The sequence below is a fragment of the Lacerta agilis genome, chromosome 3, assembly GCF_009819535.1.
Source record: "Lacerta agilis isolate rLacAgi1 chromosome 3, rLacAgi1.pri, whole genome shotgun sequence".
Lineage (NCBI taxonomy): Eukaryota > Metazoa > Chordata > Lepidosauria > Squamata > Lacertidae > Lacerta > Lacerta agilis.
In genome coordinates, this window is record NC_046314.1 from 64,831,685 (window position 1) to 64,953,580 (window position 121,896).

General features: G+C 42.0%; 1 protein-coding gene across 3 annotated transcripts; it reads left to right on the plus strand.

Annotated features, from left to right (window-relative positions):
• The first annotated feature begins 32,993 nt into the window (after positions 1–32,993).
• Positions 32,994–108,005, plus strand: SCAF8 (SR-related CTD associated factor 8). 3 transcript variants are annotated; one of them, XM_033144044.1, is made up of 21 exons: positions 32,994–33,321; positions 41,638–41,721; positions 43,094–43,138; positions 46,150–46,311; positions 47,958–48,114; positions 49,400–49,530; positions 51,802–51,978; positions 53,037–53,119; positions 58,158–58,272; positions 60,371–60,502; positions 60,914–61,026; positions 61,138–61,331; positions 62,171–62,271; positions 62,424–62,537; positions 63,119–63,275; positions 64,792–64,922; positions 70,678–70,822; positions 71,554–71,607; positions 72,434–72,646; positions 73,582–75,235; positions 107,681–108,005. In XM_033144044.1, the coding sequence occupies exons 1-20, from the start codon at positions 33,292–33,294 to the stop codon at positions 75,219–75,221; spliced, it is 3,978 nt and encodes a 1,325-aa protein (XP_032999935.1). In that variant the 5' UTR covers positions 32,994–33,291; the 3' UTR covers positions 75,222–75,235; positions 107,681–108,005. The 3 variants fall into 3 exon arrangements, with proteins under 3 accessions (XP_032999935.1, XP_032999934.1, XP_032999938.1); XM_033144043.1 differs by lacking the exon at positions 107,681–108,005 and having other exon boundaries at positions 73,582–76,482; XM_033144047.1 differs by lacking the exon at positions 107,681–108,005 and having other exon boundaries at positions 32,995–33,321; positions 53,040–53,119; positions 73,582–76,482.
• Positions 108,006–121,896: the final 13,891 nt, after the last annotated feature.

A 121,896-nucleotide genomic window follows, 5' to 3' on the forward strand; every position in this document is an offset into this window, starting at 1 on the left:
CAGCAGAGAAATTAGGTCTGCGGTTGTTTATAACTTGGATGATGCCAAATGGCTCTTTCTATATTTTTGCAACAGGGTTGAAGGTGGAAAGTTAAATTACGTGTCTTTAATAAAAAAATATGCAAGCATATGATTAACATCAGCTCCCTTATCAGAGGACTGCAAACCAGTGAATCCAATTTTTAACAAGGAGGACATGGGAAATTGCAGACAGAGCCTAACTTCTGTCCAAGGAAATTTAGTAGAAGCATGATTAAAGCTAGAATTGTCAAACATTTAGAAGAACAAGACTTGCTGAGGATGAATTGGAATGGCTTCAGCCAAGTGAAGTGTTGCTAAACTTTTATGATATTTGGGAGCCTCAACACACGCACAGAAATGGGTGCACTGCAGATTTAAAAAAAAAAAGTTGAGAAAAGTTCTATTTGGGCATTCCTCCTGTGATGATAAACATGCATGGAAGATGTGCTGGCAGGACCACCCACTCTGATGTGTCACCTTCCCCATTTTTACAGCCGTTCATGAGTTGAACAGCAGACTTCTGAAATGGGGAGCCTCCTGCACTTGTGGTGGCACTGCCAGGGGAAGGGGCATTCCCTTTAATAAGCTTTTGCGTTTCTGGGAAGAGAAACCGGCCATATCATAAGGCCAAAGAGAGCAAGCTCTGGGACTCGAACCCAACTGTTAATAGCACAGAGCATTCAAGCACTTAGCTTCCAGGATGACTTGAAATATTTGGCCTTGATTCAGGTATGTTGGAACTCCAAGGTTTTGTTATCCAAAACTTTGAATCGCTTTCATATTTATCTGATTATGAGTCTTGGCTGGCCATCAGTCAGGTTCCCCACATGTGATTTAAGACTCTGACTATGCAGGATTTAGCACTTTGAATGGGGGAAAGCTATAAAGACAGGGAAAGTGACATGTCAGAAGGTGCATGGTTTGCCAGCGCTTCCCTGCTCTTCTTTACATGATTGTCAGGACTTACAGTCCCTCATCAAAGCATTCTGAATAAACTTAATGGCTCTGTGAAAAAAGGACAGATCCTACTTTGGATTCTTGACTGTTTAAAGGGCAGAAAGCAAGCAGTGGAAATGAACTGCACACCCAAGTATCTGTATTGGGATTTGGGACCAATATTCTTTAACATTCATGAATGAACTAGTGTAAGACTGAGCAAGTAAGGTAGCTAAGTCTGTAAAGGTAAGTTTACAGATGCCAGTTAATTGTTCTAGATGCTGAAAATTCAGGTTGCTGAAAACTCATTGTTTAACAAACAACTCCAAAAGCATCTCTCCGAGTTGGGTGAATGGGGCAACAAACTGGCAAATGAGATTTGGTGAGTGTGCAAAGGGATGCATGTGTTTGGGGCAAAGGGATGCATGTATTTGCGGCAAAAGAATCCCAGCTTCATATATGCGCTGGTGGGGCATAAATTGGTGATGGCTACCTACCTACCTCTACAGCTCCATTAAACTTGGTGGGTCTCATTTTTGAGTACAAATAGATATGGTCGTGCTGTAAGAGTTTTCTGGTCAAAGCAACAATACAGCTTCTGCTCTGCCTAAAGTTCACCTTGAGTTTTTTCTAAGTCTCTGTGATCTACCTCTAGCATTCTTTTCACTGGCCAAAATTTTTATTTCCTGACTGATTAGGGGAGCCAAGACTAATCAGATAAATATGAATGTGATTCAAATATGATTCAAATATGAATGTGTTTCAAAGCTTTGGATAACCAAACCTTGGCATTCCTACATACCTGAACCTAGGACAAATATTCAAGTCATGATGAAAACTGAGTGGCTGGTTGCTCTGTGGCATTTGCAGTGGGGATCTGAGCCTTTAGAGCTCTTTTGCCCCTGACATGACTGATTCTGCCTCCTGCCTCGAGATATGCAAAAGATTATTGGAGGAATTCCTCCACTTTACTGCTAGTGGGCTTAAACTCCTGATTCCAAACCCAGGGAGCCTCTGGAGGCCATTGCTGTCAGTGGTCTGGCTTGCACATTACTTTAAACCATAGTTTACTTTAAACTTTGGTTTAAGTAAATGACCGATATGCTGCTGCATGTGGCTCAAAGGCCACCACAGTACTCCTCCCAGCTTCCTTTATTCAGTACACCAGGAAGGAAGCATACCACAGGCTGACTTTTCATTTATTCCTTCTTCATATTCCTCTGGTGGGGGAGAAGCAAAGCAAGGTTTTTGAAGCAGTACGGAGTAGCACCCTGCTGCTTCACATTAACATAGTTTAATTTAAAACTATGGTTTAATGGGATGCATGCAGCACTGTGTGTATGTGGCCGCTGTTGCTGTGTGTCCTAGTCCCTTCATTTGGCTGATTATCTTTCCTTCAGACAGAGTTGTGTGAACTCTGTACCCAGGGCGCTATGTGGTTACTGTGTTGATTTGCTTCCTTTCCTCGCCTCTGTGTGCTGTGCTCATAAAACAGTGGTTGTGGGGATTTGTTCCCTGACTACAAAAATACCTGGGGACTAGTGGTATTGGGGTCACTGCTGGCTGTGCCACTAGAGCTGGCAGAAGAGGGGCATTGTGTGTATGAATGCATCATGCTTGCAATAACATCGGAATTACTTCCGTTTGGAACAAAACAGTTTGGAAGAAGAAGAGTTTGGATTTGATAACCCACTTTATCACTACCTGAAGGAGTCTCAAAGTGGCTAACATTCTCCTTTCCATTCCTCCCCGCCCCCAACAAACACTCTGTGAGGTGAGTGGGGCTGAGACTTCAAAGAAGTGTGACTAGCCCAAGGTCACCCAGCAGCTGCATGTGGAGGAGCGGAGACGCGAACCCAGCTCACCAGATTACGAGTCAACCACTCTTAACCACTACACCACACTGGAAGCTGCAGCTGGTGCAGAATGCAGCAGCCGGATTGCTGATGGGGTATCTGGCCAACAACGTGTGAGATCTGCACTGGCAGCCCATCTACTACTAAGCCAATTTCAAGGTCCTTCTGCTACAAAATCCTGAACAACTTAGGCCCAGGGTACCTCAGGGGTGGCCTGGCCCCTTATCCCAGCTCAACCACGGAGATCATCTTTAGGAGCATCGTAGGTTATTCCTTGAACTGGTGAGACTCATCTGACAACAAGAAACGGATCCTTTATTGACATCGGCCCAGTATTGTGGAATACTCTGCCAACAGCAATTCCGCAGGCACTTTCTGAAAACTTTTCTATTCCGGCAATTAAGAATGCATATTTTCATAAGACTTAGCTGGTTTCTGATTTGAACATTTTTATATGGTTTTTTATCATATGGCTTTATGTATAATTGTTGTAAACCACTCTGATTTTTTTATTTTATTTTTTAAAAAAGAATACTGGTATGAATGTTTAAATAAATAAATGTTGAAATACTAGTGGCAATAACTACAGTCTACATTCTTTAAAAGGTCAACCCTGATAGTTAAAGCCCTGTTGGGAAGCAAGAGTGTTAAACATGTGTTTCCAATGTGTCTGTATCAGGAGAGGTTAAAAGAAAAAAAATTTTTAAAGCCTAAGGTATTCCCCACCCCCGCGCCCCCCACCCCAAAAAGTGTTTCTAAAGCATACAGTCTGTCACAAACTATACCAAGCCCCTTTCTGGGAGAGGGAGAGAGATTATGAAAGGTGGTTAGCAGAACAAGAAAGCACGTAGATTCAAAGTAATTAACCCTTACTGTTGCTGTGTCAGTGTTGCCAGCAGAGCAGAAAAATGTTTAAAGAAGCAATATAGATTGACACAAGAGTACTTTCATTGCTTTTAGCCAAAGGCTATAGCAACAGAAACATGCAACAAAACAGATGGGAGTAGCAACCGAAGATAAACATTTGACACCAGAAATTCCACATTTGACGCCTCATTTTAAAAGCTGCTATGGCATGTAATTTTCATATTCTTAAATCTTCTGCTCCTACTCAATCCTTAAAACAAAGTGATGCATCAATACAGGGAAGTGTCATGCCCTCTGACCATCACCTGACCTTTTGGATTTAATAATAATAATAATAATAATAATAATAATAATAATAAATAATAATAATAATTTATTATTTGTACCCCGCCCATCTGGCTGGGTCTCCCCACCACCCTGGGCAGCTTCCAAGAAATATTAAAATACATTAGAATATCACAGATTAAAAACTTCCCTAAACAGGGCTGAGCTGCTGGCCAGATCTCCTTCCAGGGCACCCACAATGAAAGCCCTACTTGCAGGAATCTGATTGGGAACCCATAAGAAAAGGAAGCAATGGAGGCTGGGCCGTTAGGGTGAATGGGCACTGCCCTATTAACCTCATCCTGCCCTCGGCCAGACCCCACCTGTCTGACTTCTTACTTGCATCCAGTACAGGGGGAGCACTGCCTATCGGTTTCTTATTTCTTAGCCTCAGTGTTGCTCTTGTGGAAGGAGGATGCGGACAAAACTAGATCGGCTCTGCCTGTCATTGCCTCTACTGTTGGTCTTCCTGGTTTCTGTTCTACCAGTCCCAATGGGCAGTGGAAGTAGAGAAAAGGTATGACAAGAATGAGATACCAACTAGTGGGGCGTTATTTATTTATTGACAGTGATTGCCATTCTGGATCGCGCCCTTCGGTGCAATGAGTCCTCAGCATGGGAACAGTCAGTGACCTCTGAGCTTGCAAGCATCAGCTGTGCTGAATTGCTAAATGTCTCATGCTAAGATCACTTGATATTCGGGTTTGCCAGGTTGTAACCCAGAGACAAATCCTTTAAATTCTCCACTGACACAGGGAGTCTCCTGTCCATTTCTTGCTGTCAGGTTCTCTCATCCACTTCTTCCTTGCAGGTGCCAAACAGCAGTCAATGGGTCTGGGGAAGAAATGAGCAGCAGAGGCTACAGCCAGGGCCGGCCCACTTGTTAACCTGAATTAGCCAGTTGTTTTAGGTCAGGCACCCCAAAACTCGGCCCTCCAGTTGTTTTGGGACTACAATTCCCACCAGCCCTGACCACTGTCCTGTTAGCTAGGGATGATGGGAGTTGTAGTCCCAAAACATCTGGAGGGCCGAGTTTGGGGTGCCTGCTTTAGGTGGGCAGCTGGAGGGGCAGCAGATCCGGACCCCAGAAGAGCACGCTGCTTGCCACCTCCTGTGACTTCCACTTCTTTGGAGACTTTCAAGGCGTTGTAGGATTTTTCAAGCAGGCAACTTGATTTGTTATGAATACTGTGGCTCCACATGCATCCCACTCTGAGACAACTGGGACTTGTAATTACAATGAGGACTTGTGTCCTATTAGAGCAATAAGATTGCTTTGGAGTATATGAGGACTGTGCTCTGAAGAAAGCAGTTAAGGCTGCAATCCTAGGCACACTTACATAAGCATCGCTGTAGACAGCGTACATGCAGAAGCAGCCATTGGGCTACATGTGCTTTGCAAGCTGGCCTCAATTTTGTTAACTATCTATTTCTTCTGCTTAGTGTTCCGTGAGAACTGATGGGGAAACGTGTCCCAATGTGCAGAAGATCTGGGAAGAGGTTAAATCAATTTGCTGCTTTCCTTTGAACTGATTAAACCTTAAAATAATATTCTTTGATATTTAATAAAGCAGCTTGAACTGAGATAGAGGGGAAGCTGAGATCCCACAGAAGATCTTTGGAAAAAGGACAGTTGGATGCTTTTTATCTCTCAAATAGCTTTATTGATCCCCAGCCAGGAAATCTTTCATCTTCTTTTCCCTTTTCAACTAATGCTAACTGTATCGCTGAAAATATGCATGTTGCAGCTTTGTAAGATCTCTCATCATAAAACTTGGTGAGCCTTCATCATCGTCACTGAAAACATTCATGACACCCTTTTAAACAAGAAAAAATGCAGACAACGCATAAGGAATTAAGCCATGGCCCCATCACCCAGTTAAATTCAGTCTGCATTAGGATCTAGATCAGCAGTAGTTAACCTGCAAACCCACCCACCCCCCATGTTTCTGGACTCCAACTCCCATCAGCCCCTGTCAGCATGGCCAATCATTAGGGATGGAAGTTTTAGCAACATCCAGAGAGCCATGGGTTCTCACTTCAGATCAAGATGTTAGCTGAAATATGAGTCAGAGGGAGCACCAGAGCTGCCCATGGCCCATGGATCCAGGCCAGCAAACCAGGTAAGTCTAAGGCAACTCATCAAAGGGCTAGTCCCAAATAATAAGACAGCACCTGTAGCCATAGAGTTAATGTGAATACAGGCAGAGGCGGGCAAAATGAAGTCAAGATCAGACATCTGGTCTGAGCCTGATGAAAGAGCACAGCAGAAGATAAGGCATCCATGCTTCTTCCTGTCCATTCTTCTCAGGACCATTTGTCCATCCAACCTCTCCTTCCTGGCAAGTAGTAGGACAAACACTTGCCACTTCAGGTGGATAAAAGCACAAACTGTGGTCCAGCCCAAGTTATTTTGCTGTGTGAGACAAAGGATGAGGTGGCACCTCACCCCATTCCATGTACAAAAGCCACCCATACTGGCATTTCAACACAAGCGATAGGATAACATTTCCCACTGAACCTGAGAACAACTCCCTGAACCTTAGGGAGTTCAATGCAAGTTGCACAGCACACACAGATCGGTCTGGCCTCCACCCCTTAGCATCTGCTGCCTGAAGCAGCCACCTCACTCTGCCTAATGGTAGGGCTGGCCTTGGCACCAAGAGCAGGATGATCAGTGTGTTTATCTGCTGATTCTGAAATCAGTGGGCTATGGCATGCTTAATTCAGTGAAAGGGCAAACACTGTGCTCTGGAGACCCATATGCCTTCCTGCAAAATTGGTAGTATTGGATGGAATTAAACATTGCTCTCCTTCCACCACGCACTGTTCTGAGCTCCTTTGGGAGGAAGGGTGGGATATCAATTTAATTAATAAATAATCCCTGACTTTTGCAAGGCTGTAATGTTACATAATCTTCAAAAGTAAGAATAACATTCATTTACTCTCCTTTTGCATCTGGCCCTGCACACCACTGGTAAACAGCCTCCAGAAGTTGCCAACAAATTGAATGCGGCCGTCAGACTCCCAAAGGTCATCTGCTCCTGCTATAGTACATAGGGCAGGACATTGGCAAAAGGAGCAATGGAAGAGGTGGGCAAAAGAAACTGCGGGTCTATCATGTCTTCTGGTTTTGTGACTTTTAACGAGAAAAGCGTCGCTGGGTGACTGCCCAGAGGAAGGGTTGGGTGCTGTAAAATGGGCCAAGCGGTTTAAAAAATGCATTAGAAAGGGTGGTGTACTTCAAAGATATGACTCCAATTGCATGCATGCAAACTGGGATTTGACAAGCATAGGTTACAAGTTGTAAAAGTTTTTAAAATGCAATGGCCCTTACTTTCCTCCTAAATATCAATGTTTACTGAAACCTAAATAAGGAAAGGAAGACAGAGACTTGGGGATGTTTCCCTTTCTTTGCAAGGATGCCTTTGCTCCTATGTGCATGTGTACATGTTGTACTTGGGCTCTCTCACGTACAGGGGAGAATGTTTCTGGGACCCTTTCATAAAAATTGGCAGTCCGAACAGCGCTGATACAACCATGGCTTCCTGAATCCACTGCCAGCTTCCCTGTACAGTGAATCATCCTTTGAGGGAGGTGGGAAAGGACTTAGGGATTCACCCTGTTAGCATTCTAAGAAACAGTTTGACTGCTTTTGTAGACTAGATTATACCCTAATGTGATTTTATCTTTTTAATTGACCAGCCTTAAAATGAGCACTCACTTCCCAGGAAAGTGAAAAGAAAAGAATCAATCTGTCCAAGCCCGATTTCTATTGTAGCATAACAAAGCAATGCTTGAAAACTGCTTTCAAAGCTAAGCCGACTGCCACTCAGCACATTCTTTTCAGGTGTTCTTGGCAGGGGATTACGCCTATATGTGCACACAGTCTTTCGCTGATCTCTGTTGCAACCGGGGCTGCTGTAAGGTCATGTAGAAACAGCAGTCTCGCCCTTGGAAGGGGTTGTGAGTTGCCTGTAGGTTTTTGGACTCCCTTGTCTATATCAAGCTGCAATGTGAGCAAAGAAGGCATAACATTAAGGTTTTTGGTTTTTTCCAATGCAAATTGCAGCTGTGGGGTGGGGAGCAGCAAGAGTACTATATGGGGACAAAGAATGAGAGTTTAATCCCCATCCCACTGTGGTACTGACCAGAGGGCCCCCCCCCCCCCGCCACATCCAAGCTATTTGCATCAGAAGCAAGCCTTCATGGCACTAAGGGGATGCTTTGCTCCAGGGGCAAATAACTGCTTAAGGGAGGTGAGTCTCTTTGGAATCGTGGTTGGTAGGAAAGGGTTAAACTTCCTCCTCACACACACACACCCCGTGGTGCTGTTGCTGCACGTGCTGTTTGCACTTTAAAGCAGCAGCAATTACTTTACTTATTTAATTAACATCATGTCCTAGTTTGGTCCTTAGGGACACTAAGATCTGCAGATGTTGCTCCACCATACAATGAATTCTTCCTATTGTATATACTTTTCTTTTCCCCATACAAATCATTGGAGTTGTATTTACCTACACTGACATGACCAGAGAAAGAGGAAGGGTCTGCAGTCTTGGAAAACAATTACATGACAGTTGCCCTATTGTTGCCTTCAATCCCACCGGCCAGAGTCAACTGGGGGCACCATCTAATCCGCCTGCTTTTGGAACAAAACAAAATCCTCTAGCGCTAATCCATCACCCCATCAGCTGACATCCTGCATCTTTTTCCAACTGTTTGCAACTGCATTCCCAGAAGCCCTGTTCTCACAATGCATTTAATTAAGGCTGGAGATTTCTGCAGGTAGATAGTCTTTCAGCTCAACCCCTGGAAAGGTCTGCAGAGGCCCAGACTACAGCCTTTATGTTGGAAATTTTACCTAATTCTGTGCATTCTGGGCAATTTCAGACTATTCAATTTAAACAGAACTAGGTTCACTTTGAGAAGAAGCAATTCCCCTGATTTGTTCATACAAAATTTGCACAGAGGTTATACAATGTTGACACCAAGTGGTTGTTATTTTGCAAGCTCCACTGCATCACTTTTCTTACTGTACAAATTTTTAAAGGCATTTTTTTTAAAAAGCAGATTTGTTGCACCAAAAGTACTAGTTAACCATTGCTGTTATCGCAATGTACCCACTTGTTTGCAGGCTTATGAAGATGCACCCTTTTTGCACTAAGCGCATCTACCCAATGTGTGGAAGATCTGTGCAAAGACTGGAAACACCCCTAAGATACCCTAAGAGGATAACTGAGTGTCGGGGAAAACACTCTGCATGCCTTTAGCAGAAGTGCCTGCTGTGTCCTGTGATCGGTCCTGTTGACGGCAGTTGATGGACCACTGTGGATCACTCTGCATTTAGACATATGGAATGCATCTGCTTCACACCCTCTAAATGGCTGGTGTTGAGGTATAGTAGATTCTGTCAACATCCACAGGAATTTCTCCTGAAGGTTGACTTTATCTGGATCCACAGAGACCAAAAATCATTTGAATGGTTGTAAACCTGATGACCCAGCTGGAAATCAATCAGACTGAATAAGACCCTAGCAACCACTTCTTGGAAATGCACTTGGCAATCTAGATCTAGAATCTAGCCAAAAGGAGAAGACAGACTCCATCACAGGCTTCGGAGACAAGAAACCCAGCTGGGGTGCCTAGATTGGAAGATTTCAGACTAGCAAAAGAAATAAAGAGAAGATCCATGTCTTCTTCTGGAATCCATGTTGTCTTCTTTGGCAATTCAGCAACTGCCAAAGTCATCAAAGCTCGTTGTGAGAGCTGGTATCTGAAGAAGTGTGCATGCACACGAAAGCTCATACCAAGAACAAACTTAGTTGGTCTCTAAGGTGCTACTGGAAGGAATTTTTTAATTTTTTCATTTTGTTTCGTTGTGAGAAGTTCAACTTCCCATTCTTCAAGGAGCACTCGTAAGTAACATCCCTAGGCCATCCTGGACTGGGAGGTAAGGCTGCAAGTTATGTATGAGCTATTTATGCATTTTGATTTGTGGAACAAAACTGTGTTGAATAGTTCATCAAGACCCCGCAGCAATTTTCAAGTGGGTCCTTAGAAATGTTTTTGATAACTGTCGTTCTAGTGATACTTTGTGAATCACCCCTTTATCTGTGTTTGTATGGGCCACATTATTGAATCCTACCCACAGACATCCCTGGGTGGGCTCAAACCAACAACCTTCTGGTTCACAGCCAGATGCACTGACTCTTTGCACCACTGCATTTTTATGTGCTTTTCCCCAAACCAGCTTTGATGTACCGGTTCTTTGATAATAAAAAAGAGAGTGACATAACTGCTTTTAAAGCCACTCGATAGAAATTGTATGCTGGGTCCCACTTTTTGTGGGTTATTCTGCAGGAACTGGGTTGCCCTCAGCCAAAATAATTTTCTCTGGTTCCTGCCTCTTTTTAGGTCAATGAGAAGATGTCGCTCTCTGTACTTTATCCCTTTATATGCCTCTTGACGTGCTCTCTCCATTCTCCTTTTTGTGTTGATCCTTGTGGAGGAAATTGGCTGGATTTTTGAAAGTCTGTCAGCTTAATCAAACAAGCGCCCCGTTTTCTACAGTCACAAAGCCTTCTCCTTTTCCCAGCCTCACAAACAGTTTCTTTGCTTGTCTTATTTATTTTCCCTATGAGAAGATTCCGCTTCTGATCTCACGTAGGTGTCAGATGTAGATTGCACATCATATAGCCAGATGAAGTCGCCGCCTTGAGCTTTCGTACACTGTGCAAGATTCAGAAGACTCCTTTGCATTCTTGCCATGATTAATGAGTTGCAATCTTCTCCAGCATTCAGTCCTGTATTGGCTTAAAACACACACATGACAATGTTCTGCAGGCCAATGGTTGGAGGTGTTTTCAATCCTGCTGAAATATTCAAATAAAGGAGGTGGTTCTTTCATCTATGGAACATAGGAAGCTGCCTTATTACCAGTCTGACCAGTAATAATAATAATAATAATAATTTATTATTTGTACCCCGCCCATCTGGCTGGGTAGTTCATTATAGCTTAGTATTGTCCACAATAAGTGGCCAGAGACTCTTCAGGGTTTCTGGTAGGGTAGGGGACATTCCCAGTCCCATCTGAAGATGCCAGTGATTGAAACTGGGACCTTCTGCATGCAAAACAGATGTTCTACCACTGTGCTACAGCCCTTCCAGATGATGCAGCAAGATCAAATTGCTGTTTTGTCCAAGAAGCCATGTGGATAGAGAAATAACTTGCAAACAAAGTACTTATCTCTTGAAACAGAGTAGTTTTGGGACCCTCCTGACAAGGCAACTTAGAAAGCTTGTATGAACTGATGCCTTTTGTATTTTATTTTTTTTAGATTCCCACCCATTTTACTTTTTAAATGGCCACATAAATTTTGATTTGCTTTTTCATTATAGTCCTAGTCTTGGATCGTTCACTTCCCACGCACGATTGCCCCGGCTCTGTGCTACTAGAATTGCTCCCCAGGCAATTGAAGCATATTTATTTTATCAGTGTTTATCCTTCCTTTGTACTCTTTTTTAAAAGCATGCAAGGGAGCTATCAATCCAGATCAAGTAAACAATCAAAACCACATTTTTTTAATTAAAAAAGTAAAAGAGAATTAAACACAGACGGATAGCAGATCAGGAACTAAAACAAGCTTTAAGCAGACAAGTTCTTGCTGAAATAAAAATGTCTTAAGGAGGTGATAGATGGACATTGAGAAGGGAGGAGAGAGGAGGGAGCTCAGCAAACCTGGCATAGCCATGGAGAAGGACATCTTACCAGTCCCCCACCAAATGCACCTTGAACACAGGCAGGAGGGTGCACAAATGAGCATGGACAGGAACAATATTAGGGTCCCCTCTTCTATTTTTATCAGAAGATTTTAATCCAGTGTGGAGGGTCACAGCATAAGGTCCCAGGCCCATTTCCTGGTGTACGATTGGGAGAGACAGCTGTCTGAAAGCTGGAGAGCTGCCACCAGACAGTGTACACAACACTAAGCTAGAGGGACAAAAGGTCTTAGAGTTTATCCACACTTACCTTTTGCCCCGCTCTCTCCAGGCACAGGTTCGTACCTAAAAGCTCTGTGGGGGTTTTGGTTTTGTGTTTTTTTGCTCCAGAGCTTTCCATGCAAAACACACTCTTTAGCACTCAAGCGAAGCAAATGTCCATTTGGTTTTTCCACAGATTGAAGTTTGCTCTGATTGAGCTTATAAAATAGGTTATCACCCGAAAGAGCAGAGAAAAGGTGTGAATAAATTTTATTCAATATAAAGCAGCTTCTTATGTTCTTAAGAATTCAAGTGGATTGAATGATGCATATACTGATATATATATAATATATATATATATATATATATATATACACACATACATCACACACACACACACACACACACACACACACACACACACACCATACATATATGAGTTTTAGGCTCTGTGGAAGCCCAGAAAGGAACTAGGTAGACCAGAAGGTTAAGGAGCAATGCAGTTGCCACCCTATTCTCCACCGTTCTAATGCAGATTTCCAAATCCATGAAGTTCTTTTATTAGATTTACTGGCAGCAACAGCTAGTGTGGGGAAGTGGAATTGACAGAAACAAGTTCCATGTTTGTGTGTTCCACCAAACTGTTTCACATGATTGAATTGCCTGTTACTGCCACCCACAGGATAGCAAAGACCCCGGGTGCTTATGATTAGATCCAGGGCTTAAGACATGGGTAGGCAAACTAAGGCCCGGGGGCCAGATGTGGCCAAATTGCCTTCTCAATCCAGCCCACGGAAGGTCCGGGAATCAGCGTGTTTTTACATGATTAGAATGTGTCCTTTTATTTAAAATGCATCTCTGGGTTATTTATGGGGCATAGGAATTCGTTCATTTCCCCTCCCCCAATTTAGTCCGCCCCCCCCCCAAAGTCTGAAGGACAGTGGACCGGCCCCCTGCTGAAAAAGTTTGCTGACCCCTGGCTTAAGAGAACATTTTGGACAAGTAAAATAGAAGCACAATATATCGACGTTTAAATGCTGGCACACTTAGGACCTTGCTTTTCTGTGAAGAAGAGTGTAAACATCATTAAGAATATATGTTCTTATTGGCTACTAGACATGATGGCTATGCTCTACCTCCACTGTTAGAGGCAATATGCCTCTGAATACCAGTTGCTGGGAATGACAAGTGAGTAGAGGGCCACTGAGCTCATGTCCTGCTTGCAGGCTTCCCAGAGACCATCTGGATGGCCATTGTGAGAACAGGATGCTGGACTAGATGGGCCACTGGTCTGATCCAGGATTCTTATGTTTAGGCTATTTTGCTCTTCAGCACAGTTTCTATCAGTAGGAAACACTTTGTATGTAAGCTGTACCTTTTGATCATTGAGCATGACTTAAGTGCAATACATATCAACTCAAAAGTAAGTGTGTATAGGATTGGGGCCATACTTAATTATTCTTACGTGCAGGCAGATCTTTGCGTCAACATCCCCTGCAGTCCTACTTAAGAAGCACAATGATAGTAACAAGGAAGCCATACTGATCATGGTCTGGAGAGAAGAGACTGTTGACATATTTGTAAGAAACAGCTCCAGCAATTCATTTGTAAAAGACTTACCGGTAATTGCACAATCTGAAAATCCTATAATGGAACACTCAGTTCTAAACACATCTTATTCTTTTCCAGTTACTTAAAACAAGAAAACCTAACAAGTATTTATTTCTCTAGGCAAAAATACCTTCACCATAGATGAAGTAGAAATTGAAACTGAGTATGTTTGATCATATTATCTAAAGATTTCTAACAATAATTAGATGATGATGGAACTACATGAATTATTCATCCCCTGCTCTTTGGATCTTTGTGTGGTTCCTCTGCACCCCACACTTGATCTTTCATGGAGCACTCTACATAAAGGAAATCAGTGTAGGAACTCAAGAGCCAAACGCAATGTGGACATTTGGTTCCAGTGCTTAACTAAGTCCACCTATGCAATACAAAGTTGCCAGGCAGGGCAGGAGGGTGGGATAGACATGGGTAGAAAGGGACTTTAACCCTTTGCTTCCTGTGTGACCCCAAATGAAATCTCCCCCCCCCTCTCTCTCTCTCTCACACACACACACAGTACCAGCTGATCACAAAGAGAGTAAAGTTCCAATTGGTCACTTTCTTCCCACTGTGAATAGCAGGTGTGAGGGATGTGTAAGGGCTTATTCCAGTCAGGACCACACCAGTAGCAAGGGAATAATCCCCACCCCACCCCCGCCATGGTCCCAATCCAACTCAGGCCTCCTACACCAGATTTAAAAATATTGGGAACACAGGATGGGAGGAAAATGTTAACCCCACCCACCCACTTTGTCAATGTGCCATGGCCCTGCTCCCCATCCCTCTCTTTATGACTGCTACATAAATGTAAAAGACTAAGCATGTTAATTTCATTCATCCAATGAACATCATGCATAATCTGGCCCCAGGAGAAGCAGGTTGGAAGGGAAATTGCAAGTGTTCACCAGTGATTTCTTTTAACCGGATAAGCATCATCCTTAGATTCAAAACCTACTTTGTAATTTGCAGCCCCAACAAAGTAAGGAGCAATAGAAAACAAAATCTCTAATTTTGAAATATTCTTTTCCTCCTCCTCCTTTGGATGAGCAAACATTTGGAGTTTTCTTATTGTCCTAACTAACAGACAATGATGACTCACCAGCTGCATGCATGTGTTGGGTAATTTGTGGTCTGTAGAGGTTGAAATGCAGGGGCTAAAGTAACCACTGTGCATACTTGACCTTTGATGGGCTGAGAAAAAATCCCCAAAGCAATTGTTCAGAAGACACACACAGCCTCTTTATGCTTCTATTTTGAAAAGAGAAATTGGCAGATATCCGTGATTGCTTTGCTATGGTTTTAAAACTGCACCCATGATGGAGTGACGCCATCATATGACATTGCATAAAGGCATACTGGAATTTTATAAACAAGAGCAAACAAGACAAAGCATATAATAGTGGATGATGCTGAAGCATCCTTTGATGTGTGTCTTTTTAATGTGCATCTTTCAATCTGAATCAAAAGTTGGCAGCAATACCTTAGCATCTCGACATACCCAAAGCCCCACTGAAAACTAGGATTGCCAGGTTACAATCTAGTGCCTCTCTTACCGAAATGGCTCTTTGCAGTCCCAGAAATAGGATCTGCACATGCCCAGGCCAATTCACTGAAGCTTCTAGAGCAGAGATGGAGAACCTCTGGACCATGGGTCAAATGTGGTTTGCATGGCCTCACAATCTGGCCCACTAGCTTCCCTAGTCCTCTCCCTGAGGCATCTCCTTCTCACAATCTCCCTGCTATACACTGACTATCCGATCTCATTCAAATAAACTGCCTTGAGCGCTTTTTGTTGAAAAAAACAAGAGAATGTATTTTGGCCCTTAAAGGCTAACAGATCTGATTACGGCATAAACTGTCATAGATTAGAGTCTACTTCATCAGATACATGAAGTTGTGTGTGTGTGTGTGTGTGTTTCTTTACACATACTCACTCGCTGGATCATCAGCTTGTCGTGGCGAGTGGGCTTGCACCAAGTTGGGGAAGAGCTAAATTAGAGGTAGAGTATATGCAAAATATTACTTATTTATGTATTATTTGTACTCATAGTCCATCCTTCACCAGACAGTCCCAGGGCAGGTTACAATAATATTGCAATTAAAACAATGGCATATTATATTAAAACCATAAAATAAATAAACAAAACTAACCAATAACAAATTAACAAAGCAGCAGCACAGAACAGCAATGGAGGAAGAGGGAGAAAACTCAGCCAGGCAACCAGGCAGCCAAGCAACCAGTGACATGGGTTGAAAGGTGTGCTTGACCAAATGTTGAAAAACATACAAAGATGGTGGCAAGATACATCTCAGAAAGGAGGTCACTTCACAACCTGAGGTCCACCACAGAGAAGACCCTCACATTTGGTACAAGCCCTCAAACCACAGAAGGTGACAGCACTATTCACAGAGCCTCCCCTGCTGATCTTTTTATGATTTTTATATTTTATTGCCCTGTTTTATGTTTTTATATTGTGGTAAACCTCTGTGCCTGCTTCTTGGGAGAAAAGCAATGACAGAGACATCACCTTGCTGACGAAGGTCTGTATAGTTAAAGCCATGGTTTTCGCAGTAGTGATGTATGGAAGTGAGAGCTGGACCATAAAGAAGACTGATTGCCGAAGAATTGATGCTTTTAATTATGGTGCTGGAGGAGACTCTTGAGAGTCCCATGGACTGCAAGAAGATCAAACCTATCCATTCTGAAGGAAATCAGCCCTGAGTGCTCACTGGAAGGACAGATCCTGAAGTTGAAGCTCCAGTACTTTGGCCACCTCATGAGAAGAGAAGACTCCCTGGAAAAGACCCTGATGCTGGGAAAGATTGAGGGCACAAGGAGAAGGGGACAACAGAAGACAAGATGGTTGGATGGTGTTCTCGAGGCTACCAACATGAGCCTGACCAAACTACGGGAGGCAGTGAAAGACAGGCGTGCCTGGCGTGCTCTGGTCCATGGGGTCACGAAGAGTCGGACACGACTGAATGACTAAACAACAACAACAAACCTCTGTGATATATTTTTTATGATACAGTGGTATACAATCAATCAATCGTTTATGCAGTGCTTTTTAATGGGGGATGCAGGGGGACGCATACCCCTAAACATTTTGTGAATCTTTGTACTTTTGTCCATTTACTGCATTTATTTTCCCCCATTTGAACTATAAAATGGTGATTTTCTTGAGTCAAAATGAGAGTACCCCTAAACTTTTTTTAAAAAAAGAATAAAGGCACAGGGTTTATAAATACTGTCATTTCTACTGTCGGATTTATGTCCATTGATTTTTTTTTGCATATGTTCTGACCAGCTAGTCCTATGTAGAATGCAGAAGAGCACCGCTGGCAGAGAAGCAAGTGAACAATCACCTGATGTCTTGGCTGGCATTATTATGCCCTATAGTGGTTTTGCTTTGGTAGATATTCAAGTAAAGCTGGCATCTGGTTGCAAGATCTTGTTCCTATGTTTGCATCCCTATGATGTGGCCTATGGTTGGGGAAATGACTGCATAGTGTCATAGTTAACAATATACCTTATTTCAAAAGTGGGTGGAAGCTGTACACAGTTTAGCAGGAGCAAAAGGTGCTATCAGGAATACTCTATTTTTCAACAGTTGCTTCCAAAGGACATCTTGGGCAAATTAAGCAGCGTTATAATCACACCACCATGTTGAAATCACTGTTGTCACTGATTTAAAACTGACTATCCCAAATAACATCAGAAAGTAAACCATCTTAGCACTGGTCCTCATTTGAGCCATTAAATATTTCCCCTTTGCTTGATTGATTTTTTCCCCAGTACCAGTGCTGCCACCTAGTGCATGAAAGTAGCGTATGAAATCAGCTGAAGGAACTAGGTACAGTACTGTATACAGTACAGTACTGTACTTAAGCCGGGAGAAGAGAAGACTGAAGCAGGGAACAAGATAGCAATCTTCAAATAAATAAATAAAGGGATTGTCACACAGTAGAGGGCAAAGTCTTGTTCTCCGCAGGTCTAGACCTAATGTGCTTAATTTATAAGAGTGTTGAGCAGCAGAAATCTACTGATATAGAGCAGTTTGACAACGGGCCCAATTACTGGCATATAGAGGGGTTGTAGACGTCTCATTGCTAAAGGTCTTCATGCAGGGACTGGAGAACCATTTGCCATGGAAGCTCCAGCTCTGGATTTCCAGAATTCACCATGGGGTTGGATTCAGAGCCGGATTCAGAGCCGGCTCCAGGTTTTTGTGGGCCCTTGGGTTGCCAAGTATCAATGGGCTTTGGCCATTTGTGCCTGTCATGAGCACTGCCCAACCTGGCTGCCCACTCCCACTAGGCGTAGACTAGACAATGTACAAGGCCACTTTCAACTTTCTATGTAGTACGGGGTACAGCGGATTCCATACCATATGCTTTGCTTACTTGACTTAAGTTTTGACAAAACACAATCCTGTAACTTCTCACTTTGCTGGGTGAGAAGCACTAACATTCTTCCAAGGTGGGAGCCACAGCTGAAGGCTCCTCACATGTGTGATTGCCTTGGACCACTGCAATCAATTTAATGCTACCTCCTTGCTTATCTTGTATATTTTATTGTCACACAGTTTTATTATATAGCAGAAAGGATTATCGGTGTCATTTTATATTTCTCTCATATAAAGTATACAAAAGAAACTACCCAGTCTGTGTTACGTCTTTCAGAAACACTCCTAAACTATCGAAGATTGTCAAATGGAATGAGTTTAAAACAAGTGGCATTGGTAACACCTGCTCATTTCCTGCCAATAGCTCACAGAACCACCTATGGTTTTCCCTACTTTATTCTTTTCCTCCTGTCTCTTCTTCATCTTCAAGCCTCCACCACTCATCACTTCCTGTTTTAGGCCCCTGCCTTCTCTGTCCTTTCCCTTTGAACAATTTTCCAGCCTTTCTGCCTATCCAGAATTCACTACTCCCTCAGTGTTCTGACCCACCATCAATATAAAGCTTCTCCTGTTCTTATTAGACCCGAAATGTCCTTATTATAACCCCTCCTGTGGCGTTTCACCCCTAAAGGTTCTCCAAGGGTTAACTTGGCAGGGAGGAGATTGACCAATGGGAGCTCTCCAGGCAGTATGCAAGGGAGAGAGTGGAAGGATGGCAGTTGGAGAGTAAAGGGAAGGCAGTTAGAGGATGGAAGGGAAGCAGTTAGAGAAAGAGAGGAGAGAGAGAGGGAGATAGAGGACATGAGCAGAGCTAGAGCAGATTGAATAATTAACAGGAGGCATTAGGGATAGTTATTGAAATACTAGGTAGAGAGTTGGAATATACTTACCTGCTGAACCATTTGGTTATATTAACACGTTTTACCTGTTCCGTTGAAACCATTACCCTTTGTACCAACAAATAAAGAAACTTATGTTTATTTTTACCACAATCCAAATCTGAAGTGAGTTATTCATTGCCAGAGTGAATACTGGCTGGTGGCAGCGGATATACCACATGTCGTAGGGGTAGTCACCAATAGACCGTTAAACGTCCGGGGGTGCTGCTCAGGTCTGAGAGAGTGACCGCGACACCTCCTTTCATGAGCTCTTTTTCTGTGCTCTGTCTTGCGCATATGTTCCCCCCAGATTCTAATTTCTTGCTCCTTCACACCTCCAGCAGCCCCCATCCCTTAGCTTCCTTACCTCCCGGAATCAATTTCCAGTCAGCTTTTAAGTAATAAACCTCTCTACAAGCTGCCTCACCCAGGCGGATGTTCTCATTCCAGGGGCTGTGTGAGATTTCCCCCCAAACAAAACTGCCCAGAACTTGCTTCCCTCACAGAAGTTATAGTATTTGCAAACATTTTATTACCAAAAGTTTCCTTTCCTCAACATTCCATAACATTCCAGCACAAAAAAAAAAATGAAACCACAAGTAAAATAGAACCATACTTTTTTTAAAAACAACAACAACTAATACAGTATTTCTTACCATCTAATGCTGCACGCTGCTTGTTTACCTCTCTAAGTGGAAAGAGTTGCCAAGTTTGCAGGGCAGCCTCCAAATAATGTCACAATTTTCTGTGCAAAGCAGTTCTGTGCAGTATGTACCAACTGTGAACAGCAAGAATCTATAACACTGAAGTGCTGTAGTGCTATATAACAGCTGAGGGGCCGCAGAGTTGAAACTCCCTTTCCTAGGCAACTATAGAAGGCAGTTTTACAGAAAAAGTTAAAGCTTCTCTCTCCTCAGTCCTCACTACTTGCCCTGACTCCAGGCCACCACCAACAGAAAGGCCCGTTGCTAATACATTCCCTTATGAGGAGCTGGCTTTTAACATTGCGGCACTCTTTTAAAGCTGCAAAGGAATGTAAAATATAGCAGTCATTCTCTTGGCCTTGCGTTTAAAGATAGGCACTTGCTGATCTTTCCCCACACCCTTAAATACTGACTGTATGGAATCACTGACATTAACAGAAATGTCAACAAACCTTTGCCAGACTCTCCCATAAATGTGAAGGCAGGTCAAGCTCTCTGGTAATGGAAGGAGCAGCAGAGAGGAAATAAAAGGAGGCCTTCCTGTGCCTGCCAAACCATTCATTCCTGAGTTATCTTGACGGTGTTTCCTGCCAACAAGGCAATGGCACATTCAGGGAGGGTTAAAAGGCCAGATTCTGTTCAATAGCGACTGAGCTGATTAGAGCTATGATGTCAGAAGCCCTTTTCAGATCACCAACAGAGCACAGTAATTCTGTGCAAGACTTATTGTCCATTTGGGATACACCAGCAATTTAAAGCAGGGGTGGGGAATCTTGCTCAGTCCAAGGACTGCGTTCCCTTCTGGGCAGTGTCCAAGGGCCACATGCCAGTGGGGTGTCAGGCCAGAGACAAAAGTGGTTAGAACAACTAATGTGAATATGTGACCCTACCTGCCCGCAGACTGTCTCACCAGAGTGGTGCATGCTGTAGTTATCTCCCGCTTGGACTACTGCAATGCTTTCTATGTGGGGCTGCCTTTGAAGGTGACCCGGAAACTAATCCAGAATGTGGCAGTAAGACTGGTGACTGGGAGTGGCTGCTGAGACCATATAACACTGGTCCTGAAAGACCTACTTTGGCTCCCAGTACGTTTCTGAGCACAATTCAAAGTGTTGGTGCTGACCTTTAAAGCCCTAAACGGCCTTGGCCCAGTGTACCTGAAGGAGTGTCTCCACCCCCATTGTTATACCCAGACACTGAGGTCCAGCGCCGAGGACCTTCTGGTGGTTCCCTCACTGCGAGAAGTGAAGCTACAAGGAACCAGGCAGAGGGCCTTCTCAGTGGTGGCGCCTGCCCTGTGGAACGCCCTCCTATCAGATGCCAAGCAAATAAACAACTATCTGACTTTTAGAAGACATCTGAAGGCAGCCCTGTTTAGGGAAGTTTTTAATGTTTGAGGTTTTATTGTGTTTTTAATATTCTGTTGGGAGCCGCCCAATAATAATAATTAGTAGGCTAGTTTCTGCACACATCCACACGCACCTTTCTATCTTCCATTTTTCTGGGCATTCTTAGAATTCAAGGACAACATTCTAGTCAGGTAAAACCACCTGGAGTTCTGAGGGACAGGTATAGAGGTCTCACATTTGCTCCCTGAGCCTGAGGTTCCCCACTCCTTGTCTAAAGCATAATTCCAAGATGGGCTTTGTGTTCTACTCAGAACACTCCCATTCAAGTTCAGAAGACAGAGTCTGAATCCCTCTTATGCTTTGTTTTCATACCCCAAGGAGCAGGACTGAACTCCAGGTGTATTACACACAGTCTTATGATGAGCCAAGCAGGGCATTTATACTGCTTTCCTGGGTCTGTGACTCCTATCACAGTGTGAAAAAGCACCTCCTTCCAGTTCCTTTGGGCAGCTGGCAGTCTTACTTGTTTGGAGAGTTGCAGGCATGGCCAAACCTGGCCCTCCAGCTGTTTTGGGACTACAACTCCCATCAGCCCTAGCTAACAGGACCAGTGGTCAGGGATGATGGGAATTGTAGTCCCAAAACAGCTGGAGGGCCAAGTTTGGCCATGCCTGGCAAAGGTGTTGCAGAGTTGATTAGGAGATAAGTTTCCAAACCCAGGCAGAGTTGCCTGAATGTTTGTAACTCACTCGGTTTTATGGCAGCAAGATGTAACCATGCCATTTCATGCAATCCAAGAGTGGATGGGGCTGCAGAGACAGCTGCTTTATGCATCTAGCTCAGTATTGTCGGTTCTTCCCTGCCTCTCTATAGTTTCAGATAGGAGTCTTTCTCAGGCCTCCCTACACCCTCACAGAAAGGGTTTGGTTTCTTCTGAGAGATAAACACAGCTTCATAACACACAGAGTGGCCCTGTATGCATAGGCGGGGGGGGGGGGGGTTCAGGGAAAAAAATAGACAAAATCACTATAAATTGTGGTGATTCAGAGATTTAAACTGAAATCAAGTTGGATTTGAATTTGTTAGTGTCTCTGGTAACTTCTCTCTCTTACATAATAGATCTTGACAAATTGGATTTTAAAAAGGCAAAATAATATTAGAATTGAAGCTGTCGGAGATGCGTAAGGGAAATTGTGTTTTTACGCTCAGGCACTTGGCAAAGTCTTTGCATATTTTTATATCATGGATGGATGCTCTGTATCATTTTATTAATTTGTTGTTGTTCAGTCGTTCAGTCGTGTCCGACTCTTCGTGACCCCATGGACCAGAGCACGCCATTAGTATTTTATTAATACTATTGCTTAAAACAAGTTTGTCATGGTCTTTGGCTAGAACAGTAAACCTATGAACTGAATAGGCCTACATGGATAGGAGAACCTGGGACCTTGGATGTGCAAAGCATGGACAGATGTAGCTCTGCCTCCTCTGGCAGAATATTCACCAACTTGGGCAATGCTGCCACTGGAACCCACCTCTAACCTCCCCAAAACAGTGCCCCATGCCTCTTTTCAAACAAGGATGGCTGGATCTGTCCATTTCGGTTCTCTCTGCTGCTCATTTCTTCACATTTCACTTCTCCACATTTCAGCCACCATCTGCAATTAAAAACAAAATCCACATGGAAATTCATCAACATTTTAGTACATATTTCTCCTAAAACATGTTTTTGTATGCAGTTCTGACTAATGTACATATTTTTTGCAAGCAACGTGCCCTAATGCATTGTTGTATAACATAATGCATCGTCCCTGGCTATTGACCATGCTGTTTAGGGTTAATATTTTCAGATAACTTCACTGAGGACATTTCACCTTCAAGGGTGTACACAGGTGTAGATATGCTTAGGCTTGCTCCAAAGGGCAAACACTGTTCATGCTGTCATGGGAACTGAGAAGGCTCTCCCCCTCCCACATTTCACTATACATCCAGATGCCAAAGCACCGGTGGCTAAATTCAAAGATACATATTTACACTAAGATGGGTGCAAAGCTGGCTGCTTCCCTACATCAGAATGAAGCCTTTCCCACAGTGTTGGATGGGAATAGTGGTCCAAAACATCTGGAGTGTATCTTCAATTGAAAAGACAACACTGGACATTCTTTAAAAATAACTTTTGACCCTAAAATCCATTGGGTAGTTCTCCGGTCCTTGCAGAACTAAGACACATTAATGTGGGCATGTGTTCCACCACTGGGGGCATTGTATCCTCATAACAACCCTATTAGTCTGAGAGACATGCTGTGTAAACACTATACATAGGAGCGAACGGTGCATCTCAGGTGCCCGGGGAGGCAAAAGGGAGGCACCCCCGGGGGCAGGGCATCACCCCGCAGCACGCCCCTCCCCTCCGCTGCTCCATCTACCAAGAAGCAGGAAGGGAAAGCATGTGCAGGCCGGCCAAGCCGAGCCCCTCCTGGCGCTGGCAAAAACCTCACTCTGCACAGCGGGGCTCGGCTCGCTCAGCTGGCCGGTGCACGCTCTCCCTTCTTGCTGTTGGGCGCTGGACAGAGCAGCGGAGGGGAGGGACGGGCAGGCCAGCAGCGAGGAATGTCAGCGTGATGCCGCCTCACTGTTGGCCCACCCTTCCCCTCCGCTGCTCCATCCGCCCAGCAGCAGGAAGGGAGAGTGCGCGCAGGCCGGCCGAGCGAGGCCGCTCCGCCCCATGGCCCGTCCGGGCCCGCTAACGGAGTGGGGTGGGGTGGGGCCGGCCCAAGTGTCACCTCCCTCCCATGGAATATGGGGCGGACCGCCCCTTCCACCCCCCTCGCTCCGCCCCTGACTATACAGTCATACCTTGGAAGTTGAACAGCTTAGCTCCCGAATGTTTTGGCTCCTGAACATCGCAAACCTGGAAGCAACTGTTCCGGTTTGTGAACTATTTTTGGAAGCCGACCGTCTGACGGGGCTTCCGCAGTTTCTGCACTTTGGTTTTCAAATGTTTTGGAAGTCGAACGGACTTCTGGAACGGATTCCGTTTGACTTCCAAGGTACGACTGTACTTTGAAAGCAGTGTCTTTTCCTCAAATAATTCTGGGCACTGTAGTTTACCCCTCACAGACTTACATTTCCAAGCAACCCCTGAGCAAAACAACAGGGCCCAGAATTCTTTGCGTAAAAGAGTATGCTTCAAATGCACTCCCTGCCCTCCTTTTCTCATGCTCTGGGTTCAACGTATGCCATCTTTGGAGGAAAAGAATGCGGGGGGAGGGGGGAGATGAAATAAATTATCATTTGTTGCTTGAAGTTCTGAAATGGAAGCCAATGCCTACCCCAACTCTTGGTCTTGAACTCTAGAGATACAACCAAGTTTAATCTTGAGCCCTCCAAGCGATTGCACACTAGGCTTAGTGGTTCTAGTTGAAGGATGGTTTCCAGGAGTGTCTGAATCCTTGTATCATATTTTATTTTGGAAACTATGACTAACTACCATTTAAGAAAATTTGTAGTTCTGAGGATTGATTATTTTTAATGTATTGTTTAAAAATATTTTACACTGGGGAGGTTGCATACCTGGCTCCCAGGCTTCCCCCTACATTCAAGGCAATGCAGGGTTCCTAAAGGGTTTCTGACTGCCTGAAGCTGCATTTGAACAAAGTATATTGATTTCTGCAGCTAATTCCCCTTATGATGCAATGTGTCCCACCCTGTGCTAGTAGCCAGGTTAAGGAGCTGCCTGCCTAGAAGTGAGTTCAAGGAAAGGGCTAAAAGAAGTTCCTTGTCCTGTGCTTCAGTATTTTATCCTGCTTTAAATCTGTTCAGGAAATTACAGAATAAACTGCAACTGCTTACCAGATCAGCTACGTATTCCAGTGGCAGAGAGCCACAACTGGAGCCAGGTTGTACTTGTCAGAAAGAATTTCAGAAAATCCCCAGACATTATAGCTGCCTTGCCCTCTGCAGCTTTTTAACGTTAAAGCCTGGAACGAAAGCGTCTGTTTCATGTAAAGAGATTTACTTGAAAAGATGGAACCCTGGTTCTACAACACATAGAGCTCCTAGCAGACCAGGGGTACAGTTTCAAGTTCCCTTATTTGGGAGTAAGCCCCACTGAACTCATTTGGTCTTACATGTGAGTGAACATATGTACAATGTACGCACCATTTACTTTCAACATGACTGTGGGTATCACTTTTTGTATGTGTGTGAACATCCTATGTTCTGCCCACACTAGAAGGCATAGCTGCACAGATCCAGGAGATACAATTCACTTCAGTGCCGACTTTTAAAATGTTTTCCCCCATTCAGTTGTTGTTGCTGTTGCTGTAGTTTTAACATTAGCCTTCTGCTTCCACTATCTCCAGACATCACTTTGCACTCCATAAAGCCTGTTAGTCCAGCCTGAGTCTGCATTGCCTGGCTGGTCACAAGGCTACTGATGTTTTTGTCAATTCCTTCCCTTCCCTACTCTCTGTTGAAAAGCAGCAATGAAAGGAGCGGGGGCAGCACAAATGCAAGTAGAGTTTCAAAAGGCTAGCTGCTATTCTCCCCCACACCCATTGCTCAAAATACAAAAACTAGGGTGGGGCTTAATGTAAGATTGCCAAGAGAGGCTTTCTCTTTCTTTGGCAGCCTGATCTTATTGCCTGTTTTCCTGGCCTCACCTCCACCTGGGAAAACAAAAGGCATAACAACTAAAATGCATGTATCTGCTGTCCAGTAAACCAACAGCCACCCAGCTATGTCCCAAGAGGCACCCCCCCACACAGGATCACAGCACAAGTAGCAATTTTTCTCCACATAAGGGACAGGCAGAGCATAAACACTGTGTGAAACTGATTTGGCGCACCAGCACTGGCTGGAACATTCATGCCAGGTTCATTTTGGAGCCTCCCCTCCCCCCTCAAATTGTTGGTGCTGACCTTTAAAGCCCTAAATGGCCTCGGCCCAATATATCTGAAGGAGCATCTCCACCCCCATCGTTCAGCCCGGATACTGAGGTCCAGCTCTGAGGGCTTTCTGGTGGTTCGCTCACTGTGAGAAGTGAGGTTACAGGGAACCAGACAGAGGGCCTTCTTGGTAGTGGCGCCCACTATGTGGAACGCCCTCCCAACAGACGTCAAGGAAATAAAACAACTATCTGACTTTTAGAAGACATCTGAAGGCAACCCTGTTTAGGGAAGTTTTTAATGTTTGATGTTTTATCATGGTTTTAATATTCTGTTGGGAGCCGCCCAGAGGGGCTGGGGAAACACAGCTGGATAGGCAGGGTATATTATTATTATTATTATTATTATTATTATTATTATTATTATTATTATTTTATTGGGCCAATAAATTGCTTTTCATCCATTTTATGGAAATAAAACCTTTCCAACAACATAACATCACACAAATTCCATCAATAAGTGCAGCAACTAAAACAAAAGATGAGAATTAAACTCATAACTCAGAAGCAGTGAGACAGGGGACTGAGTGGGGAGGGACCAGCTACGAGGCTGAGGCGCACAGTTACTGTTTCATAAAATGACCAAGTCAGATTTCAAGAAAAGCTACATGCTTGTATTATTTCACTTGGTAATTGATTCCATAAGCCTGCAGCTGCAATGCTAAAAACTGTTTCTAGTACATTCTAAGCGTACCTGGAGCATTCCATACCCTTAACAGTGTCCCCATCTGAGGAGTGCAGTTTCCGGGCAGCGACATATGGGATGAGATTGTCCCTAAGGTAACACTGTCCCAAGTTATTTAGGACTTTAAAATGCCAAAAGCAGAACTTGGAACACCATGATGGTGATAAATACAGTGGTACCTCTGGTTACGAACTTAATTCGTTCCGGAGGTCCATTCTGAAGCTGAAACCGTTCTTATCCTGAGGCGCACTTTCGCTAATGGGGCCTCCTGCTCCCAGGAGCAGCTACTTCCGGGTTAGCGGAGCTCGTAACCTGAAGCGTTTGTAACCATAAGCGTTCGTAACCAGAGGTACCACTGTAGAACAAAAGTACCAGAGCCACTGGTGACAGATGTGGTCTTCTCTCAAAATTTCGAACCAGTGATAATTGGTTCTATACAACGTTTTGCAGTGCTGTTACCAGTACTGATATGTGAGCAGCTCTTAATCGTGACTCGTAAAATGAACAGGAGACCATTTCCATCTTTAAAAGCTGACATTGATGGTTATCCCTCCTGAGAAATGCATGCAGGTTAAAAAAAATATTGCAGAGATGGGGAGGGATGGTTCCCCAGAAGCTGCTGTCTCCCATCATTTCTGACCAGTAGTTATGCAGGATGGCCAGATGATGGAATTTGACAGTTAAGTAGCATCTAAATGGGCACGGGTTCTCTATTCTGCAAACCTGTCTGTTATATGATTGTTTTTACATATGTTCCACACCCCCGTATTCTTTTAAGGCTGATATTTTTGCTGACATGGGGTCCTTTGGGAAGAAAGACAGGAGAGAAATGTAATAAACAAATTTATAAAAGTCAGGCTCTGAATTTGGTTGTTAGTGAGTGCCTCTTATTCCACTGGATGCAGCCCTTCCATTAACCTTGAGAAGGATTTAAAAACAGGTACAGGTTTTCTTCTTGTTACCCAAAGGATTGCTCACTAGATGGTGCTGTTGTCCTCACAACGAACCATTTAGGACTGTTTTCTGCATTGTCTTCATCAGTACCTCTTGCAGTGGTGTCTGGCAAGGATTCTAAAATTAACCACTTAACATTCCTGTATTGCTGCAAGCACCTTCGAAGTGTTTTGCATATCTTGTCAGTAACCCTTTCGGCAACCCATTTTAAGGCTTCTTCCCCTAACACACATGGAGAAAGAGCTGCGAGCAGCTTGCCTGCTGCATATACAATGGAATCCTATTTGTGCTTGCTCAGAAGTAAATTCCACTGTGTCCAATAGGGCTTTCTCCCTAGTATGCTCAAAATTGCAGCTTTAGTGAGCTCTTTGCTGAGCTCAGTATTTGAACTGGAAAGCCCCCGTACCACTGATACCACGACAGCTCTAAAACCACTTATTAAATGGGCAACACAATGGAAACATTCTGATTAGTTGGAATCACTCTCAGTTCTGGCCCACAATTATTGGAGCAAGCAAAACCCTATGAATTATTTTTAGCTACTAAAACAAACAATTTGCAATACAAGCACCCAATACTTGGCTTATTCCACTACCCTTTTCCTATTAAAAGGCAGCAGTACAAGCTGTGCTACTGTGCTATGTATGGGGAAAGACCCAATGATGCAGTTGTGGTGGCAGCTGGTGGACCAGGACACGAGTGGTGATTTTATGCCAGTCTTGAGCTGGCGGTAATATAAACTCCTTCCTTATGGAAAACCGTACACATCTGATTCTATGTGCTGTGGAGCTGAGGAAGCAGCTCATCAGGTCAACACCATCATTTGTACTGTGTTGCATCTGGTAGTGTACCCACAACTCACCTGACCAGTTAAAAGTCATAGTATTTAGTGGTCTAAAAGCATGTACACAGATGAAAGAACAGCTGAGAATTCTAATGTTCCTATCACACGGGCACTACTTTCTTACTTGCAGCTCACAGAGCCAGCAGGATGCCTCTACACCAGTTGTTTCACTGCTACAGTGAGCCCTGATTCTGTGATACTTCCTAACACTTTGCGGCAAACATCCATGTTTGCTTAGATCCTTGCTAATTTGAGATACACTGTAAATGTGTACCAGACTGACATCATCTTTACAGTCAATCTTCATAGAAACAGAATTTGTAAATAAGAAAATGTTTTCCAACTTCAAAAAAATATATCTCAATGGAATTTCTACATAACTAGACCACTATAGCTGGCAGTGAAAGCTCTTGCACTAGGGCTATTGCCCTAGGCCCTTCACTTCCCAAATTTCAAAGCAACACACTCTTTCCTGTTACAGGTAGGTAGGTAGTTGGTCTCTAAGGTGCTACTGGAAGGAATTTTTTTATTTTTTATTTTGTTTACACTCTTTCCTGTCCCACATACAATGTCATTCTTCCCTTTGAACTCAAAGAAGCTCTGGAGACATTTCTGTCAATCTCCTGCTCTCTGGCCAATCAACATTCTGCAGCACTCAGTCACTCCTAAGCCAAAAGTATTGCTATGGTGTAATAAACAAAATTAGCCCTTATTCCCTTATGGGGTACACAAGAGCCCTTTGTAGGTTCTCCATCGGTAGGAGAATATAACAGAGGCCAACCAGAGAAGATTGAGAAGCAAAGTCTTTATTATAGCTGTTGCAACAGCGTGACTCCCCTCACACACAGGACCGCCACTTCCGCAACCCCCTTTTAAGCCGCAGAGCGAAAAGGCAGCTCGTGGGGCCTGCCGAGCGCTATCGACAACTCCCCGCAGATTGCGCATGGCAGCCCCACGAGCCGCCTTTTCACCCTGCGGCTCAAAAGGGGGCCGCAGAAGCGGTGGTCCAATGACGGAGTGCACCTGCGCAAAATATTGTGCAGGCGCACTCCGTCGTCGGGCCGTGCACTGCTGCTTCCGGGGTGATGGACGGAGCAGCGGCGCGTGGGAGTGGCAGGAGGGGCCGCCGCTTGTCACCCCCACGCACCGCCGTCCGCTTTGTTGCCCTGGGAGCAGCTGCACCGCACACACCTGCACGGATGGGGTGCTCGCTCGGCCGTGCGCTGCTGCTCCCGGGGTGACGGAGGGAGCGGCGGGAGGGACCGCCTCTTGTCACCCCCCTCCCCTGTCACCCGGGGCGTACCGCCCCTACTGCCCCCCCTAGTGACGCCCCTGGTCATATCAAACATAGACTCTGTTGATATTTAAACTCTATCCAATCTAAAGTATATGTAATCATGAATTCAATACAACCCAAATGTTTTAAAGTTCTGTTTGCCATTTACCACTTCTTAGATGGCAAACAGCACACATTTCAGTTATTTTCCACATCTTTGCTTGCTATTCTTTTAATGTTGGTTCACATCATTTCTTTGTATTCAAAATGCCCAGGCAGTATCACTAACAGTTCCAAAAGATTAGAGGTTGTATTCAACTAAGTTCAACTCAGAGCAGACCCATTGAATTTAATGGACATACATTAGTCATGTCTGTTGGTTTCAGTGGGCCTATTCTGAGTATGAATTGTAACTGAAACTATGCAAAAAGCATCTTTCACCAGAATGTTTTAATTGCAATTCCACCAAATGTGCCAAAAATCATGTAAACTTCTCAGTTTGTGTTACGTATTTAGCTGCGTTGGCCATTACAAAACTCAAAGAAAAATAATTACAGTCCAGAAATCTAAAATCAGTTAATAAAGTAACACTGAGGACTAAAAACAAACAAACAAACAAAAAAACACTTCAACTTCTGTAATGCGATCTATTACATTTTATTCATGACTTGGCTAAGCTATTAAAAATGTAGTAGCTTTTGTTATTCTGACGTCATTATTAAAAGCATTAATCAATAAGGTATTAAGTACCAGAAGGGACATGGGTGGCGCTGTGGGTTAAACCACTGAGCCTAGGGCTTGCCGATCAGAAGGCCGGCGGTTTGAATCCCCGCGACAGGGTCAGCTCCCGTTGCTTGGTCCCTGCTCCTGCCAACCTAGCAGTTCAAAAGCATGAAGTGCAAGTAGATAAATAGATACTGCTCCGGTGGGAAGGTAAACGACATTTCCATGCACTGCTCTGGTTCGCCAGAAGTGGCTTAGTCATGCTGGCCACATGACCCGGAAGCTGTACGCCGGCTTCCTCGGCCAGTAAAGCGTGATGAGCGCTGCAACCCCAGAGTTGTCTGCGACTGGACCTAATGGTCAGTGGTCCCTTTACCTATTAAGTACCAGGGGTACTGTATCGTCTAGTGATTCTTTTATATGAACAGACTTTTGTATATATGGATTGCTCATTAATATTAGAAATTGGATATCCAGCATATTTTCCCAGTTGCACTTGAAAGTTGCTATCCTCTTTATCATTTAATCTGTACACACATAGCACAAACAGATTTGCATAAAATTGTGCCTGGTGTGTAGAATGTGGATTGGGAGAAGTTGCCTGCATTGTCCCTTTCTCGTAATACTAAAACTCATGGACATCCAAGGAAGCTGAATGTTGGAAGCGATTCAGGACAGACGAAAAGGAAACTATTCCTTCACAAATTTCACTCTAACAAGAAGCATTGATAACCACCAACTTGGATAGGTTTTAAAAGGGGCTTAGACCAGGGGCAAGCAACCTAAGGCCCGGGTGCCGGATGCGGCCCAATCGCCTTCTAAATCTGGCCCGCAGACGGTCCAGGAATCAGCATGTTTTTACATGAGTAGAATGTGCGCTTTTATTTAAAATGCATCTCTGGGTTTTTTGTGGGGCATAGGAATTTGTTCATTTCCCCCCATAAAATATAGTCCGGCCCACCACATGGTCTGAGGAACGGTGGACCAGCCCACGGCTGAAAAAGGTTGCTGACCCCTGGCTTAGACAAATTCATGGAGGATAAGGCTATCAGTGGCTACAAGCCATGATGGGTTTGACTGTACCCTCCACTGTCAGAGGCAGTATGACTCTGAATACCAGTGGCTGGGAATTATATGTGGGGAGACCATTGTGGCACTCAGGTCGTGCTTGTGGGTTTCCCATGTTAGCCACCAGTGCTGGCCATTGGTCTGAGTTAACAGTGTTAGCTAACAGTGTAAGCTCACAGCAGGTTGAAGGCAAGCAGCATACACACCCTTGACAAGCCCAACATCAGACACTTGGTACTTGGTGCCCTTAGGAGTCCAGCAGCAGTTCAGTTCTGTCCAACTCTGTCTCCTTTGAACACATGTAGCTTGGGGGGAGTAGGGTGGTGGTCTCCCTCCCAGTTCTGGTGGCTTTTTCCATTCAAAACACCCAAGGAAGACCTCCAGCTATAACACAATCACTGACTCATTCAGAGAAAACATCAACCAATCATTTGTCAAATGAGCTTGACAAAAAGGATGGCTGCCTTTTGGTCGTGTTAAAAATGCATTTTTGTTGCTTCCTGTGTTTTTGTTCTTACTGAATACTCTGTGTAGAACAGTGTGTGCCGCGAGATGTGGGGTGGGAAAAATTGAAAAGTAATTATAAAATACTTTCTTTGTGTTTATTTGATTCCTATTCAAGAGAATTACTTTTTATATAGTCAATCTAGGCACAGAGTTAAATTTTTTAACATTTTCTAATGGTGGTGTGCCTCGTGATTTTTTTCATGAAACAAGTGTGCCTTTGCCCAAAAAAGGTTGAAAAACACTGGTGTAGAAGAGTGTCTGTTGTAACTATTCAAGATTGGAAAATTCAGACAAACCTACAAATTTAACTATAACTGCAAATCCAATTTACGGTGCCAGTTACCCAGGAGCAAGTCTCGTTAAACGCAGTAGGACTTAATTCTTGAGAATACATGTGTGGCACTGCAAACACGGTCAATTCATATACATTGTTAAGAGCAGATTTAGAACAGCTACATTGTAACGGTATATCCGGTAGGGATACTGCTGAAAGAGCAATCCCATGTGTGTTTATGCAGAAGTGAATACCACTGCCCCCAGCGACCCTTACTCCCGAGTAAGCGCATTCAGGATTGCAGCCTCAGTCTGCAACGCTCTCCTCCCCTCCCCCTTGGGTGCGGAATCCATCTTGAATTCAGCTCGATGGGGCTTCTGAGAGGAGGGTGGGAGGGAGAGCAAAACGGCGCAGGAAGGATCCAGTAACGAGGCTGGCGGTGACAGCTCTCTTGTCCCCTCGCATGCATCCCTTGCTACCAACACAGGGACATTCTGCGCGCGCCTCTTCGCCCGGAGCTGACCGAAAGCTGCGTTCCTTCTGCCGCCGCCCACCAAGCTGCACTACCTCCTACTTCCCTGCGAGGGGAGCTCGTCCTCAACACTGGCTGTCTGTAGTCCGCCAAGGGGGGAGGGGGAGGTGGCGGAACTCGGAACGCCGCTCTGCGTCTCTCGCTTTCTGTGGTGTCCCGCCGTTCCTCTCGGCTGTCTGCCCGGCGTTTCGGTCGCCCGCTAGGGGCCGCTCTGGCCGGCACCTCGGCTGCTCTGGGAGAGAGAACTGCGCTGCTGCTGCTGCTGCTGCAAGCGAGCGAAGAGCCCTCCCGGCCGCCATATTGGTGCCCGCGCCGCAGCTATTGCGTGTTTGTCCCTGCAGCGCCAGCGGAGCCTGCCCTGGGGCGGCCCAGCGGAGCAAGGGAGGTGTCCCCTTCCCTTACCCGACTGCCCGCCCGCCCGCCCGCCGCCGCCGCCATGGCGACAAGGCCTGAAGGCCTCTGAAGGAAACCGGCCGCCGCCACAGCAGGGAGCAGAGCCGTCCCCCCTCCCGCTCAGCTCGTCGCCAGCCTCTTTCCTCCGCCACAACATGGAGGCCGTGAAAGCCTTCAACAGCGAGGTCTGTGCCCAGGGGCGGGCGGAGGGCGGCAGGGGCCCCGCTTCTGGTCGCCGGGGGCAGGCCCAGGGGCTGGGCGGGGAGGCGCCGTGTGGCCTCTCCCCTGCCGAGAGATACGAGGAAAGGAGAGGCCCTCAGTGCGATGGAGGGAGGAGGAGGGAGAGGGCGGTGGGGGGGGCGCTCTCTTCCTTAGTCTGGGAGGCCTGGTTCCTATAAACGATGAAATACCGGCGAGAGGAGGGAGGGAATTGGGGAGAGGTGAAAATAAGAAACCGGGTGCTTTCCCTTTCTGGCCCGTGTTCTCCTGCCCTCCCTGCCCCCTTTCCCCCACTTCCACCTTCTCTTTCTCTCTGCCCCGTTGAAATGCTGCCTGCCCGTCCTTGTTTAAATACTGCCCGAGCACCTTCCGTGTGTCGCCGCCCCCTCCGTCGTGACTGCCTAAATTATGGCGGGGAGGGGGGAGGTCAACAAGCCGCCGCCGCCGCCGCCCTCCCTCTTCCCTCCATGATGCTCGTCTATCTCTGCTGCAGTCAAAACTAAAACCCGCTGTACCAGCCTTTGCTTTTGTAGGTTATGTTTTGGGATATCGAGACAGCAACACTGCAGATGGTGGAAGAGGCCTGATAAAAGTCTGCGTCTCCGTTAGCCTGTTAAAGCAACAAGCATCACATGCACAACATCCCCCCCCCCCTCTGCTCAGGGGGATACCGAATGGGTTTGCTGCTCCGCATGCAGGATACTGTTATGCCAAATAGAAGGGGCAGGGGGTCAGATGGTTACAGTAGAAGTCGTTGGCCTGTCCAAAAAAAAAAAAGCCACCTTCTAATGAAAATGAAGGTCTTTTTTGTATGCACGTTGGAGTTTTATGTTGCTTAATTTTAAAAAATATTTGGTCTGGAAATAAAATCAGTTTTTCACAATAAAGCTGTATTATCTTAAAACTCTCCAGTTGTACAAACAGCATGCAGCTTTATTTAGAAAAGTGATTTAATACTGTTAAAAAGTACACACTTTTCAGGGGAAATAAGTAGAAAGACGAAACCAAACACACTGTTGCTTACCAACTAGGGGCTAAAGTTCAGAACTGCTATACTGGGATAAGAAGAGCTGCTGGATCAGGCCAATGGCCCATCTAGTTCAACATCTTGTTCTCACAGTGGCCAACCAGATGCCTGTGGGAAGCACACAATCAGGAGCTGAGCACAGGAGCACTCTGACCCACTGGTATTCAGAGGCATACTGCCTCCGAAAGTGGACGTGGAACATGGCCATTGTGGCTAGTAGCTGTTGGTAGTCCTATCTTCATTAATTTGTCTAATCCTCTCTTAAAGCCATCCAAGTTGGTAGCTATCACTGTCTCCTGTGGGAATGAATTCTGTAGTTTTAACTGCACGGTGTGAGGATGTACTTTTTTCAGCAGAGCTACAGCTTTTAAAACCAGTATGTGTACAGTATTCAGTTTCCAAAACAAACCTACATCTTTTAATATGACAGTACTGCATGATACTGCAAGGTGTACTTTTTTCAGCAGAACTCCAGCTTTTAAAACCAGTATGTGCATTTAGTTTTCAAAACAAACCTACACCTATTAATATGATAGTATTGCATGATACAATATATTGAAAGAGTGCATTCATAGTACCTTATATGGCAAGGCTGCAATCCTGTGCACCATAATTTGGGAGTAAACCCTATGGAACCCAGTGGAATTTATATCTGAGTAACAAGCATAGGAATGAGCTAAAAAGCTACAGTTGCAGTATAGTTTTTTGCATTGAAAACAGTGGGACTTCACAGAAAAATATGATTTGAATTGGACTAAATAAAAATTTACATAGGACAGAAATTAAATACCGTAGAAATAAATATCCTTTGAAGACATCAGTGTAAAACATTTTATATGTTCTGGTGTTTATAATGTTAATAATAGTTAAAATATATTTATAGTGATTTCAAGTGTTCATATTTCTTCACATGTAGTATTAATGGCTATCAATACAATCCTATACTGTACATATCTTCTCAGAAGCAAGCACCAATGAGTTCAATGAGATTTACTCCCAAGTAACTGTATAGGATTGCAGTCTATGTTTGTACTTTTATTCACTTTTTCTTGGAACTATTGCATTTAGTGGACTTTACTTCTGAGCAGGCATGCATAGAGGCTTGTATGGTATAATACAATAAACATCCACGGTTCTTTTAAATTAACACAATAAATCTCGTGTGTGGGTAGGATAGGTAAACCTGTTCAAAAATAGTTTGAAAACCAACCATATCATTTAAACTTTACTTCATGATAGGTACCTGGTAGTTTTAGCTCAGGAGTCCTCAAATATGATTGCCAGAAATGTTATTTCAGTGACCAGCAGGGAAAGCATAGAGTGTACTTTTGCTACAGTAGTGGTATTTTAAAGAGCATTCATAAATTCAGGAAGGCAGTGTGAGTTTTCTTGCATACTGCTCACAATCTGACAGTGACACTGGCATCAGGAAGTGAGGGATCAGTCTGGAAACCTGTGCAGAGGCCTCTGAGGTGACTCTCATTTTAAAGGCACCTGACAGACAAATGACTTACCGTAAGTTGTTTTTGGAGCCTCTGGAATTCCAGTTCTTGGAATTATTGTTAAAATAACACAAAATACCTTCCACCTCTCAAGAAGACAGAAAAGTAAAATGGAAAATGAAAGACACTGGAGCAACCACCCTTAGTTTAATATTGCATTCCCTTTTATTTTGTGGATAAATTGTTACATACCCTGTGTTTCTGATGTCCCAGGTTCTCTTAAGAATATTTGAAAAGAATATTTGAGATAGGCCTTAAGAGTTCCAGAAATTTCACAGTGATTTGGAAACAACATTATTTGGAAGCAAATACTATAAACATCATTTTAAATTGTACATTTATAGAAGCTGGAAAACCTTTTCATTGATGTAGATTCTCCAGCATTTTATCTGATATTATAATCTGATAGTAATTTCTTATTGAACTTTAGCAGAGGAACAGTACCTTTCAACATTCTAGGAAACTGTCTGGACATCAACGATCTGTCATTTGTGTATTTAGATAAACTGTTGGATTTTTATTCCATTATCACAACAGCTTGAGGGCATTTCAATTTGTATGTAGCATGTTGCTTGTGTAACTTTGTGCTACATATATAGTATGTAATTTCAAATGGTTGATGAAGTCCAGTGGAAAACTTCATGTATCACATTGTGAAACTGTCACATACAAACAACATCATTTAACAAATGTATGTGTGGCACATGTGTATAAGTTTGGCATTTGTCAGCAAATACATGCAACTGTCAGCCTTAAAAGATTTGTAAGGAGATTTGGGGACAATTTTTCTATCACACTCATTGCATGACTCTTAGTCAGTTCATATGTACCCCAAACATAGCTGTCAAGTTCTCCCATATTTTAAGGGAAATTCCATTATGCCAAATAGGCTTCCTCGTGAGAAAAGGTAAAACTTGACAGCTATGACCCCAATTTCTTTTCTGTTCACTTAATTTCAATGCCATTGCAGGTTATTATGTGTGGACTCTGCTTTGTCTGCTTAATTTGAACAGTGAATTGGAAAAAGCAAGGCAGAACTCAGTTGGATATATGCACACCTGAGAAAGCACTATCATACTTAAGGGTTTGGAGATGAGGTTGTGACCTTCAGGGGAACGGGAGCAGCAATAAGCAGCTATGCTGCTTAGTCTTCCAGTAAGCATGCCTTTTCACAACTTGTTTCCTCAGTATTCCATTGGTAATATTTAACAGTGTGATCCAATACATACCTACCCATAAGTAAGTCATACTGAATTCATTGAATTCTATTGCAGCCTAGGATTCTGCATATTCTGACTATTGGCAATGGTGCTCTCACCTTTGGGCAGTCCAGATACTTTTGAGCCATTAATGGTCAATAAAACAGGTGTAAGATAAGTGACCTTCATTTTTTTGTCAGTTACAAGAAACAACTATAACTATAAGTGTTCTTTTTAGCAACTGGTTATTCATTCTTTGCTATTTCTTGTGTGGAATTTTGTTACTATGTCTGAGACATTTGTGGCAGAATTAGGTGGGAATAAGCTATTTATTATAAGACCTGTCTAATTATGCCAAGTATGAGTTGGTCAAGTATGATTAGATTTTTGACCGTTACACAGGTCTTTATGCAGAATGGAATAATTAAAAGGCAGTAGTGGGCTAACGTACAGATGCTTGGACCACCTGAGGCTGATCTACAACATGTAGCAAATCAGAATGTTAACAAGTTGAAGTCAAACTATCACACATAGTAGTCTCAGAATATTTTGCTCCTTTTTGTTCTTCAGGACAGACAGACAGGTTACACACACACACACAGACACCCCTACAGTTTGATTGCTGGCTTGGAGCTTTCTCCCATTCTGCTGTGTGATACCACAGTAATTCATTTGGTACTAAAAGTTAGCAGAACAGTGCATAGTTAATGTCACCTTCTGCCAGTGAGCCCTATTCATGCTGAATGGGAGTTGGAAGTCAGTAGGGATGTAGTTACCTTGGAAGCTTCTTGTCTTCCAGTGATAATTGATTTTTAAAAAAATGATGACTTGGACAGGCACAGTCTCTGTTGTCTTTTTTGGTTCCTACTGATGACCTTCCTCTTTCAACCGGCCTTTTATGTTGCGAGCTTTTCGCAGCTTGCATCTTTATTGGAATTGATTTGATGATGATGATGATGATGATGATGATGATGATAATAATAATAATATTTATACCCCCGCCCGTCTTGCTGTGTTTACCACCCTAGGTTCCTTTGGGAAGAAGGATGGGATATAAATTTAATAAATCAATAAGATGAATTACTCTCTAGATAATTATAAGTTTAGGATGCTTCAAGGTGTAAACAAATAAGTTTGTTGCAATTGCTGCTTCTGTTCCAGGAGGTAAAAAATATACAGGTATTCCCACTAGCCACTATTGGTATGGCTGCACATCCCTTTCTCCTATAACACTATTGTAGCTGCTGTCCCATGTGGAGGGAAGGCAAATTTACAAATGATTTGTCAACGTTGCTTCATTTCTTGTTTTTGCCTTTTTCCTTGAAATCTTAGATAGATTAGGTGCAGAATTTAAGAGAGGAAATCCTTCTCAATTTTCCTCTTCTCTCAGAAGCTCATAATACTGCATATTATGATACATGTCACAAAGCACAATTCTAAGCTATGTGCTTAGAAATGCTGTGAAAAGGGTGTTGTACAATTGTGACAAGTTGTGATTTGAATTAGGACAAGAGCTCCAAAAAATTCTTATAGCACTTTCAAAACTTAGTGTGACACCTGGTAATAAATGCAGTAATGCCGTGAGTGGGTCATGTCAATATCAGATAAAAAGTTTAGTACAAAAGTACCTATAGACACAGATTTTCCAGAAGTTGCAGTTATAGGCTTCTAGGATATTCAAGGATAAGAATGTTTTTCCCTCAAGCATTCCACTTATCCAGTTCTGTATCAATTATCCTTCTATATTTTTAGCTACAAATACAGTTGATAGTATCTGGCTAGTAGGGAAATGACTTTCCAGTTTTGCAGCTCCGTTTTGGAAAGATAGCAATAATAATAATTACAAAAAACTTCCATAAAAATATTGTTATAACAGTAGATTTATAACTTGAGACAAATGCTGTATAACTCAGAACACTATGGTTATTTTTAGACAGGGGAAAGCCCACTTACGCAGTAGGTCCATTCCTGGCTGCTGTGTGCCAGGTCCCTTCTGTTCTGTCCCGCCCTCTTTTGGCACAGAAAACTGTGTTTGTCAGTGATCACACGACTTGAATGCACGCAAATGGGGAGTTGCCTGTAGTGGAGTTTTAAAATTGAAGGTATCACACACAATAGCTACCTGGAACTCTAGGACTAAACCTATAGTTGTGAAGTAGCATGATAATTGCTCTATAGATAGGTGGGAGAACAACCATTTTTTTCATAACAAACAACTAACTACTACTACTACTGCTGCTGCTACTACTACTAATAAAAGTGTTTCCAGATGCATGTTTGGTGGGGCTGCGAAAAGTTAAAAAATATTGGGGATGTATCCATGAGGAATTAAAAAAGATGCTCAAAATTTCTATACTGTAGTTAAAAAGCCAGAGGCATATCTATTAGGTCTAATTGGAAGGGACATCCCACAAATAAGAAACGAATATTTTTATATGCAACAGCAGCTGCCAGGCTCTTACTTGCAAAGAATTGAAAAGGAAATTCTATTCCCACAAAGGAAGACTGGATTTTTAAATTATCTGAATTTATAGAAATGGCGAAATTAACAGCAGCCATAAGATACCAGACAAACCAGAAACTAAGACTAGAATGGCAATGTTTTGAAAAGTATCTGAGTAAACGCTGTTCTAAGGAAAACATGTTGGTATGTTTAGACTAAGTTTGTAAAGTAGACCTAGGAAAAACTAATATATTCAGAACATTAAAGATGAGATGTATAAGATGCAATGTAAATAAGAATTTAAAGTTTAAGGGATGATGCGTATTGGAGGAGGGAACTCACACGAGGTATTAATATTATTATTATTTTCTTTCTTTCTCTTCTCTGTTTTTTATTTCGGGGATATTACATGTATTTTCGTTGGGAACAATTACTGTTTGTGTATGAAACAAACAAATATATAAATAAAGTGTTTCCAGATTTCTCACAAATCTGTTCTTTTTTAAAACTATTTTTATTAGTTTTAAATTGCAATAATTCAATAATAGCCTCATTATATCAATGCCAAAGTAAAATACAGTTCCCAATATCCATCATTCAAATGCCAAATTACATAATTTAGGTGGCTCCCCGCGTTATAGAAATGATAGTTTGATTATTTACTTTATTTCTGCATTCCAAAATCTTATTGCTTTCAATTATATTCCAGTCATAATAGTTATCCCTTATGCAACAGCTACAATATTTATAACTTCTATTCGTATTGACACATTTAATGATTTATAAGTCTACAAGTGAAGATCTCATACTGGATCCTTGTTCCTCCTGTGTGTAACATTTATTCTGCCCATGTTGTTTCTTCCTGTCCTTGTAAAATATTATGCATATCTTTACTGGCTGTTGCTGCTATCTGTCATGCCTTGTGTGGAGCTGATGTCCCGATGTTATTCCGAAAGTTTCTCCCTCACTCAGTCCTGTGCTGCTTTGTTTTTGTAACTTTTAAGAATAGTTTTAAAAGTCTCCTGGCCCAGGAAAATCTGTTCTATCTGGGAATCTTAGTGCTTCCATGAGATTTAGGAATATTGCATTCAAAGGTGCCTGCAGAATGTGCTTCCACTTGCGCAATGGGACTCCCCCTTCCACTCCACTCTGTGCCCCCCCCAAATCTGCAGAGGGTTGGGGGACCCTCCAGAGCACATCCAGAGGGGTGCAGGTGGAAGGAGAGGAAGTAGAAGTCTTATTGTGTGAGTGGATGTCTGGTCATCAATGTTTAATGTAATATGTTATTGTCCATTTTGCTTTTTTAAACACCTTAAATCGGTCATTGGATCAGCAAAAGTTATGAAATAATGTATTGCTATTGTTGTGATCCACACTGAAATAATTTGTTGATGAAGGATGGGATATAAATTTTATCAATATTATTAAATGGAACAGCTTTTTGCATATTGGCCCAAATATTCTCTCTCTCTCTCTCTCTCTCTCTCTCTATATATATATATATGACATTAAAAGTTAATTCGGGGTTTCTCCATAATCTAGAAAGAGAGATTTATGATTTATTTATCTAGGGGCATTCTTAGTTGTCAGTGGCTCCCATACAATTCTATGGGGCACTTAAATGGAATGCAGTCTCAGACACATAAAGGTGGGCAAATTGTGGAATTCTCAGTTGTGTCTGCTTAATGTTCTTCTACAAAAGTGATGAGCTCCAGTGATTTATGAAAGAAAGGAGACAGGCTACACTTGGCAGCATTGATTGGTGGGGGCTGGGATCTGTACCTTCTGCAGACACCAGGGTCATTGGAGGAGGAGACAGGTTTAGTTTCTCCTCTAATGCTTTTTCTGACTGCCTTTTTATTTACAGTGAATGATTCTATTCACCCTTATGGCAAAAGTAGAACTCTCAGTAAGCTTCATAACTTTGCAGGATGTTGAACCTAAGTTTCCCATGTCCAAAGCCAATACTTGTCTACTTTCCTATGCTGAATTTCTCTTTAGGTTAGCTTCCTTTCCCAGATTCCTTTGGAGAACCATCTGTCAGTATTGTGCTGTTAACATGTAAATTATTTGCAGGCACTGTTTACAGCAATCTTTTTTCTTTCTTTCAGCTCTACTCGCTGAATGACTACAAACCTCCTATTTCAAAGGCTAAAATGACACAGATTACTAAGGCAGCAATCAAGGCTATAAAGGTAGGAAACTGGTTTTACTGCTTACATATGTCTCTTAACTGGTAGTGGTCTTTGTTAGTGCACTGCAATGTTTATAATTTCCTGGTTGTTTTTTAAAAATAAATTTAATTAAAAAGATCAGTGTCAAATTATGATTACTTGAGCTGTAAAAGTTCTGGGGATTTTGAAGACATGGGAGAAAATGGGGGTTTTTGGAGGAAGGGACAGAAATTTTTGGAAAAATAGTGGTGGGGTGCAATACTTATTTCTTTATGTACTCTTTACATATCAAAAATCACTTCCCTACCTTAGGAACATAAAAAACACTATGTACATTTATGGGTCAAAACTAGTCCAGGGCAGAAACTCAGTCTTATCAGCACTTGCCCATCAAGAAGTCAGTGCAGAAATGATAAACAGCAGTAGTATTGCAGCCTTACTGTTGTCGTTCAGTCGTGTCCGACTCTTCGTGACCCCATGGACCAGAGCACGCATATCTTTCACTGCCTCCCGCAGTTTGGCCAAACTCATGCTAGTTGCTTCGAGAACACTGTCCAACCATCTCATCCTCTGTCATCCCCTTCTCCTTGTGCCCTCCATCTTTCCCAACATCAGGGTCTTTTCTAGGGAGTCTTCTCTTCTCATGAGGTGGCCAAAGTACTGGAGCCTCAATTTCAGGATCTGTCCTTCCAGTGAACACTCAGGGCTGATTTCTTTAAGGATGGAGAAGTTTGATCTTTTTGCAGTCCATGGGACTCTCAAGAGTCCTCCAGCACCATAATTCAAAAGCATCAATTCTTTGGCGATCAGTCTTCTTTATGGTCCAGCTCTCATATAACAGCCTTACTAGCAACCAGCAATCAGTTTATTCAGGGTTGCTTAAAATGTTGAGTAAAAGGCATTGGTAGGTATCCTTTATTTATGGGGAAAACAAGTAGCTACTTGATGTTCAACCCAGATGAGTGCAAGTGCAATATCAGCAGGTGGAGAACTCCACAGGCCTCCTTAGAGCCATGATTTTCATCCTACTCTTGTTCTCCACCGTAACCCCCCATTAGTATGTGGATGTGCATTTAAATAGTCTTAGGGGACATTGCAAGGAATAGGATCACAAGTAATTTGCATGTTGCACGTAGAAAGGTCTGAATGGAGGATTAGAGACATTCCCTGCAGTGCCCCTACCCATCTTGAACTGCTTGCATGTTCTCAATGGGGAAAGGATTGGGTTGTATTGAGTCCTGTGGGAGTCTTAAAACATGTGGTCATTGTTTGTGTGCTTGATTAGATTGAACCCAGAAAATGTATAAGGAAATCACTAAACAAGAACGGGAGTGAATGAATATATATATATATATATATATAACCAATGAAAAAATATCTTCTTTTCTTTTAGTTCTACAAGCATGTTGTACAAAGTGTTGAAAAATTCATACAAAAGGTAAGTTACCAAACAGAATCATCATCTTAGTAATATTTTATCAAATCAATTCATAGATTGTTAAAGACAAATAAAAATACATATATGCATAAGAGGCACTGATGTCAATAATTACTTCAGAGTATGTGCATAGAAAACACAGTCTAAAAATCTTTATTTGCATGATAACTACTCTTGTGCTTCCTTTCCTTTTTCATGTTATGGTAGCAGTTTGTTGAATGTTGAGAGCTAAATATGAATTTCATATGTACTGTTCATTTCACATCATTTTGATAGTAAAACAGCCATATTTTAAAGAAAAATAGCGTAAAACGTTCTCAGTAGCTGAAGCTGTTGCATGGAAGCATTGTTTTCTGTGTTGTGAGCAATGTTGTGCCATGCACCCAAAGTATAGTTATTTATAGAACACGTAAGGAATAAAAAAGGACCCCACTGCTTTTTATTCTTAGGCTGCTATTGGAAGAATAAGTTGTTGAAGCTTAAGCTACTTTAATTTTAAAGATTTAGGAGGTCCTTCTGACTTCCAGGTCTCCTGGCTTGGCAGAGTTAGGATGGGATAGAGATGCTTTTCTACTGGCGGGCTGCTGCTGCTGCTGCTGGTGGTGGTGGTGGTGGTGGTGGTATATGTCTGACCTGGAGGCCACAGTTACATGCACAGAAACCTCCATGGGTATAGATCTACTTACCGTATTTATACCAGAGGTAGATTTCAAAATGAGATGTTCTGGTTTTGACCTATAAAGCTTTAAATGGCTTAGGACTGCAATGCCTCAAAGACCGCTTCTCCCCATATGAACTGACCTGGACCCTGCAATCATAATCTTCGGCCCTTTTTCAGTGCATCCTCCATGAGAGGTCTGGAGAGTGGCAACATGAAAACTGGCCTTTTCTGCCGTGGCTCTCCACTTGTGGGATGCTTTCCCCTGGAAGGCTTGATGCCTTCGTTACATATCTTTAGGTGCCAGGCAAAAATATTCCTCTTCTTCCAGGCCTTTGGCTAATGAAGCAATCTATGAACTTTTAAATGGTTGGGATAGTTATTGGTTTAATTTGCTACTGGGTTGTGCATTTTTGTGGTTTTATATTGCAAACTACCCTGTGATCATCGGATGAAGGGCAGTATAGAAATGAATGATTGAATGAATGAGGTAACTCAAAGTCCCTTCATTGTGCGCATAGTTTGAAAGCTTGAACCCTTCATAGGAGAAGGGCCAGAGCTCAGTAGTAGAGCATCTGTTCTGCATGCAGAAGGTGCAAGGTTCAATCCCTAGCATCTCCAGGTAGGACTGGGAGAGGACCCTGCCTGAAACCTTGAAGAGCTGCTGCCAGTGAGTGTAAACAATACTGAAATAGATGAACCAATAGTCTCACTCATTATAAGGCAGCCTCCTATGTTCTTATGTAAACCAATGGGAATAGATTTTTTTAAAAAAAGAGCTAAAGATAAAGAAGAATTCCCACCACATCCTGCCTGTCATTATTTTTGCAGTTACACAAATAACTGCAAAAATAATGGAGGAGGGCAAATGTTGGCCCTATTTTCAAAAAGGGGGAAAGAGAAGACCCAAACAATTAATGCCCAGTCAGCCTGACATCAATACCAGGAAAGATTCTAGAGCAGATCATTAAGCGAACGGTCTGTGAGCACCTAGAAAGGAACACTGTGATCACTAAAAGTCAGCATGGGTTTCTGAAAAATAAGTCATGTCAGACCAATCTGATCTCATTTTTTGACAGAATTACAAGCCTGGTAGATGAAGGGAACGCTGTGGATGTAGCCTATCTTGATTTCAGCAAGGCCTTTGACAAGGTGCCCCATGATATTCTTGTAAAGAAGCTGGTAAAATGCAGGCTACACAATGCTACCATTCAGTGGATTTGTAACTGGCTGACGGACTGAACCCAAAGGGTACTCATTAACGGCTCCTCTTCATCCTGGAGAGAAGTGACTAGTGGGGTGCCACAGGGTTCTGTCTTGGACCCAGTCTTATTCAACATCTTTATCAATGACTTGGATGATGGGCTTGAGGGCATCCTGATCAAGTTTGCAGATGACACCAAATTGGGAGGGGTGGCTAATACCCCAGAGGCCAGGATCACACTTCAAAATGACCTTAACAGATTGGAGAAGTGGGCCAAAGCAAACAAGATGAATTTTAACAGGGAGAAATGTAAAGTACTACACTTGGGCAAAAAAATTGAAAGGCACAAATACAGGATGGGTGACACCTGGCTTGAGAGCAGTACATGTGAAAAGGATCTAGGAGTCTTGGTAGACCATAAACTTGACATGAGTCAACAGTGTGATGCAGCAGCTAAAAAAGCCAATGCAATTCTGGGCTGCATCAATAGGAGTATAGCATCTAGATCAAGGGAAGTAATAGTACCACTGTATTCCGCTCTGGTCAGACCTCACCTGGAATACTGTGTCCAGTTCTGGGCACCACAATTCAAGAAGGATACTGACAAGCTGGAACAAGTCCAGAGGAGGGCAACCAAAATGGTCAAAGGCCTGGAAACAATGCCTTATGAGGAACGGCTTAGGGAGCTGGGTATGTTTAGCCTGGAGAAGAGAAGGTTAAGGGGTGATATGATAGCCATGTTCAAATATATAAAAGGATGTCATATAGAGGAGGGAGAAATGTTGTTTTCTGCTGCTCCAGAGAAGCGGACACGGGGCAATGGATTCAAACTACAAGAAAGAAGATTCCACCTAAACATTAGGAAGAACTTCCTGACAGTAAGAGCTGTTCGACAGTGGAATTTGCTGCCAAGGAGTGTGGTGGAGTCTCCTTCTTTGGAGGTCTTTAAGCAGAGGCTTGACAGCCATCTGTCAGGAATACTTTGATGGTGTTTCCTGCTTGGCAGGGGGTTGGACTGGATGGCCCTTGTGGTCTCTTCCAACTCTATGATTCTATTGCAATTAGGTCAGTTGTAATTTGCTATTATTGTTTCTACTACTTGCAGATTTACATATAAAATGACGGTTTTCTTTCTATATTCCTTCATAGTGTAAACCAGAATACAAGGTGCCTGGCTTATATGTCATTGACTCTATTGTTCGACAGTCTCGACATCAATTTGGGCAAGAAAAGGATGTGTTCGCTCCTAGGTTTAGCAATAACATAATTAACACTTTCCAGAATTTATACCGTTGCCCTGGGGATGACAAGGTATGATGATCATCTCTATTCTCCCTCCCCCCTGACAGTCCACTAATTAAAGTTCAGCATATCTAAATTTCATTTTAGTACTGTGGGTGATAATGTATTTATTGATAATGTATCTGGAAAAATAGGCATACATTGCCTGTAAGATTTTGCGAGAAAGGTGTAGCAATCATCGATAAGCTTTTTAAAATAGTGACTGGAAATTTTGTACTACTATTTGTGGAAAGTGGGAAAGACGTATAGTGATTTTTATGTATTTTAATTACAGGATTATCACTGTTCTCTACACCCTTACATTGTTATAATATCATGGATATTATTAATTCTTACATAATGCTTTTGCTTGTTCAAAGTGCTTCAGTTGCATTATCTCAGAATAATAATGATAATGATAATAATAATAATAATAATAATAATAATAATAAAATGGCATGTTGCTCATGACTTACTTTTCAAATAAGTCCTTCCTTGGAAGTTTAAAATCAGAGTTTGGCTGGTCATCTGTAATAGATACTTTAGCTGAGATTCCTGCATTGCAGTGGGTTGGACTAGATGACCCATGGGTCCCTTCCAACTCTAAAATTCTATGATTCTATGAAAGAGAAACTGTTAATTAAGGAATAACTGCATAATGGCTGTTGCCTTCATCTGCCAGAAAAAAAGCCTTCTCAGTATATCTTCTCAACAACCCTAAACATACTAGCTAGGAAAAAGAATCCAATGGAGTTATCCATACAGGGTTGTATCCAGTGGAGTCCCTCCACTGACAGAGGGCTTTGATCAAGCATAGGCTTATGTCAGTGGAATAAAGCGTTCATCTCTTTAAATTAGCATGCAGCTTAATGGCACAACTATTTATATTAAAAGACAGAATATAGGATTTTTTGTTTCATTTCCCCCAATTTCATTCAAATCAGCCTAGCTACAAGCATAATGTGAAGCACATCAGTCTCATGTTTCATTTTCCATATATGATAGGGGTTGTTTCTAATGGTGTCCCTCTGCTTACGCTTTGATCCAGTTGAGGTTGGATCAAAATGGGTCAGATTCTTTGGAGTAGCATGGGAGGGAACATGCAGGGGGGAGCTGCAGGACAACTGATTTTTTTTTTAAAAAAATCCTCCTTTATATCTGATAACATAGCGGGTTTCTTTTGAACAATTTTGTGAAACAGTTTGGAGGATCAGAAGCATGGCATAGACTTCTCTGCCTCCTCCTCCTCTTGCATACTGGTTCCTTCATTTATTTCCAGGTTACTGTAACTAATTTGCCTTGACATGTGAAGTAGATGAGTTGCAACTTCCAGGCTAAGGGTAATCAGGATGGTGCACCCAGATGTTGTTGGTCTGCAGATGTCATCAGCTCCAGATAGCATTGCTAATGGACAGGCATGATGCGAGTTGTAGACCATAACACCATGATTTGAAGCAGGTTTGGCATGCATGCGATAAAGCAACCTAGAAATGGTAGAGGGAATTGACATTCAAGAGGGAAACTGGGAGCAAACAAACCCTCAACACATTTCTTCCAAACCATATTTTGGAGAATCATCCAAATTCAGCCATCTATTCCGCACTTAGTTTGGAACAGTAGGGGGTGTGTATTGTAAATTCCAATATAAAATGTTGTATTACCCTTGCTTCCTTTAGAGTAAAATTGTGAGAGTGCTAAATTTGTGGCAGAAGAATAATGTGTTCAAAAGTGAAATTATCCAGCCTCTATTGGATATGGCAGCGGGAATTCCTCCTCCAGTCGTGACCCCTGTCTTGCCTGGGACAACTGCTACTATGAGTAACAATACACCAGGTAACAAAAATGTTATGAATGTTCTCCATTGTGAAAATCTGTTTCCCCGTTAATACTTCCTCGTGGATTTAATTTGGCAAATGCTGATATATGACACCTGCCTGTTTTATGTCTGTAGGAATGATGAACTTCATATACAGGGATTGTTTTGTCCAGTCTTTCGATATTTTAATCCTAGTATCTTGTTCTTTCAGGTACTACCATGATAAATTGTAGTTAGTTGATAAGCAAAAGAAGTTTATTTAGTAAGGACCTCATACAATAGCTCTTCTTAAAAGGATTTGAATCAAATTATGTCTCAGTTAATGTAAGGGTGGAGAACCTCAGTCCAGGGGCCAAATGTTCTGACCCTTGGAATTCTCACCATTCCATACCTCCTCAGGCCATATTTTTTGTTCTTTGCTGCCTGAAATTTGATCTTGAACTCTGGTAATTACTCTTGCTTGCCTGGTTCGTGTTCAGAGAGGGGTGTGTGTAAACATATTCAAGGCTTTCATATAGGGGTATGAAAGGATGGTGCCAACTAAGTTCTCTTTGCTTCATATTTGGCTGGTTGATAATGATGAGATGCCCCTTCTGTCTGATGGTTTTCAACTGGTGTACTTTTGTGTGCATTGTTCAAGGAATAGTGTTACTTTGTTCTGCTCATAGTCCTTGCCTGTAGGATTATCATATGGGTAAAGTACAAGTTGTCGTCCTAGGTAGTTCCATTAATTGTTATTTTATTTTTAATTTAATAGTTTGTATACCACTTAATCACAGTCATCTCAGGAGACCCAATAAAATAAAACTGAAAATGTGTTAAAACTTGAAAATCAGAATAAGTTAATTGTTGGGGAGGCCTGGCTTTCACATGGTTTGCTGAAGCTCTGTTCAGAGAGAGAGAGAATTTTGGTTGGTTTGTATTTTTGCAATTTGCAGTTATTCTCTTTACATATACAGTGGTACCTCGGGTTAAGAACTTAATTCGTTCTGGAGGTCCGTTCTTAACCCGAAATTGTTCTTAACCTGAAGCACCACTTTAGCTAATGGGACCTCCTGCTGCCGCTGCGCCGCCAGAGCACGATTTCTGTTCTTATCCTGAAGCAAAGTTCTTAACCTGAAGCATTATTTCTGGGTTAGCGGAGTATGTAACCTGAAACGTATGTAACCTGAGGTACCACTATATATTCACAGCCTAGGCTAAAAAAACCAAACCCTGGCTCTTGTATGTCTTCTCTCTTCCCCATTCATTCTCTTTACATACTTTTTATTACATGCTTCCTGCCTTTCCCCTTGATTTCAGGAACGCCTGTGACACCTGCTACACCAGCCAATGTGGTCCAAAGTTTACCTGATCCTTGGGTGTCTCAGATAACTAACACAGATACTCTTACTGCTGTAGCACAGATCTTGCAGAGTCCACAAGGCCAACAGGTAAAGTGTGTTCGGCTTTAAAACAAAATCACAGAATTGGGTAATTAACTACCTTACTTATATGTATAGTTTAAATTGGCCATGAAAGGTCCAAGAGTATTCCCCCCCCCCCCCCATTTTAATTTATCCTCGATTTGTCAAATGCTGGCATTGGATGTGATGCTGAATGCCAGCATGATAGGTACCCTTGTAAATACATGTCAGCATTCTTCCAAAAGAGTCGTGCATGAGATAGCCCTTTCTGATTTGATTTGTTTTTTATGATTTGTAAATATGGTTTGGACCTGGTCCAGCTGGACCAGGATTTTAGGGAAATCTCTAGGAATCCCTTTGCATTGCAAAACAAGAACAGTTGTAACTTTTTCTTTTTCTTATTGGAATATGAAATATGGAGACTTGGTAGCCCCTATAGAGGGGTTAACTCTGTAAAATGTTATATGCTTATCTCCAGGGGTTTTCATGTTAGTCATCTTTAAGGCGTACATATTTATTTAAGCAAATAATTTTTAAATAAAAAACAGTGAGTGTTCAATTATGTCAATTACCGTATTTTTTGCTCCATAAGACGCACTTTTTTCCTCCTAAAAAGTAAGGGGAAATGCCTGTGCGTCTTATGGAGCGAATGGTGGTCCCTGGAGCTGAATTGCCCAGGGGCCAAAAGAGGATCATGCTTTTTATTTTACAAAGAGAAAAGGGAGTGTTGAAAGGACCCCGCTCAGCAGCTGATCAGCAAGAGATCGGGAGAGAGATAAGAGTCCCGGCTCCCTTTCAGCCCCGCCCTCCTTTGTTGAATGTGCTGCAGAGGGAGGTTGTTTGTTTCCCCAGGACATGTGACTGGCTGATTAGATTATCTGTCTGGAAACTGTAGAAATGGCTCCCTTTCCTTAAGATTTTTCAGAAATGTGAGTTAAACCTCATAAAAATGGGGCTTTTCCTCTTTGCTTTTCCCCCTTTGCAAAAGGAGCTTTGCTTTTCCCCCTTTGCAAAAAAAAGCTGCAAAACCTAGCTGATCCTCGGGGGGGGGGGAACCCAGGGCTTTTCCCTTTGCAAAAAAGCTGCAAAACTTTTAGCTGATCCTAAAAAAAGCCTTTTGCCTTTGCAAAAACAGCTGCAAAACTTTTAGCTGATCCTCAAAAAAGCCAGGGCTTTTCCCTTTGCAAAAAAGCTGCAAAACTTTTAGCTGATCCTCAAAACACACACACACACACACACACACACACAAAAGGGCTTTTAGAGGAGGAAAACCAGAAAAAATATTTTTTTTTCCTTGTTTCCTCCTCTAAAAATGAGGTGCGCCCTATGGTCCGGTGCGTTCTATGGAGCGAAAAATACGGTATGTCAATTTTCATGCTCCTATGTTTGCCCTACATTGATAATAATGATAATGCTAAGTTAAGTAGAATATGCCCACAATGTTTGGCTGGCTGACTGATAATAAATTGTAATTAATAATGATGGTGATAATTCTTAGCTACGAGAAGAAACTAAAATAAAAAATGACAGGTAACAAAATTTTGTTTTTGTTTAAATGATGGAACTGGCATTGATTGTGAAAGGATAGAAAATAAACACAAACTGAATGAATTCCACCCAATGCCACCAAACACTTTTAAAGAATCAGAACCTACAAAAGAGTTCTGCATTTAAAACTTTCACAGACACATACAGCGATTGAAGAGTGTTGGGTGGGGTAATAGCATTCTAGGCAGCTCTCGTTTCCCCTTTTACCACCACAGCATGTATGGTGTAATTAATAATTCTATGGTGTTGTAATTAATAATTGCAGCATTTCAGAGAGACACTTTTTGACTTTTGAGAGTTTTGAGCTACGCATCGATACAAATCTGTACAAATTGATTGAGACAATCTTATCCTGCCTGTAGTGATTTGTAACTGCTTCAGCCTGATCTGGACAGGATACACATCAGCCTAAATCAGCTCTTGGGATTTGGCCAGACTGGGTGCAGAGCCCTGATATCCATCTTTTTTCTTTCAGCATTTCTCTGGAAGCAGTTAAGATTTTCTAAAAATTGCTCGAACGAGTTGAATGTTATGTATAAAATATAAGCAAATACAATAAATAATAAAGCATATATAGGTGGGCTTTGTTTTATTTTGGTGTTTTGCCATCCCTTGTCTATCAAAGCACATTTTAAGAATAGCTGGACATAAATGAAACTTAATTTTCCAAGTCAAAATATATGCTTATTTTATAAATGTGTACACAACACTAGCAAAAATGTCATTTCTCTCTTCTTCCCCTCATTCCAGCTTCAACAACTAATACAGACACTGCAAATGCAACAGCAGAAACCACAGCCATCATTACTTCAAGCACTGGATGCAGGTCTCGTCGTTCAGTTACAAGCCCTCACTGCACAACTTACAGCTGCTGCCGCTGCTGCCAATACACTTAACCCACTAGAACAGAGTGTCTCTTTTAACAAGGTAGAAGTTGATCTACCAAGTTTGAGAAAGGTTGCTAGAATTTGAAGAATATAATTCCAAGGATTTTGTTTCCTTGTTTCCCTTTTGCTTTGTTTTTCAAATAGATTTTTAATATCTTCTAAATCTCATGATATTAATAGAATTTTTTTATTAAAATATGTCAGTTTCTTAAAATATTTTAGAAGTGATATGCTGAATCTTTCATCTTCTTTCAGCGATATTGGCCCTGATCTAGAAATATGTTGAACAAATCGAAGGGTCAAAATGTCACCTAGATTGAAAGAGAGATGAGCCTGAATCCAAGCCCCTTTCTGATATGGGGATGGTGGGGGTATCTGGATGCAGTTCCCCATACCTGCAACCAGATGATCCATATTCACACCATGTCTGGTGCTTTAATATGCAGTTGTTGACCCAGTGTTGGGAATTGCATGCGCAGACCTGGATGCTGGATCACTGAACTAGTTTTTCATCAAATCTACTTTAAGGTAACAGACAGTTGAGTTTCTTTCTTTGCAATCCCAGGAACTTACTTATGAATGCAGCAGGCTATTTTATACTGACTGGTCTAAACCTTGACCTAGCCATATGAAACAGCTTACCTGTACATAATTCTATAGGGCTGGCACCAGCTTTAAATTGGTTGCTGGTTGCTTATGTGTCAGTACACCAGCATAAACCTGGGACACAGATCCCTGATTCAGTAAGGTAACCCAAATTAAATATACCACTGGTTTTATACATATGTATAGGTAACCCAATTTAAATGGGGGACTGGCTGCATTTGTTTGAGGTGTGCTTGTTCTTTCTAGCATCCCAAACATCCCATTTAACCCAGGCATAAGATGTAACCATACAAAGAACTAAGTTGTATTCATTAGTCTCATGCTATTTATGGCTTATCTGTATTACCATTTTCATATGCCAAGTAAGTAACATACATACAGACATACGGCCAAAAATAAACAGGTAAAGCTAGTGTGCCTTCCTTTTAACATGCCATCTTAAATAGTTTGTGGATGTTGTGCATTTCTAATGCATTGTTTGTTTTCTCCTAGAAGCTGATGGAGAGGTTTAGCGATTTTGGTGAAGAAGCTGACATTAATGAAGAACCTAAAAAAGAAACTCCAACTTCCCAACTGTAAGACTTCACTTTATTTAATATATCAAGTGGAAATAGTGTGAAAAGTAGACTTCCTGGTGATTGGTTGCTTTGCTTGCTTGCAAAGCTGCATGTGTAGACAGAATGCTCATTTCTATATTGGTCTATTAAGCTAATAAGTGATAATCTAAAAGCAGTATTTATTTAATTAAAAGCACTTCTAAACCACTTTATATGAATGTACCTATTTTATATTGAAGTGCCTTTGGGTGTACCTATTTAGATTCCCTTTTTTCAAACTTTGTTAGATGGGCAAAGGCAAAACAATTAGTTATATTACTTATTATAACATCTAGTGCTATGTTTGTCCCAGCGAATTAATAAGGCTTTTCTTTACTTCAGATTTTCATTGGATTTAAATCTCAAATGGAAACTTCTGAAATGAGTTTAATTTTCATTGAACCCTTTTAGTTGCAGAGTTTGCTACTTTTGATATTGTTCCTATTACGCTGAATGTTGCTTGTTTCAAAGTTGCTGGTCTTTTACAAAAAAATGATTTGCCATAGCAGATGTTACAATCTTTGACTCTGTTCTTAAAACATATTTTCAAATTCCCATGCTTCATTAATCTAAATCATGGGTAGGCAAACTAAGGCCCTGGGGGCTGGATCCGGCCCAATCGCCTTCTAAATCCGACCCGTGGACAGTCCGGGAATCAGCATGTTACATGAGTAGAATGTGTGCTTTTATTTAAAATGCACCTCTGGGTTATTTGTGGGGCAATAGGAATTCATTCCCCCCCCCCAAAAAAAAATATAGTCCGGCCCTCCACAAGGTCTTAGGGACAATGAACCAGCCTCCTGCTGAAAAAGTTTGCTGACCCCTGATCTAAATGTACATAGAACATTGGCTTGGATACTAACTTCCATGGGTGGTGTTCTTCTCTGTTTTACTTTGTCATATTGTATCAGTGAATATGTTGCAAGTTTCCTTGAGTAGTTTCTTTTGAACGAGAAAGAAGTGGTATGAGTTCCTTCGATAAATACTTTCGTGCTTCCCCCTTCCTACTGGAGCCCTTTGTGTGGCCAAAAGCTGCTTCCTGGGGAGCCTTCTAAACTAGCATAAGATTTGGCAGGGGCGTAGCGGGGGGGGGGCGGTACGCCCCAGGTTCCATAATGGAGAGGGTGACAAATTATCAAGGAACAAAAAAATTTTGAATTTTTTTTTTTTTGAAATGCCTGCTCCGAAGGTCTTATCTTACTATACTAGGGATTATATAGCTATATATGAAATTTCATGCATATCAGTTAATATCTTGACCCTGCTCCACCAAAATAGCTGTTTACTTGGCTGTTTTCCTATGTCATGAAGGCTGAAATTTCAGTTCAGTGGAGCACTTACTGTTCCGAACCCTAACCCTGTGGAAAGCCATCTAATTAGGACTTCCGGCTGGCGACGCCATAGCGGGTGGTCGGGGCTGCTTCGGCTGCGAGGCGCCCGATCCATCCCGGGGGTTAGGAGCCGCGCTACCGCAGCGCGCGGCTCCGGTTGGGGTGCGGGAAGAGCGTCCCGCACCCTGGGCTCCCCGGCTGTGCCCGCGGAGGCTCCGAACCCTTCCCCTACCCCCCTGTAAAGGGGGAGTGGGGGTGAAGGGACAACGGAGCCGGGCTTACGGGGATATGCCCCAACCGGGATGCAAATGCGGCGGCAAAGCCCGCGGTGAGCGTCCAAGTTCTACCTGTGAAGAATGGAGCTAAAGGAACCCGGTGGTCGTGAGTAAATAATCTTGGCAGAAATCGTGTTTTTGGAACGATCCGGGGGGAAGGAGAAAGGCAGCCTGCCTCCCTCCCTTCGAGCCTAAGAAATTAACCAATTTGAGGGATTGCTGCCACAGAACTGGTTATAAAGTATCTAAAATCGATACATGAGACTGGCAAACTTTTTTCTTGGGAAGCTAACTAGCGGAAAATATCTCTATTTAAAGTTGCGGTGTTTGCGCTCCAGCTTAGGAAAATGGCGACGAACAAAGAGACAGGAGAAGAAATATGATACCCACTTCCTCCTCCTCTGCCAGTATGCTGGGTTTCGTCCTTGAACTGGTATTGAACTCTGGACTAACAGATGAACAAAGGCTCACTGCCTTGAAGGTGGAACTAATTTACAGAAAAGTCAAAGTCTTGTGTGGGGGTCTGAAATGGAACCAACTGCCCACAGAGGAGGCTAACAAAACTTTTGACACTTTGGAAGGAAATCTTGTCAAAGAGCTGAGAGGATGGATGGAAAGATGGGAAGAAATGAATGAGCTACTTCGGAGAAGAAATTCGCTTGTTGGGGGTGGCAGCCCCAAGGCGATGTTAAGATTTGCTATATCCAGTCCCCGAGGTGTGAGCTCGGGGGCCAGGGACAGAGAATTAAGGTATTTACAAGAAGAAAAGGAATGCTACAAAGAACCGGAGAAGCTGAGAGAGGGAGAGTTGGATACCTCGGAGCTCGTGGCAAGGAGAGCTTTGGACTGTGCCTGGATCTGTGGACGTTGGGAGAGGGAAGTTGCATGGAAGTTCAGTGCTGATGCCATCAGGAGAAGAAGAATGGACAGAGGGGGTGTGGGGTGAAGTATTAAGTAAAATCTAAAGCAATCTGTTATGGTATTTTGAAATCGGAGGGTGAACACTGTCAACAATAGTTTGTTTTATTATTTGTTTGAATATGAAAAGAGATATTTCAAGTTTTTATGTTATCAGCAGCAGTTCAAAGGATAGAAGAGATAGATTTGATGAGGATGATTTGTGAGGACTTATAAGGATGTAGTATAAATGAAGTCATTTTAAGTGGTTTAAGTTTATAGATTAAGATGATTAAGACTAAGATGAAGATTAAGATGAATGTTTTACTTTATATATATAATTAAGTTTAATTTTTTTTTAAATGAAGAGGTTAAAAAGTAGATTATGGATATAAACTCGAAGGTGAAAAGGCAGGGGAAGTCAACTGTCAAGATTGGAAAAAGAAATTTTTTTTTTTTATTTTTTTTTTGTAGATGTCTAATTAAGAAGAAAAATCATGGCAATTTTTGTATAAGATGTGTAATTGTATTTGTTTTGTATGTGTATAAATGTAGGTGTGGTTAAGGTTGTATGTTGTTATAAGTAAAAATGTCAATAAATTCTTATATAAAAAAAAAAGGAAAGCCATCTAATTAGACTTTAATTTGATTTTGATATGTTTTTAGGAGGTAATTTAATTATTGTTTGATTTTATACCAATGTTATGTATCTGATGTTAGCCACCCTGAGCCCGACTTCGGCCAGGGAGGGTGGGATATAAATAAAAGTTTATTATTATTATTATTATTGCTTGTTATTATTCCTTTGTAAGAAAATATGAAATAACGTAAAACCATTTTTGCGTGGGGGGTGGGATCCATGGGGGGGTTGACAAGAAATTTTCTGCACCAGGTACCACCTGACCTCCCCATGCCGCTGGGGGGGGGTGTCAATTTTTTTTTTGCCCCCGGGTACCAATTTACCTTGCTACGCCCCTGGATTTGGCCCTCAGAGTTGTAACAAGAGCAAGAATTCAGGGAGGTCTGCGACAGCATCTTTGGTCAAAGCTATTATTGTAACCTCAAGGTTATAGCAACAGATTGCAAATTAGTGTAAAATTCAGTTTATTACTGAATAGGGCTGGGTGATACCTGATTTTCAACATCATGATATATCACCAGCTAAATATCACAATATTGTGATCTATCACTATATATATCTGTGGCTGAGGGCCTTGCCCCGCCTCCCTGTGGTGGCAGAGGGTCCCATCGTATCTCCTCGCAGTGGCAGAGGGCGTGCTGTGCTTCCCTGTAGCAGCTGTGGGCCTTGATGAGGCTCCTTGTGGTGGTGGAGGGCCTTAAAATGTAAGGAAGTAGTAGATTTCACAAAAATATTAAATAAACCTCCATGTAATATATTTAATATATTTTAAACTAATTTAAGAGTAGTTTAGGTGATTTACTATTCAAGTTGCATCTGCTTCCCCACTCAGAGGTCTAAGTGGAATGTGTGCAACTAAACTTCTACTTTCCTGGGGGTAAGCCTCATTGAATTCAGTAGGGCTTGCTTGTGAGTACCTACGCATTTGCTTGCACTGCTTACGGAAAAGCACCCCCCCATCAATCTCGCATATTACCCAACCTCCAATTTCAGCATAAGGCAGCCAGCTAAATCTGCTCCCCTCCATTCCCCCACTCCACAGAAAGCCCCCCCAAAAAGCCCTCATGCCACCAATCTCTTCATTTTTGTCAAAGGGAAAAATTATTAAATTTTAAATAACCCTTCCTTTTTAAAATGGAGGAAAGCTATTTAGGGGGAACCAATAACATAAACACCACAAGAAAGTGAAAATAAAAACTCTTCCCCCTCTTTTTTCCAGTTTGATTGTCTAGCTGGGGGGTGGGGGAAGCTGTCCCTCCTGGATTGTTAGCAGGCTCTGAATAATAAGTGGAAAGGCTCTGAATAATAAGCGGAAAGATATAATGAAGTTGAAAGAGTTTGCTGGTTTGTGTGATGGCTTATCATCATTTCTTACAGATTAGAGCAGTGTTTTTCAACCTGGTGTGCCGTGGGAAAAATTGAAAAATTCAAGAGAATTACTTTATATATAGTCAATATAGGCACAGAGTTAAATTTTTTAACATTTTCTAATGGTGGTGTGCCTCGTGATTTTTTTCATGAAACAAGTGTGCCTTTGCCCAAAAAAGGTTGAAAAACACTGGATTAGAGTGAGGTGTGAGAGAGCAAACAAAGCTGGAGACCAGGTGCCTGCAATTAATCTGCAAAGTATCTGTAAAGTATAGGTTCAACTGAGCTACCCCCTGGGAAGCTGTCAAGTCTCCACCTTTTGTTCACCAGTATATTGCCTTGTTGAAACACTTATAATGTTATTTCAATACTGTACCGGTATTCAACGATATAGCGATTTATCTCATAGCCCTATTACCGAACTTGTTTTTGTATTAAAACAATCTATAAGATTATTATTACATAGTAAGAAGTCGATTGGTGACTGTTCTAATTGTGTGTTTTAGGCCTCTTGTATCTGAATCTGTGAACAACTCACTTTTTCACCAACTAGCTGAACAGTTACAGCAACAAAACCTAGAACATCTCCGCCAACAGCTTCTGGAGCAGCAACCTCCAAAGGTATAATATTTTGTTTATTGGACAAGAGGTGGTCATCTTTTTAGTATTATTACTGTTTGTAGTTAGCAAAACTGAGTTTTACTTTAATGTTCTTTATCATAATACAGAAAAGCATTATAACTTGCTTGTTTATTTTTATTAAAGATTTCCTTGATTTACAAAGGTAGTGTAGTGTCTCATACAAATCAGTATGGCTAACCTGACCAAAAACACTCACCCACCCCACTCACACAGGAAACCAAAGACCACCACAGCCAACCACAAATGAACAATCACACCCTACGCCAACCCCAACCTCTCACCACCAAAGGAGCACAAGTGAACAACAGAGAATCTGCACAAACAATGCTGACACCAAACCCTACATATATTCAGTAAAATAGAAACATCGTCACCCCACCCCATCCATCTCCCCATCCCGCTCACCTCTTTCCCCCTTTTTCTTCCTAATGTCTCAACAAATGAAATTGATTTGTAAAAATGTTACATAACTTGCTTTTAATGTTTTTCACATAGTGAAGGCGGCAGTACAAAGAGGCACACATGCAACTGTGTGTGTGTTTGTATTGAAGTGATTTCCTCTGATCAGTTGCCACCAAGAAGCACTTCCCTGAGATCAAAAAGTGCTTGGGGACGGGGGTTTGGTGAAAGTGGCTTAAACGCAAACTGGAGTATGTAGCAATATCCCAATGACATTTTCTTTAAGCAGCTTTCAAGTCCAAGGTGCAAACTATTCAAGTGGGGTGGCAGAAGGTTATGAAGAAAGGCTTTCATAATTTAGGCCTTTTTTCTAGTGTCATAACCCCAAAATAATACTAGTAGTTAACATCCCTTCATAACTGTTTGAATTTGGAGCATGGCAGCCCTACTTTGTAGATTTACATAGTTTTGCAAATGACTTGTACAAAGAGTAACTGAATTGAGAGACCAGGAAAGGATTTGAAAGAAAATGGATGATTTGAATGAAAATATTCTGATAGCAGAAACACCGCTAAAGTGGGAATTAGATAATAGTGATAAATATGTTTGGGGGGATTCTGACTTAGAGTTCAGTCATAATCCCACAGATGGTAGCTTCACCCCATTGGCTCCTCAGCCAAGCACATACACCAAAGGTCTGAACCTGTGGTTCCTCTTGTACTGAACAGGATTACGATTGCAACAACACATCATCAGTAGGGTAAAACTAACCTGTCTCATGACGGTCTAGTTATAAATAAAAACAAAATCGGAAATTCTTTCTAGTAGCACCTTAGAGACCAACTGAGTTTGTTCCTGGTATGAGCCAGGAACAAACTCAGTTGGTCTCTAAGGTGCTACTAGAAAGAATTTCCGATTTTGTTTTGACTATGGCAGACCAACACGGCTACCCACCTGTAACTAGTTATTCATCAAATGAAATACAGGGTTTGCATAGTGAAAAAGTGTTGGCAAACTTTGAGATGGATGAATTAAAAATCATATACAGCTGAACAGAGTAGTAATGTTGAGAATTTAATATTGGTATTCTTCAGTACTGGTTTCATTTTTCAGGAGAATTAATTTCATTTTTCAGGAGAAAACCTGAGTAGATTTGCCACTAGATGTCACCAAGCATTGACATCTAACACTTCTAACATATCCATTTGGATTTATGAATCTATGCTCTGAGTGGCATTTGATGGAGTCATAATTTTAGTCTCAAAAAGCAGCAAATTTGTTAACTTCTCCTATGTAACCTATATATATATATATTGTAAACCACCCTGTGATCCTCGGATGAAGGGCAGTATATAAATTTAATAAATAAACAATAAATGTAATTTTTGATACAACAGTTCCTTAAAATGTAGAACTTTGCATTCTAAGTTCATCTTACAATATTTTTCACAGTTCATAATATTAATGTTTCAATTCCTCACTAGAATTGCAACGACTATTCTCTTGGTCTTTTCACATAATTGGGCAAAAACAAACCAACTAACAAATATTCTAATAATGATAAGTTTTATGCCAAATTGGGCTGCTACATATGTACAGCATGCCTCCTTCTGCAAAGCCAGTACAATTTCAGGTAAAACAGATGGAAATATTAACCTTGCATAATTTCTTTTTGCAGGCAAGTCCTGAGGAGACACAAGAAGGGAATTTTGGTTCTGAGCATTCAGCATCACCTTCACAAGACAGCAGCCACCAACAGTTTTTAGAAGTAGAAACAAATCTTGACAATTCAATGGATGTTCAACAACAGGTGAAATACGCTGTTTCTATTTACATCTATGAAGTGTGATCTCTGTGGTTATAGTTTACAAGATCGGTAATGTAAATTTTGTAAAATAAAGGATAAATGCGCTAGCCTTTGTTAGGGTCTTCCTATGCTATAGATATGATACTGGGCCTAAGAATACTTCCCCATTCATTGAACAGATGGTTGCTATCCTTTCTGAAGGAAGTGATAATTTCATGAATATGTGCGCCAGATATACCCTCAGATTCTGCATGTGAGGATGTTCCCACATCACTCTTTTCTGCGTATAGAACCTCAATGAGGAACAAGACCTTCATATGCAAGCCATTTTGTGCATATAGATTGCTTTTGCAAAATTATTGTGAGCATGTTTTCCTGTACTTTGTTGTGAGCCCCTCTTTCTTCTCTATTCAGGACATGGACATAGATGAAGGTCAAGAAGTTGTAGAACAAGAGGTATTTGAGCAAGAGGAAAAGAAACCTGTAGTTCCTTCAAGATCAAGAACACGTTCAAGATCCCGCTCAAGGTAATTTTCTTAATATAGTAGATTTTTTGTCCCAAAGTTCAAAAACCAAAATGAGTTTTGTGCTTTTCTTATGAGTGTTCTCTTAGCAACATTGAACTGATTATTTTACAGGTCTCCAAGAAAAAGAAGGTCCAGATCACGATCTGGCTCTAGAAAGCGTAAACATAGAAAGCGTTCGCGCTCTAGATCAAGGGAAAGAAAGAGGAAGTCCTCCAGGTCCTACTCAAGTGAAAGAAGAGCTAGAGAGAGGGAAAAAGAACGACAGAAAAAAGGGTTGCCTCCTATACGGTCGAAAACACTAAGTGGTAAGTCATCTGCTTGCAGTTTAACATTTCTAAGAACAAAATAATATTTAATTTTGTGAAGATGCTAGGTTGCTCCCCGCAAGCTTAGACAAGTGCTCCTCCAGTTGTATGTACAGGATTTATTAAATATACATATTTACAGTCTGCAGCCTATCATTATGCATCGGAATCGGATGTTACAGATACTGGGAATTGCTCTTTCCAGTTCTTACGCCAGCAGAGGAGCCTCTGGAAGGCAGTCCTTCTGCGTTGGTCCTTCTGCTTTAGTCCATGCCTCTCCATGGCTGTGGGAACCAGCTGTCCTTCCTCCGCGCTGGATTTATGGGGGTGCTGTTCAGGCTCTGCACCATCATGTCTGAGCCTCTCCGCCACCGGCATTCCTCCCCTTAACTCCTTGTCGCCTGTCTCTCCCCCTTCCTGTCTGTTATCCCCTAAGCTCAGCCTCTCCTTCACCAGACTCCTCCCCTGACTCCAGCCTCTCTTCCCGCTGTTCCCCGACAAATTTCTTATTAGTCATTCTTTCAAAAGAAGCAGAGGGTTGAAACTGATTTCTTGGGACATTTTTTTCTAACGTTTCCTAATTCACTTTCCTACAATGTTTTTACAGTACATATTAGTTTTGGAATAAGATTTTACATGCTTTATGGTGGGGGTAAATTAAGAGTAGCATTCTCTGCTTAAATTAAACAATTGTATTTATTGGTTTGATACATTACATGCCCTGTTCAAGGCCCCAACTTGCTTTAGCTTGTCTGGCAAAAGCCTGTGTAAAAGGTTCCAGCTTAAGTGAACATATGCAACAAACTCTTACTTGATTTATGCAATATTTGTCTTTACAGTCTGCAGTACTACACTTTGGGTTGGTCAGGTGGACAAGAAAGCCACCCAGCAAGATTTAACCAATTTATTTGAAGAATTTGGACAAATAGAATCTATAAACGTAAGTGAAATAATCAACATGTGCCTTTTTAAAAATAACATAACCTTGTTTGAACATTTGTGTACTCATTAGTAGAAAATAAGGGTTAGTACATAGAGGTAACTACTTCCTACCTAGTTTACACTTTAATATTACTTGACTCTTGCTTATAGATGATCCCTCCCAGGGGCTGTGCGTATGTCTGTATGGTTCATAGACAAGATGCCTATCGTGCTCTTCAGAAACTAAGCTCTGGATCCTACAAGATTGGATCTAAAATTATTAAGGTACATCTTCATATTATTCATCTTCAAGATAAATGATAGTAATTGCTTGCTTTCACATACAATGAAGAATATAACATTTCATGGTTGGTAATACCTATCGTTACTGAGAAAAAAATAGGAATTTCTTGATAACTCTGTAGAATAATTTTTTTGTCAAGACAGTGATTAGAATTAAAAGTGGACTATTTCAAAATGGGAAATGAACAAGAACACAGTTTTAAAACACCAGTTAATATAACTATGGCTGGTGGTAACAGTATCTGCATTAGAGCATCATTTGGGGGATTGGTATAGGGGAAGAATTTTAGGCAAGTACAACACAATTTTTGTAGAGGACAAAAGGCTCAAAGATTTGGTCTGTGCTAAATAACTTAATCATGAAGTTGTAGAAAGTATAACTCAGAAGAGGAAAATAATTACATGATGGTGAAAGAATTCCTTTTAATTTCGATATCTTGAAGTTTTTTGCATAGCAAGTTCTTCCATCTTATAAACAATGTAATAGGAAGGAGATCAAAAGCCTGGTAGAAATGTTGGTTGTGATTTATTTCCAAAACTATTGAATTGTATTCTATTTTCAGATTGCATGGGCTTTAAACAAAGGTGTGAAAACTGAATACAAACAATTTTGGGATGCAGATGTTGGAGTTTCATATATACCTTGGGAAAAAGTTAAATTGGATGACTTAGATGGCTTTGCAGAAGGAGGCATGATTGACCAAGAAACAGTAAATAGTGGTAAGAATGGTTTATAGAGTGCCTTGTAATTACAAATTTGTTGTCATCTTTTGTTACAGAAAAATGTGTTTCTGAGATACTTAATGTGCCCATTAGAATGATAATGACAGGTGTTTTGTTATCAGACTAATTAAAGAGTTAGGTCACTAGAAAAATTCTATCTTGCACTAGAATGATTGCCAGACTAAGACTGCAGTCCTCTATACCCTTCTTTGGCAGTAACTCCCATTCAGTTCAGTAGGACTTAACTGAGTAAGTTTCTTTAGGATTGATTGACAATACTAAACTAATTCACCAAGGAGTCAGTTCCATAGGGCATACTTGTATTTACTTCTGAGTAAACATGTAGGATTGTGCTCTAAAACTTGTCAATATTAGATCTTCTAAGGATGGTATAACAAAAAATCAACAACTAGTTAATGTTTTTCAACAAACTGTCAATATAAGAGTTTCTAAAACTATCAGGCACAAATTGTTGACTGCCTCCACTGTAGATTCAAAGAGCAAGCTTAGTAGTTCACATCTAGCTGTGCATAAAAGTTTTCATGAATTGGCTATGACCAGGCAGTTTTTCTGAGCATATCTCCTTACTCTCCAGTCCTTAAAAAGATTTAGGTTTCATGGAAAGTATTCTGAAAATGTTTTAGTACTTTCTATTTATTATGGTGGATGATGAAGTGTTCGGATTGGGCTGTTCCTCTTGCATGAGACTCAGGCAGGAGCAAAGAATTGTGGGAGATAGACCACTGTTTCGTTGGCTGTTATTCAACTGATCCTTCTGTAACGCCTTTCTTTGTTATTCTTAGTTACTTGGTAATCTTCCTCTTCTTCATCTGTTTGTCTGATACTTTGTCTTGTCTTTGTTACTGTTTGCTGTCAGCCCTTTGATTTGTCCTCCGCTGAGGTAAAACACACACACCCCAACAAAACCCTGTCTTCCTGCTAAATGTCTTTCGCTATTCTATGTTCTGTGTTTTACTTCTGTTTCCAATTAATTATTTACTTTTGGTCTTTATTTCCTGTTGCTGGCCATTGCTGTTTCAGCGGTTGGACTGCCATTTTCCTCAATGATTTTTGCGGTGCCAGCTACCTGTTGCAGCAACCATGTGCTGCTTCCTTAACAGTTTCTTACTGTATACATTATATGACATTATTATTTCTTTTGCATTACATTATCAAGAGGTGGATGCTATTTATGCCTGAATTTTATTATGGGGAGTTGATTTTCTTTACTCTTGTCCTTGTTCACGTATTAGCCAGGGGGAGGTAGACCCTTGTATTTAATTTAGTTTTAGATTTTTGTGACCATGTTCCTGCTTGGCGAGTCTGAAAAACTGAGACGCGGTCTACCTCACACAATTATTTGCTCCTGCTTGAGTCTCGTACAAGAGGAACAGCCCAGTCAGAATACTACATCATCCACCTAATAAATCTACTGTTCAGGTAAGACCAATCATCCTTTTCTTTCTTTATTGAAACACTAATTAAATCTTATTATCATGTTTCTTTTTTTAAGAATGGGAAACTGCAAGAAGCTCAGAGACCACGAAAGAGCCTGTGCAAACAACCCAGACTACAACAGTTGACAAGACCACAGCCGTAACAACCCAAACAGAAACTTACACACAGTCTGTCACTATGCTACAGGTTAGTATTGGACTCGATTCTGTCTTTGCTTTTCTCATCCAGGAAAGGTAGTCGGACATAGAATGGGTTATCTTCTGTGTCAGCAAGCAGGACTTGAAATTTTCTGTTTTCAAAAGTTTTTACTCTACCCTTATCGCTTATTGCTGCCATCTAGCACAAAAGCCTGACTTCTGCAGCCTGCAAAGCCAGGCAGTTTTTGCTTTCCCTTTTAGCAGAGACTATTCTTAAGGTTTCTGACCCCTTGCAGTTTGTAGGAGAAGTCCCCCTCATCCCCCACACCATTTGAAAAGAAGAAAGTGAAGAATTGATACTTCTGTTATGGGGTCTTGGCATGGGTATAGTCAGGCATTATGTTGGGGGGCACAACTGAGTTATCTGTGACGTGAATGGTCAGTTAAGCATTTTTATTTATTTTCTTGATTGGGGCAGCAGCTGCTCCCAACCACACCCCCTTGGCTATGCCCATCAGTCTGAAAGCAAGTTGTCCGGGAAGGTTGCTATCCAATAAGCTAAAGGGCTGCCAACTGCAGGAGGAAGGGGATATATGCTAAAACAGATAGACTACAGGTCCAGCCATCAAGAGAGCACTCAGCTAGTAAGGGACCACTGATATAGCCAGTCTGGCAAAGGATGAGGGCTCCCAATCTCCCCAGCAGCAGTGGGGAAAGACCTGCCAGGGGATAGGGGATGACAGTAGAGTAAGTCCCCCAAATAGAGATAGTGGACATTCCATCCCCCCATCTTCCATTATAATTTATAAGTCAGAATTAACTCGCCTTCAACTCAACACACATTCCCCAAGGGTGATAGGGATCAAAATCATTCTAGCTTTGATGGCACAGAATGAAACCCCTTGTCCTCATCAACAGTGGGCAGATCAGAGTGCTCCAGAAACAGGAAGGGGTATAACAGTCTCCTCCAATGTTTCCTGAGCTTGCTGAGCACCCAGGTAACATTGATCACATCATTGTGCTCCTTCTTGTTTCTGAAGCATTCCTATCTGTTCACTGGTGGTGAGAAGAGTGGCTTTGTTTAGAGCTGCTGTCTGATCCGGGGCTAGAGGTCTGCCAAAATAAGCTTGGTGGACCAGATTAGGCTCATGGACCAGCATTTTGCCACTCCTGATTTACAATAAATCTCTCTCCCTGCATGCTCACTTTCCCAATGCTCTAGTTAGCTGTGAGTTGAAGAAACACCCAATTATTAGTACTCCATAATTATGAGTATCTTTTATTTTCTATGCCAGGGGTAGGCAACCTAAGGTCCGTGGGCCAGATGCGGCCCAATCGCCATCTCAATCCGGCCCACGGATGGTCCGGGAATCAGCAGGGTTTTTACATGAGTAGAATGTGTCCTTTTACAATGGTACCTCAGGTTAAGAATTTAATTCGTTCTGGAGGTCCGTTCTTAACTTGAAACTGTTCTTAACCAGAGGTACTACTTTAGCTAATGGGGCCTCCTGCTGCTGCCACATGATTTCTGTTCTCATCCTGAAGCAAAATTCTTAACCCGAGGTACTATTTCTGGGTTAGTGGAGTCTAACCTGAAGTGTCTGTAACCTGAAGCGTCTGTAACCTGAGGTACCACTGTATTTAAAATGCATCTCTGGGTTATTTGTGAGGCATAGAAATTCGTTCATTCCCCCCCCCCCCCAAAAAAAATATAGTCTGGCCCACCACATTGTAACCTGAAGCGTCTGTAACCTGAGGTACCACTGTATTTAAAATGCATCTCTGGGTTATTTGTGAGGCATAGAAATTCGTTCATCCCCCCCCCCCAAAAAAAAATATAGTCTGGCCCACCACATTTTCCACTGCAGAGGAAAAACCCTTATTATTATTATTATTATTATTATTATTATGAGCCAATGCAAAGAATAGAAAAGGAAGTATTATATTTATTATTATTAGGACGACGTTAAATCTTATTTTGTGCACATTTAAAGCAGCAGGGAGCCTGCAAGTACTATCTGGCTTCAGGGCAAAGCCTTGTTTAAGCTGCCTGGAAAGGCTGACAAGCCAAGCTGAGCGGGGGGGGGGGGGGGGTTGCAAGGCAAAGAAAAAGGACAACAAGAAGCACGCAAGCTGCAAATGGAAAGCGTCCTCTCCCGCGCTCGGTATTTGCGAGGTAGCAAACGGCTCTCGTAGAAAGAGCTCCCCGAACTTCTCCCCACCCCCCTTGAAGCAATCCCGGGGGAGGTGGCGATGGGAGGGCTGCTGGTTTTCGCGAAGACCGCCGAGGCTGCTTTTCTGCGCAGCTAGACATTCAGCGCCGCCTCTCCGTCCCCGCTTCGCTTTGCAGCGCGCAGAGCCTGTCCCTGGTGCGCGGCAGGTCAGTCTGCGGGGCTCCCCAAAGCGCGCCTCCAGCTTCTTGCCACACCCGCCCACCCGCCTGGGTCAAGGCGGCGCAGGCATGGCGGCGCATTTTGGACCCAGAGGTCTTAGGTCAGCCAAATTATATACTGGAGGGAATGAGAGAAGCAGCCTGATGACCCAGTATGCAGCTTCTAAAATGAGCTCATTTTATAGCACATCTCTATGTACTTCTTGGGGGGGGAGGCACCCTACCACCCAGGGATGGGGGCAGTGTGGGCATCGCCGCTTCCCCCGAGGGGGCAGAGATGGGGGCAGGGTGGGTAGGTGGGCTCTGGCTGCTTCCCCTGATGGTGCAGGTGCTGGTTGCTTCTCGCGAGGGGGCAGGGATAGGTGCAGGGTGAGCTGCAGGTATTGGTGCAGGGTGGGCAACGTTTCTCCTCTTTCCATCCCCCCACAACCAGCATGTCATCTTCCCTCAAACCAGCTGAGCTGGGGATCTCTGGGCAATGCTTCTACTCCCCCCCACCAAAGCACACAATCTTTTGATCTCTCCTCTCAAACCAGCTGAGCTGGGGATCTCTGGGCAATGCTTCTACTCCCCCCCACCAAAGCACACAATCTTTTGATCTCTCCTCTCAAACCAGCTGAGCTGGGGATCTCTGGGCGATGCTTCTACCCCCCCCCCCAAAAGCGCACAATCTCTTCTCTCCCCTCAAACCAGCTGAGCTGGGGATCTCTGGGCGATGCTTCTACTCCCCCCCCCCAAAGCACACAATTTTACATCTCTCCCCTCAAACCAGCTGAGCTGGGGATCTCTGGGCGATGCTTCTACTCCCCCCCCCAAAGCACACAATCTTTTGATCTCTCCCCTCAAACCAGCTGAGCTGGGGTTCTCTGGGTGACGCTTCCCCCTCCAAAAAGCACACGATCTTTCAATTTCTTCCCTCCAGTGGTGGCGGAGGGATTCTTCGCTCCCGACTGCAGCAGGGGCAGCGGGTTTATCTGCTCCCGGCTGCACTGACAGGGCACTTCCCCGCTCCGCTCGCAGATTCCGCAGGGAGGTGCGCAGGCAGCAACGCAGCCAGAGAGGGGTGCCCCGTGCCTGCCCCAATCGTGCCCATCAGGCACCCAGGCAGCCCCGGCGGGAGGGGACGCAAAGGGGCTTCCCTGAGCCGGACGCAGCGGCTGAGAGGAGAGGATTGGGCTGCAAGCTGGCAGGACTGACTGGGGCGGGAGAGCCGTGGCAGAAACTGAAGGCGCACAATGCTCCTCTCGACGAGGCAGCTTTTAGCCGCTTGCAGAGGGGGCGGAGAAGCCTGATTTCAGGCTGCTCCCCCCTCCCCCGCCACTCTGCCGCCTGCGGAGCGGCGGCGCAGCGCGGCGGGCGCAGGCGGGCCAGCAGCGCGGCGTGGCGCCCCCTCCATTTTACACCGGCCCTGGCAGCGCCCCCACCATTCCGCGCCAGTTCAGCGCCGCCTCTCCGTCCCCGCTTTGCTTTGCAGCGCGCAGAGCCTGTCCCTGGCGCGCGGCAGGTCAGTCCGCGGGGCTCCCCAAAGCGCGCCTCCCATGGGCGTACTGCCCCCCTAGAAGCCAGCTGCCCCCCTTAGAAGCCAGGTGCCCCCCTACCCCAGAAGCAAAAATGATCGGCGTCATGCTGAGGAAGAAGCGGGGCGGGAGGAGAGGAGCGGAGAAGGGGAGGCAGTGGAGGAGGAGGAGGCTGCTGTCCCCGCCGCCCGAGTTCCTCCCTTTGCCCTCCCCCCTTGCCCAAGGCAGCTCCTGTCCCGGAGCCGAAGGAGGAGCGCCTGTTGCGCGCTCACAGTGGCGGGCACACATCCAAAAGGACGCCACCCCGAGTCCCCACAAGGGGCCCCAGCCTCCCGCCGCGCCCGCCCGCCCGGGCCAAGGCGGCGCAGGCACGGCGGCGCAGGAAGGCTCCGAGTCCCGGCCAGGCCCCGCTGCCAAAGAGGCGCCCGGACGGTGAGGCAGAGCGGCAAAGCCAGGCGGAGGCAGCAGCAGCGCCATCCGGCGACCGACGCCCGACGCCGGGAAGGTCCCCCGCCCATCCGCCTCTCCGGGGGCAGGGAAGGCGCAACGGAGCCAAGCCCCACAAGGACACCCCAGCCGCCCGTCGGGCCCGACACTCCAAGGAGGGAGGACGCATGAGCAGCAGCAGCGCCCGCCCCAGCCCCCCAAGGGCGGGCCGCCAGCCAGCCGGAGAAGCGGGCAGGCGCGGCAGGCCAGGAGGATGGCGCGGCGGGCGCAGCCCAGGCGGGCCAGGAGCGCAGCGCAGTGCCCCCACCACTCCGCGCCACCTCCACGCCCCAGGCAGCCGCCCCGGAGCCGAAGGAGGAGCGCCTGTTGCGCGCTCAGTGGCGGGCCGCGGCGGGGACGGCCCCGCTCCGCTCCACCAACTGCGCTGCCGCCGCCGCACCAGGCCCCGCCCCCCCGCGCCTCCCCCCGGCTGCCCCCTCCCTCTCTCTCCCTCCCGCAAACCGCCCCTCCATCGCGTGCAGGGCCGGCGCGTCTTCCCTCCGGCCGAGGAGTTCTCAGGCGCAGTGCCCCCACCACTCCGCGCCACCTCCGCGCCCCAGGCAGCCGCCCCGGAGCCGCGGCAGAGCCGCGAAAGAGCCGCATGCGGCTCCGGAGCCGCAGGTTGCCGACCCCCGCTCTAAGCACATAGGTGGTAGGCAAGTGTGACAAGAATCCCCTCTGAACATCTAAGGATGAGTGGTTGCTTTTAGACATCCAGTTCCTGTTTTCTCTCTGGATGAGTGAAAATTGGATTTCCTGTGAATTTTCATTGTGCACAATGATGAAAAGGCAATATCCCCTGCCGGTCATTTGTTATTAGATTCTGCTCTGCTCACTGCAGGGTCTCTCAGTTTGTTTTTGTGAGTTTAATTGTTTATGCTTTATGCTTAATTATTTCAGGGATCTCTTTTTCTCTTACTTAATCATTTGTTTCTTTCAATTAACCAAAATACCTTTGGGTTAGTTTTTTGTGTTAAGGACTTTCTGTATTAACTTATGCTTCAAAATGTTGGGAAATTTCAGCCAATCAGACATGATTTTTAGACAATATTGATACAGTACAATAGTGCTGGTTGGCTGTTAAGTGACAGAGTAGGGGACCCAAAGTCCCAGATTACTCTGTTCATTGGAGTAGATCAGAGCAGTGTACAATAAATGTAGTAAGAAGTGACACTTCAAGATAGAGCAGGCTTAACAGCCTTTAATTCCCATTTTTGAGGACCACAGTTACTGTTGTCATTGTGTAGATTTTGATTCAAATTATTACTTATACATCCCAATACTAGGCATGTTTACCAGAGGAAGTACCACTACATTCAGTGGGACTTACTTCCCAATAAACCTGCATAGCCTTAAAATAACGGGATTATGTAAATATTGAAGACATACCTTACTTTCCTCCTAAACAGATTCCTGTAGCTCCATCTGTGCCAGCAGTTAGTTTAGTACCACCAACATTTCCTGTTACAATGTCTGTCCCTCCTCCTGGCTATAGTCCAATTCCTCCACCTCCCTTCATGAGAGCAAGCTTCAATCCTTCACACCCACCTCCTGGTAAGTTACCGTTATATAATTTAGACATAAATTTATGCATGAATTCACATAGATTGTTCTAATTAAAAGATCCATACTTGGATGTAAACCTCATTGAATCCTGTGGGATTTGCTTCTACGTATACATACATAGGATGGGCTATTGGAGTTAACTGGCCTGTGTTTATTTAACTTGTAATGCTTAAATGATATTCCTTTATTTCATTTTTAAATTTTATTTAAATAAAATTATACATCACTTGATTGTAAAAACCTCAAAGCAATTTACAACAAGATGAAACAATAAAATAAAATAAACCTTACAACTGCACTTTAAAACACAAAAAGTTAAGATGCAAAACAGAATATATTGGTTTAAATAATACTGCTTGCTCATAATTTTAATTCAGTTGAGCACTTGCAGATTCCCCAGTTTGTAATGGAATCCATTCCAGAAGTCCATTCGACTTCCAAAAATGTTCGAAAACCAAGAGGCAGCTTCCAATTGGCTGCAGGAGCTTCCTGCACTCTGTTGGAAGCCACGTCGGATGTTTGGCTTCCCAAAAATGTTCACAAACCAGAACACTCACTTCCGGGTTTGCGGTGTTCAGGAGCCAAAACGTTCGAAACAAGGCGTTCAAAAACCAAAGTACAACTGTATGCAGTGAATGCTGTCTTGTATACAGATAAGTTATTCAGATCACTTTTGCTAGCTTTGTCTATTCAGATTTATTTTTCTTTGTTTCTTCTAGGTTATTTGCCTCCCCCAGTTCCACCACCTGTTCCACCGCCGGTAGTTCCAACCCGTAAGTTAGTTTATATCTTTCCTTCTTGTGTCTCCAGTTAGGCAGTGCTCTTTTACCAAACTCCAAAATGGCTCCTACATTTAGAGGTCAACTTAAAATACATTTGGTATATTTGTTGGAGGGAGGTACTGATGAGAATTTTTAAAAAACATTAACTGTGTTGTGTATTTATATTGGAATATGTACTTTGTTTTTAATTGTACAGATCAATGGAAATAGTTGTAGCTCAGGAGAAACTTGCCAGCCTCTATTATAGCTACTGTGACAGCAAACTGTTTTTAAAAGGATTTGTTTGCTTGTAAGGTGAAGGCAAAGTAAATGTGTGTTCATTTTGTGCTGCCATAAATGGTAGCTTGATAATACTGCAAATACAGTGGACGCTCGGGTTGCGAACATGATCCGTGCGGGAGGCACGTTCGCAATATGCAGCGTTCGCAACACGCAGCGCTGCGCCTGCACATGTGCGGGTCGCAATTCAGCGCTTATGCACATGCGCGAGTGCTGAAACCCGGAAGTAACCTGTTTTGGTACTTCCAGGTTCGGCACGGTGCGCAACCCGAAAACGCACAACCTGAAGCGTCTGTAACCCGAGGCATGACTGTAGTATATTTAGTGATTGCTGTCCATAGTTTAGGATTACCAGATTTTTTTTATTACATCATTTGCACATACAACTATGTGAAAAGAATTCAATGTGTTACTGCAACATAAGCTGCAATCTTTAACACTTAGGCTAGGGAGCAAATCCCATTGAATATTCCGGGACTTCATTGTGGGTAGGCATGCATAGGATTGTAAGAAGTTGTATGTGTGTTCTGTTTTACAGCTCTTGTACAGTCTTCGCTTTCAATTGCTCAAGAGTCAATGAAAGATTATAGCAACCTTGCTCTACCAGTTGGCACTGTTTCTAGTAGTCTTACTACCCCAACATTATCTGCTGGAAGTGTTTTTACTCCTTTGTCAAGTAACAAGTCAGATTTAGATGAAAAGGGATCCCATCTTGCAGATCTTCAGATTTCATCAAGTGAAAACAGAGCTGGTAAGTAGCCCAGTGAAACTTTACTCATAAAGTTTGTGTAACTAGAGTGGTCATTTATCAACTACATGGGTATTCTGAAGGGGTAGCTATTGGAGTAGCTACTGGTGCCAAGGCCACATATTGTAAGGTGCTGATGTACTAGATTAAATAATAAAACGTCCCCTGATTTTAAAATTCACAGTGCATAGCTTAGCTTTCTACATGACGTGTTGGTTTTGAATGTGCAACAGATGTAGATACAGCTGCTGAAACACTGTGTTTCTCTGAGACCAAGAAACATTTTGCTTCTTTCCCCTGGAGGAGTAAAATATTATTATTATTATTATTATTATTATTATTATTATTATTATTATTATTATTATTTATACCCCACCCATCTAGCTGGGCTTCCATGCTATCTCATATGGAACATACTTCCTGTTGTTTCGTACATTCTGGAGTGTTCTACAATAAGATCAGAGTACATGTTACTTTCATTAGTGTTACAGGCCTTTTCAGTAGCATTCATGTGTATTTGTTGTTCCATGTTGGCATTTTGCAAAGAATGGCACCAAAATTATAAATCTCTTTCTGTATTCTTTTATATTTTCTCTCAACTCACATGGCTAGGTAGACAGGGAAATATCTCCTCTTTTGATTTTGATTGTGTGACACCTTAGTTAAAATATTTGAGGAGTATTTTTATTTTTATTATTTCAAATCCTGCTTAATCCAGTCTGTCCCCAAATTTGAGATGCTGGATTTACTTTTTACAAATATGATTTCAAACAGATCAGAAACCAACCGATAAATGTTGATCTTGGTTTAATCCAACTCAGAGATGAAACTGTTACAGCTTTAAGCAACACAAGTAGCTGATTAAAAAAAGAAAATTAGCTATTTCATAGTATGTACTCTTTTTTCTGCTGACTTAAATTTTTGTATTTGCCTTTCAGTTCCAGATGATGTTTCAAGCAGTTCTGGACTTATTGGGGGAGTGCAACCACCAAGTGTCTCAACCAGTTCGGGGCTTGTAGGGGGAATACAGCCACCTAGTGTCTCAAGTAGTTCTGGGCTTGTGCAGCCAACCAGTGTGTCAAGCAGCTCTGGACATTTGACAAGAGTTCAGCCACCTAATGCTTCAAACAACTCTGGGCTTTTGACGGGTGTCCAGCCTCCAAGTGTCTCAAGCAGCTCTGGACTTCTGGCAGGACTCCAGCCCATGACTGTCTCAAGCAGCTCCAGCCTTCTAATGGGACTCCAGCCACCCATAGTGTCAAGTAACTCTGGACTTTTGTCAGGAGTCCAGCCACCTATAGTGTCAAGTAGTTCTGGGCTTTTGGCAGCACTCCAACCACCTATTGTATCAAGCAACTCTGGGATTCTGGGATTGCCACCACCAATTGTCTCAAGTAGTTCTGGACTATTAGGATTACCACCACCAAATATTTCAAGTGGCTCTGGACTTTTAGGGTTACAGCCACACACTGGAATTCAAAATGTACCCCATTTAACTATTGCTAGTCAAAGGTTGCCTGGAATGCCTCTAGTAGATATCCGCTCCGGACTAATGTCACAGCCACCTGGGCCACGATTTCCTCTCCTGCAGCCTGGAATACCACTACAGCATAGCATTCCTCCTCCAGCAATCCTTGACCCATCCCTTCCTCCACCTAGAGCTTTCCTTTCAGGAGATTTGTTTACTCAAACAGAGAGACCATTTGGAACTTCTGGTAGACAAAGTGTTGATAACATGTCTAATCCAGATAAAAGGTTGGCGCTTGGAGATGACAGCATTCAGCAAGAAGGAGATAGAGACTATCGCTTTCCTCCAGTGGAAAATAGGGAGAACATTAATCGGACCTCTTCAGTGGATATGAGGGATTCAGTTGGAAGGCCACCACTAGATCCAAGAGAAAGTCTAGGAAGACCTCCAGTAGATGGAAGAGAACATCTTGGCAGGCCACACATAGATTTAAGAGAGAACTTTGGAAGACCAGGCATGGAGGGCCTTGGTAGGAGAGACCATTTTGCTTTCAATTCAGATAAGCACTGGGGACAAAGAGGAGATTATGATGAAAGAGAGCACCATGCATTTCCTACATTTGGTGGTCTTAAAAGCTTCCAGGAAGACCGAGAAAGGTATCGTCAAACAAACTACAGATTTGAAAATCGAAGTGGCCCAACTTGGAACCGGGGACTTGAACAGGACACTCACAGAGACTTTGATGATCGCCGAAGACCTTGGGAAAGGCAGAGGGACAGGGATGACAGAGATTTTAATTTTGGCAGAGAAATTAATGGAAACAGATTTGGGAGAGAGAGAATACAGAACAACTGGATACCCCCTCCACATCCAAGAGCGTTTGAATTTTTTGAAGGTGGCACTTCTCAACAAAAAACTGACAGTGTGCCCCAAGTTAATGGTGAAAATGCGGAGACAGAGAGTCAGCCACCTGCAGCGCAAGTACAGGGTGAACCAGAACTTTATGAAAAGCTGGCAACTTCAAGTGACACAAAAAAAGAGAAGAGTGACACAGAAGCTGAATTAGAAAGTGAACCAGTGGTAGAAAGCACAGAAACTGAGGGGACATAATCATCACTCAGTAGGTAAAAAGATACCTTTTGTAAAGTTGTCATCTCTCTCTGTAATAGTTGAATTGCTGACTGGACCTTAGTAGTTCACTTTTGTCTGCCAGAATTAAGTTAATCTAATGTTCATGTTCATCTTTCACTTAAATAGCTGTACAACTGACCTGTATAGAAAATTGTTCTTAATTTGAACATGGTAGGTAAACTTTCCTTCTTTTCTTTTCTTTTATTTTTTTCTGACAAAACACAAACTTGCCCCACTTGCTTTTACTTCACAAGGATAAATAACAGCTTGTCAAACAAACAAAGACTTCCTATGGAAGAAATTGAAATTTTTAGATACTGCTATTAGGTTGGCCATGGAAATTGTTATACTTGAAAACAGGTGCTGGTGTATCTTGTCCAGGTTTTTAGGCTGCTGCAGAATTTTAAAGCATAGGCAGAGCTGTGATACTGTATGTTCCTACAGTTTGGCCAAAAGGAAAAAAGGAGCATAAATAATACAGAGAATGGTGTGTTCTTGATATTTCTGCATTATAGTCTCTTATTTCTCAAAAGTACGTGTCTGTGATTTGTTTCTCGTACTGCAGTGGGTTAAAAAATTGAAAAATTAACATTTTAATGTTTTTTTTAGATGCCAATAAAGCATTATTTGTTTGATAAGCATTCTAGGTATTGTATTTTTTATATACAATCTATAAAATCCTGAATGAACTGTGCTTTAGCTGATTGTTGCAAAAGGTTTATAGTACTCTTGTAAGACCAGTGCAACAATTAAGTATGCTACAAAAGCATATGCCTTTCTACTTAAAAGTAAATAAATCATGGAATCGCATTAGTTTGTGTATAACATATGTATGTAAATATTTGTGTAAAACTGTATGTAGATACCACTGCTTCTGTGTGTGATTGTGTATGTGCACACACTCACAGAATAATGTAGACAGTTAAATAAAACTGAAATGGAATTAGGTTATAAAATGAAAAATTGTCTTTCACCTTCTTTAGATAGCAAGAAGATGATAAAAGCTGATGTGATAGGTTAAATCAAATTAACATTTGCTCTTCTAAATTTTGATTGCTTTAGAAGGTGGAGTCCAATATGCTCTGAAGGGAGGGTGTATAGTAAGATTTTATTTGTTTTTGTTTTTTTAAGTGTGGTTATGTTTGAAGCAAATATTGAAGAAAATGTTTGAATTGTCCTTTTTTGTAATAGTTACAGTGTTCTGGATAGAAAGTGGTAGCATTAAAATACTTTGTGATTATCTTCTTGCAGTGAATATCTGGTCCATGGTTTTTGCCTAAAACGTAATTGAACCTCTTTAAGAACAAAATGAAACAAAACACCATTAGCTTATAACAAATAGCTGGCCACTTCAGATCATCCTGGCTGCAATCCTATACATGCTTACCTAGGAGTGAAACTTTATTCTGAGTAGTCATACATAAGATTGCTCTGTTACTAAAATGGCTACCATGCCAGTAATTAACACTAATATAACCATTTGATTAGTTACGCATCTTATATCTGTTAGATGAGGCTGGAAAAAAATCCCAGGTATCTGGTTGTCGAGCTCCTTAAATATTAGGTACTACCATCTAGTTGGTTAAATTTTTAGCAGACTAGTTTCTAAAAATTTAATGCAGCCCCAAAAATGTGATTCTTCCTACTAAAAGATGAAAATATTTTTAGGACCTGTTAGTTGCAAAAAAATAGACAGGTTGGCATCGTACTGTCATATGGTCCTTTCTTTTTTAAAAAAGCAAACTATATTTTCTACATTTCTTACTCATCCTCTCACAATACAACCTGGTAAAAGACTATGGGTGGAACTCAGTATTACTCCACTGACATTTATCAGTAGAATGGAAGGCTATTTGAGGCAATTCCCCCTTCCTGCAAAATCCTAAAGTCTGTTCAAGAAGATTGGGAAACCCTCTAGACCAAATTAGGGAGGCAGTGCAGGCTGATGGGGGGGAAGAGCAACCACCACAAATTGTCCTCCATTTTGCTGACTGATGTCTTCTATTAGCAAAGCAATGCTATTTGGATCCCACCTTTTAATAATAACGTTGAGAGTGTTGCATAAACGTAACATTTTATGTAGAAAATAATTTAGAGAGAGAGAGAGAGAGAAGCAATGCTTATCTGTCAGGTCTTACAAAGTTAACTTTCCCCCCTAAGAAATTGAAATAATGCAATACTTGAAAAGAGTCCATGAATAACTAGAACACAGCCATTACTAGAAGGTATCTTTTTGTTGCCATGATGTTTAGTAATTGCTGTTTGGGAAGGGCAATCCAATTTACAGTTGCATTGTTGCTTAGGAAAGCTTGAGTTCTCTATCTTTCATTCCAGAACGGAAACCTGTACACTATTGTCTGTTGATATACATTAAAAATGCACCAGACTGTTGGTGGTCTGGCTGTTAAAATGGATTCAGATTCATTGGACTTTCATAATTTAAGGTAATTTTCATATTCAGTGAAGGAATTGGGTCACTTTTATTGACACACCAGTGTGATCCTGCATGCAATCCTGAAGGGTTTTTGTGTGCTAATCTGGAATAATGTAATAGGTTGAATGTCTTTGCATTTCCCTATTTTGGGAGAAAGATTGTTAAATATTCTTGCTGGAACTGGTGTTATCCAGATTCCATAGGTCTGGATGTTTGTCAAGTGTTATATTCTGGATAGAAAGTTTGGCCTAAGTGATGAGCTGTGTTAGGCAATCCTGCAGGTCTTTAAGACTTTAATAGTTAAAATAATGAATGTAGCAACACTGGTATTATTAGTATTTAACTGATTAGAATCTATACATCAATACAGTTGCATACAGAATGGTATATTTTTGAGTACTGTCACTTATTATCGGAATAGGCTAAGAAAGAAAGACAAGACTCCTGCCTTTTATTATTCAACAATATGTATGTTTTCCACCAAAGGTTTTAGTTATGGTTAAATTAGTCTGAGTTGTGGCATTCTGTTAAGGCAAAGTTCAAAATTTGGGCTCCAAGTCTGCTTTCTGAGTCTTCTAGTTGAAAGGATCTGTTTTGTTCTTTGTGATGCTAGCTAGAGTCAATAGCTTTAGTAAGTGGAATTATATAGTGACTAATCTGTCAATTAGATCATCAGCTTTAATGGCAAACTAAAGTTTTCCACCCAGATTGTTAAGTAACGTTGAGGAAGTGTTGCTGGACAGATTTTCCTTCCCTGTTATTTTCCTGTTATTTTGTACCCACACATAGCAGATATTTTGCATTTTAGGTTGAAATTGCTAAGGGCTTGCTTTTAGTAATATGACACAGTCAAGTGAAGCAACTGGCAGTATTCTTTCACTGATGGTATAATGGCTTTTAGCATGTTAATTTTGACTGATGTGGTGTTATAATAGGAAATATATTCCAGATTCCAAATAAGTAGATAAAATATTTTGCAAATTTTATTGATCAATAAAATTATTCTCCTACAACTCAATAATTTGACAGCACTGCATGAGGATTAATTAAATCTGTTGTTTCATTCTGTTTAAAATAAGCTAACTCATATTGGCCACGAATACACATGGAATATTACAACTGACAGTCCCTGCAGTATTTTGCAGTTTCTTAGGAAAATGCATTGACAATCCCCGGAAAGTAAATTCTTTTGGTTAAAATTGATCTTCACTCAGTGACTACATTTGAACATACATAAATTATCTAGACATCTGATAGGCATGGTTCTGATTCTGTTGCAGTTCATAAACCTGTAAGTCATCAGTAACACTTTGCATAGTTCCTATTATTAATGTAAAATCATATATCCTCATAATCAGAACTACTTTAAACAAAGCGTATATTTGGATAATTAATCTAAAACCTCTTGTTTCAAATCACAAGTGAGTAAGCCAGATGACTTATTTTTTTTTAAATATGTAAGCTGTTTTAAGACATCAGTCAGATTCTTTAAGCATAAAACTTGATTTTCTTTGTTTCCTGGTTATTACTATTACAGCATTGTTTGTTCAGAACTGACTCCATTGAGTTCAGTGGGGATTGCAGTCTTGACATTCAATGAAATTTAACCTCGGGGGGGCTTGTGCTTGTTCACTTTTAAATTAAGCTATCTTTGTTTTATTTATGGAGTAGAGCTGACAAGTTTTTGCACTCCCTACAAATGTGATTTTCAGAAATGGCATTTTGAAAATGATAGGCAGATATAATTGTTCTTGAACAGTTTCTCAAACAAGAACTGAGCTAGTTAACCTCTGACACCCATGATTTCTGAAATTTTTCTTTTGAAAGCTGTTTTTACCTCACTTTTCTCCACCTTAGTCCTCATGTTTGTTGTAAATCATACCCAACAATAGAATGACCTTAAAAGTGAAAATGATGTAACATAGCAATTTTCTCATGCTAAGCACCGAAGAACCTTTGTGTATTTATACTTTTGAAACAGACCAGTTCTTCAGTTTTATCACGAAGCTTGGGATTGGAACCTTTAGAAGCATGGATAGATTGAAAATTTACAATCCCAAACTAGATTTCAAAGCTTGTGTAAGCATGCAGCATTTCTTTTGTTTCCCTTTCCTGTCCACTTTCAGTGCAGACAGACATTAGAACATACATGGCATGCAAACAGCCCCAGAGACACAGGGAAGAATGGTGCGTAGTACACGCTGGGTCACCTGATTCAGGACTTCAAAATATATATGGGATAAAGTATCCTATTTGTTGGAGCATTCACAGGTGTTTTTCTGCCAGACCTCAAGCAACTCTAAAATAGAATTACCGGTAGTTGTAAGTGTTGCTGCTGTCCCACAAAGTTACACATGGTGGCAAGATGGAGCACATGGGGAATGGAAACTACTTATACATTATTTTACTTACTTTTATCGCCAGCGTTGAAGAATTTTCTCTTAATGCATTAGAAAAATAAGTAAAATACCATAGAACTGCCATAAATTGAATGTTTTGAAATACGCTTGCACTGTGAGCAGAATACTCTTGCACTGATTACGACCTAGAACATTGTGTCCTTGGTTTAATTCTGCCGAAAAATACTTTCATTAACATGAACCCAGTGTAGGGCATTTTTGTTCCACAGGCATAATTAGGTCCACCAGGCCACTGTAGCCAAGCCACACCCACCAGTCCCATTATATGATGCCATTTGTAGGGAAAGGTAAGGATGCATATTTCAGGCTTCTGGCATGCTATGCAAGAGGCTTGTGAAACTGTGTTGCACTTATGCACAGCTGATTGCTGCACTTTTGGAGCACTGCATAGCAAAGCCCCTCACATAGTGCTTTTCATGGGCTACACCTTTACCCACATGGTTTGAAAGTAAGTTGTGAGCAAAAACAGGTCACCTGATGTCATCATCAGGTGATTAACAACTAGGGGGCCTCATCCACCTACCAGACTTGGGCTGTGGGTGGTGGGCTGAGGGAGATAACAATCTGGCCTACCAGATTCAATTCCTCACCCGTGATGTAAAGTATTAAAAGTGCATATAAATGTGTACTAAATAAGCATATATTTCCATCAATTTCAAGGTCTTAGCTGAGATAAACTCATAAATTTTTGCAGTCAAACATGCAGCTGTTGTAATTTTCATAACAATGCTCATGTCCAGTGCAGCAGCAAATGGAGTAAAACATTGAAAATCACAACTCCAGTTAAAAACAGCACAAAAAACTAAGTAAAGCTTTTTTAAAAAAAATCCAAAAACAATGAAATGCAGAGGTTAAGAGGTAAAGGGGGGGATACATTTAGTACTCACTACCATCAGAGACCAGGCAGTAATCCAACCCAGCAGGATAGTTATTTTTTTACTTTCCTTGCATAGACTTTATATATGAAAGAAGTAATCCACCACCAAACATCTATGCTATTCAGTTTTGGCAATTTATGTTTATAGAATGTTAAGGAAATACAGAATCTTACTGAAGGAAAATGTTGAGACTTTCTTTATTTTAGTGGGGGAAACATGCATGGAAATGCAACATTGACAAAGGTGTTGCTACGAGGCATCTGTAAACGGCTTTAGCTAAGGGCCCAGCCACAATTTCAAACTGAAACCTTCAAAATTTGGAGCTGCTCCAGGCTGTCTCTGTGGTATCTGTGGATGGTATTCAACTACTGCATCCCATCAGTGCAATGATTTTTGTTCGCACAATAGCACTTCCCCTGTGCAGGGGGGAAGTGTTCCATTCCACAAAGAAAAATCTGTGCGCCGATGGAACAAGAGACTTAGTACTGCATTGGATTCTATGCAGCATCTTCTGTTGCCATTACTACACTTCTGTTGACCTGCTTAAAGTGCAAGGATGCTTGCTTCTCAGTAAGGGGCGGTTTTGGAGCTATGTGCTTAGAGAAGCACAGAACGTTGGTGCCTCTGTTCTAAATGGTTTTGAGAAAGAAGTATTGGTAGTAAATAAGCTTATTGCTCATGGGGGATGTTTTGCCAGTTCTAGGCAATGTGGGGCTGAGGAGGCTGCTCCTCCCCTACTGAAGAAAAGCATGTAGGATTGAAAGGATGTTTGAGCCTTTTGTTAGTCACCTAGCCCTCCTCTGCAACTTGGTCCCCTCTGAAACTTAACACCTTGTTAATAATTTAAAAACCCACATGGATTTGCATATGCTAATGTATATGTATAGATAGAATTTCAGAAATAATTACTATAAATGTAATGGATGGGATTCAACTAACAGATACAGTCAGCAGAAGGACTTCAGCTTGCACAATGGTTCTCTCCCCTCTGTGCCCCATATGAACCTATTGGCTCTTTATTATGTCCCTTTGCTTTGCTATCACCACAACCCTTTTCTTTCCAACATTATATATGGTTCGTTTTTCTATCTTTTCTTGTTTCCCCATAACCAAGGCTTATTCCTCCTTGGATCCTGAAAGTGCATACAAGAAGTTTAAATATGGTCCATTAGCTCAGATTTTAATTTTGATGTGCAGGCAAATAATTTTCTTTGGCAGATACTAGATATTATAGAGCACTGAGGACCTGAAAAAGTATCCTGTGATCACTGGTGCAATGAGGATCCATTCTCCAAGATGTCTCTCTTTTCCTCCCCAAAAAATCCCGGGTTTCTTCTTTGCTAAAGTTTACTAAAACTGAAGATAATAAGCTCTAGAACATCAGATTCTCACTCAACCATGTCACCAACTTCTCATCAGTAATTATAGTTTTTCTTCAAGAGTTTGAGATTTTAAAAATCACTAGTAGAATTTGGAGTCAATCTTTCCTCTGCGGTTTTTGTTTTAAGAAAAGACAGGTGGACACCAGCTTTAGAAAACATGCAATATCCCTGTCGATAGCTGAAATGCTATTGTTCAGGGCTCCAGTCAGTGTAAATCAAGACACTCGTAGTTGTGCTTCAGATTTGGAGATGGGAAAGAAAGGAAAATAGTTACTAACTTTTTGCCTGTATGCCTTCAGCATTCTGTATGTCCTAGAAACTCTCAGGACCATTTAAAAGAAACATGCAAACTAATATACTTCTGCATACCTGTTTCCCCAAGTACAGGGGAACCACTATTTTATTTTTGGGTGGCCTCATTTTGCTTCCCGACTGATAGGTGCTTAATTACCTAGTTCAGTATTGGAAGGAGTAAAACATTTGAATTACATTTAATGGTGGTAATTTAATTCATTTGTGGCGCCTGAACTATATACTATAGTCTCTGTGTTGCTCATCTGACTAAAAATATTGCAATTAAGTTGATGCCAATAAATCCTGTGCTATTAGAGAACTGTCCATGAATTCAAAGTACAGACTCCTAGAGGAGGCTGTTCTCTATATCAGAGATTGCCCATACGTGCCCATTTGCTTTTTGAATCTCTATAAGTCAGTTCAGTGCTGTGGACTGCTTTCTTAGGAAGCTTCCTTATACTGGGTCCATAGATCCATGTGGCTTTCTCCATATCTGGTAGCTGATCTTTTATTTAATTGGTGGTGCCAGGAATTGAACCAGAGACCTGCAAAAGCATGTGCTCTGCCACTGAGTTATGTTCCCTTCCACCTGCACTTGAACCCGTGGGGCTAAGCTCCTGTAGGGTCCGAGTGGTGGTGTCTCACGAGTAACGAGGCAGGAGCCCAACCTGTCTGTTTACAGGTTTATTGTGCAAACTATTTACAGTGCAGAGCTACAAAGTACATGTCCGTCTCAGTCACTAGCAGAATCCAGGAGTGGCCCCTTCCGGCTCTTTCCCCAGCATAAGAACTTCAGCACCCCAAGTCTCCTCCTACCCTCTTTGCATTTCACCCCTCTGTGCAATTGGGGCGACGGAAATGGTGTGCCCCCCTCCTGACCAGCCAGGCAAGGTGAGTGCAGGGTCTCTGTTGCATCCCCAAGCCCTCTCCCTGTTTGCCGCTCCTGGCTGGGTTTGGCGCTGGGGCTCTCCATAGCATCCCCAAGCCCTCTCCCCACCAAGCTGGTTCCTTCCCTTTCCTCCCCATTGGAGGTGTGGCTGCTTTCCGCGCTGGAAGAGGTGCTGCTGCACAGTTGGCATTGGGGCTCCCTGTATCCCAAAAGTCCCTCTGGTCCCCTCAGCGGGCCAGGTGGCAGTTCCCTGACAGCTCCTTAGAGGGTATTCTGACACTTACACAATCTGAAAACAAACCTTTTCAAATGTAAGAATAAAGTGTGCTTCTGCTATTTGGGAAATAGCACCTGCTATCTGCATCATATCCACAAAAAGTGCACAAAAGATCCACCACTGTGTGTAAATTTGGTTGTGTCAGATTGTTGGGAGACATGCGACAAGTTGATTCTAGTTGATTCATCAATACAAGGGAACATTGGATAACCACAGCATTGATTCCCTAATACGAGATGCTCATGAAAGGTGACTAATGAAAGTTATCAAATTGCTCCTGAAAGGTGTTTGTAGATGCTGAATAAGTAAAGCAGTTAACGTAGATGTACAGTTGGGAGTTATTGAAAAAGGTATCTGAGCTAGCTTTTGGTTCTTTATCTGGCTTCATTATACTTAGCATTCTGGTGGCCATGTGTACTTGTGCTATATTCTTTAGGGCTATTTGTTCATTTTGATACTCCCTTCCTGGTGCGTGCAAACCATTTCCCATTACTCACGGTCCTACAAGTCATCATTATGTCTAAACCAAAAGAAAGGGCAGCTTTTGTGACACTTTAATCAGCGTTGAAAGAATATTTTCTTACTGTTTTTTAGGGTAAGACAAAAGGCAACAAATGTTCCTCTATTCAGGAAAAACTTCCTAAACAGAATCCATTTTCCTTCAGTGAAAAAGGTGAAAATGTAAAGGGTATGTCTACCCACTGAGAGTGCTGCTTTCATTGTGAAAAGTGGAAACACAAATTTACAGCGCAGTGCTAACACTACATTCCTTCAGTAGCCTATAAACGCAAGAGGTAGGTTAATGCCAGCCCACCTGTACAATGTTCAGCTAAAAATAGAAGTGAAGGAGCTTAGTTTTGTTGTACCTTATTTTTGAAGGCTTTAATTTTTTTAAGAAACTTGATAGGCAGCCAAGAAATGGTACATGCCTTTTCTTACATTTCCATTCCCCCTTCCACCCACAGTGTGCATAGCCTAACATTATAATCAAACCAAGTATGCATTAAACTGTCATCCCTTAAGGGGGGAAATGTCTTCTAATAGGGCCTGAAAGTGATCTCAAAAGCAATTCCTAAGTTTTCAATTGCTTCTTGAAATATAGCTGCTGTAAAGTTTGCCCATAATTGCCTTTCACTTTTTCATGAAATATTTTCTGTGCAGTAAAATAGAATTCACCTCACAGTTGTAAATGAGAAGCAGGGGCCAGCAAGAAAGATCATTTTAAAGAATCAGGTATAAAAAGGAAACCCTTGGTTCAGTTGTGGGAAAATGGGATATTTATGTCAAGAGAGATTTTAGACTATATAAAATGATTGTATCAAAGATACAATTTCATGGAAGAGACATTTACTAAAATTATGTGTGTGTGTTACTTACAAATGAAATTGACCTTCATAGCTGCGCATCTGCAGCTTACCTAAAGATTTACTGGTGGTGTCTTAATATATGGAATTACACTGTCTAATTAAGGGGAGGGGTTTTCAGTTGAGCTTACTGCAATATGGCAGAATTATCCCCCCTATTCTGGCAGTACCATGGAAAAAGCATAGAATGGCAACTGACAGAATAATATATAAGAAATGGCATGCCATTGTCCAAGCTGTTAAAGCAGTTTGAATAAGAATCCAGTGCTTGCATCTAAAACTCACTCCAGTCCATATCATCTGGTTTTCTGGCTATTCCACACTGTCTTATAATTGTAGAGAAAAGTTATTATCTACCACTCCTCTCTTTTTTTACAACAGTAAAAAAGAAAAGAGATAAGGAGATAAAACCATAAGGACAGAAAAGAAAGGTAGCTGTAGTGTAGTGTGAAGAAGAAAAGTAAACTGGAAATAAAGCTGTACACCCTCTTCTAATCTTTTAAGCATTCTGCATCATTAACAACCTGATCTAGTGGAAGGTGCACTTCGTATCTCTGCCAATCACCATTGACTTCACACAGGTCACTGTGACATGTCCCAGTGCCAGTACAGTATGTGTGACGCATCTCAATATCTTCTTCCAAAACAGCCCAAGTGTTTCACCATATGCAATAACACTTGCTGATCCGTTGGCATCTTTGTACAGCTTTTTAAAATCTTCCTCTCCAGTCCAGATACAAAAGTCATGTGTTGGCTGTCACTATTCAGCAGCATTTCCAAGCAGCCTTTGAAGAGCAGGATTTTTCCATTGCTGTCATCCAATTTAGTTCATCATAGCTGCTCTCATGTTTGCTGAAATTGATGGTTCCTTGGATCTAGCAAGACACAGGTTAACACTAACATTTTGAGGTGTGATTGTTGAATAAAGGACATTTTGAATATTCTGGTATAACATAGCACTCATTTGTACGGTATCTCAGTTCTTGTCCTAGATAGATACCAAAGTGTATCTATTTGTCAAAGATAGCCAGGATCCAAAGGCTTGAAAGCAACATTCTGCACATGCACCAGGACTTTTCAGGCTACTCCTTCCCAATGAACCTCCCAAAATTCTGCTCTTGAACTTTAGTGGATTCTTCTCAGCCACATTTGATGCTGTGTAAGGGGATAAAAAGGATAAAAAAGAAAATGGACAGCAAACTATTTTGCTGTCTGACCTAGGACACAATAACTTTCTTTATACCACATCAGACTATTGGTTCATGTAGCTTGTTACTCTCTCCACTGATTGACAGAAGTTTTTAAGTGTTTCAGACAAGAGCCTTTCTCAGTTGAACATGGAGATGCTGGGGATTGAAATGTGAAGCTTTGGCATGCTCTACCACTGAGCCGTAGCTCTTCCCCACTTCAAGTTAATCAGACATTGATTTAAAATTATCCTGGATCAATATAAGCAGCCAGTCTCTCGGGGTTCTTTAACGTTACACCTCAACTTCACAGTGGATCATTGCATGCTTGCACTGAATTTTGAGCTCCATATATAAGCTAAGGAGTTTCATTTATGCTGTCTGCTAACTTCAGCTGTAAATTAATCACTTCATTGTGTTATCCAATTAAATACTGAAATAACTGAAAAGCTGGTAGTATCAACACACAGCTTCTCATGCAAATAAGTACTTTATTGTTTTCAGGGCTTAACCCTTGATTCCTTTGTGCTCTCTTTTTGGAAGATGCTTTTTATTAATTCATTTTATTTCATTCTGTTTGTGGAGTGCATCTTATGGAACATCTTGGAGCAATAAAAATATCAATGATAAAAGAACACAATATCATATCAAATCCAATACCCAGGGGGACGGGGACCTCCACTTAAAAGACCTTTTGAAATAGGAAGGTCTTCACTGAAAGGACAAAAAGACACCACCAGTCTGATATGTAAGAGGAGAGAGTTCCAAATGGTAGGTGCCTCCACACTGAAAACCTGATTCCAACAACATGTGGAACAAACTTCTTGATGAGATGATTTCTGCAGGATGCCTCCTTCAGAACGCAGTGAACAGTTGGATGTAAGCGTTGACCCCATCTTTTAGGAGGACAAATTTCATCAGTACTTCTGTCAGCATTGAAAGGCACTAATAAGATAATAAATTGGATTAATGTGACTTGAACAAAATCAAAGCTGTAAGACACTGTAACACACATTTCCAGGAATTCTGTAGATTTAGTCTCTGATCAATGTGACTTGCAATGATCACCTTGTTATTGGCCAATTTCTGCTTTGGTTGTAAGATAGGAGATAACATCCATTTTGCCCTTTTTTTTTAAGATTACATTTCTGCAGCATACTGGTGGTGGTGGGTATTAATATCAGGTTTGTATAACAGTAGGTATCTGATCACAGATTTAAACAGTAGTTTAAAACATCAGACCGTTGCAAATTATTTCTAGATTTGTCAAACTGCATTGACACATATGGGATTTTAAAAGAAAATCACAATTGCTGTCTCCTTGAAAGTAACCAATTCAAAATTGCTTAGTGACGTCTGTTTCAGTGTATCTGAAGAAGTGTGCATGCACACGAAAGCTCATACCAAGAACAAACTCAGTTGGTCTCTAAGGTGCTACTGGAAAGAATTTTCTATTTTGTTTCGACTATGGCAGACCAACACGGCTACCCACCTGTAACCAGTTCCTTTAAAAAAATTCTTTGGTTTATTCTGGACCCCATGCTATGTCACAAATTTTGTCAGTTTGTTGAACCCTCAAACTTTCAAATTTTATACTGTATAAAGATTTTGTAGTGCCTAATGAATGCTTTGGTAACAGTACAACAGCTTTTCACCAGTGATCTAGTTCATGATAATTTAATCCTCGAAAAACTCCAATCATGTCCTCTTAATACTTTCTATATCTTACCTCGAGAGCTGTGTGGTTGCTGCCACTACTGTGGTTGCTCCCAAACCACTCTCCAGAATAATTACATCTTTCATTTTTTTATTACTATTTTTATTTATACCCTGCCATTCCTCCATTAGGATCCCAGGGTGGTGCATAGATCAGCAAAGAATACAAATAAAATCACAACTTTGGAAACCTGCAATAGCATCAGTAAAATACAGAATTTGCAGTGCAGCTTTCAAAGAATAACGGGTCATCAGCCAAATCTACCCTTCCCCAAAGCCCCTGGATAAACAAGTGGATCTTTAGCTTTTGGTGGAATGACTTTGGTGTGGGGCACAAGCACATCTCTGTCAGGATAGTGTTCCACAGTCAGGATGCCACTACAGAGAAGGCATCACCAGTTGGGCCAGTGGGAGACACTGTTAATTGTGTTTACACATCTGCTTAATGGGTCAGATACTGTTACCATTGCATGTAACTCTACAATCTACTATTGTCACGTAGGTAGGAGGTGTAAATGCTACCCAGGAACAGCTTAGGAGTGACTGTGGAAGTACCGGTAGAGGCAATTGTGCAGCTAAAACAGTGTATAAATGGCTCCAGAATGGGGTCTGTTTGCACATAATGTTAAAATCATGGTTTGGTACACAAGTGGAGAGCCTGTGGGCCTAATTAGGTCTGGCATGGGTCCCAATTTGGCTGGTGTGACTATTTCCCCCAATGCATGTACCGGTAACCTGCCCCACACCTGATGTCGTATGTGATGACAGCCAGAAATGCAGCTGTCAATGAACAATGAACAGCCTTAAAGTGCTCCCTGTTGTGCCTTGTCAAGGGAGGCTTGAAGTCAGAGCCAACCAGGTGATTGGTGATGACAGCAAGCCAGCAGCGATCAGCAGTTTAGTGGTGTTCACCACCAGGGGCTTCATAGCATAGCTAATCCCAGCAGATTTCTGTAAGCTCCAACCCCTCCTCCAGTTTTGTATTATATATAGATGGGAAGCTGATTTCTACCTAATTTATTTAGAGTTTCAAGGAATCTTGCATGAACCAGGAATACTGGTTTACAACATTGGTTTGTTAAACAAGCCAGCTCCTTAATTATGGTTTGAAATTGCCTGACTCAACAATTAACCATCATTTATTGTAAACCAAGATTCCTGGTTCCAGATACAATGGAACGGTCTTCTTTTGTGTGGCATTGCCCTTTCAGGATTCTACTCTGAGAAGAACTAGCATTGAATACCACCCACATGCTAGAGGAAATGTGTGTTGATAGTTGGGAGGGGATATAATTCTGGAGGCTTTTGTGGAAATGAGAGACAGGTATGGCTTGCTAAGTGTTTCTGTTGTTCTCTCGTGCTCTTTGCACAATTTCCTATTTCCTTTGAAAGAGATTTTGTTGTTGTTGTTGTTCAGTCGTTCAGTCGTGTCCGACTCTTCGTGACCCCATGGACCAGAGCACGCCAGGCACGCCTATCCTTCACTGCCTCCCGCAGTTTGGCCAAACTCATGTTAGTAGCTTCGAGAATACTGTCCAACCATCTCATCCTTTGTCGTCCCCTTCTCCTTGTGCCCTCCATCTTTCCCAACATCAGGGTCTTTTCCAGGGAGTCTTCTCTTCTCATGAGGTGGCCAAAGTACTGGAGCCTCAACTTCAGGATCTGTCCTTCTAGTGAGCACTCAGGGCCGATTTCCTTGAGAATGGATAGGTTTGATCTTCTTGCAGTCCATGGGACTCTCAAGAGTCTCCTCCAGCACCATAATTCAAAAGCATCAATTTTTCGGCGATCAGCCTTCTTGATGGTCCAGCTCTCACTTCCGTACATTACTACTGGGAAAACCATAGCTTTAACTATACGGACCTTTGTTGGCAAGGTGATGTCTTTGCTTTTTAAGATGCTGTCTAGGTTTGTCATTGCTTTTCTCCCAAGAAGCAGGCGTCTTCTAATTTCGTGACTGCTGTCACCATCTGCAGTGATCATGGAACCCAAGAAAGTGAAATCTCTCACTGCCTCCCCCTTCTATTTGCCAGGAGGTGATGGGACCAGTGGCCATGATCTTAGTTTTTTTGATGTTGAGCTTCAGACCATATTTTGCGCTTTCCTCTTTCACCCTCATTAAAAGGTTATCACCATCAGCAGCAACAGCACCATTGCAAGTGGGATGAGAAATGTAGCCTAAGAGTGTGTTTGTTGCTCAGTTCCCCATTTACTTCAGGGGAGATTTTTTGTTGTTGTTGTTACCAATATCATCATCACTATCATCACTGTAGTAGCACCGGGATTAGGACTGCAGCCTGGGTGTTCTGCTTCATGCTTTTGTTATCCATCCTCTTGGACCATATCATCCTCATTCAACTCAGTGCTGCAGAATGAATGTTTTGTTAACAGCATTATTATGCTCACAGCACAGTATAGGTGACTTATTAAAATTAATGGCCCTAACTAATTAATTTCAGTGGTTTTACTCTGAGAAAAATCTACTTGAATACCAGTGTGTGTGCGCGCGTGGATTTTTGTGAGTCTCATAACTCATCACAGCACATAGTTTAGTTAGGTACTAAGCGTTTGTAAAAATGCAATTATTAAATGCTCACAGTATCTTTGTAAGGGGTGGATATGAGGAGAACCTGACCCCGTTGACCAAACCCCCACAACCTCCTAGCCATCCTACCAGGTCCATGTTTTAGGACAGCAAGGGGGCCAATGAGGAGTTCTCAGTAGCTGCCAGTAGATTCTAGAAACACTTTCCTGAAAAGATTAACCAAACGTTCTGGCAACCAGAGGGAGGATGGTAAAGAAGGTGGGAGATTTAACATTTGTAAGGTTCTGTTTATTATATGTTTACGGGTTGCCTATTAAATGTGGAAGGACTGGAACTCCGAAAGAAATAGATTGAATGAAAGACTGGCTGGTGTAAGGCCACAAACTTGGTGGTATTAAGATTTCTTTATTTACCTCTTTAATTGATGTTGCTAGGCAGTTTGGTGCTTTCTATTTATCTTACAGTACTAGCAAATTATTATGTACACAGTGCAGAATAGCAGCAACTTTTATTTTTGATATACAGGAGAGAGGTCCCATTTCTATGAGGGGTGTCTGTGCACGCACTCCTTTTTGCTTTAGATGAGTGACATTAGATAAAAGATGTAGGGCAGGGATTGCTGACATGATTGGACTGCAGCCCCAGTCAGTATGGTCAGTGGTTAGAGATGATGTTGCAGTCTCAGAACATTAGGAGGGCGCCACATTGGTTATTCATGTTTCTCCAAGTCAGAAATAACATATTCTTTACATATATGTATGTAATACATGTTGCACAACATCCTCGCCTGTAAGCAAGCTTTCAGCAGCTATAATGACAATTTACATACATTCTACCTACCCAACACTTTTATATATCTCTACCCCCCACCCAAGCCACAGTTGAGGACAGTATCCCCACTGTGTATTTAAGATTTAAGCAATTTGGTAGCAAGACTAGTCTCTTCTTTTAATGTAACTCTGGAAGGTGTTGCATACACTATTAGTGTAATGCTAATAATTCAAATTCTTAATAAATGTTGAAGTCTTGTATTGCTCATTCTTGTTCCCCCAATTTTATCCCAGTGGCAGCGGTCTGCCACACAGCTTGTCAGAAGTCTGGAATCTTTACGGATCACATTTGCTTGTTACCTGTGTGCATGCAGTCTTGCCAAAAGCCAGAAAAGCAAATTTTACATCAGGTTATATCTGGGTTTTAAAAATAATGATAATAATGCAACCGCACAGAACTAAAACATGAGTAGAATTGGTAGCTTCTGTTGTTAATCTTAGCAGTTTTGCGACTTGCCTTTTTGCCACAACTAGAGGAAGATACTCCCTGCAACTTGATGCTCTTTCATCCTGTACTTAAGATGATAGCACCCTATCAGCAATAAGGTGCTAAAGGTCTGTTATTTTGCTGTACCATTATGTGGAGAGCAGTATTTTCCTCTTCTTGAGGAATGCCAACTTCTATTTTGCATTAAGACCGGGATGGGAAACTTGTGTCCATTCTGATATTTTTGGATTTCCAACTCCCATCAGCTGCAGCTGGCATGGCCCATGTAGTCCATTAACATCTGGAGGGCCACTGGTTCCCTATCCCTGCCTTAATGGGACTAGCTGGTTAAAACCTCGAAATGGCTGACTTTTCATTCCACTTCCTCATTAAAAGGCTGCCATGCTAGCATTCCCAGCAGTTTATTAATCTTTCACTTCATGTTTTTAATTCAAGCCTCTTAGTACCTGTTCTTCAGCTTCAGCTGTTAGCCTTTTCTTTTGTCATGTTGCACAAAATGAGACTGGAGAGGCCGGACACAGTCATTCCTCAAGGTCTCATCTCGACCCCAATCTCTGGTACAAAGTGTTGCTCCGCTGAGGCCTCCAACAATATACAGAATTTTCAGGTGGGCTTGCGAGTGGCAGGTGCATTTTTTAACCACCATCATTTTTGTGGGGACTTGTAACATTTAGTTTGTTTCTTAAATGGTTTGTAAGCATTAATTGCAGTAGATTAACATGGGGAAATCACATTTCTCACATATTTCATCTACTTTACAGACTAGGATAAGGGAAAAACTGCAAGTGTGGCTTGACTAGAGCATCTTGACTAGCTTTTTAACTGGAAGGAATTATTACTCTCTTCACACACATGCACCCAGCAAATGACAAACTGCACTACTGATAGTAGGATTTGGAATCTTTCTTTTTGCTCCCCATCATCTTGCAAAGATTCTGAAGCATGCCACAGTCAGAGAAGAGGAAGAAAAGAAAACCAGCAAGCAAGAAACAAATACTGTTCAGAAGCAGGACACCAGGAATGTCTTGACGCTCTGATGTCTGGGTCATCCAATACAGATTTGTAATGGTGGGACGGCTGCTATACACTCTACAGGTGGGGCCAGTTCACAGTTGGCTGCCCTTCACAGGATTATCTAAGACCCCATTGATGCTTAGGGCTGGGTATGAACCAAGTGCATACATTATGCCAGTACAATTTAATTGATTGATTCATTCATTAACTATGTTTATACCACTCGGTCGTAGTAAAACCTCTTAAGCAGTTTACAAGAAATCTTACAATTGTCATTTAAAAGGACTCTTTTTATCCTCCATTACAGACCATTTGTATTCTGGTATAACCCTGGGAGAGGCATACATAAGATTGAGGTGAAAGCATAATGCCCTCCACATGTTGGGACTGCAGCTCACATTAGCCACAGCCAGCAAGGTTGATGATCAGAAATGATGAGGGTTTCAGTCCAATCAATATCTGGAGGGAAGCCTGTTGGCTGTCACTGATGTAAAGGTTGAAACTATCTCTGAATCAACGCATAGTTATGTTGTGTTGAAAATGACATTCACAAGCAGCTGCACTGGTTCTTTCTTTTGATGCAACTAATAAATTATTGGCCTTTAGAATATTTTTAAAGTCTGTATTTCTCACATACGATGTTTTGCCTCCAGATTAACATCTGAATTGCCACATGTGGATGCTATATTTAAGCCTCAGGGCCCTACAGTGAACCCTAGCCTAGAAGGGTATTTATAACCAAATTCATAACAATTTAACCTGTAGTTCCTATGACTGCAGCTATATTGATCCAGATTGAGAGCTACTTCATACATGTGTGTGTTTTATCACAAGTATTCACTGCGGAGACCAAGAATCAACCATACATGCATTTCTCTCATATATGTTACACATATTTTGGATGACACATATTAACCAAAAATATGAATTGGTACTACAGTACGTGTTGAGCAGTAGGTGAATATGTGGCATTGGTCAATATGTGGCACTTGTCAATTTGTTGCATGCTCAACATGCTACTACAGATGTAAAAAGAAGCTTTCTGTTTCAAACTAAGTTTCACAATAAGATCTGTGTGCATAATTTATTCTAGTTAGGCCCAACTGCATAGATTTGCCATACAGTATACTTCAAACTCCTAAAAACCCGGTCAAAACCACTGGATTTAGGATGACCAGAGCTTCACAGCTGGGCTTCACTAGAAATCCCAGGTCTAGCATTGGGACCACATAGCTGTGCTTTGTGTTTTCCTGAGGCCTTGTAGCAGTACTTTGCCTTAGATCACAAGCCCAGAAGCAGGCCTGGCAAAAAATCAATGTATTTCCTGGCCGCAGTCTTATCCACAAACTGTCAGGTTTTCACAGAGCTGAGCCAAGATACACAGATGCTGACTAGACTACAGCTGAATCTTACTTCAGCACTGGTGGCAGGATAGCATCCCCCACCACCACTGAGAAAGCAGGCCAGATTGAGCCCAGAAGAGGCTGTGTCACAACAGAGTGGGATAGCTGTCCCTCAACATCGAAGCGGTTGCCTGGGGTTGTAGGAAATATGTGTGAGGTGGCAAAAAAAGAAAGGAAAGAAGAATGAGAAGAGCAGAGATTAAACAATGTAATCCAATGCATGGATGCTCAGAAGTATCAATTTTACACACTTAATCTGAGAATAGGTACCACTGAACTCTGGGTAACTCATTTCTGAGTAGACATGCCCAGGATTCTGCTGCAAAAGGTGTATTTGAATGTAGCTTCAGTTCAAGAAACTGACTTTCGCTAAGTGCACTTAATAGATGCATGATGAAAAGGATGTGCCTGCAGTTAGAAAATGTTTTTCAAAATTTAACTTATTTGAGGTTATCACATCTCAGTTATGTTGCAAATGCAGCCTTTTGCTACCCTGTACATGAAAAACCGCTTGAAACATACACTTTAGAACAAAGAGAGTCAATATTGTACTTTTGAGATGTTGTTGGACAAACAGAGTTGCTAATTGTTTATTTTGTTGTTAAGTTGTTTACATAATTTTGTAATTTTTGCACATTGTTTTTCTCCATTTATTTTTATTACTTTGTTCCACAAATTAATATAGTCCCATCATGCCTGAATATTGGCTATCTTTGGCTAAGCCTGATACTAATCATAGTCTAACATCTGGAGGGCACCTGGTTGGCTGCACCTGTTTTAGAAGAAGTCATTAGTAGGATACCCCAACATGACTCAGCATTAAGTCAAAACATTTAAATGCTCCTTTAATATGAAAGAGGTCTCATAGACGAGGCCTCTGATTACAATTATGATAGCTGCTGTTGTCACAAAATATTCTGATACAAGAAAGCTTTAAGTTGAGACATTTTCATGATTTACAAATCTTATCTACCTCGTCTCATCTTCAAAGTGTTGAGATAACACAACTCAGATTCATTTCAGAACATGTCCCCCTTTTGCTGCAGGTATGATGAAGACTGGATGCTCAGGCATCCCTGGCCCATGAGAACATCCTTGGCGGTGTTAGCCAAGCGACTCTCTCAGTATCAGTCTTCCTTTTTTAAAGTGTTTATTTGTGTATTTGATTTCTCAGTCACCCTTTACCACAGATGTGGAGAATCTTTGGCCCTCCAGATGTCACTGAAATAAGCGCTCATCCCTGGCCATTGGCTGTGCCTGCTGGGACTGATGGGAGCAACATCTGGAGCACCACAGCTTTCCTACACCTATGGGACCACATAAGGTCCCAGGGCAGATTACAACTATAAACTATGTGATTATAAAGTGGGGTGGGAACAACCATAAAACAAGGAAAGAGTAAAAACACCTAAAACAGTTTAATATATAAGAATAGTTCCAGTACAGATGCAGACTGGGATAAAATAATTGTTGAAAAAGAGAGGTCTTCAGCAGGAACCAAAAGGACAGCGGACATGACACCTAACATGCAATAGGAGTGTATGCCGAAGAATTGTTGACACCATACTAATGGCCCAATTCCTGTAGTGCATCGCATGATAGCATGTTCAAGAGGTCCTCTTTTGCAGAGCACATTGATCAATTGGGTATATAAAAAGGGATACAATATTTCAGCATCTCCCCAACAGTCAATGAGCATTCCATGACCACTGAGTGTGCTCAGGATTCACAATGGGACAGGGTTCTCCCCTTAGAAGTCAATTTTTCTAAACTTTTTATACTTTTACGAGCTTTGTTGCCCCTAGTGATGTCTCCCACTTGTGATTGGTGCCTTTTTCTTACATAAGCAATGGCACCCAAAACCTGAAAGTTGGGAATAGTCCCTATAAGGGAGGGTCGTCTTCTGACTTTAGTGTGATTTGGATGGTATTTTAGTGTAAAAGTGATCAAGACTGAAGACAGCCCAATGGGTTGCCTAGTCTAGCTACCAGCTGTGAAACCTTGCTCACTTTATTCTGTATAGATACTGCACAATTGAGAGTTTAATGTGCCATCAGCAAGAGGATTTAAGTATCTGGTCTAACAACTTGGCTTTCTTCTACCTGTATGCTGTGAAGCATCATTATATTTATTTCGGTTTAGGGTTGGAAATGTAGGTTTTGATTAGCCATTCCAGCAGGACCTTAGAGAACTAATCCCAATGCAATTTAGAACAATTCACAGTTGACCTAGAGGAGGTTCATAGCCTCTGAGACAGAATGAAGTGGGCTTCTAAGGACTATGAGAGTTCTTTTGAATCTGTGTACATTTTAAAAAGGCATCACGCATTGAATCGATATGCCATCTGCTTTCATTTTACATTAACACTGAAAATGTATTATTGAACTCTGTAAAACATATGTATGATAGATGGTGCCTAAAAATAAAGTTTGAATTGCGTACACCAATGTGTTGTCTCAATAAAACTGGACTTCAAATGTTGGAACATATCATCTTTTCTTTTGTACGGTGTATGAACACCATTTCAACTTTTGCACTTTAGAAATCCTGCTCTTAACAGAAGAGACAAGACAGTACCTACAATTTTACCTGTTACTATTAAACTTTTGTTCCACATCGACCATGTGCTAGGTGCTATCTTAACAGACTAATGAAGGTCCTCATGATAATTACTCAGAAGTTAATCCTACATATACTTATTTGGAAGCAAGTTTGCAGAACAAAGTGGGACTTGAGTAAATAGACGTATATAAATGCACACATCCTACTGATGAAACATCCTATTAATGTTTCTGAGATGTGTTCCCAAATGCATGTGCTTAGGATATTTACCCTTATACATGCTTATTCATAAATAATCTCTGTGTTCAGTGACACTTACCAAAGAGGCTAAATATGCATAGGGTTTGTTTGTTTGTTTGTTTTTTTAGACTCCTCGCACATGATTTTTATTAAGTTTTCTCGTAATTCTTCTTTAAATAAAAATTGTACAGCATTTATGAATTACATATATATACAGAAATTATATCTCACACACATAAAAAATACTCTTATGCTAATATCCTGTAAAGAACTTGTACAGTTTGTTATAAAAAAAAAATATGCATAGGGTTGCAGGCCCAATGTTAACTGTCTTGGCCCAAGCTTTATTTACCAGTACAGAAGTGCTTTGGTTGGGGCCAGCTACATCAATACAATAATATATATTTTTAATGTGATGTTATAGCAGTGTTCAGTGATATTGTACCAGCACTGCAGGCAGATAAGATAGTATAAATATTATGAATGATGTGTTACTCAACCTGCATTACCACCCAAAATTCAGTAAAATATTAATATTACAGATCAGATTGGAATAGATATTAAAGTCAAATATTTAGGATGGGGGTCACCAGCCTAGCCCCCTATGGGCACTGTGACACATGTGAAGGCCTTCATTGGCATGCCTGATTAGGAACCAGAGACTTGGGCCTTTCATTTTTTTAAAATAAAAAGGCACTAGCCCTCTTAGAAAGTTATAAAGCAAAATATGCAGTTTTTCTTCTGAGGGGTTTTTGGGACATGAACTATCCTGGCTGCCCCCACTTGTCAGTGTTTGTGGCCAACCAGCTGAGCTGTGGTTGATAAGTGAGTTGCCAGGAGATCAGGCAATAGGAGTCCCTGGGGTCCCACAGAGCTGCTGTTTCCCCCTCTCTTTTAGTGCACTTTTCCTGCCTCTGTCTTATTGCCTAGCTCTTGGAATCTTCATAGTTTGCCCTTCCCTTTTCCCAGCAACCAGGATGCATCTTTTCTGTGGAGGGTTCATCTGAGATCAAGTACTCCCTAGAAGTTGTTTTCTGCAAATACTACTACACAATACGTGTGGGTAGATGTTAAAGAATATCCCTTGTCCCCAAAAGGGCAGATGTGATAGCATTGCAAAGAAGCCCAAGCATGTATCCTGCTCTGCAGGAACTAAAGACTAGGCCTTTGTTAAGATTTCACTGTACAGTATAATGGTCTGGCTGTGTATTCAGAAGTAAGTCGTCTTGTGTTTAATGGGGCTTACTCTCAGGTAAGTGGGTATAGGATAGCAGCCTAGGCTTTAGCATTGATGGGAAACAGGGCTCTTATCCCTTTAATAGCTGTCTGACAGGACTAAATCAAACAGGTTAAGCATTTTATAGTATGGAAACACAGTTATGGGAAAAGTTTCACTAGGACAACTCCCTCTAGTTTTATGTAATGTCATGCTTTCCAGAGCAATCTATTTGTGTTCTGCCAGTCCCCCATGGCAGCCAATTTGTGACTGGTGCCCCCATCACTCTGTCAAAATTCAAAATGTCCCCACTAGTCCTAAAAGGTTGCCAACCCTAGTTTAGTCTGATCTTCCCTAGAATAAGTAGTAGTAGTAGTAGTAGTAGTAGTAGTAGTAGTATTTCAACTTCTATCCTGTCCTTCCTCTTGAAGGAGCCCAGGGCTGCAAACACATCAATATAAAAACATTTTAAAAGCATTCTAAACCCAGTCTAAATCATCCTCCCAGCCAGTGATTTGCCAGGAACAGTATCTCTCAGGCAAAATAAAGAACAGTTTGCCTAAGAATGTGGGCGGAGCAAGATATTTTTGTATGTCATGAAATCAGAAGCAGTTTGCAAGTATCTCTTGCAGTTGGAAGAGAAACATATGACGTATATAACTTGTCATAATCTTCACTCACCCTGGTTATCTGAATCCATGATTGCTTCAGTAGTGTGAGGTTTGACTTCAGCTTCTTGCAACCATCCATGATGATAGTTCAATTTTCTGCGTCAGCCTTACCAGAAAGGTACAAGGAGTATCTTATACCCCTGAAGTAAATGCCTGATAATAACTGATGAGAAAAACAAAGTCAGTGCAAGCTGCCCTGCTTGCCAGCACACTCGTTCATTTATTTATTTTTCATTTCTTCCCTACATTCTTCCATCATGGAATCCAAGATAGTTTACATGTGGCTCCCAGCTGGTCACTAATCCTAGCACTGGCCAGTCCCAGACCTGCTTAGCTTCAGGAAGTTGCTTTCAAATCATGCCCTTTAAACCATACACTGTGACTACATTCTTCCTTATGTAAGAACTTGCTAGTGTAGAAAGTCCATAGGACCCTGTCTAATGGTAGCAGAGAAAACCCCATCCCTTCAGAGGCAGATATAATTGGTCTGGTGTAAAGCAGGTGTGCCGGAGCTCTTTCCCTTGACTATAAATTATTTGAAATGTTTAGAATCAAGTTAGTTGCATCTGCTACATAGTTTTTCTATCATAATGTGTTAGTTGGTTGGTTGATTGCCTGTCCTTCATCCTGATTAGAGCACAGGGCAGCTAACAACGTTGCTGGACAGCACCAAATCACCACCACCAGTGTGGGGAGTTCTATGGAGGTGGGGCTGGCACAGAAAAGGCCCTGTTCCATGTCACCTTCTGACATTCCTCAGGTCCTCCCTCCCAGAAGTTTGTTTTTTCCCCTTCATTCACTCAACATTATGTCTGAGCACATTCCCAGAATGTTCTCCATACTACTCTCTACTATTAGTGCAGTATGTTGGTGCGGTTTAATCTTAAAATTAATTTAGAATGCAAATTAATTTAGAAGTAGTCCTGTGGCCACTTACTTGAGCGCAAGCTCCATAGAACTCAGTGAGGCTTACTTCCGAGTATGCACATATGCAGAAAAGTAATTCAAAGGTGGAATTGATGTCCGGAGGAAATTTCCAAAAGGTGGCACTTTGTCCTGGATCTTAGGCAAGTCAATTGAAAAATTGCGGTTTGGAGGGAGGGGGGGCTGTCCTGGTTTTTGCTTTTTGAAATATGGCAACCCATGGCTAAAATGTTGCCTATTTCTGAGTTTCAAAGTTTGTTGTAGCCATTCTTGATTATTTTTAAAAAGAAGCAAACTTACTTCAAAGTAACATGAGGTATTTAAGCATGTAGTAAAGTAATTTCACCCTTTAGATTTCCATCCAATGTCAGAAACAAAAATCTCTGGGTGAATATTTTCATATGTAAAAAGTAGTGCCATTAGATAGCAGGAGCAGGGGAGGGTTTGATTCTTCTAATTAAATCTTTGACTGTTTTCTAAATTTATTAAAACATCATCTTGCTGCCTTTTCATCATAATGAAATTCAGAGCAGCTGACCCAAATTATAAACCAATTGGAGCTCTTTTATAAAATAAGCAGTATATAATTTTTGTTAAATAAAAATAAAAAGAGTGAACCCAAATCAAAATACAGATACATTTACAGCAGGAACTATAAAGTGTGTGACCGGAAATTAATCAAACTTGGGATATATTGTCAGCTTTATGGTGGCCTGACCTCTTACCCTGTTTGACAATGGCTAATATTAAGGATATTCATACACAACACTGATAGTCAGCTTTGTTCCTAGGAACTCCTGGAAGCTTAGTGTGATTCTTTGGTTTGAAAACAAGTGCCTTAGAAAAAATAGAAGAATAGAGATGAAGTTTATAATAGACTCTTTTACCTTTACTCTGTTCTTCGTAAGTTGTATTTGTTAAGGGTAGTGAAATGCTTTTCCTTTGTGAGAATACGAATACAGTGGTACCTTGGAAATTGAACGCATTAGTTGTCGAATGTTTTGGCTCCCGAATGGCGCAAACATGGAAGTGGGTGTTCCGGTTTGCGAATGTTTTTTGGAAGCCGAACGTCCGACGCGGCTTCTGCAGCTTCCGATTGACTGCAGGAAGCTCCTGCAGCAAATCAGAAGCCACACTTTGATTTTCGAACTGTTTTGGGAGTCAGATAGACTCCCGGAACGGATTAAATTCGAGAACCAAGGTACCACTGTAACACCAGATAAGCAACCCTACAAGATCGCCGGAGCTCTTTCCTTTTGACTTGGTTTTATTTTTCTCCCTGTACTATTTCTCTTAATGACATCCCTCAGGATTAAATTTAACAAGCTCGCTATTCATTCTTTGAATAAGTACTAGGCTTTCATTAAAACTTACCTGTCAGCAATTAATCAGACATCTCCCAACACTTGAGGTTTCTGGGAGGGAGAGGCTTACGTCCTGCACTTACGCCTCCAGCTACAGTTAAGACCTGCTAAGTTCCCTCTTAGTCATTTCCTTTCTAATAAAAATAGTATTTCCTTATTTGAAAACCATTGCATTCCACCAATGACTCTCATTGGAGGTTTCTCTACCACTTCCAGGTCTGCTGTTAACTTTAAGATGGCACAGTTGTTATAATCCTAATAATGTCATTTTCTTTATATTGTTGTCTATCTTTCTGACAGTACAGATTCAATATTGGAGGCCCCGAGGCAGTTGAAATCTTCAGGGAGGTGGGGAGGGCCTTCACAAATTATCTTCTAATAAGTTTTTGATTTTACCAACCAATAATTTTAATAAACCAAATCAGTATTATTTTGATCTGTTGTCACAGGGCCCCTAAAAGGAGTGGGGCCCATTGGCTGGTGCCTACTTTGCCTATTTGGTAATCCGGCACTGTACAGATTGTAATTATGACAAATACAAGTAAGATTATTTCATTGACAATGACCACTATAGAGTTTCATATAAAAGCTAGGGAAGTTTCATTTACTGTTCAAACTATTTTCAAATCTTCCATTTAAATGTATTTTCTGCCATAGACCATTCATTCATTCATTCATTCATTCATTCATTTTTATTAAATAATTGCCCCTCAAAGCAATTTCCAAATATATCTTAAAACAACTAAAAAATAGTTTTGAAAGCAGTATGGAAGAATGACTAAATATAGATTAAAAAAATAAATAAAACCCAGATGGAAACCAAAGGGAGAGAGAGACCTTTTAATCCAGCTGGAAAAGTTGAAACAAAAGTGTCTTCAATTGTTTATGGAGAGTACAGACAGTGGGCACTTGTTGCATCTCAGCAGAAATGCTGTTCACATTTGCTTCAACTGGTATATTCTCAAATGTGTTATTAGGGTGGCCAAGTATCTTATGTACAGAGGGTGGTCCTCTATTGCAGGGTTGTCTTGTCCAAGTCTGGTTATAAAAGGGGAGGACCTTAAAGGTGCCCATCAACAGTTAGAATCTGATATAGCAAACTGAGGAGGCTCACAGGTCACCCGATCAAAGTCTTATCTGTTTGGGAAGGATGCATTTCGATTTAAATTATAGTGATATTTCCCAATTTACATACATCCATAAAAATAAATAAGCATACAATTTGCCAGTACTAATATTTGGGAATGTATAAGTAGCAACCCTAATTGAAATCCCCTGAGGATACAGACTTTACATATGCCACGTACAGTGAAAAAATCTAGATGGTAAGCATTTTGTTACTTTTTGAAGATGTGAATGGATTCACACATCCATCTCTTTTCAGTGTTGGGTACAGACAGTGGCTTGTCTGCATACTTGCTACAATTTTATACTGGACTCTCCTAACACATTTTTCTTCGGACACGTTAAAACCATTATTTTTTTAATTCTACACTGGAAAGGAACCAGATTATATCACTTCTATTTTCAGCAGCAGAAAATACATGGAAACCAAATTTGAAGTAACTGAGGCAATGCACATTTTGTATTCCATTTAGAATCCTCTCCCCGTTGTTTTCATAGGAGGAAGGAGCCTGTCACAAAATTATAGTCATCACATCTAAACCCTCCAGTCAAGATACACCCCAAGGGTCTGCACTCCTACATTAAACCTTATTTTGCCATGATGCAGCAACCTTGATGAAGACTGCCTGGAAAACTAACAATTTCCATTGGATTAGGCAGGATAATAAATGTATTAAGTAAATGCAGATTAATCTGAGTGTAAAGCAGAGAACATAAGTGATCAAGGCACAGTCTCTTTGTAGATGCTCCATCTCAGGCAGTGGTCCTAACCAGAGGACAGGATTCCAGCCCTAGGTTGAAGGGAGGGGTGTCACTAGACACAGGTGTTAGAGCCATAAGATCGCACGCCACTAATCCCAATTTGTGATCCAGCAAGCAAGCCATGGTTAACAACCATCAAGTTCCATCAAGGCAAGAAGCAAATCAATATTGAGTCTTAAGTAGGGCTGCAGCTTCCTTTGAGCAGCTAGCTCCGTCTCTTATGGGCTGTGCCTCTACCCATGTCTGCTTTAGGAGCCTTTGACTTTGAGGGCATGGGGAGGCTGGGGTTCTACTATGGACTCTGATCCGGTCCTTTGAATCTGAGGAAGGTAATGTGAATTTTTCAAGCCAGAGGCATGCTGACATTACAAGCTCCTCTGGTGCCGAAAGTCCTAAGTGGGGCAGGAAATCAAATACTGGTTCTGAGGGGGAAACCTCCTTGCAACCTAACATCTCCGCTATATCAACGACCTTTTATAATAGCCCTGAATAATGAGAGTGGAGCTTAATCTTATTGATTCCAAATTGAGCTTCCCTTAGAGCATGATCTAGCTACTACAATACTCCTTTCTCTCCTCCTAATTGTGCTCTGGTGATATAATTGTGAAGCTCCAAAATGGTATTGTCATTGTCATTATTGTTATTGTTATTACAGTGGTACCTTGGATTAAGAATGCTACAAACCCGGAAGTATGTGTTTTGGTTTGTGAACTTTGCCTTGGAAGCAGAACATGTTCCACTTCCTGTTGAGTGTAAATTGAGTCCCCTGCTGCTATGGGAAAGCACGCCTTGGTTTAAGAATGGACTTCCGGAATGGATTAAGTTCATAAACTAAGGTACCACTGTATTATTAAACCACCCTTCGCACTAAAGTCCCAGGGCAAGTTGCAATGTTAAAAACAGTTTAAAACAACTTGAGGTGGGTCCCAAAAATGCATCTCAAGTTTCCAAAGCTAGGGTAAATGAGTGCCTATTTGGTAGGTCCAGGGTCATATAGTAGCATTGGAGCAATTGCCACAGGCACCCCCCGATCTTAACAGTGATTATATGTTAACTCTTAACATATATACTTAAAAATAAACCCACCATTAAAGCAATTCTCTGCTTATCATTGCCAGGCTCCCTCCCCCCAAATAATCTTCATCATCTTCTGGAAGGCATGCAAGGCCACACCCTGCAGAGCCTCTGGAGGGAGTGAGATCATTAAAAAAAATAGAGTAACAACTGTCTCTCTACAACATGCCCTCACTTTTTGATCTTACTACAAGATGAGCATCATCAAGAATCTGCCTGCACAGAGATCATTAAAACAAGGGAAGAGCTACTCATGTTGGTCCTCAAGGATATATATATCCCCAGCATCTTTAATTATGCCCAGAAGGATACAATGGTGTATTGTGCTCCTATAAGGATGTACACTTCTGGGTTCTGCAGCAGATGTATCCTTCCAAGAACTATCAAAGAGCATTTTAGTAGTTAAGCTTTTAGTAGTTACCATATTGTCAGTTGTTGATACAGGTTCGGTGGTATTTAGAAGAAGCACCAACCTTTTTCTTTCATTGATGTGATACCATATTCTACCATTTCTGTCCTGTATTCTGCATAGGTAATCTACTATATGTGGTCCAATTTAATAGAGCACTTCCTGTGGGTTGAATCCAATGCTAGTTCTAGTCAGAAATTAACGGACCTGACTAACTTAGGTTCATGGATTTCCGTGGGAGACAAGTTGGGATTGCAGACCTGCTAATTTACTATTGACTTCCTGCAAGCCAAGGAACTCTGAGCTGCTCTCTCTCTCTCTCTCTCTCTCTCTGAGCTCCTCTCCTCTCAGTTTCCTGGGTGCTGAGGCACTCACCTCTATTTTTATTTATTTATTAAATTTGTATACCGATTTTCCTCTGTAGTTCTCAGGGCAGTTCACAGCCCTTGAGCCAAAGGACTGTGCTAGGTCAGTTGTCTCAGGTGGTTTATGTCACAAGAGTAGGGCTGTAGCAGCTTTATGACCTTGGTAGAAAGGAGGAGGAGGAGATCATGCTAGTAGGTGACCCTCTGTAAAAAATAATAATAATAACAGTTGCATATGTACAGAAATATGCAGAAATAAAGAGGCTGACAAAAGCACTCTTGAGCTGGTTTTATTGAGTCAAGCAAGACCGTAAGCTGTCATTATGGAGCAATTTCTCAGAACAGGAAATTAACCCAAACATTTTAATGTGCTGTGCAGCATTACTTCTAAGTGCATGGGTTTTTAATAGATCTTAATTTTCTTTGGAAAGTTGGCAGATTCCTGTTTGTTTAAACATATTCTTTAGATTATGTTTCAGATATTTTAAACTTTCCAAGGGGAATTATTTACTTGCCGTCTATGCCTGCCCAGTCTCAAAGCAGTTCTGTCAAGTGCTTCCTTGGCACGTTTTATTCTGCACTCTTGAGGTTGATTGAACAGGAAATGCCTTCTGATTTACACTGGAATATCTTTGGACAAAGTAAGGGCTAGGTTCTTGAATGCATGTCTATTTAGCTGTTACCCCGCCTGATTCTGAGGGCTCTGTTGACATTGCATTAGTTCAAAGGATGGATTCTGAAGGACTTATCGTGTAGCCTATCAGACCAGCAAAGCTGGTGGGTTATAGGGAACTCCTTGAGCGGAGTTACAACTTGTGGGACACCCTCTCCCTCTAAGCAACCACAAAAGAAAAAGGGTTTTGTGGGGTGGTTCCAGTGATGTGGGAGCAACAGAACTGTGGCTATGCAGCAAGGGTAGGAGACCTTCATCATCTTGTGGACCTCATTCCCTTCTGGGCAAACTTCCAGGGCCAACATGCCTGTGGTGGACAGGGCCAGAGGCAAAGGAGGGGGGCAGACCAACAAATGTAAATTTTACCATTGTACAATAAGCTAGGTTCTGCCCACACTCTGTCCTACATCCAGGCAAGCAAGGGTCATTAACAGAGTTCAAGGGCAGATTTTAGCCAATCAAAAGGACTTGTGATCCGAAGCAGGACCCATGATGGGCGGGGCCTGGGGAGAATGCCACAGGCAAGATATAGAGCTATGGAGAACCACATTTGGTTCCCATGAGTGAAGCTCTCCATGCAGGTATACAATATATACCGTATGATTTGCTCAGACTCCTACCTGTTCATTGCTGATGCCACCAGCCTGCCAGGTAGGGTTCTGGTGAGCCAAGGTGTGTTATACCACGGGTACTGTATAGCTTTCCAGGTGTGAATGTGTTGGACCAGTGTAACAGGACCCTCTCCCTGAATGTGTACAATTCTTGAATGGTTTAGAGCACAGTAACCTTAAGTCAAGGCCCCAGGTCCCAAAACTCCACTATCACACGCCTTCCCACCAGTTATTCATTCCAAGCTGGACAAAATACACACAGAGTGCTTTTGTTCAAAGATGAGAATTTATTTCATATTCATTCGTAGAAGAGACAAAATAATAAAAAATCTATATGCAGATGCCATTTAACGAGTTAATGCAGTACCTAGATGATTCAGGTGAGGCAGGAGTCTGCAGTCATCACTGATTTTGGGAACAATTGTGATGGGTGTATTTTCAACAATTGTGATGGGTGCATTTTCAAGCTCTTTGAATAATTCATTTCTTAGTATGGTGGTCTTCTTTATAACAATCCACTGTTCTTTGCCGAATTAAAGTATGAATAGCAGAAAGTTTTGGAAACAATTTGAGCTCACCCCTTAGAAATGTGGCTTCTAAAAAAGGTGTAGCAATCCTGCAGTCAAAGTAAGCAAGAAGAGATAACTGTTCAGTTTAGTTTGGAGAGCACAGAGAAAACAAATAGTATCAAAACATAGACCAGCCTTGTAAATAAGTCGACAAAATTTACTAGCCTGCCAACCCTACCCTGTTGAACTATCCTGTCAGTGCTTAGCACAAGAGGGGCAGATTCCCCTGCTCTAGAAGACTTCTTGGTTTCTCTTGTGGTCACAGAGGGAGGACTAAGTGCCCAAGCCCTCTTCTGCCAACTCACTCATTCACTTACATAGAATTCCATGCACTCACTTACATGCAATTTCTGAAATTTCTTTCTAGTAGCACCTTAGAGACCAACTGAGTTTGTTCCTGGTATGAGCTTTCGTGTGCATGCACACTTCTTCAGATACACTGAAACAGAAGTCACCAGATCCTTAAATATAGTGGGGGAGTGGGGAGGGGTATTACTCAGAAGGGTGGTGGGAATGGGTGATAGGCTGATAAGTGTGGAAAACCTGTTGACGACTCTAAACGGCTGCAATTAGTCTTGCAATTTCTGGTCACCTATAGCGACCAGAAGCGAGGCTTAAACACAAGACTGTACACGACTTCAGACATTATTATTAGCTTGCTGAAAATATTAAATACTAACCTATGGAATTTTCTGTATTTGCTTTTGAATGTTGAATCTGTTTTTCATTTGTTTAAAAAAAGCTTGAAACATGCGTCCAGTGACAATTAGTAATTATTCCTTTTGTCAACAGGCAATATGATGAAGGATGTTGTGGCAGCTTACCGGGTGCTGAGCTTGGCAGAGTTCAATGAGAAGCACTTCAGTGTTCTTTTGGGAATCACATCGGATCTTGGTTGCGAAGTATTAGAAGGAAGGAACCTGGCATTATATATTGAGGAAGCATTGTGTGTCAGAACACATTTTCCAGTAGAAACCAGGGATTACGAATGTACCTATCAGTATTACCTGTCTGAGGCAGGCTTAATTTTATAAATTGAAAGCAATAAACTCTATGAGTTTTTTTAAAACAACAACAACTAAGAAATCTTTTTTGTGTTTTTGAGGGTGATCTGCTCAAAGGAACAGGTTTTTTTTTGGTTTTTTTTTTGCATCCAATACAGAGAGAGGCTCTTCTGCAGGACCAGAAGAAAACACTGGATTGTAAATCATAAACTAAAACCCACTTGCATCTTCTAATGCTAGTCATCGAAGGACAGGTTGCAAGAAAACAAAAATGCTACAGTGTCAAAGGTGTTCCATTTCCTTTCAGGACATGTCTCTACATGTGTTCTTAGGAGGCTCCATTTGATGTAATACCACATGTGCAATCATTGTGTAGACCTTGAATTGTGACTGGTGCCCTCAGTTCTGGACGTTTGCACTGACAAGGGTGTAATGCCAAAGCAGCATCATGTTTTGTGATCCATTGAAACGCCACTTCCTAAGCCCTTAATTCCTGGCACAGGAAGTCTTGGCCTCGGGGTTTAAGGCCCAGAGAACACTTGGGTATTTTCAGGTTGATGATCCGAAAAGTCTTCTGAGTTTCAGAAGAACTGGAAATTAAAAGCCCAGGGCCAATATTTGGCCAGTTTCATCCTTTGGTTCTCTATTAATAACTAGAAGACTAAGTTCTAAAAAGAAAAGTAATGATGAAATTGGGAAAGGGTGGGAATTAAGTAATGTTAAAATGCACTCAGCAGGCAAGAGATTTCATATTCCCAATTAAGCACCCAAAGAAAAGCTCTACATTTCAGACTCAAACATGTGGACTTGGTTTAATGATCAACTCAGGTGGGGTGGGGGTGGGGAGAAGCATGATCATAAGCCATATGTTAAATGGTCATTTTTGTCTATCTGCTTATTTGTGTTTTGTTCTCTCAGAATGAAAGGGCCAGTCACTTGGAATGTTGTAGTTCATGGTCTCTTGAAATCTGATTAGTCAGAATCGTTCAGCAAGATCATTCCCCTTATGCTGTACCTGCATGGTGACCGCAGCATTGGATCTGTATAACAATAAACAAAGAAGAAAAGTTTTGATGCACAGTTTATTACTTCACCGTTTTCTGCATCTTGTAAAGCATGGCTTTTAAATCTCACTGTGTGCCATTGTTAGGTTCCCATGCTGCGTACAACACAACACTTTGGAACATAGATCACCTAGAGTGTGTTGCCACTCTCCCTAGGTGAGCAGTCAAAGGGCAGACGTCATCTGCACACCCCCAATCTATTACCACTCTCCACAGAAACAGGTCTGCGCTGTTTCTGTTATATTTTCAGTGCTGTGGTTGATACACCCATGGGTCCTTCTGTTTCTGTCTGAGTCTTTGTTCAACTTTTACAGGGCCAGTACCATGTTAAGGCTAGAAAACAGACAGACAGTTGCAAGAACAGATACAGATGACATACTGTGTTGTATTTCCCTAGCAAGGAAAAAATGGTCCACAATAGCCTTTTACCCATGAGCCACAGTAGGGTGATACTGTACTTTTATTAGGATCAGCAGAAATGTCACAAAATCAAGAATGTCTTCGTTGGCTATTTTGTGACACTTCAGTTAATGCTGATAATGGTGATGCCCTACTTTAGAATTTTATTTTTCTGACACACCAACGCAGAGCACCCTATGCCTTTTGTGAAAAAGTGTGTGCCCATCACTACCAATCTTCCCCAAAGACCTACAGCTATAAGGGAGTTTGGGGTGGGAGGGAAGGTGTTCTTGGTGGCTGATAGTTCGATGTTGAAGTTTCACACCTGGACAGTACTGCATGTGAACTGTGTGTTGTAGATCAGGGGTGGCCAGCCTGGTGCCCTCCAGCTGTTGTGGACTTAAACGCCCATCATCAATGCCGGCTAGAGCTGATGGGAGTTGTAGTCCAAAACATCCGCCCTAGATCATGTCCTAGAATCATCTGCAATGCAGGGGGGTTCCTTAGCAGCTAAGTGGGTTCTTTTAAAAAAACACAATTGAAAATAGCAATTGTGCTCTAGGGTCAGGGCTGAGCTATAGGCTAGTAAGCTGGGAATCAGGAGGTCAGAGCTGAGGGATCAAACCAGGCGTCAGGGAACAAAACTAAGGAACTGGAGCTGCAGGAGGCACAGGAACATACCAGAGCCAAGAAGACATTGCTGCTCTGACAGCAGAAACAGGAAGACATTTATAGTCCCTTCTAGTTCAGGAGCATTCAGTGACCAGTCCTGGAGGATGGAGCCAGTCCAGAGGGTTGTAAGTGGAGTGGGGCAAATGCTGGCCCACAAACCTCAATGTTACAAATCCAAAATGAAAAGTATCATGGAAGTATGTTAGTAGGACTGCATACTTTCTAGATCATGATCCAACAAAGCACTTTTAAGTCAATTGAGTAATTTCAATCAGGGAGTCAATCAGTGAAACTTCAGAGCGCTTAACTTTGGATCATGCTCATTGCATTCCTCGTGTTACTAGTATTCATTTTTCTGGTACCTGGAATATTTGCGCCCTTTATTTTTGTGGCTGTCCTGTATGTCAAGCTGTGCTATTGGAGGTGATTTTCAGGAACTGCAAAAGGGAGACTCCATCTGTTGAAGAAATCATTTTTAAAGAGAGAGAGAGAGAGAAAATCCCATGGCATTCTAAGGGCATAGGTTGGGCTTTTTTGTTCTCTGGATAAATCTGCTTTTCAAAAGCCTTCACTCCTTCCCCCCTCAGCATCTGGCAAGCCTTTCTTTGTGAATGCGCATGAATATTTACAAGGTCTGGCCTCCACCCCTCCCTTCCTGAAGTTTCAACAACAAGCTTTCGAGCAGCATTGTCCTGTGGAAACTTCAGACATTCTGATGCAAGGCAGGGCTAGCTTTCTACACAATATTGGCTGACTTTGACGAGTCGAATCAACGCAATACTACACAATTAGAACAATATTATGTTCACATTCAAATGAGATGGGCGGTCCTTGAACAGTTCTTTAATGGGCAGTCCTGCCCCACCCCTCAAGAAAGAACATCTGTTTTGACCTAATTTTAGACTTGATCTAAATTAAGGCAGCTGGTTGATTCAGAATTGTTTGGATATGAGAGTTGTTGTGCCCAGTTAGCCTTCAAGGTTGCAGTGGGAACTCCAGAAATGATGCTTCCACATTGAAACACGTGGCATTAGCTTTATTTTTAAAAACCCCACACTTAATCCAATGGCATAATTTGCTCATTATGGGAACAAGCCACTGAGTGCTCAATTGTGGTGGTGTTTTATTGCAAAGGTTGCTTGCCATAATGAACATGTTAGCCAGAAAGAAGCAAAGAGGGATAATATATTCTAGCTTTCAGGAAGTAAAGACTGCCAATTGCTGTCTTAAGTTTGTTGACACACAGACAAATGATACAATGCATATTTCAAGTGTAATCATCCACATACATTTTCTTAGTAATCTCCTGCGTGTGGGATGAATTATCCCAAACCAGGCAGACCTATACCCATTTTGAGGGGTCCCCGCCCCCACTATTTTCCTCTGCTATTTCTCAAAATAACTGGACGTGAGGCATCCTTAACACTAATCTTCTTCAAGGCATTGGAACACCCCAAAGGCTTCTGGCACTAGATCCTCTTTATCATCAGAAGGAGAAGTTTACTTGAAGAAACCACTAGAATTGTTTGAAGCAGAGTTAATGTTTCTCATTTTCTCGTTGACTTTCAGAAGTTCGCCACGTGTTCAAAAATATGCTTTGATGCGTTTTCTGCCACAAAATATTTCCATGGGTGCTGCCACCACAAGGATCCTGAATTCATGCTGAATCTTCCTCACAAAATCAATCTGTGAAAAAGTGAATATAAACTTTATTGTACTGGAGATTTTTTTTAAGCTTGGGACTTCTTTGTTTTGAAATAAACATGATTATGCAGGATGTGGAGAAAATGGACAGGAAGAAACTAGACAGAGGTTGAATGGCCATCTGTCATGGATGCTTTAGTTGAGATTCCTGCATTGCAAGGGGTTGGACTAGATGACCCATGGACTTCCAACTATGTTTCCATAATTCTTCTTATCTTAATACTAGAACTCAGGGCCATCAAATCAAGCTGAATGTTGGAAGTTTCAGGACAGTAAAATAAACAGAAGGTTCTGGACACTTCTTCAGACATCATAATAGAATAGACCCTGCAAAGGGATGTTTGAGAAGTAAGAGTCCTGTATTGATAAGGTAGCTTTGCCACATAGAGGTATGTATTGGGGGGGGGGCTATGAAGCACACTAATTTTAATTTATAAAGCTTATAAACAGAGACCACACAACATCAAAATAGCCTCCTTTCATAACCTGCAAGAACAATATGCAATGTTGTTATTATTTTTTAATAGAAAGAAAGAAAGAAAGAAAGAAAGAAAGAAAGAAAGAAAGCTCAGTTTTAATTTAGGCTCAAGTTACAAAATTCTTCCATGAGCCCTGCAGTTGAACAGAAATGTTGCTGTGCTGGATCAGTCCCTTAAGCCCAGTATTCTGTCTTGAAACTGGCTATGAAGACGATGGGGTGGCTTTCCCCCTGTCATTTAAGCACCTATCACTCAGAAGAAGATTGCCTCTGGACAGGAAAGTTTAACCTGTCTGTTACAGCTGGTAGCTGTCAATAGACCTGTCCTCCTACACGGAGTTTCAGCTGAAGTTTCTTCTCTACACAGCTATCTGCAACCTCTCAGAGAGTTATATTTTTTATGCACGGTTGTGGTGCTTTCTACTAACACTAGGGGGAGCTCTCCTCCACTCTTCTCCCTCACAACTCCACTTTACACACTACTGCTGCTGTTGAATTTTCACCAACAGGCCCACATTAGCTACAGAGTAGCAACTAGACCATAATTCTAATAGTCATGAGAAACAAAAGCACACTGCCTACATCTCCAGCTCTTTTTATATATTTTTACGGTTGCTTCCGGTGTCCTTTTCAGAGCTCAGAAGACGTTTATAGCTGATTTTTAAATATATATATATATTGCATGATTTAACTCCAACATGTGATCACGAAGGTGAATACCGGGTAAATGCCCCCATGAAGAAAGGCTAATATTACTTGAGCTGCACACTCAGGAATATGGCAGCCACCTCTGAGATGCTGGCTCCAAGGAAAAGGGTAACTGATCAAAGAAGGAAAGGGCAGCTGTTTGCTCCTCCTTTGTACAAATTTGCCCCCACGTGATTGTAGACAAGATATTAGGGAGGGCTTGACGGTGTGAACCACTTCTGATTCTTCCTGGCCGTGGAAACTCATTCCACTGCTGGTATTTCTTCACTTCTGGTGATTTGCACAACCTCTCGCACGGTATTTCTCTCTGGGGTTGTTTATGTTCGGAAATCCTCCAGTCTACCCTGGTGTGATTTGTTCATCAGAAGAGTCTGAATAGTGCCAGCAACTCGGCTACTGTTTTAAAGGGGGCACAAACCTGGAAGCCTGTCTGGTGCTTTGCTTTCTTGGCTAGGAAGGGAAGCTATAATAGCAGCAGGCTCCTAAGTGGCTGGATTCAAAGCTGGAGGGGATGGGGGAAAGGTTTCACCTTTTCCTATGCTACACTCAGCATCAAAGGGATAGCAGAATAGTTGCAATGCCTGACCACAATGCTGGAGGCTGTGCTGCTGATGTTTGCGGCTCATATCACAAGGCTGCTTCCATATAATAAAATGACATACCAGTTTGGAGACGTCAAAACTGGGTATGGGGCCAGCTGCTATCACAGTGTGCTATATATGCAGTGTTGATTTAGGAAACCTGCATTCTAGGTTAAGTAGGTGTGACTTCCTAAATATATTTTCCTTAAACAAAATTTCCACAATACAGTAACAAACATAAAACCTTCTGCTCTGCCGAGCATGTGACTTCCCTCCTTCCCTTCAGCTAGGATAAAATTTTAATTGCTAATAGATAAAAAAGAAAGAGGTGGCTTCGCTATGCCAGATCTGAAACTCTATTATGAGGCGTCCTGTCTGTGTTGGCTAAAGGAATGGATAATGTTGGAAAATACAGATCTTTGGGATCTGGAAGGTTAGGACTTGAAAGCGGTGTGACTTCCTTTGACCACTGCAGAATTGTAGCATGCGGTCCAGATACAGTACAGTGGTGCCTCACAAGACAAAATTAATTCATTCCACTAGTGCTGTCGTATAGTGGAAATTTCGTCTTGCAAAGCATGGTCGGAGGAAGTGCTGCTTTACGGGGGGAAACTGCAAAACGTTTTCGTTTTGCGAGTCGTGGCCATAGGGAAATTCGTCTTGTGAGTCACCCTTTCGTTAGCGAATGCCTTTTGTCTAGCAAGTTTTTCGTCTAGTGAGGCATTCGTCTAGGGAGGTACCACTGTACTAAGTCAATGTGAGGTTTACCCCTATCAGTTTGCTTACACAGGGGTGCAGCGCTTGCAGAAAACACAGAATTAAAGTACACGCTGCAAATGCTACGTTGTGTTTAGACTCTTAGAATGCTATGGGTATATTTGCCAAGTCTTTCTGGTCTCTTTCCCCGGCTGCATGCCATTCAAGAGAATCCCCAAGCAACTTTCAAGCAGTATGTAACAACAACAAAACTGAACAAAATAAAACAGGTGAACCTTTGGCCCTCCAGATGCTGCTGAACTACAACTCCCAACAGCCCTTGCAAGCATGGTCAAATAATAATAATAAACACAATAATAATATATTTATATGCAGCCCATCTGACTGGGTTGCCCCAGCCACTCTGGGGAGCTTCCAACAAATTAAAGCATCTAATACAGTAAACTTCCCTCTACATGGCTGCCTTCAGATGTCTGAGGCCAGTGGCCCTGGGAGCTGAAGTTCAGCAACATCTGGCAGGCCAAAGGGTCCCCACATCTGTAACAGAACATCAATACAAACACAAATATTATTTATTAAGCCAAAGCCATTGCAAATGATAAAATACACAAAACAGAATAAAAACAGAATAGAACATCAGTCTCAGTTGAGAAATCACAGTTACAATGGCTGAGTGAATAATAGCTGACTCTACCAAGTCCCAGTATTGTGAAAAAAATCCACAATAAATCAGTGATCATGCAATTCTAACCTATAAAATAATACGAAAGAAACAGCAGCAAAGCAGTAGGCTAAACACTATTACATCCATCACACCCCACCAAACACATGGCCTCAAGAATCACTCATTCTGCTCAACTCATTAAAACGCACATCCCAGCATACAAGAGGGCCCAGATGTAACAGAAATATCTACAAGCAGAGCCGTACGATAACAGACACTCAGTCTCCCAAGCACCAGTCCCAGGGATGTGTGTCTTGAGGGCTGACTAAGCGTACCACCTGTTGGTAAGGAACTGAATAAAAGCCCACAAAAACCGGAAAGAGCTAGTCTAGCAATAAAGCTGGGATTTGCTTACGGCACTTGATTTATATGCTTGGGAAGGGCAGATATGCAAGGAGAGAGAAGGCCAAAGTACAACCGCGAATGCGAACGGTGAAATAAACGGTCATGCTTCGGTAGGCATAGATAAAGGACAGGGAACCCTGACTGACTATTTTGCTTCTGTCTACACTTTGAGGAAAAGAGGTGAGGGCTGAAATAACACACCACCGTACTTCAAGTCTAAGGGAGTTGGAGAGGGCAGAGGAGAAACGAATTACAGATTTAATGGTGAGACTGGCCAGAAAGCAGGTCCCTGAGATTTTTGTGTGCAAAAATCTGGTCAAATTAGGAAATGGTGGAGTGCCTTTTTTCTGAGATTAAAAGTATCTCCACCATCCAGATGATGCAACCATTATAGATACATTACATGGATATCTCTGCATTGGAAAAAGTGATATGGTTAACCGATCACTAAAGTCATACCTGACGTTATCACTCATTAATAGACAGGTAAGGGTTGCAGGCCAGGCAGGTGAATCCATCAGCAGGCCAACCATTGTGCTCCCCCCCCCACTTTGTTTTTACCTGCCACTTTTCAGGGTTTTGTTTTTTTTTACATTTGTATTGGGGGTTTTTCCATTCTGTTTTCTATTTTCCTAGCTTTGTAAACTGCCGATAAATCTTCAGGTATAGAGTGGGTTCAGAAATGTACCAAGTAAAATAAATCAAGTAGGCCGCCAGCCTTAGCCCTGCCGATAGAGAAGAAAAGGCCACGGAACGTCTGTCACACTGTAAAAACCGCATCGCTGCTAACAGGCATTTTCTCGTGCAACTCTCACTCATTGCAGTGGCCTTGAAGAGAATTTCCCATTCAATTGTGCCCTTAAAAGGAAAGAGGTTTTGTGTGTCATGGAAAGATGGGAGGAGCCGTGGCTCAGTTCATGCCTTGTGTGCTGAAGGTGCCAGGTTCAATTCCACAGAATCTCTAGACAAAACAATCTCTGGTGGCTGAATGAGAAAGGCCCCCTCCTGAGTCTGTGGGGATACCCATCACCAGCTACTGTAAACAAGAATCCTGTGTTAGAGGGGAACCAATTGTCTGTCATGGTCGGAAGCAGCTTCCTATTGTTCTTTCTTCCAATTCTAATGCCCATGTATTTTTGAGATAATTAAATGGTATGCATCTGGAAAAATTCAGCATTTGTCTCTAGTTTTAGAAGGCTACAGAGAAATGAGGTTGAACACAACCATTCTCTCTAACTCTTATCTTGTGTTTGGGGCTGAAAGTTATGGAAACTGCTATGCTGTCCATGAATCATTTGTGGAATATATATTTCTATAATTTATCTGGTGTTGTGAGGTAACTTATCTCCAACTTGGTTATGACTTTTTGGGGGGAACAGCTTATGACTCCAAAGAAGAAGAGCTGGTTCTGAACACAAAGGAATTAGCATGTGTGGCAGAAAATGGCTACAGACACCCAGCATTGCAAAAGTGTCCCGGATACTGTACTTAGAATCATAGAATCGTAGGGTTGGAAGGGATCCAACAGGTCATCTAGTCCAACCCCCTGCAATGCAGGAATGACAGCCTGTAACTCTAGATCCTGCCTGTCATGGGCCAGGAGACAACTTCAGCTGCTGAACAGCCGCCTGAAGGGGGAGAAGAGAGAGAGACTCCACCTGCAGCAGATCAGCCTTCTAGGACACAGAGGAGAAGGTGCTGATGAGAACCAGCTGGTTTCAGCCTTCTTAAGCAGAACTTCCAGCAGCAGTCAGACACTGGAACAAACAGTTGTAGTTCCTGGCTCTACTTTGTTGTTTCCTGCTTGCCTTGACCTCATGATCATCGGATTCCTTGACCCCAGACCACACAGATTGCTGGTTTGCCCGCCCCTAGAACTGGACCAGACGTCAGATGCCTCCAGGCCAGTAGACCTCAGAGACTCTTCTGGTTGGCTCACCTCCCACTCCACTGAGCTCTACACATGGTTGCTCAACAATAAGACTATGACACCTGAGGTTTTCTCTACCAGATTCCTTTATGTGTGTGGATGAAGGGAACAGCCCTCACAATGTGCAGGAGCACTGTGCCTACATCGCAGAATACATGAAATTCTGGGTTGGAACAAAACTTGGCAACGCTCCCAAAATGTTGTTTGCCGCAGGCCAGATCTGCATGTGACTCTGTCCCACATCACAAAGACACCTGTCTGTACCCTGCAACCATTTTCTGGAAAGGGCTCTAAAAACAGTGATTTATTTCTAGATTTAACACCAGCTTAACCACTGCCAAAAGCAATGAACCAAGACATGGTTTGCTAAATGTTTTTGCAGAAGGTCACCAACTAGTTGGGTTTTCCATGGTTGGGTTGGCTTCTAACAACTTTGTTGATCAGTTGACAAATCTGGTGACAACAGTAAGAAGATAATAACTTGAACGTTGAGAAAATGATCTTTAACAACACATTGGTCGCCACGTGGCAAGAGAAGCCCGCAAGTGCATCTGCAGCAATGGACCCCTTTGCCTTGTCTATAATAGGAAACCATTGCCTCCAAGTCAGGTCAACTACAGCAATGCCAGCAGAAGTTTATTTATTTGACAACATTTGTATGCTGCACTACCATTACATTCTTTGAGCAGCTTACAGTAGGTAAGTATGAGAACCATTTAAATCCAAACTAGAATGTAAAGCCATGAAATCAAAGCATTAGACAACAAAGGTCAACCATGGTAAGCTTGTGTGCACACTTGCACCAAGGGGGGGTTGAACCCCTCCATGCAGCAGCTGGTGAATAAGGGTTCAGTCGTGCTTTCTGCAGGGATGAGCTGCATGAGCAGCCAATCCAGACACATCTCTACCTACCCACCCCTGATGTTACCTATGAAGTCAGGTGTGGGGCACGTGGGCATGGTTTGGAGGAACTGCCTCCTGGTCATGCAATGGACACAGTGTTGGGTGCCTTAACAAACCACTGTTTCCAGGCTCCTTTGGGGAAAGCCACGACTGTTTTAAGTGGTATGATAGTGTTTTAAATGTATAATGTACATGAGGCCTTTGGAAAATGTGGGGTGTTCTGGAATGTGCAATCAAAATCAACCTAAGATGGCTACGAGATGATTGAGTCCTCATGCATTGTTTTAATTTTCCACTTTATAAACATGGGCATGGTTTATTCCATACTAAACAGTAATTTGTGCGTAACTTGAAAAGAAAAAAGACCAGGGATATTTCAGATACTCATGTTAAAGTAAAATACGTACTTTCTCTCTCTCTCTTTTATATTTCTGTTGCCAGTTGCTTCCATTTGCTAAGCCAATGCATTTCCTGCTTTTCTGCCTTTTGATGTGATGCTTATGATGTTAGGATCAAACTACACATTCTCTCCCTGCCCTCTGCTTAATTTGGCTCACATTCAGCCAGTTTTCCTTCTGACTCACATCAAGGACACACAAGCCTGTTGTGATTTATTTATTTATTTTAATAAAACCTAAGACGCATGACTAATGTGTTTGCTTGTTGCTAATGGGCACATCCCAATTGTGTGTGTGTGTGTGTGTGTGTGTGTGTGTGTGTGCGGGGAGAACTGTTCCACATGTGGAACATACAGGGTTAGGATTAAGCTACAAGTTCCTTGTATATTCCTTTCTGCATCTCTCTCTCTTTTTTTAAAGATCTCATGGGTGAACAGCATCAGCACCATGGGGTGGGGGAAGTTTAACCCTCTCCTCCTGTCATGACCCCAACAAAAATCCCTCTTCCCCCACAGCTGCTACTTGCCTTGGGAGGGAAACCTCTGTCGGTGCTGATGGAGGCTTTCCTCTAAATGAAAAATAGCATCTGGGAGCAGGAGTGGGATAGTTCAACTGTCCCTTCCCATTCCTGCAGTCCTAAAGCTGCTCAGGACCTGATGATGACGTGACATGTGCTATTTGTGGGTGGCGCTGTGGTCTAAACCACTGAGCTTCTTGTGCTTCCTGATCGGAAGGTCGGCGGTTCAAATCCCCATGACGGGGTGAGCTCCCATTGCTCTGTTCCAGCTCCTGCCAACCTAGCAGTTCAAAAACACGCCGGTGCAAGTAGATAAATAGGTACCACTGCGGCGGGAAGGTAAACAGCATTTCTGTGCGCTCTGGTACTCCTCATGGTCCTCTGTGCACCAGAAGCAGTTTAGTCTTGCTGGTCACATGACCCAGAAAGCTGTCTGTGGACAAAACGCTGGCTGCCTCAGCCTCAAAGGGAGATGAGCGCCGCAACCCCATAGTCACCTTTGACTGGACTTAACCATCCAGGGGTCCTTTACCATATGCATGTGTGCACCTTCACACAATTGATCTCGCATCTCATTTGGCTGTCTGCATCAACTTGCCCTTGTGCTGGCAAAAACAAGAGGAAAATATCCAAACATAAAGTTATTTTTAGTCATATGAATGACCCTATTTGTTTCTGTCCTATTTCAAGATTATTATTTATCCAGGAGAGTGAATTTTGTTTTAGAGTTTTCTGCAAAACAAATGCAAAACAGCCATCTGCTGAATGGCTGCATATCTGTGAATGGCTGCACCTTTTGCAGAAGTTCCTAGAATACAGAGAGTAATAGCAAGAGCTGATACGCCATTTCTGTGTGTATTTTGCACTCAGGTAGTCACAGAAGGATTTCATGTGGTTCACATTTTGCTAGACACAGCAGTACGCAAGGACCAAACCTCTCTCTCTCTCTCTCTCTCTCTCTCTCTCTCTCTCTCTCTCTCTCTCTCTCTGTGTGTGTGTGTGTGTGTGTGTGTGTATTTAATTTCTATACTGCTTTATATTTTAAATAAAAACCTCGAAGCATATTAAATCAATAAATCAATAAAACAGTAGCCGGGCAATGTTCCTCTAGCTTCATGAGGAGCCTCTTCAGTAGGGTTGGTGAGTGTGGGCCCAGCTCCCTAGGCTAGGTGGAAAGGACCTTCATATGTACCACATATTTATGTATATATTTGCCTTTTGCATAGTTTCCCCACCCTTTAAAGTAGATGCAGAAGGTACACAAGAGGTTAATGGGAAGCAGCCCTTTTTTCATGTTCTGCTTTAAAATGCACTGTGAAAATGCACTGGCAAACTTGCTGAGAAACGCACATGCTGCAGTGTGCTGACACATCAGTGTTGGCTCATGCAGAATACCTGGGTGTGTGACAGTGTTGTAAAAGCAATAAATCAAATTCCTAAGGTATCGCTTGTTTCTTTTGTCCCCACCCCAGCCTTCGCCATGGTGGCATTTAAATACCTTATTCAGGGGTTTTTTTGACCTGGGATTTTGAAAGGATATGTATATGATTTCTTAGAAACATGAGATGGAGGGCAGTGAAGCACAACCTCCAGCAATTTCAATGAGGCTTCAACAGAGCTTCAAGGATTGGGTCCCATGATCTTAGAGTGGAAGGTTAATAATACTGTAATAATTATTATTTATACCCCCACCCACCTGGCTGGGTTTCCCCAGCCACTCTGGGCGGCTTCCAATAGAATATTAAAAATACAATAAAGCACCAGACATTTAAAACTTCCCTAAACAGGGCTGCCGTGAGATGTCTTCTAAAAGTCAGATAGTTGTTTATTTCCTTGACATCTGATGGGAGGGCGTTCCACAGGGAGGGCGCCACTACCGAGAAGGCCCTCTGCTTAGTCCCCTGTAACTTCACTTCTCACAATGAGGGAGCCTCCAGAAGGCCGTCAGAGCTAGACCTCATCTGAATGATGAGGGTGGAGACACTCCTTCAGGTATACTGGGCCGAGGCCATTTAGGGCTTTAAAGGTCAGCACCAAGACTTTGAATTGTGATTGGAAACATACTGGGAGCCAGGACCAGTGTTATATGGTCTCGGCAGTCACTCTCAGTCACCAGTCTTGCTGCCACATTCTGGATTAGTTGTAGTTTCTGAGTCACCTTCAAAGGTAGCCCCACGTAGAGCGCATTGTCGTAGTCCAAGCAGGGTGGCCACTCCCACATAATAAGAAAGAGAATAGCAAAAACAGAGTTTTGTATAAAATTTGCATATACTAATGTATGCATGCACACTTAAACTTAATTGCTATCATTTAAATAGAAATACCACAGTACAGAAGGCATACAAGATGATCTTTGCGCCTGCTCAGTCTGTGTTAATGGGCAACTTCAAGCCCCCGCTTGCCTATCTTTAAACAGGACTTGAACCAGACAGCCTTTCAAATAGAGGTTGCCACACCTTCTAATGGGAGACTTGCCCATATAAGACCACTTCGCACATGACAACCTTGCAATAAAAAGCCCCCCCCCAACCTTATTTATTTGTTTGTTTAGGGTATTTATATACCACTTCATATACATAATTTCTAAGCAGCTGAAACATGTGTTTTCTACTTATCTAGCTGGGACTTTTAATAAATAATTATAGGTTGTTTTTGTTGTTCAGTCGTTCAGTCATGTCCGACTCTTTGTGACCCCATGGACCAGGTTGCTACAATGTACAAAAGACTGAAACTTTGAAAAATTGCTTGTAGAAAGTCACATTCAGATAATGGGCCTTGTGGGTATGTGTGTGCGTAATAGAGAGAGATGGAGGGAGAGAGAGAGAGGATTGTGTGAGTGAAGGATTGAAGCCCAGAGTAAATCC

Excerpts from the sequence above, each read along its gene's own strand:
- SCAF8 (XM_033144044.1), top strand. The coding sequence starts at position 33,292 with ATGGAGGCCGTGAAAGCCTTCAACAGCGAG. Across the intron at positions 43,139-46,149 it reads TTGAAAAATTCATACAAAAG|TGTAAACCAGAATACAAGGT; the intron begins GTAAGTTACCAA and ends ATTCCTTCATAG. Across the intron at positions 48,115-49,399 it reads TATGAGTAACAATACACCAG|GAACGCCTGTGACACCTGCT; the intron begins GTAACAAAAATG and ends CCTTGATTTCAG.